Source organism: Varanus komodoensis, unplaced genomic scaffold (genome assembly GCF_004798865.1).
Source record: "Varanus komodoensis strain SLA01 unplaced genomic scaffold, ASM479886v1 scaffold13_3, whole genome shotgun sequence".
Lineage (NCBI taxonomy): Eukaryota > Metazoa > Chordata > Lepidosauria > Squamata > Varanidae > Varanus > Varanus komodoensis.
In genome coordinates this window covers 6,914,119-7,058,297 of record NW_025335409.1, presented here as the reverse complement: position 1 = coordinate 7,058,297, position 144,179 = coordinate 6,914,119, and the positions used below count along the sequence as shown (strand labels likewise).

At 41.2% G+C, this 144,179-nt stretch overlaps 1 protein-coding gene across 3 annotated transcripts; it reads left to right on the top strand.

Moving 5' to 3' along the window:
• Positions 1–33,718: 33,718 nt before the first annotated feature.
• Positions 33,719–109,404, top strand: CPNE8 (copine 8). Of its 3 annotated transcripts, XM_044423521.1 has the most exons (21): positions 33,719–33,977; positions 53,219–53,259; positions 54,998–55,044; positions 58,206–58,309; positions 65,846–65,885; positions 66,072–66,148; positions 67,740–67,811; positions 70,617–70,680; positions 72,096–72,199; positions 73,968–74,072; positions 77,049–77,090; positions 79,441–79,516; positions 81,774–81,827; positions 83,785–83,846; positions 87,372–87,418; positions 92,782–92,963; positions 93,401–93,528; positions 97,641–97,743; positions 98,781–98,838; positions 104,874–104,947; positions 107,673–109,404. In XM_044423521.1, the coding sequence occupies exons 1-21, from the start codon at positions 33,844–33,846 to the stop codon at positions 107,859–107,861; spliced, it is 1,803 nt and encodes a 600-aa protein (XP_044279456.1). In that variant the 5' UTR covers positions 33,719–33,843; the 3' UTR covers positions 107,862–109,404. The 3 variants fall into 3 exon arrangements, with proteins under 3 accessions (XP_044279456.1, XP_044279457.1, XP_044279458.1); XM_044423522.1 differs by lacking the exon at positions 67,740–67,811 and having other exon boundaries at positions 33,723–33,977; XM_044423523.1 differs by lacking the exons at positions 33,719–33,977; positions 53,219–53,259; positions 54,998–55,044; ... (2 more) ...; positions 66,072–66,148; positions 67,740–67,811 and adding an exon at positions 67,840–69,052.
• Positions 109,405–144,179: the final 34,775 nt, after the last annotated feature.

Genomic DNA, 144,179 nt, shown 5'->3' with positions numbered 1-144,179 from the left:
GCTGATCTTTTGCCTCACATGTAGCCACTAATTATGGGATGTAGGACTATTGACTGTAGTAGCACTGATTAGAGGAAAGGGGTTTTGTTTCCTACCTAGAAATGATTGTGGCTTGCTTGGCGCAACCAGGGTTTAGCTGCCTCTACTGTGTACATTCTGGCTGGAAGGATGTAGAACCAGAGCTGGCCCTGCAAGTTCTTGCTGGACTCCAACTCCCATCAGCCCTTGCCAGTTTGGCCAATGTTGGGAGCTGTCCCAGCAACATTCTGAAGGACACCAGTTGCCCAGGCCTGATATAAAGTCATGGCAAAAAATACTGTGAGCATGTGAGAGTGCCTTTTTCCAAGCATGAAATGACTACCTATATCCCTCTCATGCCTGGTATTTCCAATTACAGTTCCCAATCAGGCTTGATCGCAGGGTCTTTCCTTTGAGAAAGTCAAGTTAGGACATGGAGAAAGATGGGATTTCTGCAATGGAGACTATCCCAAATCCTGCCATTGTCCTGCTCGCCCATGACCTTTAAAGCAAGTTAGAAGTAGGCGTCAGAATCTCACCCAATCCACCACCCCTTTTCATCAGAGATACATCTCAGTGATACAACCAGTAAATAATCCAAAATAAGAAGCTCCATTCTATCAGAACAAACTGGGCAAGCAAAGCAAATGAAAGAGAAAGAGATGCTGCTTGGAAGAAAAGAAAAAGGAATCCCGTTTTAACATGTCAGGTTTTATCATCATCAGTTGTTGAATCACTGAGGTGCCACCATCCGAGTTCTGCAGGCGTGCGTGTATGTGAATGTGTGTACTGATACTTTGGGAAGTGACTACACCTTCTGCTGGCATACAGCCCCAAACATGCTTGCTGAAAGCCAATTTAGCCTTCAGGATGAAATAGCTTCCTCACCCTTGGTGTGAAGAATTCCCCCTTCCCCACCATGCACCAAGATACTTGAATATTTAATAGAAGAAGGAAAAATGCATATACAACAATCCATACAAAACCCAATTACATTTGATGTGACAAACTCTTTGTGAATAATGCTACAAATGTTATTAGTCCACAAATTTTACTAGCCTGTCAAGTTGGTAGTAGCTTGTGTTTCCATGCTGGCTACAGTGAAGGAGAAACTCCTCACCCAGCACAGAGTTCCTGGTATTTCATCTCTTGGCAGACTAGTAAATGGGCTGGCAAAAGAGGAATGAACATGTCTGTCTCTCTGCCACCAGGTCACTTGCTCACCTGCTTGGAATCCCTGCACAGCCATGGCTAGACAAGTATTCAAGAAATAACAGGTAGCAGATATTGCAGGGGAATGTCCATCTGGGACTCTAGAGAACCACTAGTCTGGATGGACAAATAGTCTTACCTGGTATATGACATCTTTTAATTCTCCTAAAATATAACATTATTCTGATACATTAAGGGTGCAGTCCTATGGCCTCTCTACATTGTCTGTAAGGACAAAGGCTGGGTGAGAGTACCAGCTCTGATTGCAGACTGTATTTCCAAAGGCGGAGCTGGGAGTCTGTCATCTGAGACCCATCCCTCTGCTTTCCCAGCTGCAGCAGCTCTTTCTGTGCTGGCAGGGCTCCAATGGCAGACGATCTCTTTGGACCTGATGCAGTGGGGCATTCTGGGGGTCAAGGAGAGGAGGAGCAGGGCACTGTCAAGATGTGGGAAAACATTTAGAGGGCCAAAATTGGCACTCTAAATATTTTGGAAGGTGAGGGGAGCATGGAAGCAAACCTAACCTTTGTGCTTCCTCTGCCTTCCGTTGGTAGGAACCTACCGACTCAGTAATCTTCTGAGTTGGTATGTTACAGGCAGCCGCATTCGATGGTATCCTCCATTAAATATATAGCCTGTATCAAATTACAGGAAGCCCCCTACGTACAAACAAGTTACATTCTAAAAGCAAGTTTGCAAGTCCACTTTGTTCATAAGTCCAACAAAGTTAGCCGACTTTGTTAGTGTATAGTAGGTACCCAGCTATACAATTGGCTATATATTACTGTACTGTAATAGTTTATAACAACACTGGATGACTTCTGTTGACATCACTGAAGGACTTACATCACTGAAGTTATGCTTCCAGGCAGATGGCAGAGCAGAAGTGCACCTGTGTTGTTCATCTGATAGGTTTTTCCTCAAGTGGCATTACGGTTACGTTGGTGCAACCTGTGCTATGCTTTGCTGGGCTCTCCTCTCTCAATTACTACAGCAAAGTACACAAGGGCACGCTTGCATCTTTGAAAGTGCACAACTTGAAGGTTCATATGTAAGGAACTTCCTGTATTTATGTTAGTCAGTTGGAAATTAAAACAACTATTTCCCTCCTATTTCCATGACCTCTTAGTCACAACAATATACAAAAATATAAATATCAAGGAATTCATAGTCCTCCAGTGTGAATACTAATTTTAAAGAATTGTTTGCATTGAAAAATATATAAAAGCTGTGTCCAGAAATCATTACATTAGTTTTAAATTATTTTAATGATTACTACTGCAAAACTGGTCCCATTAGCAACTTCAAAGCCTCAAAACTTAAATATGTATAGAAATCCAGCAGAAGCCTTATTTTCTTACTCTTAACATTATCAAGGTTATGAAAAATTGTATCTTGTTCCTAATATTAAAGTACAGTGTTTTGATATTAGAAAGAAACATGCTAAAACTTTGGGAAACAGTATCTGGAGCAAGATGGTATTCATCAGAAGAGAATAAACCCAGTTAATATGTATTTTGGGGAAGATTTTGATTTAGAATGTTTGCAACATGAGCTATTCTATCATATTAAGATTTCACATTTTCATAGTAAAAACCATTCTAAGGGCTTGTATTCACCCCTTGTTTAATTTACTGTTCTTACTAGGATGGGTTTATGCTGTTCACAAAACACATCTTTGCAAACATCACAATGCAACTATTTAGAAACTGAGATGAGTTCCAATTAAATTGGATCACAACATGAAGGCTATTACATTTTCATGGAGAATTAACACAGCATTTCAGTTATTAACCTGAAAATGCTGAAGAATTCCCAGGCCTGCCCTGAAATTTTCTGCATAAAATAAGGGTGTTGTTCAAGTTGTTAGCTTTACATTGACTGGGTTTGCACAATTTGACAATCCACCACTGTATCATACAAACCTGGACCAATTCCCATAGGGTGGCTTGTTTATGGGAAACAGGCTAATCTGATAATCCATTGGGTTGTAGTAGGGCTTGTTTCATCCATGGGTTATTTTTGTTTTTGCTTTGGGGTCATCTGAATCTAGGCAGCCATTCTCATAATGGGTGAAGGGCCTGGGTGAACACACCCCTTGCCAAGGGTGGTAAAAACTTGCCTTGTCCACTTTCCACGCCAGCTGCCTTAGAAGGGCCCAAGTGCCACTTGGGGCAACTTACATTGGCTCAGTGTCTCCTGCTGTGATCATGGGCTGATTCTGGCTGACAATGTGGTCTTTTCCCACCTCACCCCTTTGATTCTGGAAATCACAAATTCCAGCTTGGCTGACACTGACAACCCCTTCAAAGCACCCAAGTGCCCCCCTGCTGGGGCTGTCAGTATTCTGAAGACATTTTATTTTAAATATTTTGTAATCAACAAGACAAAAATTTCTTTTAAAAATATCTGTATTTGCACAAAGATGCAGTTTTGCAACTGCAGAAACCAGGAGCCCCTGTTGGACAATGTCAGGGCAATTGTTCCTGGACATTCTTGATCTCTGTTAGTCATGTGAATGGGATTTTTTAAAAAAGTGAATATAACATTAATTACTTTTCTTTCTCTTTCTCTCAAACTCACTATGCACATTGTTGTATCTCTTGGTGGGGAGTTTGACATCATACTTCATTGAAAGGTTTAAGAAATCAAACAATTTTCTTATATGATCAAGCCAGCTATTTACATGTCCTAGTGTACTGAGTTGAATTAAAATACCAGTCTCTTGCATATCTTTGTGGGTGTTTGCCATTCCAGAGAATTACATGGTAGGTTATATTGAAAGGGACAAATCAACATGCCATTTTAATGTGAGTATATGTCTGTATTCAAAGAAAGCTAAAAGCAAACAGCCATTTAACAATGCCACATCTGTGCTATTTAGTTGTGAGCCTCTTAGGAGCCCATTGTGATGCTAATTTCATGGAGCATCTTAGCCTAGTTTTCTTTAAGTCAGGTTGATTGACAAAAAGATTATTTACCAGGCAAGTTTAGACTTCTCATAGCTCATTCATACCTGCAGCTCATATTTTGATGTTGTGATTGTCCAGTACTGAACATCCATCTATGAATCAGACTTAAGTATTCAAGTAATCTGAAATTATAGAAGAGGAGAAATATTGTTGCACAGATACAGTAAAAGTGAGTTTAAAAGCTACTTCTGCAATGCCTAGTGGAAGAAATACATTCAACATAACACAAATGTAAGTGCAATATATTTTAAATGTTTAATTTATGGTGCTACCTAAATTATTTACTTAGGCCCCTGAACAGCTGATATGCTTTAATGCACTCATTCCATTTCTGTGCCAATCCCTAACTTCATAATGCTTCATGCTTTCTGCTAAAAGCACCCAAATAAAACCTTAGAGGTAACTGACTATGGGGGAAAGAATGGGCCAAATTATGTTCACATGATGCATCTGAGTATGCTTACTGATGCTCTTTTGGGACAATCCTTATGATGCTGTTTGGATACAGGTACACAAACACACACACATAAAATACATGTCCTGTACCGCAGCTGTTAATAGCCTACATGCATTCAAATCATAGCTTTTCTTGGAATTGTTCATAGTCCACAGTTATGAAAGGTAAGTGTCCTCTTAGTGTATATTTGGTCAAGAAAAATGACAGTCTACCTACACTTGGGATATTCATAATTGATAAGAAATGTGTGTCATTGTCCTTAAGATGGCTATTCTTGAACAAAGGAACTTCAGTGCAAAACAGCTGAGCTGCAATTCATCAAGAGGTTCAGCTCTATCTCTTGTGACTTGAACAGGGACAAAGGTTTTGTTTGTTTTTTACATCAAGCTGCTTCTGTTAATCAGTTAACCGAGGAAGGATGATTGTACTGTCATCTAACTGTTTTGTGGATTGCAACTGAGAATAAGGTCATTATCACTATCTCTTCTTCCTGTTTTCAGTTCCCTCTGACTTTGGCATTTACAATCCCATCCCCAGCCATATACACTTTGAACTCTGGATGTTGCATTATGCATCATTATAAAAAGGACTGTCATTCACACAAGCTTATATGCCACAATGAATTTGTTAGTCTTTAATGGGCCACAACTCATTGACCTGGTTCTCATGTAACAACAGGCTCTGGGTTAAACAGCCCAGGAATTAGTGTGGCTCTATAGGACTGAGTGAGCTTGATGCCTCTTGTCAGTTTTTTGTTGTTGTTGTTAGCCGCGAAGTCATGTCTGACCCATCGCGACCCCATGGACAACATTCCTCCAGGCCTTCCTGTCCTCCACTATCCCCCGGAGTCCACTTAAGCTCACACCAACTGCTTCAGTGGCTCCATCTAGCCACCTCATCCTCTGCCGTTCCCTTCTTCTTTTGCCATCTATTGTTCCCAGCATTAGGCTCTTCTCCAGGGAGTCCTTCCTTCTCATTAGGTGGCCAAAGTATTTGAGTTTCATCTTCAGTATCTGGCCTTCTAAAGAGCAGTCAGGGTTGATCTCCTCTAGGACTGACCAGTTTGATCGCCCTGCGGTCCAAGGGACTCGCAGGAGTCTCTTCCAGCACCACAATTCAAAGGCCTCAATCCTTTGGCACTCAGCCTTCCTTATGGTCCAGCTTTCACAGCCATACATTGCAACTTGTCAGCTTACTTTCTCCAGTTTCCATCAGCATTTGGAAGAGCTCCATAAACAAACCATGGCATGTTTAACAACCCAAAGTGGCAGGTTCCCACATCATCACAACAATCCAGGAATGGGGCATTCCTGGGTCATATCTGAGATCTGAGAATGGAATTGGTAAACGGGTGTAGGAGGCAGTATGTTTCCTTAGTGACACACATTCACAAACAACCCATGCTTTGTTTATCATAGGTTGTTTATTTGATTGTTTGAAATGGACCATTGTTGGCATTGCTGCAACAGCCTAACAAGACTATCCATCTGGAAGTTGTGTATTTTGGATTCAGAAGCATTGTGTCAGTCCTATGCAAACAAGCAAAAAGCAACAAAAGATCTGTCCATTCTGCAGACTGTTCCTCCCATAAAGAGACTAGCAAATAAGACATTGGGTGGGTTTTCACTTGAATAACCTGAGCTCCTTATAGGCAAAACATGTCAAATGTTATCTCTGGTCTTCTTAAGTATATTGCATACTTGGGATAGAATTTGGCAGCCTTTGCATAGCTTTGGAAGTACTTCCAGAGAGCTTAAAAAGACATGCAGAATTATAGCGATCCTACATGTCTACTCCACAGTATGTCCCATTAAGGTCAATAAGATCTATTCTCAGGCAAGTGGCTACAAGATTACGGTTTAGGGACACACTTGGCCCTTCCTTTCACTGCATTGTCTCTGTCAATGGAATGGGGAAAAGGAATGAGACATCTTCTCATCTGCATCTTCCAGAAAAACTGTTTCAGGGGACTGAGCCACTTCCAGAGAAATTCTGGAGCCTAGAGGAATACAGGGAGGAAGAAAGGTGGCAAAACTCCTCTATTGCAAGTGGAAGTCTGGCGGATCGGTGCTGGAATCAATGAAACCACTATCTTAGATACATCTATTTAGAAGTAAATCTCATTCAAATTAATGAGGATTATGTCTGAGAAGGCATGCATTTGATTGTGCATAGGATTATTATTATAAGAAAAATAAGTTGATTATTATTAGCTACAAGGAAAGCAAAGCCATAATTTAGCATCGCCATCACAAAAAGCTGGAGTATACTAGGCTATATGATTCATGCTTTTTCAAAAATGCAGGCTTGTGTCCTAAAAACATAACGGATAATTAAAGATTTTGCAATGAATGGGGCCGCATAAAATAAAGCTTTAAAGTGAACTGGCAAATTTATAGAATGTTTGCAGCCAGTTTGGTTCATCACAATAAAAAGAAAATCAAAACATCTAAATGCTGCCATTGTTGTGTGCTTTTGAGCAGGAAAATGATAAGGGGAAAAAGATTAAATGTTTGCCACAATGCATCACTTGCTCTGAAGCATTTAGCAGCTTCCCTAGTCTCCCTATCAGTGGGGACAGTCAATCAATTATAGTTCTCCTGGTATAATATGTAAGTTTAAAGCTGTGATCTAGAATAGTTGGGACAGATTGAGATCTCCTGATAGATTGTTGAATATTAAAAGTAGATTGGCAAGGGATTCTGCCTCTGCTTTTAGAAAACAAGAGCAACCACAAAAAAGTTCTCACCTATCCTTACTCCTAGAAATAACACAGTTTGAATCCCTGACAGTAAGTCATTTGCAGATTTGTATTCATTATACATCCTTGTGTATGTAGCTCATGGAGCACAGTAGTTCATTCACCCATCACCAAATCCCTGACTGGCACCTGGCTCTACCCAGATATCTGCTATTTTATACCACGTTTACCTCAATTATCTAATAAAAAACAGATAATGCAAGCCTGACACTGGGCCAAACCTGACCTAGAATGAGAGAGATTTCTAACTGCTTGCTTGTAGGATGGCCACTTAAATGACCTAAAAAGGGGACAAAAGGAGGTACAGATTTGCATTAAAATTGTATATGGTAATTTATACATATCTGCAAATTTCAAAAAGAATTGCCATAATTTAAAACAAAATATGAGAAATTTCAGCATAGTGGAGAAGCTTGTGGCCAGTTGGCTGTCCAAAAACTATTCATGGCCAACCTCAAGTGTCTGGTCTTTTTCCAGGCAGTTCTTTACCTTTAAATCAGAATTTGAATGGCTGGCCCTTGAAACAGGCTTCCTTAATGGTAGGGTATTCTATTCAATAGGATGCATGGCCACCCTACTTGCTTAGCAGAATAGCATGAACCAGAAAATACGAATTGTCCATTAGTCCTGCAAGAATAAAGTGAATATTGGACAGCTCACAGGACAATAGATTGCAAACAACCACAATACAGCACTTTCTCTCTCACAATACAGCACAATACACCAACAACTCAGAATATGTGCTTTTTAACACTATTCAAAAAACAGGAGAACATACTTCCAGCAGTTACATTGAATTAAATAGCCAGAATTCGAATGGCCTAGCAGCCAAATAAAAAAGGCCTTCCTGCATTAACTTTATTCACAATATGTTTAAAATGTTTGAGACAAAAAGGCTTCACTGTGAAAAATGTTTAATTGAGCCTCTGCTTTGCTTCAGTCAAGAGATGCTTTGGATTCCATTTCAATATTCGTGGCTTAAGAAGAAAAATCACAGAATCACACTTTTTTCCATATCATTTTCAGAGATGTACCAAATGATAGCAACATCAGCTGTATTTACTTCTCTCCTTGAAAACTCTGGCACACAGATAACCCCATACCCTAGATACACTCACACTTTTAAAAAACCACATGCTTATAAAAGAATACTATTGTGCAGTTCATACTTCTCATAATTCCTAAGTAGAATTCCTACACTTATAATTAAGGAAAATGATGGTTTTGTTTCTTTTCTATCAAGAAAGCATGAAGAAATGCGGTGCCGCTGCCTGTTGATGACAAGGATCAGAAGCAGGATGGGGACTGCTGCCTCCATTAGGCTGGGTCAGTCCATTTGCTTTTGATTGAGCTTCATAGTCACTGGCATGGATAGCATTAAGTGCTGCTCTCTCTAGACTCAGTTCTCTTGTTGCATTAGCTGTCTCTCTAGAGTTCTTCCTTTGGCAATGAATGATACAACCAATATCTGGTGCAGAAAGACCCTGAAATCATGTTTTTACATTGTCTGGAGGGCAGATGTGTTCATCATTTCCAGCAAAAACAGCAGAGAGTTTTGTGGTACCTTATAACAAATGTATTATGGTACAATCTTTCATGGACTATAACTCACGGCTTCTGATTAAGTGGGGTATATTGTGAACTAAAGCTTGCGCAAGAATGTATTCATTACTCTTTGAGGTACCATGAGATTCTGCTGCTTTACAATGGAATGTTTCAGAGTCGCTAATTTTCCCTTCATTAAAATAACTTTTGGTGGCTCTACAGAGCACATCACCTCCCTTAAGAAAACCACAGATATTATCCCTGACCGTGCTAACTTCTGGAAATCATGTCAATTCTGCTTTAGAGGGAAATAAGCCTCTAAATAAGCTGTTGTGATAGTCACAGCTGTGTTTTTATTGTGAATTCCAAAGTACTTACATGAGGCTGCAGTGAAAAGGGCAAATTTCACATTGGTATCACCAGGAAAGGAAACAGAAATAAAGCTTTCAGTATTGTCACGCATTTCTCCAATGGATGGTGCAACCACACTTAGGATATTGTTTACAGCTGTGGTCACTGCATCGCACCAAGGGATAGCTAATTGCTGGAAAAGGTGCAGAGAAGGTGCAAACAAAACGATCAAAAGGAAATATTACAACACTGGCAGATTTTAGCTTCAAAATGGCTAAAGGCAGGGCAGACACAATGGAGTTGCATAAAATTATGCAGAGGAGGACTTTCGCCCTCTATTATAACATTAAAATTCAGGGTCATCCAGCAAAGTTGCATGGTGGAAGCTTCAGGAAGATAAAAAGAAAGTATGTCACACAGTGCATAATTAAACTATGGCAATTGGTACAAGATATAGTGACAGCCACCAACTTGGGCAGCTTTAAAATGTGATTGAACACACAAATGTGAGGGGAAGGGCTACTAGTCATGCTGGCAACACCTTACCTCCATTTTTGAGGCCTCGTGGAGAATGGGTGAAGTTCCAGAGGACTGGAGGGTGGCATCGGTGGTCCCAATTTTCAAAAAGGGTAGTAGAAGGGACATGGGAAATTATATACCTGTTAGCCTTATGTCCATTGTAGGAAAAACAATGGAAAGGCTCATAATAGAGAGATATCTAGTGATGCTAGATAGGGAAGGGAGGCTGACAGCCACACAACACGGCTTCCACAAAAACAGGTCCTGCCAGACAAACCTTGTGGAATTCTATGACAAGGTTTCGAGATGGCTAGATGGAGGGGATGCAGTGGATGTGGTATATCTGGATTTCAGCAAGGCCTTTGACAAAGTGCCCCATGATATCCTGGTGGAGAAACTGAGGAGTTTTGGGATACACCAAAGCACTGTCCGGTGGATTAGGGCATGGTTGACTGACTGAAAGCAGAGGGTAACCATTAGTGGGGAATCATCGGGATGGCGGCCAGTGACAAGCGGGGTCCCCCAGGGCTCTGTCCAGGGGCCGATCCTGTTTAATCTTTTCATTAATGGCATGGAAGAAGGGGTGAACAGTCTGCTGATAAAATTCACAGATGACACTAAAACTGGAGCAGTGGCCACAACTGAGGAGCAGGTACTCCAGATCCAAAAGAATCTGGACAGACTATGGAAGTGGGCAGGAGACAACAGGATGGCGTTCAATGTGGATGCAAGGTCTTGCACTTGGGGCATAGGAATAGGTGTCATAAGTACAGGTTAGGGGACAAGTGGCTGGAGAGCAGCACTTGTGAAAGGGACCTCGGGGTACTGGCTGACTGCAGGCTAAACATGAGTCAGCCGTGTGATGCGGTGGTCAAGAGGGCAAATGTCACCCTTGGTTGCATAGCCAGAAGTGTGGCTTCTAGATAAAGAGAGGTATTACTATCACTCTATATGACTCTGGTGCGCCTGCAACTGGAGTACTGTGTTCAGTTTTGGGCCCCTCATTACAGAAAGGATATAGCCAGGTTAGAGTCAGTGCAGCGTAGGGCCACAAGGTTGGTGACCAGTTTGCAGGGGATGGGGTATGAGGCGAGACTGAGGGAACTGGGTCTCTTCAGCCTGGAGAAGACTGAGAGGGGATCTGTTGGCGACATACAGGTATGTGAGGGTGTCACATGGAGATGGGTAGACACCTGTTCTCCCCTGCAGAGGAAAGCAGGACGTGCTCCAACGGAGCAAAGCTCAGGGAGCCAAGGTTCCATTTGGATGCCAGGAAGCACTTCCTGACAGTTAGGACACTGAGGGTATGGAATGGGCTTCCACGAGAGATCGTTGAGGCCCCACCGGTGCGGGTGTTCAAGGATAGGCTGGACGTGCACATGGTGGGCATGTTGTGAGCAGAGCTGGCTGGTGCTGGGGGTCAGACTAGATGGCCCGGGAGACCCCTTCTGACTCCTGTTTCTATGTTAGTTATGTATAAAGTAACTTAAATTTGTCCATTGTGGGAATACTCTATGAGATAGGCTTCTAGTCTGCATAATTCTTATGTTATGATTTTTCTTTATTTATAATGTGAATAAAATTTCCTAGGCATTGAGCAAAGTGTTTTTTTAAAAGAGGGAGGGAGGGAGGGACAGGCACTGTGGCCTTGGGTTTCCATTCTAAAAGTAAAAAAAAGTACAGGGACAGAAGAGAAAAATCAACCAAATAGAAGTGTCAGAATGTTTAGCTACACGATGACCAGACAGCGTAATCACTGGGTAGACAGTTCCAGGAAAAGAGCAGCCAATGGCAGCCAGTGAGTATGGTGAGATCTGGCACTGTGGGATTCAGCATATGGTACCAAAGCAGCTAAAGAATTCCCAGTTCTTCTTTGGTTTGTGGTATAAACAGTTCTTCCTTAAAAAGACAAAGCATAACTGATTTGACCACTGGAGAGAGAGGCAAATGTCTCATATTGCAGATTTACAAGGTAAGCAAGAGTAGCAAACGGTCAGTTATTTGATTTATAGTTAGATTTTTACTGTGGGGGCTTTGAAGCCCTGTGCAAGGCAGCTGCTGCCCCCCTTCCCACTGCAAAGTTACCAATTCTACTGGTAAAGTTCTCACTAGTCTGTCCATGCCACCCACATATGGGACACTGGTAGGCAAACCTGGCTCATGAGTGGAAGCTCAGTTGAGAGGGGGACAACTCTACTGTCAGTACCCCACATGTGAGCTGTACTGACAGGCAGAATCATGCCCTTCCCATCAGCAGGAGCTTCACCAATCAGGATGGGGAAGGCAGGTGAGAAGGACCGTCTTGGCTGCTTCCTCTCAAGGCTCTTTCCCTGCTCTGCTTGAGGCCCAAGCTGGGCTGGAGGCAGCGGCACAGGGTTTCCAGAGTTTCATCAGAGCAACAATCCTTCTTTGACATTCTTACCAAGGGACCATATCTTAGTGTGTCACTTGGTTGCCACAGAGGGTTTCCTAAATCCTACAGCATGCCATGACTACCTGTGTGTGTGTGTGTGTGTGTGTGTGTGGAAGGGGGGTGGTTTTCACACAACAACTGAAGCTACTTCTTTGGTGTCTCTTTAAGAAGGGTTGGTTTAGTCAGCTAATTGCTTGAGCAGTAAAACTGCTAATGCTTCTTATAAGGACAAAGTTTTGCAATGCCTAAGAGTTGCTTCACTGGGGAAAGAGGTTACTAAATGGCTAAACTTCATATTGGAACACTCTGTAATATTTACTTATGTATATATTCTCTTAGATTATTTACTTCCGTCCTGTTGGTTAACACTTGGTCAGTAAAAATGGTTTCCCTGCAGCAAAAGGGCTGATATTACAACATTGGAAGGATAAACAGTTATTTCTTATCATGCAATGGATTGAGGACCTAATGAAGCTTTCAGCATTTGAGTGGATGGTATAAAGATGCCATTTGCAAATGAATATGGATAAATATGTAGCTATATTCCCCTGCATATTATTTTGTTTTGTTGGCATTCTACAATAAAAATTATTTTAAACCTATGGGTTCTCTTCTCAGGTTTCTTGAGGTTAACATCCATCATTAAACCAGGTTTGTACATCATAACTGCCATTGACTTAATGATAATCCATGCTCAAACCACAGACTGAGTTGTTGTTACATGTGAATCGGGTCTATAATCCTTGACCACACAGGAGGATCTCTGAATATATTTTTCTAAAAGTGTAAACTTCTTCAAGCTGCAAATATGTTTTGGAAAGATTGGAGTAGGTACTTTTCAATCAACATGGAAACTGACCTAAGCCACTCTATGATATGCTTACATTTTCCTCAAATTAACATAGATAATATATTCAGCAGGGTTGTTCTGGTCTAACTGAATGCAGAATTTGCTCTTTCATGTTTATTGCCTTAGCCAGCAACCACTCTGGCTGTAATGAGCAGAATTGTTGGTAGAGGGAAGAGGCTAAAGAGGCCTAAATTAGATGGATGACACTATTGAAATAGCTACAGACACTGTTATCAAGGGCAGTGGGCATAATCAGGGATAAAGTTAACTATGTTTATAGCTCATTTATTTCCATGGCAGGTGTTGATTCAGGCTCTGATGGCATTAAAAAAATCACAAAGAAAAAAAATCAAGCCCAGTTCTAGCTTCACATGAGAGTAAACTGGCCATCACCATTAAAATATCCAGAACTTATGTAAGACACCAGTCACGGCAAAGGAGAAATAAGTCATGAAGTGCTTCAAGTTCATTCCTAATATTCCTGAGAAAAAGACATTAGTTGCATTTCTTTGCTGTATTTAAGCAGCTGCCCTTTCACAGAGGTGCATTGGGAAGCTCATAAAACAAAGATGATTGTCGCAACCTCACTCGGCCAGGGCATGAGAAGCAGGGCCCTCAGCTGAACCGGGGCTGCCCTGCCATATGCAGAATGAAGCCGTTGCCTCAGGCGACAGATGCAAGGAAGTAGAAGCAAGGAGTTGGAAGAGAGCGCAGGCTACCCCGTGTCCTAAATCTTCTGTTTTCAGGTACAGTGGAAGATCCTGTCCCATCATCAGTGCCACTGGGACATTCATCAGCAAGTCCAAAGAGCGTTTTGTAGATTGAACAGTAGGGGACACTGTCTTGTTCTTTGCCTTGGGTGGCAAAAATGTCTTGAGATGGCCCTGGGTGGAAAGGTAGTGGAAACCATGAAAGAAAACATACCTGGCTGTATAGAGGGACTTGCAGAATCTTATCTATAAGTGGGGCAGCAATGAAATGAATTACTATGATTGCTATTCAACAGACCTTATGCATGAGGCCTCTGAAATAAACAGTGTTTTTTTCCTGTGTTGAAGGGAGAAATAATATCCTTCTTTCCCCTGAAGACATCTTTGTGTCATTCCAACCTCTGGCAATATTTTTGCTTGGCTGATTGTTGCTCTGAGTAAGATGTACAGTCAGACACGAGACTGGATCCAGAACTTCATGTTCAGCTGAGAACCTGTCTCACCCTGGCAAGTTTCATAGCTGATTAGTCCTCTCACAAGCCATTCAACTCCCTTCAGAAGTGTTCCCTGTACAGCCTTGCTGCATGCACAACATCGTCTGCTTTTTCTCTCTCCATGAGACAATGACAAAGAAGAGCATTATTTATATATTTATGTCTGGATTGATTTATTTCAAGGATTTTTACCCTGCTTTTCACCTGGGAAAATTTCCCAGCTTACAAAGATCAGTTGTAAAATAGCTGTAGGAGAGTCCCTGGTGCTAGCATTACAATTTAAAAGACTTTCCATTGGGAAGGAGGAGGTGGGGAGGAAAGGAAATTTGGACACAAGTTCTGCACTATAAACTTCTTGTACTGACCAGCTGGAAGCAGAAATAGTTCAAGCAGGAGCCAAAAAGTCCTGGTCTCTTAGCAGAGCCCCTCAATTGTCCAGGCTCCCCTCCTCTCCCTCTGCTGCAGGCTGATAGAATATTGCTGCCAGGTGACAACTTGGAGAGTACTGCACTGGCCTTACATAGCATGTAGGTCAAACACTTCATTGCTGAACTGAAATCAGAGTTAGTTATTACTGAAGTACAAATACACTGTCCCCTTTGCTAGGCTCTCATACTTTCTTATTGGAACTGTGTGATTGGTAAGAATTTAAACTCTGTATAATCAGTGCACTATCATCACAGTTTAAGGGGGGGGGGTGATAAATAAATTTATTTTAAATCTTCCAAACTGTATTTAACTTCTGTAGTGTAGACAGATCATAGGCATTTCAGGCACTGTTGTGCTCCGTCCAGAGAGCTTCAGCTGTTGAGCAGCATCAAAATCAATCCAAGAACAAACCTCCCCTTCTCAGGTGCTCTTGGAACTCACCACACTGTGTCAAAGTCTTGCTTCTTCCAAGTCCAGCATCCCTCTCTGCCTGTTTGTAATCTCATCTGCTTGACAGCCTGTTTCTGTCTGATAATAAATTGAGGAATAGATTTTGTGCCACCACCTAAAATGAGCTCTCCCTTGAAACTCCACCCAACAGCCCTGGCCTGCTCTATCTTGCTTGACAGCCGCAGAGTAGAGGCGTTAGCATGCAGATTGCTCTAGTTTCCTGAAATTACTGCTTGCCTTGGCATCTGGCCACATCCAGCTTTGAGCATGTTGTTTTTAAAGCAAAATGTGTTACCAAGCATATTCTCTGCCTGAAATGCACTGAGGGAGAACTGTGCAAAGTTTCAGGCCACCTTTCCCAATCTGGCATTCTCCAAATGAGGTGCACTGCAACTCCTTCATAACCAACCATCATGCCCAAGGGGAAGATGGCAACTGTGGTCTAAGCACATCTGGAAGGACCAGATTTGGAAAAGCATGTTTGGAGCACCATCAAGGGCAAACTTCTTGTATGAAAACTGCACTGAATGGGAGCAATTGCAGAGGGAATTTGGACAGTCCCCCTTCATTCCAGCAGGAATTATATGGAGAACATTGAAGACTTTTGTAGGAATATTCTTTTTACTATAATCTCCATAGCAATTGCTCAAATGTATTGCATGCTTTATTTAGATACATTGTATCTGGGCTAGATTGTTTTCATTCTTGAGTGATCTCTTCTCCTGTTCTTTCACATTGGTGCCTGAACATTCTCACTTTCCTTTTGCCTCCCCATTCCTTTTCCTTTTGTGCTGTGCCTTTCTATATTGTAAACCTGAGGGCAGGGGCTGTTTTGTGTTTATTAATCTGCAATAAGTTCCCCTGGGAGCCTTTCTGACTAAAAACATGGGTTTACACATTTAAAGTGCATGGTCAGGTTCTTGTTACAGTTAAGGCACACGGAAGCTGGGCTAAGAGCTCCTGAAGCTGTAGTCTTGCTTAAGAACACAAGAAACACTTTGATGAATCAGATCACGCTTCAACTCATCTAGCATTCTTTGCAAAATTCCTAAGAACCAGCACCTGCACCATGAGCCACCCAAAATTGGAGAATAGTCTTAAAAGTATGCCTTCTGCCCATCCTTGTTTTATATTAATATATTGGCAAGAAAGCTTAAAGTACTTCGAGACAGCTTTTTATCTGTCATTCTACACTTCTGATTCCATCCACTAGTTAAAGTGTGAGGAACAATATTTTTCTTCCTGTAAACATGCAAAGATTTTCTATCTTAAGTATGTTTTATGACAGTAGTCTTACCTCCTCTCTTACTGGCAGGTTTATAATTCTTGATTTTTTTGGGGGGAAGGAAATTGCTCCAGCTTTGGAAAGGTATGAAATGCAAGTTGGACCAGTTACAAAACAGCTCTGCTCCATCCCCCTGCCATTTCTATCCCCCACACAAAATTCAGTCAGAATTTTGTGCCAACTAAGCCATGCTTTGTCTTTATTGAACAGCTGTGGGGGTAGGGGAGGTCCCCACCCAAGGCTTTTTGTGCTTTTCCCTTGCTTATCTGTTGTACTTCTGCAAACCTTGGGGTTCCTCTAAGCCTATCCTTATCTCCCTCTTGTTCATCAGTGGTGATGGAAAGCAGGGCTGGCCCTGTTGCTGGACTGGTGCCCACCTCAGGTAACAGATGCTATGGGTCAAGAAACATGTGCCACATGCCCTACCTTGTACCCCCTAAGATAGCATATTGCCTTCAGGTGCCTTGTACAATACTGTGCCATTCCCAGTGTTGAAGATTCATGTACCACTGCATTTGGCTTTGGGTATGAACTGAACCAGGTGCCATCTTGGCTTTCCCTTCTGGCAGCAGAAGAGCTTGGGTTGGTCCATATCAAAGCCAACTGAATGGTGGTGAAAATCCATGAAATCTACAAATTTGGCAGGGGAGAAGGTATAATATCTAGAAATACACTTTCATTTCAGCTGCAAACTCCCATTTGTAAAGTTTCATGAAAGTCCCTTGCAAAGGATTTCATTGTACTGAAATGTAATATTTCAGGGTTCATTTCTTTTTGATAGATTTGTTGGAGACTGTGCTGTCCTAAGAAAGACTGTGACCTACTTTAAAGATGGGGAAATTCTCACTCTGATTGTCCAAACAAATACAAAGTTTTCAAAACTTCCCCAATTAGGCTCCTGAAGTTCTTCCAGGATAGTTAGGATTATCAGGTAAGATAAAATCAGTGGTGCTCCAGCCATCTGATGTGGAAGTCATTAGGGCTGAGGGTCACTTCATCAAGAGCCATTGCAGCTTACCGAGCCACTGGAACAGCTCAACAAGGAAAGACAGTGTGGAGGGCCACCACTGCCCTGCAATTTCAGCCATTTAGGAGCCACCTCTACTCAAGAGAGCAAACGGAACATTTCCTCAATTGGAGAAACAGTTATGTTGTGCCTGGGAATCAATGTAAGCAGAGTGTTTTTTTCCAAGATGGCTATGTGCTACGGTGGTCGAAGAAAAAGAATCCTTTTTTCTTTCTTAAGATGTATTTATTTATACATCTTTTATTTTGTTAGTACATTTATATCCTACCTCTCTTCCATCATGGGGTGCAAGGAAGCATACATGCATAGGGTATCTGGACAGTTGTGTCCAGGTATCAAGCAGCCCCGAGTCTGTTTCGCAGCTTAGGGACCATGCTGGAGTCTTACAAGTCCCAGCATTCCCCCAGCCAGTTGCTGGCTGGGGGAATGCTGGGAATTGTAGGACCTTTTTTCTATTTGAACATGCACGTGTTTATGCTCTTGAAGGGACTTTAAAGACTAGATGTAGTCTACATTTTCCAAGCGACTCTATTCTTGCTTTATGGGCAATCTTATCCCAGTATAAGCTCCTTCCCCAGTTTCTAAACCTCATTTAGTACTATCCAAATGACCCCTTTCTTGCCTGGTATTCACAATGTTTGCTAATTTGAGTACTATTACTTTAAATCACTGGGATCTGGTGGCACAGTGGGTTAAACTGCTGAACTGCTGGGTTGGTTGATCGAAAGGTTGACAGTTTGAAACCACACACGGGGTGAGCTCCTGTGCTTCATCCCAGCTCCTGTTTGAAAGCATGCAAATGCAAGTAGATAAAAAGGTACCACTTTGGTGGGCAGCTAACAGCATTCCCTGCACAGCGGTGTTTAGTCATGATGGCCACATGACCACTGAGACTGTCTGCCGACAAATGTTGGCTCCCTCAGCTAGGAAAAGGAGCTGCGCATCACCCCCAAGAGTCAGAAATGACTGGACTTTAATGTCATGGGGAAACCTTTACCGTTACCTTACTTTAAATCATTACAATACTGGTTTCTTTTCTGCTAACTCTGTCCACAAATTACTGCACATATAGTAATGCTAAGTTTTACACTGAAGTTTGTAGCAGTCCACCACCTCCTACTGTAGACAACAAGGGAAAGGCTGAAGTGTTAGACAGCTTCAATATGTCATTACAGAACATGGAATAGCATCACTATGAATGCAGCCCCAGAAATAATTTTAGGCACTGATTTAGGTACTGGAAGATGTTGTTTAAAAGATCCAACTTAGTTCACCCTTAAACTTGTTTACTAGTTTTACAAAAAGGGATATCCAAGAATATCTGGGGGCTCAAAAACCCAGTGTTTGCCTTCTTGCACAAAGAATGGCATTTTAAAGGAATGTGACAGATTTCTCATCTAAGGGAGGCCAGGAACTGGGCTAGAAAAGTTTGCAATTATTGAGCTCATTCCAAATTAAGTTGAGGGATGCTCATCCAGCACAAGCGAATGCAGAGTAAGGTTCCCCCATGACAATTTGTGTTGTGATATGTGTTTTGAGTTGGCTATATGTTGGCTGCTGGGTTAGACAAGAGGATCCCAGCAGGGGATTCTGGGGAAAATGGGAGGCAATAACCTGGATTGCCATCAGCTCCAGCCATGAGTGTTTTTAATTGTCCCAGTTCTTTCACAGGCATAACATTCTACTGGTGCAGGGAAGCCCAAATAAGGCACCACCAAATGATTACCCCATGGAAGACTTCCACTAGGGGTCATCACTGTTAGTGCAATGACAGCAACATGCCCACTGACACATGTATCTATCTTTAAGGGCCCTTATTATTGAGGATGAAGGAGAATGGTATCTGGAACTGCATTGCTCTCCTTGCATTGAACCCACAAGAGGCCCTTCCCAACTCCACTGACATTTCCCACATTTGCTAGAGGATGCAGTATGCTCTGGGCTGAGAATGTCAAATGATGATGGGTCTTACACATGACATTCGCAAGGCAGCAGGAAAAGGTGAAGCCCCTGTGAGATCAGGGTGGGGGGGGGAGTGGCCTCAAATGCCAAGAAATTGCCCACTCCTGTTCCATCACACACATTTAATGAATTATTCAAAACCTTTATAAAATTCAAAGAGCAGCTTCTCCACAGCTCAATGGCCCCATCTTTGATTCCCCGCCCTCTTTGGAAATTGTAAGAGATACAGAGCATTACTTCTACTTCCCTGGAGGGTGCTCTCGCTCTCTCTCTCTCTCTCTCTCTCTGTGTGTGTGTGTGTGTGTGTGTGCGTTACATTTAGCAAGCACACCAAGTCAGTAAAGAAATTAAGCAATCAGGAGACAATTAAAGCCAATTAGAACAATTTCACAGCTGTGAAAAGAGACCTTTTTGTTGCAGGGATTTTGTCCTTATGGCATACATAATGAGAACCTTGTGACTAAGAAAAGAATTAAGTAAAACAAATAAATAAATAATGGTGAAGTGCTAAAAATAGGGTATGTTTTCCAATTTTTAGTTTGTGACATAGACTAGATGTTTAAAATGGTGTATATGCATTTTAATTTTCCTCCTTTCACTTCATCACCCAAATGTCATACAAGATTCTGCTCACATGAAGCCAAAGCATCTAAATGAGCCTGAATGCATCTTTGTAAGCCAAATTCCAGTAGAACATATTAGCCTCCACTCAAAAGAGAGTGAGCAATGCCGAAACGCAATGAAATCAATAGGCTTATGTGCATCTGGGGGGGGACGCCAGCCATGCTATTGTGTACATGGAAATCCAAGCACTCACCTGAGCATTTAAACATCCTGAGCCAAGTGTATGATTTGCAGTGGTTACATTTAAATAAAAGATCTACTTAGTGAAGTAGGATAATATTTCTATAAAAACATTTACTTAGTTAATGACTTACTTTCATGTGGAACTGGATTTACAGACCTCTTTGTGCTTTCATTTCATTCACATCTATTTCATTTCAGCTGTGATTATCGCATACAAATCTCAATTGTAAAACTCAGTGCTGACAACTGGAGCTTAACAGCTCAGTCTTCCCAATGTCCTGTGAGCACAGACTGCATTCCCTTTCAATGGCCATCTGTCATGACAATCAGTACATATTATCACCTCTAATGCTGACACTGGGCAGTCCCATGTTTAAAAGGGAAAGGAGGCAAGTCCAAAATAAGACCATGCTTTCTGCATATTTAAGGGATTCTGTGAGTGTGTAGAAGGAGATTGGTTTTTTAAACCCCAAACTCCTAAGAAAACCTTTAAACAAGAGAGAAAGGGCTCAAGGACACAGTTCAGGATCTTACCTTGTCTGTGTATCTAAGTTTCAGGAGAAAAGAAAGGGAAAAGGCAGGTTTTGAACATGACATATGGTGGCAAGAATCATACACTGTGAAGTCAGAAGGTCATGAAATGCAGAAAGTACTGACAGTGACAATCAACCTGTTATAAATAGTGATAAAAACAACTGCTGAATTAAAACTGAACCAATTGATGAATTCTATCCCTGTGAACTTGAACTGGAATATGTATCACATTGTTCATTTTAATTGGCATACCTAGAACAAAATGTTTGTGTTACAAGTAGCAACTATTTTGGGAATAGCCACTGTTAGTAATTTGATTATCACTATATGTACTTTCAGCGTTTAATGTCCTTCTGACCTCACTGTTTAGATTCCTCACTGTTTAGATTCCTCAAAAAATAAAAATAAAAAATCAAGTTGAATATTTGTTTGTTGCCCTACCCAGGATTTCTTTGGCAGATGATTGAACACACCATGGTTTGTTTTCTCAATTCATGGATAGTTTTTTCCTCTCCTTTTTTTGTTTGTTCCTTCTCAGAATTCTAAATGCCTTCATGGCACTGTAGTTCTAGTATGTACACCAACTATTTTTCTTCTTCTTTTTTAACCACTCCTGTCTTCTGGGTCTGCAGCCTGGCAAAACAACTCATGGTCAAGTCACAGTACAGGGTTCACATGTAATGACAATCCATGATTTAAACTGTTAGAAACATTAAATAAACCGAGTCAGAAGGGGGCTCTTGGACCACCTAGTCTGATCCCCAGCTGGCTCCACTCATGTGGTTGTCCAATCTTTCCCTGAACACCCTAACCATCGGGAAGGACTTCCTGAAAACCAACTTGAACCCTGGTTCCTTGAGCTTTGTCCCACTGGAACATATCCTGCCCTCCACTGCAGGGAAGAACAGCTCATGGCCCTCCTCCGTGTGACATCCCCTCACATTCCTATAAGTCGCTAAAAGGCCCCCTTGGAGACTCCTATTTTCCAGGCTGAAAAATTCCCTCAATTTTTCCTCATATGTCATCCCTCTCAACACAGTACTATTCTTTTGACCCTGCAATGAACCAATTCTAACCTAGCTATGTCTCTCCTATAATGTGGAGCCCAGAACTGAACATAGTACTCCAGTTGTGAGCACACCAGAGTTGCACAGAGTGGTATCAAAATCTCCCTGGATCTGGCTATATATCCAAGGGTGGCATTTGCCTTCTTAACCACCACATCACACTGCTGGGTCATGTTCAGCCTGCTGTCAACTAGTACCTCAAGATCTCTTTCACAAGTGCTGCTTTCCAGCCACATGTCCCATATCCTTTACTTGTGACACCTATTCCTGTGTCCCAAGTGCAAGACCTTGCACTTACCCACACTGAATGTCATTCTGTTGGCACCAGTATTGGATCCTTCTGGATCTGGATCACCTGCTCCTCAGTTCACAAACAACAACAAATCATTAGTTCTCTTTCTGCATTGTCCATGAGATAACATGATTTGTTAGTACAGCTGGGTTCATACATCATGTGAATCCATAATTCAACAGCCCATGGGTTAAACAGACCATGGATTAGCATTATGTGCCAATCGCATGAGTGGATGTGATTTATTTGTTCATTTTGAGCTTCATTATTTCTGTTCGACTATTTCAACCATCCATTGATCCCAAAGTGGTTTACACACAAAATGATGATGATGATGATGATGCAAAAAATTTAGAGCACAATTCTTTACTGGCTAAAAAGAAATAAGATTAGGTGGAGACCATGCCATGCAAGTGGAATTACCACTATGAAAAACACAATGACAGAACATCCCAGATATGTTGATAAGACACTCCAACAGCAGAGCTGGTCAGTTAGTGAAGATAAGCCAGCAGAGTAGCTGAAATGGAGTTGTGATAGATGTGAGTGGCACTGGGAGAAAAACATTTACACCATATCCTGTACTCATCCTTAGCTGTGTCACAGTTGACGTGATGCAAAGAATTTTCCTTCCATTGATTTCAACAGGAGGAAACTCATTTTAAAAGAGCAGTTCCTTCACTGCATACTGTCCTGATGGTATTGCCATGACTGAGCATGGATGCTCAGCTCCTAACTGCTGCACTTCACTACCAGTACATATGAGAGACTATAGCTTAGATGACTGAATAGCTTGCGATTACCACACAAATTACAGTTATGTGCCCAACAGTATATTCTTTAATTGATTTAATTCTGGAATAGATACAAACATACTATACCATGGAATTTATTTTCCAATGCCTTTTCTTGTACTGCAGCAGCTTAAAGTCCTACTACTTTATAAACCTGTTTAAGTTTAATACTGTTTTATCAATAATGGCATCTCACAAATAATTTCTGGAGATGTAATTTGATGTGGAGCTGAGAATTTTCTGTTGGAGATCCCTAGCCTGCCCTTTTCAACAAACCCAGCATTCTTTTAGTCTCCACCCACTTCCTTCTCCAATGTGGGAATAATCATAGTTCTTCTATAGGACAATTGTGACCATTGTATATGGAAGGTCTCTGAACCCTGGAAAGTGTTGCATGAATTATATTGGTAGTAGTAACATTATTAATTGCCCTTCATTTGCAATGCTAGTCATTACAAGGATCCTACATAGATAGAAAGCACTGATATATAAGATTATCTTTGGTGAAAAAATTACTGACAAAATTTAACCACTCTCTTGGAACAACTTCTTTTCTTTTTAAATCAAGAATAAAATTGACCTAGCAATTTTTTTTTCTAACCACTTCCATTCCCTTAATTGAATTTTCCTCACTCTTTTATTGCCATGTCAACACACTTCGAAAGGTGCTATATTAATAAAACATTGCATACATTTCTTGTGGAAGAAACACAAAAGAATCGGGGGCAGGGGAGCCCAACACAGGTACCACCAGATCATATGCTTTTTATCATTCACTGAGAGAATTCTGCAATAAGGCAGATGATTAAAGGACACACAACTCAATGTGTCAAAAGAATTGCTGTTCTCAATGGAATTAAAATATAGATGGATTTAATCTAGACTACTTTCAGTCTTGTACAGTATTGGTTTAAGTAGGGCTCTGGCAGACAATAATACCAATACGTAATTGCAGCAGTACCCATTATGTGTGGTATTAAAGCCCAGAATAAATGGAACCAATGAATACCAGAAAGATAACCCTACGCAATACATGAACATTATCTCAACCCTTTAATTTGCTTCTGGCAGTTGGCAAGGGTCAGTCATTTTAAGTTATCCAGCTTCCTTGTCCTAAGTTATGCCACGATCCTTAGTTCATAGAAAACAAACTATTTACCTGATGCCTTCCAGGAGGGTTTGACTACAGCTCCTATCAACCCCACCTTACACAATGGGAGCTGTAGTCCAATCCATATAAAAGGCATCAGGTTATGGGAGACTGCACTAGAGTACTACAACTACTGGGGGTGAGGAAAGACAATGGATGCCAAGGGAAAGGCAAGGCAACATGTGGTGGTTAAGAGTGTTGGACTGGGGATGTGGGAGACCTGGGTTCTAGTCCTCCTCTTGGCCATGAAGCTCACTGGGTGAGCCAGTCACTCTCAGCCCAACCTACCTCACAGGGTTGTTATTGTTAGGGCAATATGGTACAATGAAAGCCCCCTTGGGTTCCTCCCAAGAGGAAAAAAAAGGTGGGACAGAAATGCAGTGATATAAACATTATAATCTGGAAGTGCATAGCTGGACTGGGAAGGAGGTCCTAGGCGGCAGCTCTTTTAGTGGGCTCCCTTAACATACCACAGGCGGGACATGCAAAGTGAGATGAGATCATTGAGTCAGAACTGACTGAGAATGCTGGGATTATTGGGATGCAGAGACCTACCTGACTTGCCTTCATGAGCCCACCCTGCTCTTGTACTTTAATCTCAACACTAAGGGCAGAACTCTGGGGCAGGGCTTGATGTGGCAGAATGAGCAGGGTGGTCCCCAAGTGCAGCGGGAATTTGCACATCCCAAAATAAGTGAATTGTAATAGCATCATCCCCTCCAGAGGCCACCTGGAAGGCCATCTTATGTAAGTGAAATAATACACAATGTTATCTAAAAGGAGGGGGCTAAGTCCAGACTAACTGAACCCCGACCTCAACAGCTCATGAAATGCACAAAACAGTTTCCACTGTCCTTAAAACTGAGTTGAGATCCTAGTTCCTTGCCATGTAATGATTTGCTGAATACCTGGGGGTCTCCAGTGGGATGCCCAGCTTCCTCTCCCTTCCCCACTTGGTTTTCATTTTATTTAAGTTCATTTTAATTATTTTCCCTGGGTGCACTACAAAGTGAAGGACTTTCCTCCAGCGCTATATTCATTTGAGTTGAGGACAGTGGCTTTGCATTTTATTTCTCAGACCCACCTCAGCCTTGTCCTTACCTCCTTGGAAAGTTACTTTTCTTTTAGTTTGTTTCTGGGAAATGAGTGTACTGTGATTCCCCTGTGGTAGCCTTTTTATGACAGTGTTCATGACACGCAAAATTCTAATTGTTCCCCCAATCCAAAAAGAGTTGCCAAGCCGTATTCGAAAATTATTACACAGATGTACAGTAGGAAACTTAAAAGTGCCGAATACAAGAACAGATGTTGCTAAATGCCAGCTATAATGGAAGAAAAACCCAGTAGTATAATATGGGGAGGGGGAATTCTTCCATAAATAGTATTATTATTCTATTTGCAATTCCATCTTTCTTTTCAGTAAGCAACAGTGTCATTCTGTTTAAGAGTGCAAAGACTGAGTCATGAAAGTTGACTTTTTCTTGAAATGTTATAATTAATGACCTATCAGGAAGAAAGGAAAGGAGGAGGGGGCAGGGGAGCGATCGATATTTGCATCCTGTAGCAGTCAACTTCAATTATACCCTGAAATTTGGAAGGAGCAATGTTAGAAAGTAATTTATTCAGTGCTATACCTTTCATTTATTCTAGATTGGATAGAGTGCTTGTAAGTCATATTTCCCTTTCCACCAACAGCTGGTTGCTTTTCTTAAAGTGAGCAATACAAGCACTAGATAATTAGTAATAACAGTTAAAAACATTTCCCTGCATGACAGCAAAGGTTTGCCTGTGTTTTCTGTCACCTGGCCAGAGCCTCTTTCACGTGCTATGTTCAGAGCTGTGAACGGTGGCAGAGAGTCTCCTTCCAGAGCTGCCAGGACTACCTGCAAAGTCCAGGATGCAGTGGGAGGAACCCATGCACACTTTGCCCACATACTCAGGGTTAGGGTTAGGATAGGGTTTGTACATTGCTCCAGCAGAATGGGGAAAAGCCACTTTTCAGGAGCTCCCACACCAACAGTGTAACAACAGAAGAGTGTATCATCTTGCACATGTTCAGAACAGTAGTAGAGGCTGGACCAGTGGCAGAGCACCTGCTTGGCATGTTTAAGGTCCAAGTTCCATCTCAAGCTTCTCCAGGTAGGGCTAGGAAAGAGTTCTGTCTGAAAACCTGGAGGGCTGCTGCCACCAGTTGGTATTCACAGTGCAGGGTTCAATATAAAGAAAAAAATTCTGCCATGGCATATGGAGGAGTACATTCCATGAGTGCAATTTTTCTGCAAGTGATGATGATGATTACATTACATTTATACCTCACCCTTTTCTCTTGCAAGGAATGCAAGGAGGCTTACAAGGTTCTTCTCTTCTTCATTTTATTCTCACAAGAACCCTGTGAGACAGGTTAGGCTGAGAGTCTGTGACTGGCTGAGTGGGGACTACAACTTGGCTCTCTGAAGACCCAGTCCAGTACTCGAACCACCACACCAGACTGGCTCTGGTGGAGCTATAAGGTGGGAGGCAGAAAAGGTAAGATGGATATATAAAAGGACTATTGTCAAAAAATAGAGAAGGTTATTAGAAAAACTAGTGGTGGCACAAGTATGACCTTCTGGTTACATTCAGTGGGTACAATCTAAGCCAATTTACCATTTTTAAAGTAAGTAAATCTAAAATGCTTTTGGATTTTTCACCTAAGGAAGCAGGACAAGTTGCCTTACATTCAGATGCATATGCCCAGAGACACTAAATGAATGAGCTGTTTTCAGCCTTGGAGTAAATGTACGGACTTTAGTTTATATGAGCCTTTATCTATTGGTTTAATTTAAATTTCAAATATATCTGTCTCACAGATTGGATAATTTTTTTTTATGCCTTGAATCATGCAGTTTTATGGACAAAGCATAATTGAAGATACTAACAGACTCTTAAGTACTATGCCAAATGAGATGTGGCTTGGAAGCTTTTCTTTCTGTTGTTTTGCTTTATGCATATGTTCGTGAAAGTATTTTGACCAGCTTGGTTTTTTCTACTATGCTTAAAGAAACATCATTAAATAGATGCCATGTATTAACAAATGTTCAATAGCCAGAACAAAGTACCTAATGAACCAAACCCATTGCTTTCGATTTCTCTTTGGATAATTTATCAGAAGACAGGCAAATCCGAACTGATAAAAATTTCTTGTTTTTCTTATTCATTTCTGAATATTTTTTCATATCTGCAACATGGGTTGATGAAAAACATATCTCAGGGCAACAGCAGTTTGGAATCTTTGGATACAGTACAGCTGGAGCTAAAGAGGCTTTTGATTTCGGCATCTGTTATTAACAAAACAGTTGGTGTCACACAGTACATCTTATTCCTGATTTCAGCATTTTTAAAACTAGTCTTTTGCAGGCAAATGCCCATCATTAATAATCGTGGAGGACTACTTTCTCTGGAGCACTACTTTGCAAGCTGAAACTCATCAATTCACAGGAGCAATTTTAAACCTGCTTTGGCTTGCCAAGTAAATAGGAATAAACAAACTCATTGTTTGCGACTTATAGGTGAAAGCTTTGGGGCAGGAATAGGGAAATGTGTGGCCACACCAAGTATTGTTGACTGTAACTCTCATCAGCTCCAGCTGGTATAGCAAATGCTGAAAGATGATAGAAGCTGCAATCCAAAATACTCTGGAGGGCCACATGTTTGCCATCTTGGTTGAGGGAAAAACTTGTAGTTTTGAAAAGACTCTTGGGCAGCAACGTCTTGCTTAGTGGCATTATGATGGGGGCTGCAGGGGCAGGCTTTAGATGCCCATGTTGTGAAGCACACAACTTAATATCTCTTCACCCAAATTATTATTCTGTGCTTTACTACTGCTTCTACATTCCTGCCACAGTAAACCTGTGCAGTTTTCCATTTCATACTCACTGAAATCATAGCATCATTGTGCTTTCAGAGATAAAATGGAGCTTTTGTTTTTGCTGCCTTCAGGACCTGTCATTCTGGGTGGTCATGGTGGTAGGCTGAACCTTGGGGCCTTCTACTTCGGCTGTACCATTGCACATGTAGGATATGAATTGTTGTCTGCACAGGGCCATTTAGGGCACAGTCCCATGCCTTGTGCCCTTGGTGCATGTAGGAGGCTTGTATGCATCCAATACTTGGAATATTGTGCAGTAGCAACAATCCCTGCCATGCCTTGTGCCTGTTTTCAGCCCTCTAGATAAAGCCTCAGGGAGGGGGAGAGAAAGAGTCTGGGATGCCAATAGCAATCAGTGTAAGTCCATGGCTCCAGTCTCGCCACTCCTGTTCCCTGACATGCCCATTTCCCTCCTCCAAAAACAGTTATGGCATTAAGAAGGCAGCTAGCACCGTTCTTTTCATGCCAGCTGTGTGTGTAGGGGCGTGGGTGACCTTCAGAATCTTGGAACTGGGACTCCAAATAATCCAATGGTTTCCCAGACAAGGTCAGGAGGCCGCAAGATTGCACCCTCAGTTGTTTATTCTAGAGCTGATCATACATCTGTCTGAAAACAATGAATAGGCACTGAAGGGAGAAAGAGTAAGACAATGTCTGGAAGAGCATGCTGTTACTGAGCCTGCATTCTGCCTGTTGTTCTGTCAGCAGTCACAGCTCCTAATGAGGGTTTCAGATGAGTCAAGGCCCCTCAGTTTAGCACCACAGAGTTCAACTGAGGTCATTACAGTGCCAAGCATGCCACTGTTTGTTTATTCCAGGGTGCTGACCAAGGAGGGGTCTCAACTCCTCTTGTAAACTGTTCTACATCCTAGGAGGTCCAGCTGTCAAACAATGACATTGTCAGAAAAAATTACTGTGCTTAAAAGCTTCAGAAGAGAATTACGTTTAGTCTGGAATGCAAAACTGACGAACATTTAAAGCAGCTTCGAAAACAGAAAGGAACCATTAATATCGCATGGTGCTCCTGGCAATGATTGGATAAGCAGGCATGGTAGTTTCTGAGTGCTCAGCTGCTAAAAGAACTAAGCTGTCTGTAGTGTGCTTTTATGAGGGAAGGAAAGGCAGTCAGTTTGGTTGGGCTTGAAGTCTCATCTGAGAAGGTTGAACACTGACAGTCCCAGCACTTAGGACAAGGATGGAAAACATGTAGATCTCCAACTGTTGTTAAATAGCAGATCTCATCACCCCTCATTACTGGCTGTGGTGCCTGGGTTGTCCACTCCTGACTTAGAAAAACTAAGCAATAAGAAAGTTGAAGCTAAGTAGGCAGTAAATATAGGAATTCTAGACTCTAGAGGAAAGGTAGGTGAAAATAAGGTTTGTAGGAAAGGCAGAGGAGCCTAAATTGGTTGATGCAGTGTGGGGAGAAGAATGCTATGAAAACTAATCAAGTAACATGGCCGTTAGAAGTGGTACCAACTGGGTAGTGATCTGACTAAATTGGAACTTAAAGATAATGATGGTTGAGGAAGGAAAATGAAGAAAGGTGGGTAACTGGAAAGCAGGACTGGGGCTATGTACTATGGGAAGGAAATACATGAATGGATGAGAGATCTGAGGTTTAATATTGCTAGATATAGAGCAGGGGTAAGTGCCCTTATCCCATTATCACCAGCACCACCACCACAGGCTGACTAGGGCTAGTGGAAATTGCGATCCAAAACTTCTGGAGGATTGCCCATCCCTAGCCTATACTGATGCTGGAATTCTGTCAGTTGAGGCTTCTCCTTTGGCAAACCTCAGGGGGAAATCATAATCCTGAATCCATGTGTGGTGGTACAGAAACTGTATTTCATATATTGATTTGAACAGAAAAACCAAAAACTTGATTACAGATTTTGAGTATCAAATCTAATATATCTGTAAGTATATAGTATTGTATCTTCATATGTGAAAACAAGGAAGGGCAGTTATGGTCTCTATGGGGTGGAATATAAAGGGTTCTTCTTTCTAGATGTTATCACCTAGTCACCAAGATAAAGGAAACTGTGCTACGAGACCTCCTTTTTGCTGACAACTGTGCTCTGAATGCTGGATCAGAGCAGGAAATACAAGCCAGCATAGACAAATTCGCAGCAGCATGCGACAACTTCCGCCTCCTCATCAACACAAAGAAAACGAAAGTGATGCATCAGCCAGCTCCGAAAGCCCAACACCAAGAGCCCACCATCACAGTGAAGGGACAAAAGCTGCAAGCAGTGGACCAATACCTTGGCAGCACCCTTTCCTGTGCAGTGTCAATTGACTTCGAGGTCAACTGAAGAATTGCCAAGGCAAGCTCTGCATTTGGCAGACTGCTGACCAAAGTGCGGGACTGCCATGGAATAAGCCTTGCTACAAAGCTTAAAGTCTACCGAGCAGTAGTGCTAACTACCCTTATGTATGCCAGTGAGATTTGGATTGTATACAGGAGGCACACTAGGCAACTGAACCACTTCCACATGACTTGCCTCCGTACTTTTGAGGATCTGGTGGCAGGACAAGGTGCCAGACACAGAAGTCCTCGCCAGAGCAGGCCTGCCGACAGTTCACACCCTGCTGATGAAAGCTCAGACATGCTGGGCAGGCCATGTTGCAAGGATGCCAGACCACCACATCCCCAAACAGCTCTTCTATGGTGAGCTGTCTCAAGGAAAGCAATCGCACGGGGGACAAAAGAAGTGATACAAAGACATGCTGAAAGCCTCTCTCAAGTCCCTGGTTATTGATACCACCTCCTGGGAGACCCTGGCACAAGACTCATCGCCATGGCACACGCTGATCCACCAAGGCTACCAAACATCTGAAGCCAGGACAACCATAGCACAAGAGAAGTGAGCACTCCGTAAAGCCAGAGTTGCAAATGTTGCAACAGTGGTGCCCACATGTCTGCCCGACATGTGGCAGAACACTCCGTGCCCGTATTGGCCTCATCAGCCACCTGCAGACACACTGTGGACAGCTCACAACCCATTAGATGTCAAGGTCCTCATCGAAAACGATGGACAAACATCATCTGAAGGTACACTGGTGCATGAATTCCTGAGAAGTACTGAAAGCAACCGGATCATGGGACTTTTGAAAGCTATTGTGACCAACAAAAAACGTTGTAGCATGGAGTGTTCCTATTAATTGTTTAGCTAACTTATGACTTCATCATATTTCATTCTGTTCCACTGGAAGAGAGCTAGCATTGTTCCTTTGAGCACATTTACCAGTTAGTGTGGGTTTGTTAGAGGGAGGGAATTCACCCCAAAGCATTTCTCCTTTAGGGATTGAACTTTCACAAACACTGGAATTCCTCAAGCCTGCTGATACCTCCTTCTTGTAGATGGTGCTGTTTTAATGAAACAGAAAGATGATGTACATCCAACTGCTGAGGCAGCAATGCTATGCACATCTGCTGTCAAGTAAACTGCACTGAACTCATGGGGAATCAATGCCTATGTACAGAATTGATTTCTTAAGTGAGATTCATGCTGTACAGTTACTGCTTCCCAAACCTTTCCGATTAAAGCAAGCTGTAACTTCAATGTCAGATCAACGATCACCATGATTTAAGTGATTTGCAGCTGATTTGCTTGACAAAATAAATCAAGTTCAGTAGGCTTTGAGCTTGGCTGCTATTGCATTTGAGAAAGGGAGTGCATTTTTGGTGGGGGATGAAGAAACCCCACCATTGACACTGAAAGAACCTGAGCAATTGCATGGAGCTTCTTGTTTTCTAAGCACTGTAGGCCTATCTCCAGAATGAGCCCTACATGTGGGGGCCTTATCTAATGCTTCCAGGAAATTACACTGCACTTTCTGTCTTAGGCAAGAAATTGAGGGATTCCAGCTGCTTCCACCCTCTTTGCCTCCATTTCCACGTTGGCCTCGGTGCTCTGAAGTTCCTGCAGTGGCCTGCTTCAGATGTGCATGACTTCCCACTCTTTCCTTGTCTCTCTGGTAAGGGTGCTGCTCCCTTAAATCCTGGGTTGAAAACCAGTCTTTCTGAACTTCTTGCATGCACGCAATGGCAGTGCTGAACCAAATCACGCCTGTTCGATTAAAAAGAATAGCCCTGAACCCCCTGGAAATAGCGGATATATGTTTATTCGTAACAACATGCAATGTGCTATTTATAGACTTTAGATTCGTATATGAGATGACTCATACACTTGCCCAGGGGGCGAGGATCTTTTTTTTTTTCAGACTCGTCCGTGTGTGGAGGTTTCGAATACCCATTTCCCCTTCCGTGAAGAGGGAGGAGGACCCATGCGGAGCTTTCCCTGTAATCCACTTGACACGTTCCCAGAACTCTTTTCACATCGCGTTCTCTTTTGTGGGGGGCGATATGCGTCTTCAGAGGGGGGCATTCCCCATTTGACACCAATCCAGAAATAGCAGCTTCTAGCGCGCTCCTACTCAGAAACTAGCTTCAGTGGGGCTTAGTCCCTGGTAAGCCAGCACAGGATGGCGCACAGCCTGACTTCTATGGGCAGCGCTGCCCTGCAAGTGATAACTACTCCGGGGAGCTGTAACGTAGCTGGGCGCCGTCTTCCCGCAGCTAAATGCAGTCAGCGTGTGGGTTCACCCGCCCCTCCCCCGTCGCGTGGACCTGGAGGGCGACCTGAGCTGCCGGGGCGGGCGCGCTGAAATTTCCCCCTCATGCACGTTCGCAGAGGGAAACACGGGAGTTACCCGCGAAGAGGGCGGCGTCGCCGTGGCGCTGGTGAGGAACGGCCGCATCCAGCGCGACACGCCCTCCGTGGAAGGCGCGCGCGCCCCTCGCCCGCTCAGCCCGAGGCGCGGCAAGCCGCCGTCCTCGCCGCGAGCCCCCACCCCAACTCACGCTCCCTTCAGCTCCGAGTCCTCCTCCTCCTCCTCCTCCTCCCGCTTCTTTCCCGACATTCCCAAGGCAGCACTTCCCCTCACCCGCCAATGGCAGGCCACGCCGTTCGTTCCCGACTTGCTAACCCGAGATAAAAGAGCTCCTTGCTCCGCTTCCCGCCTCGGAGTGGAATGTTCGCTCCGCCCTCAAAGCATTCCTCCTAAAACCGAAGCGGGAAGAGGAGTGTGTGGCGAAGCTAAGGGACGAGACTCCCCCCGCCCCCCCACACGTTCCGAATAACGGGAGCTTAAAGTGTTTCCACAGTCCCATTCCTATGCGGGTCTACCCGGGAATAAGCCCCATTCAGTTCGATAGGGACTACTCCAGAGTAAATGGGTGTCCTACGACTACAAACAGCCTTCAAAGACTACGGAGCAGCCAGGCCGTCTGAAAGACTTTCTTGCGTAACCTGACGAAATAGTTAACTCGCCGCTTTGTTTTTCTTTTTTTAAATCTTCCCGTAAATGCGACGTCCACGCCGGCTCGCCCGTGCCAAGCGCTGGGAACACAATGAGAACTTTTCTCCCCTCGAACGTACACCTTCCCCCTCCCCGCGGCGGGAAGGAGCGCAAACAAGCCTCGTTGCACGCCGCAGAACCGTTACAAAGAAGCCTCTCCCCAACCGCGCGCCAGGCCAGTTCTACTGGTCACCCGAGAAAAGGGGGGGCACACGCGACTCCCGATGCCGGTGACGTCACGCACACATATACACAGACAAACTCCTCTCGTGGCCCCCTCCCCCTGCGGTCCCTTTCCGGCAGTCCGCTGCTGGCATTTCTCGCCCGCGAGCTTCCTCAGCACGGCGCTGTCATTTCGCTCGTGCTCGCCCTCCTCTCGCGCCGCCCGCCCCGCGCGCTGTCGGTGCCTGCCCGGGAAATTCCGTTAGCGCCTCCTCTCCCTCCCTCGCTGCCCCGCCTCTTGCCCCATGTTCGGTCCGGACAAACTGCTGGGGCAGCTGTCCAAGCTGGACAGATACGGGAACATGGCGTCCGTGGGGGATCTGAGCCCGGTCAGCTCCAACATCCCGGCTACTAGAGTGGAAATATCTGTGTCCTGCAGGTGAGGAAAGGGAGCAGGGCAGACGCGGGGCGGCGGCGGCGGCGGCGGCGGCTTTGGTTTGCCCCGCGCCTGATACGTGTCTTAGTGGACGGGAAAGTCGAAGCTGTGGGAGCGGGGCTGGTGTGTTGCGTGCCAGAGGAATGCCTGCATTTCCAGGTGTGGGCGAACGTGTGAACGGGAAAGTCTCGTGTCGTTGCGCCTTCGGGAGTGAGTGGGCTGCGGTGGGAGGCGAGGTCACTTCCCGCTGTGGTGCCCCCTGGATGTGGAGTTCCGCGACCGCGGAAGGTGCGGCGGGGAGGGGAGAGCCGTCCGTAGCGTGCGACTCGCCGAGGTTCCTGCTGCGGGCGGGTTTCGCTCCCTCAGGAAGTTCGTGCACTGTGAAATCCCTCCTTTGTGCAACATGGGGAAAGAGGGTGACTGCGTGTGACGCACGCACTCGGGGCGGCTGGCAGCGATAACTCGCGTCTTGCCTTGCACGGGTCGCCTCTCCGCGCCGTCAGGGACTGCGGTGAAGAGGGTGATAGACCGCCTCAGAGGAACCTTGGGAGAGAGACGGGCGCGGAAGACGCGAGTCCGCTGTGGAAATGAGAAAGCAACGCCTCATAGCAAGAGAAATTAAAAGCCACACGAAATAGCCCTCTTACTCCCCCTCCTTCCGTTTTCGGGGTGGAACACACCCTGACATCTGGTTTTACTTTTGCTAGATGGTTTTCTCTCAGCCATGCTGAAAAGTTATGAAATGCTTTTCTTCTGTTATGTTCTGAGATTGAATAGGATCATTCCTCCTCCTAGCCTGTTCCCTTTTGCTGGGTGTAGTAAGTTGTAACTTCTTGTTGTGCATGTGGTGGCACTTGCATCGTGTAATATATGCCCTTTCATGCTTCTGTCAGTATTAGACTTGTCCCGAGTATAAAAGTCCTCTTGTCTCAAATATGCTGTGTATACATTAGACAGTTTTTTCTCCTGCTCTTGCTTTCTGTGTGAAATCTGGTCTGAAAACTATTCTGCTTTATACCCTGTGATTTCTTTTGCCAGTATTGCTTCTTGTGAATAAAAGAAGAGCAGAGGCCATGCCTCTACACACCAGTTTTCCCTTGAATGAAAAATAGAATGTAGCCTTCTGGGTTTGGATGGGATGGAGTGAGGTGAATAGGATTAGTAAGGTCTGAAATATATCTCCTGAATCTGGTGTCCTATCCCCTTCAAAATGTGTAACGCACCCAAGGATAGGGTCAAAATAATAATCTCTTTGCTGCCAGGTTCTGAATGAAATGACAAGAGTGGGTACTGTTTCCTTGTGTTGAAGTAAAGTATGGAAGGTTATAGGATTCCAGAAACTGGGTGTTGCTTCCCCCCCCCCAATACATTGGGTACAAGGAAGTACCAATTTATTTGTAGTTGCTTTCCTTGATTTCTGAGCTTGCTAAAGATATCTCTTTTTTTTAAATAATGAGTCAGCCAAGAATTTGTAAATTTGGATAAAAAGGGCTGAACATTCCCATTTCCTTGTTCCTTGTTACAGGGAGAAGGAAATGGCAGGGAAATGGTGACTGCCTGACCTCAGTGTAAACATAGGAAGAATAGTGTGTGTTCCTGTAGCTTTCCTATGGAGACAAAGATTTCTTATATCAGATTTATCTTGAATAAATTGTATCAACATTTCTTTGTTAGGGAACAGGTCATTCAGTCAGATTTCTCCATTTCTACCCATACCCTTTCTCTTAAACTCTAAAATTGGCCCCTTCAAGGAGACATTCTTTTGTAGTAGTGGCATAAGGTAGGGGGGAAATTGAAATTAAAATTAGTAATGCCTGTTGTGACATAGTCAGCATCCATTTCCTGGTCCCTGCTTATTTTAATAAGAGGTTTTATAGAATCTCAGATCTTGGAGCCCAAGCAAAGAATTGTGGCTTATTACTAATATAACTCTTGCAGTTAGTGATTTAAAAAAATGAATATGCATAGTCATGTTCAGAAACTTGCAGAAGGGGGAAAGATGCTTCCAAATTATTATTGTTTCTAGACTTTGAGTATAGCTGTTTTCTTGAATGGTTGTGGCTGGAGAACAATTAATTTACATCTGTACATATTCCGATACCTTTGATCAGCAAGACAAGCAGAAGAAAATAGAATATATCTCTATTATTCCAAAGTGTTTTCTAAACTTCAGAGTTTTTTTCCTTGATCTATTTAAAATAGACATTTAAAATAGCAAATCTGTACTTGTTTGCAGCATCACTGGTTACATATCTGGTTACAGTGTAGGTCTGATGCTTGGAAATGTAGGACCAGTGTCATATGTTGACAAAATATGGTATAATCCAGTTTTGCTACATCCATGTAGGCAGACTTTGCTTGTCATGGGAGGAAAACTCCTTGGTGACACCATATTTCTTGTATTATGGTAGTACCTTTTAAAGCTGTTTACTCAACACCAGATGTATATTTTCTTTCTAATGGAAATATCCCCCCCCCCCCTTTTTAAAGATTACTACAAGGGGTGAGGGAAATATTCGACAGAGCACACTGATGCTAAAACAGGGCTGGGAGTATTTAACCCTAACCCTAGTGCCTGGTTTTACAGGCACTTAGAAATTGGACGTGGTGTTCTGGAAAGTTGCAGCATTTATTATACACATTTGATGCAATTTTCTAACAAACAACTGAACAAAAACTGGTGCAGAAAAGAAATTAATATTCTAGCCCTACTGACTTTACTGTAAGAAATGCTGTTCTTGTTATTAAAAATTATGACTGGACATACCAGTGATTAAGGCATCGACATAGTTTGCACATGGTGGTGGCAAACTGTGAGTTAATCAGCCCAATTGGAAAATGTTTCCTAGCATGCAAACCATAACATTATGACCCTGTTTTTGATATAATGGCCATGCCTAATGCATATTGTGTAACTTAACCTACAAATTGTAGAAATGCGTGCTGCTTCCTGTTTCTATTAATAACCCTTGAATGACACAATAGAGGGTTGTTCCTCTTATGTTTGAACAGGGACACTAAAGGTTGCTTGTAGGTTAAACAACCTAAGAACAAGCCACTGGTTGAAGTGGGGTTATTTAATGCATGCCCGTGGCTCAGGTTATTTAACACACATGCATACATTAAGTAACCCCACTGAACCACATGCATACTTCTTCCTATTTCCATTAACAACCTTTTCTTACCGCATGTCTCCACAATTTGTGAATTAATTAGCTCACATTTTGCTGCTGGAGGCCGCTGCTATCTCCAAGCAGGGCCTATAGGTTACTTGTCTGGTAAGCAGACCACAGTTAACCTGCAGTTTGTTTTAGCTTATTAACCCGTAAATAACTGATAGAGTCCAGTTTTACACATCATTAAACAACCTCTGATTGGGTAGAGTGGAAGCTGATTTTGTCCAATGGCAGTGACATACACCAAGCATGTGACCCAACAAAACATGGGTTAATTAACTATTTGCTGCTGTTATGTGTGAACTGCCGTGGTAGAGAATGTTGCAAACAGAAATGTTGATGTAACAAACCAGCATAGATCTGATGGTACCAGAACATGTCTTGGATGGATCCAACTTGTTTTCACTAATTGTTTCTCTGATTATTTTCATGGTGGAGTTTTCTGCTGTTTTTAAAACAATAATATTTTAATTATTAGTATAAATATGTATAAAATATAAATATATTGATGATGATGATGATGATGATTTTGAATGTACTGTTTGCATGTTTAATCTGGGTTAAATGTACCACACTTAATCTTTCTCCAAGAAGCATCTGTGTTATATGTCATAGTGTAGTTTCTCTTATTTTCTGCTTGTTGTGCATTGACTCCTTTGCAGACATACTGAGGATGCCTGATGCTGTCTGTGAACAGGAGATGATATCATGGAGATACATTTCTTAATATTGATTAGTTACATATTAACGCTAAAATAACTTGTATCCTATGAAATCTCTCTACCAGTGCAAGAGCATCCCTCAGCAGAATAGATTCCTCCTTCCTCCGCTGCACCCCCATCTAATCTGGATGTTGAGAGATCCACTGGAGTAGACTTTGAGGAAACTGCAGATGGGAGCCAGGGAAGGACAGTGTTGGTTGTAACCCCTGTTAGGTGTAAGCAGAGTGGATAGAAGCAAAAATATTCTGTTTTGAACTGTAAAATTCATGGTGATAGCTGAAAACAGACACTAATGTGAATTAGTGATTGCTAGTGTGATACAGGAGGAGGTAGTTAATTGTGTGTACGGTACAGAAATATTTTAATTCTCTTAAAAGAGTCTAAAAATGAATGAATTGTATCTGTATAAACAGGATTTCTTTTCCTAAGTAGCTAGATCATTATGGGTATGAAGATTAAGCATTATTTGAAAGTATGTTGCCATTTGTAAGCCTTTGGTTCTGCATTTGGTTAAGCTTTTGAGGGGGTGACCAAACCAAGGCTTGGGAGCCACATGGGGCTCTTTGAATTTATGTTATGGCTCTCAAACATCTGACATTTACCATATGTAGCTCTTCTATTGAGCAAGTCTGGCCACCCCTGAACTATTATTTCATTAGTAACTAACTCAGTTTCTCAGAGATAGCAGCTCTTGTTAGAGTATCCAACAAGCACAGCAGTCATGAGATGAGCTTATTTATCATCATATTAAAATGGTATTCATACATCATGCTTATACCATGGTTTGAACTAATATGGCTTCAGTTTGCAAACATATAGGCCTACTTTGCTTGTACTTACTATGTGTTAAAGGAACCCATAGTTAGCTGGAGCTTAAGGATGCTTATTTTATTTCCTTTTTTATTTGCTTTGTACTCCAGTCCCTTTATGCAGTAATCTCTGAAGACAAAATAGTGGCCCTGCAGTATACTAATTAATGCATCATGCCAAATCATAGTTAATGCAGACCTACTTCAAACTATGGTTTTGATTTGTGACCATTTGCAAACATTGGTTTGCAGTTCAGATATTGAACAAAACCCAAATTGGTCTTCCTACACTAAGATTTGAGAGAATATTTGATTCCAGACAGCTATAGAAAGGTTGCTGTCATGTGTTTGAAATTATTGTTGCAAGTATGAACACTAGAAATGTATATATTATTGCAAATTATATGGAGATCCATGTTTTGAACCTTTGCATCTGGAAGCTTAAATAAATGCAGTTATGTCACATTGTGAAATGTATTTTTTAGGTTTAGGTCAAAAGTAATATAATTGTATGATAGTTGAGGTTTTTAGAAACATACGTTGAGATCTATAATTGCATCAGGCTGACTGATATGATAAAAGTAGGTTCACAGACCATTTTCATATTATATCTGTGTAAGGTGATTTTTATTAGGTGTTAGGTGATCAAAGCAAACAATGTTAGTTTATGCAAAAGAATAACTTTTTCGGTGGATTGTTTTTGTATTTGTTAAAAATACAAAATAAGTGTGACACCTTAAATACTAGCCATGCTGGGGCCAATGTAAGGAAAGGGAAGATATAAATACATAAAATGCATAGTTTTTTGTATGCCTGGTGCATGACAATTGTGCCATCATAAGTATATAACACATATAGTTGATATTTTATTTGATTATATTTGATTTTGATTCTATGTTTAAATTCCATCTTTCCATCTAGTAACTCAAGATAACATTCACAGGATTCTTTATTTGCCCATTTTTATCATAGCAGTTCTATCAGGTGGGTTGAACAAAGTGACTGGCCAGGGCCATTCCATGACATTAATGGCTGACTTTGAAGTCAACTCAAATATAATACACATTTCATCTCAGAGCAAAAAGTACATTGGAATCTATTGGTAAAACTCCAGGTGATTTGCAGTATATCAACAAGGGTTTATTGACTCATAGGGTGCAATAGGCAATAGACTGTGAGCCACAGGTTTGTTTCTTGGTCGGCACTTGGCTCTGGCTGGTAGAATTCAGTGTCCAAATAAAACAGGAATTTGATACTATAAGCATGATGTCTGCCCACTCTGTTATAGACAGTTTTAGAACATTTGTAATCACTCTAAGGCAGGGGTATGCAGACTTCAGGCTTAAGTGTTTTTTCTAGAATTCTGAAATCCATCAGTTGGAACCAGCTGTCTGCATAGTGTCTCAGTAGGACAAAATTAAAGAAGGCTAAAGGTAACTCTGAGCACATACTCATTCCAGGATTTATTTTTTTCCATTACCAGAAGCCCTTAACCTTTTCATATAAACAACTGCTCCTGGTTTCCTCTCAACCTTTATTTGTTTCAGGATAATGAGAGTCTTTTCACTGATGATATCATGAAACAGTTGGAACACAGAACTACTTTCTGATGTACCTCTTATCCTTCTTTCCTTTAGAGGTGTATTCTGAGTCTGACTTGATCTTGTCTTGTGATGGTAAAGCTTCAAAACAAATGACAACCCCTGTTAGATGCCACTGAAAGTCCATAAATCATATGAATCTTATTTTGTACTATCGTATTATTGATTCAAATAATATGATGTTGTCATCTTTGTGGTTTCTGTGCATCACACATACGGACTCTGTGATTGTGTGTAACCTCTTGTTGAGAGGTTATACAGCTGAAAGAGTTTAGGTGGGAACCCCTCCCCCATGCTGATATTGGTATTAGGAAAGGTTTCTGCCCATTCCCTCAGTTCTTTGACTACCATTGTGGTGCTTCCAGAAGTTCTTTCCTTTGCCTCTGGTTATACCTAGCATTTTCTCAATTTCTCCTCATACCTGCTATGGATCCTACAGCTCAATTCCTCTTGTTGCTTCTTCAAATTCCCTTTTATTTCTATATTGCTGAACTGTTTATACTTTCTCTCATTAAAAAACTCCTTCCTCTTCCCTTGGACTGTCTCTGTCCTTGTTATTTCCTTTCTTACTTATTTAACCAAACTTTCTGATGGCACTCCAGGTGCCTTTTCTATGAGTACAGGTGATGTGGGAGCAAACTGTCTCTGACTGATGGATAGTCCCTCTTCTGCCTAGGTGAGGGACTCATTGTCAGCTCCTGCCTTCATTTCCAGGCTTTCATGAAGTAGGCCCAAAGGAACAGGGCATAGTGCCTAAGGGTGGAGGTGTGGAGCAGGTGGTGGACTTCTTCAGACAGGGAGCACCCATCCACCTCTGAGGCTCCTACCTCACCTCAGTCTATGCTTGCTACATAAGCAACCTGCCTATCTGACTAGCAGTATATTTCTAGGAATTCAGACAGGGATGTTTTCTGACCTACCCATGATCCTCTTTAGGTGCAGTTCAGGGAACTGCACATGACATGTCCTTTATGACTAAATTATGGATCAGCTCTGTAGTTCAGCATTGTGTGTCCAACAGTGACTAGCCAGAAGTTAATTGGAAGCCCTCAAGCAGAAGATGAAGGCAGCAAACTGCTGTCATTCATTGTTGCCCACCAACTGTTAATCAGAAACACTTTGCTCTTCAATCTAGTTCCTTTTAGCCGTTATGGCTTAAAAGCTGTTGCCATGCAATTGCATACTGGATAGACCTCTCCCCCTCTGAAAACCATCTAAAGGAGTGGCTGTCCGAGGACACATCTTAACAGCAAATTTTGTACTTTAATTATATGTGTTACTATTTTGTACTACTAATTCTAGGCATGTGTACAAACTTGTGTGTATTCTGTCAAATAACTTTTCTACATTGGTCATAGAGCACCTTTGGTTAAGAGGACAATCCCACCCAACCGCCATGAGAGTTCAGGAAAAAGCCATGTGGCATATTTACAGATTACAAGCTTATAATTAAAATGTGAAATTTAATTTTGGAAGGATTAACTTGGTAAAACAGATGTAATATGAATACATTCATAAGTATAATAATAGCAATGAACTTTCTAACCCTTAAAGAGAACAGTACTGCAGTTTAGAAATTAGCTTTGTTTTTTGGGGGATGCTGGTTTGACTGCCCACAGTGAGACTGTGGACATGTGTGAATTATCTTTTTGTAAGGAAAGATTATGTTGGTATAAGAGAACAAGCAAAGGATCAAGTAACAAGGGATCCCTAATGCTCATGAGGGCAGGGAAACAAAGCAATAGAGGGTGGAGTCAAACGCAAGTTAAATGCCTTGTATGCTTGTCACTTGGGCATTGTTAGGAAGGTACAATAAGGCACACCTGAATATTTTGAGTTGACCTGATACCTTCATCTACCTAAATAAAAGCTCCCCTCTTCCCTCAGAGTGCAGTATCCTTTCAGTTTCTGGGGAAACACAACACTCACTGGTGGGTTTGCACAACACACCAGGCGGTGGCAGCTTTTTACCATTGTCCATCTTTCAGGTGCTCCAAGACCTGTTGTGGTATTTCAGTGTGGTACTTTTGTCTTTAGGAATCATGAAACCACAATGAGCTGTTCTATGGATTCTCTGTACCAGGATGGCATGTTGTGTTGTCCATATCTGGAAAACATACCTTATTGTGATATCAAGGCCAGAACCAGAGAGCTGCTTGGCAAGAATGGTCTATTGCCAATTTTTCCAAGCAGCTAGATAGCAATAGTGACAGCTGCTGTTTTGTGCAGCTGTAAAAGGCATTGCTGTTCTGCCCAGATCCTGCTGTAACAATCCTCTTTCTTGCAGGAATATGCTATCACTCAGTTGATTCCCCCACCACCTCCCCACACACAGTTGAGGGAGATCTCATGCACAAGGAGAAGGAGTGACAATCAGTTGGGTGGCAGTATACAGTTAGGAGTTGCTCTGCTCTGCTGATTTCCCTACTACCCCCATAATCTCAGTTCCACTGACCAGCGAAGCATACCCAATCTGGTGCTGCCTTCCCCTCAGCAGTGTCCCTTGCAAGCAAAAGTGCTTGGGTGCAGGCAGGGTTGAGGATGCCTCTCTCACAAGAAAGGGGAATGAGTGAGGGAATCAGCTGAGCAGTACTACCTGCAACTGGACACTGCCACCCAACTGATTCTCCCTCCTCCTGTGGAAGGGGAAGCAGGGGAATCAGCTGGGTGGTGTTGCCTTTTTCCACAGTGCTGCCCAGCTGATTTTTCTCTTTTTTGCCTGAGAGTGGATCTGGCACCTTCCTGCTCCAGCAGTCGCCTCTGGATCAGAAGACAAAGGTACCTGATCATCTCCCTCATCCTCTCTGCTGTGCTTCAAGGCAAGCCCTGTTTGCCCAATAGAGATTGCTTGATAGCCGCAGCGAGTTCTACTCAGCTCATACTTGTGGCTGTCAAAGAGAGGAGCCTCATTCCTCCCATGGTGTGTCCTGGGATATCATCTGGAAGAGGGAGAGGGAAGATGGTTGGAGGGAGGCTAATTGTCTGTGGTAACCATGCATAGTTACTTCTCATGATGTGTGAACCCAGCCACTCCCTTGCCCAACCAACACAGAGTGTAGCATTTCACCTTTCTGTCCTTACCTGCCCACTGCTGAAAGCCCATTTGTAATGGAAATCTTACGAGTTAGGGGAAGAGCTCACTTTTGAAATAGTGGCATTTCATACGGCATGTGAATTTACTGCTGCAAACTGGAGTCTTTGGCTTTTGCAGAAGCTCACTAACTTCACAGCAAAAGATCTAATTAGCCTCCTCAGACTTGTTCTATATAGTTGCAGGTACCAGATTATACTAAAAAGAAGGTTAGGTCTGTGTATGTTTTGTTGCTGGAAGCGTGAAGGATGCTGTATGCTGTATTCGGTGTGGCTTGCAACACAGGGCTTTTAAATAAGTTTTATTGTTGTAATAAAGCAAGAATAAGCCCGTGCATCTCACACCTCATAAAGTTAACGCGTACAACTTTTCCACATCCTGCAACTCCCCCCCCCCATTCCTCTGAAATTAGTAACCCCTCTCGAAGAAGCCACTGGGCTTAAGGGTATTCCTTCTCTTTTTCCTCCATTTCCAATCACCATTCTTTTTTACTGTTTTTCCCTCTCCTATCCTGGTCTTTCTTTGTCTTCTTTGTTTTATCTATATCAAGTCTTGGGGAATTCTAAAAAGGGGATGCTAGTGGATAAAAGAAGTTCTGGACTATATTTGTCTTTGTACAACCAGACAAGAAAAAAATGTTTCTAGCCTCTATCCAAGTCATGCATATCAGTTGCAAGTTTCTTTCGCTGTTATCTCCTTTCACTGATCTTGCTGATATCTTTAAACTCCACAGATCTGTGATAAGGGGATATTTAAGGGCAATGGACCTTGAATTGTGCAAAGAATTGAGTTGTTGCAATGGTCTTGAGTTGTGCAATTTGCAGGCAAAAGAACTGATTACTTGTGAGTAGACATGCAGAGACTTGCAATTTGGGATGAAGTTTGAAAATGCTGTTAATGCAAACCTGTTTAATGAGTAGGCGTGAAGAGGCATTGTCATGTTTGCTTCTGACTAGGTTTTAATAATCATCATACTGGTCCCTCCTCCAGATCTTTTCCATTTGCAACCAAACCCTTGGATTTCCCACATCTGCTTTGAGAAAAGTTGGTTCATATGGTTGCAGAGGTCTTAAGAAATCTGGGACTATTTTGTTCGTCAGTTACCATTATCTAGCAATGGAATAACAAGATTTAATAAAAACAGTTGGATAGTGGGGTGGGAGGGAGGAGGTTTTAAATACTGTTCCCTTATAAAATCCTATGTATGTCTACTCAGAATTAAGCCTTATTGTGTACAATATGACTTATTCCAAGAAACACGCAGATGTGATTTGCAGCCTAATTTCCGGCTTGTTTACTCATAAATAAGTCCTAAGGTGTGAGAAGGGTACTGTAGGTTTGACAAACACCTCATCTCACCGCATTCCATTCCACTCCACTGATTTGGCTTCTCTCTCTCTCTCTCTCTCTCTCTCTCTCTCTCTCTCTCTCTCTCTGTGTGTGTGTGTGTGTGTGTGTGTGTGTGTGTGTGTGTTTTCTATTTATGATTTTCATTTTAAGTAGATTCTAGTTTCAGTGCTGAGGGAAAGGCACTTGATTAATTTTTAGAGCTACTTTCTCCATATTTCAACCCTAGTATTGAAAACAGACTACATCATTGTATCTTGGTGAAGTCTTGGAGCAAATTAAATTATGGGGAGGTGACAAGAAAAGCTTACACATAACAAGAGGGGAGGAGCAAAAAACAAAAAGCAGAAAAAGGAGGGAGTGTTATATGGAGGGGAACAATAAATGTGATCTGATTGTAGTAAAAATATAATTGCTAAGACTTTAATTTATGAGTGATATATTCACTCAGAGTTAAGTGTGTTTGGTGGAGGTGGTTGTAACTGCTTAGTGGTGAGATAAATGGTTACTTTTGCAGATACTCTAACAATCCCTGCTAAAAGCATTTATTCAGTCAGTTTTTGAGTCATCTTAATAACTGAAGCTCTCAGGATAACATTCATAAAAAAGCAAAAACAATAATAAATTACATTAAAAAGTATTCTTTCAAGAGGATTTTGGCATTCGAAAGAGATAAATAACAAAAACATACACTAAAAATAAAGTAAGTTAAAAATACTTTTTAAAGGCTTGGGTGAATAAAATATATTTGCCTGACTCAGCAAGTAGAACTTTCTAGGATAGGTATTCCACAGTTTGTGGGTCACCACAGAAAATGCCCACTTATGAATAGTCAGCTAGTGAATCTCAGCATGTGGAGCTATTCAGAACAGGGCCTTTAGTTGCTGTGGCCTTAAGCAATTGGACTGTGAAATGAACTAGGATTCTGTGGAGATCATACAAAACTGGTATAACATGGTCATAACACCCAGTTCCTGTCAGTACCATAGGTTGTATATTTTATATGAGCAGAATTTTCTGGACAATCCTCAAGGGAAATCTAACATACTGCACATTGTAATAATTCTACTATCTAATCATAGATGGTGTACCAATCAAAATTGGTCAAAGATGTTCTGGGACTCTCTAGTGACAGAATTGGCTTTTCAGTCTTCACAAGCTATGGAATTTTTCCAGGTTTTATTTTTAACAAAACAAAACGAAATGCAACAGCAACAAAACATAGCCACACAGTAATGATGAGTTATGCACTGAACTGGTCTTGAAAGTCTTACTAATAATAGTTATGTTTATATGTTCACACACACACAGACACACACAAATATTCAAGCTATGAATTTCTTGCTTACCATACAAGTTGAACATCACTCAACTGAACAATGCAACCTCCTATCAGTACTTCAACTTGATTTAACATAAGTGTAAAACTATACTTTTTATACCATTTAAATTAAAGCTTGACATCACAATATGACTCAATATATTAAAACATTTGCAGAACTGGTATTTGGAAGTGGTGTTGGAAGTGGTGGTATCCTAAAACAAAAAAAACTACATAGGCTTTCCTACCAATGCACTTATATAACAAAAGGGAGTACTTTGTGAAAATGGCTTATTCAGAGATGTATGTTGATGAAGCCTTATCATGACTTTCATAGTATATTGCTTATCATAAACCATATTCTGGAGAGAAATCACTCAGCATGAATACCTTGTTCAATTTTACCTTCTCACCTGCCTTTGAGATGTATGCATATTTACAGTTTTAAATAGAATCTGATTCTGTTCATCTAACCTTGCACATGTGACAAATCTCTTTTGCCATAATATAATTTGACATAGTTTCAGCTGTTTCACTGAAGTCCAGTCCAAAACCCCTATCACATAAAAAACTTAATACTGAACATGCAATTTCTGATCATGTCTTTCACAACCATTCAAACTTGGCCTTTATGGACATAACACTATCAAATTGTACCACTGCACCTGGGGTCTTCAGCAAAGTTCCTGTAGGTATCATTTGTGTCCAAGGGCACTTTTCTTGGCAACTGCCTAGTTTCCTTCCAATCTTGTTTATTTTTTCATAAGTTTTTAAAAATAAAATTATCTTTAAACGAGAAGGCAGTGCTGCCCTCCAGTGCCACTTTAATTTGGGTTTAGAATAGCAGTTCTTCATGGTCTCTATGATTCACATATATGGTTTATGCATCTCTTCAGAACAATCAATCAGAACATTCTAAAGCTAAATAGAGCTTTAGGCAGGGCCTATCAACCTTGCCTTTGCACACTCGAGGTATGGTTCCTGCTGGCCTCTCAGGTCATAGAATCATAGAAGAGTTGGAAGGGGCCATGAAGGCCATCAGGTTCAACCCCTGCTGTTGCAGGACACTAATTTACACCATCCCATTCAGATGGCTGTCCGGTTACGTTTTGTGTGCTGCAGTAATTTGCAGCATTTAGAATGTTCTCCACATAATGGGAAAAAAAGAGAAAAAGAAAGATTGGTATAAAAATCTTTGCATTCCCTGCAGGGATGCTGATATGACCTTCCTTCCTTTATTATTTTCTCTGTCTTTTCTTTAACCATTCTTTTGTCCCTCGGGGGTCACTACCCCCACAACGTCTTCTTCAACAAGGGTAACAATTGTGGTAGGAAAATGCCATTGACCAATGACAACTCCAACTGTGTTCAATTGTACTGAAGAATTACACAGAGTTATACCTGTACCCACTGTCAGGCTTTCATAATTCAGGTTAGGAGAAACATAAAGGTATGCCTCTTTACTGCAAGAGCAAACCTTTAAGGCAGCAGACACAGCTGCACTGAAATAACATCCACACATCGCTTCAGCTGCTACTTGTAAGAAAACTCTTCTGGCTTTTTGAAGCTCCTTCCATCTTGCAGTGTTATGAAGAGCACTCTAGGACAGCAGTTACAGATACTGAGAACACCAGCCCTTATAATGCTGATTTCCTCTTGCACAAACAGTTCAAGGCCTGCCCTTCCTTGCTGACAGTTGATGCCAAACAAATCAAACAAACCAAGTGCCTGAACAAACATTTGACAAACTCCCAAGCTCTGGGACTGAAAAAAAGATTGTAGAATGGAGTCCAATAGTAAACCTGAAGCTACTTTGACCCCAGTCCAGCCACCTGTGCTGCAGATTCTTCTTCAAACTCTAATGCATTTGCTGACACTGAGCTTGGAGATGCTGCAGTGCCCCTCAGGACCATAACTGCCTAGATGATATCTGGAACATGGTTTCATTATAAATGAGCTCAGTTTTGTCACCATTCACCAAAATGCTGCTATCACTTCCTAAGAAACTGTAGATCTTCTCAGTAGTAACAGACATCTCTGGCTTCCTCTGCTTCAGGAGGCTTTCTTAGCCATCAGCACAAGGTTCTCCGGGGCAGACATAGACACCCTCACTACAGTAAGTCTCTTCCTTTTATGAGGATCATTCCCAGTGCCAATATTTTTGTTCTCATGATCTGGAATAGCGTAAAGTGACTTCTAACCACATAACATCCTCCCACACAGCATTGAAACCACATGAAGTTAAGTTACTAGAAGCTAGTATAGTACCTGACTTAACAAATTCACCACTTGCTCTTCACCTTCACATCATAATCCCAAAAAAAATTCTCAGAACCATCAGCTGTTTCCACCAATTATACAACTTACTCAGCCATCCTTGGCCCCTAATACAGAAACATGGACCGATAAATTATTTTCAGCACAGGAGTGTTGCCCAAACCTATCTAACACCCCTTCTTTCCAGGCTTCACTCTCTTCACTAGAGGCTGCTGAAGGCTACCAGATGTTGAATATGTCTTCGTATCAGATGTTGCTACATATTGTCAAGTTGTCTCTAATTTACAGTGATCCTATGAATGAATGCCCTCTGAAGTGTCCTGTGCTTGACAGCTCTGCTCAGTGCTTGTAAACTCAAAGCTGTGGTGTTTTGTTTTTTTTTAATGGTATTGATCTATCCTATATTTGATCCCTCTCTTCTTCTGTCTTCATCTTTCTCCAGGGTTATTGTCTTCTCTGGTGAGTCTTTTCTTCTCATGTTGTGCCCAAAGTACAACAACTTTAGTTTGACCATTTTTGCTTCTAGGGCAAGTTCTGGCTTAATTTGATTTAGTGCCCACTTGTTCATCTTTCTCTTGGTCCAAGGTATTGGCAAAGCTCTCCTCCAGCACCATGTTTCAAATGGATCAATTTTCTTCCTGTCAACTTTTTTCACTGTCCAACTAGAACACCTATACATAATGATCCAGAATGCTCCAGTGTAGATGAACTTGACCTTGGTCTTCAGTGACCCTTTCCTAATTAGTGTTTTTTTTTAACACTTCCATTCAAGAATGCAAAAAGGACAAAACAAGCTTCAAGGAAGAATTTGGAGAACCTCCAAATAGGTTAGTGGTGAGAGCCAGTGTGTTGTACTTAAGAGCATGGGTCCAGGACTCAGACAATCTGGGTTCTAGTCCCTGTCCAGCCATGGAACCAACAGGGTGACTTTGGGCCAGTTACAGACTCTCAGCCCAACCTACTTCACAGGGTTGTTGTTGTGGGGATAAGATTGCTGGCAGGAGAATGTAAGCCACCTTGAATTCTTTCTTTTCTTTTTAAAGTAGGTAGGCTATAAATCAAATAAACCTCATTGAGTTTGAAGCTTACATAGTCAACCATTTCCATATTTTACATTTAAAAAATTATATTTTGTAGAAATCATTTTATGAGCGTAAGGACAAGGTAGTAACATGCATTAAAAATTTGACATATTCTAAAATAAAATATGTCAAAATCCAAAATTATTCCCTCTTTTTCTGGGTATTTGTACACAATTATATATTTTTTTTCTTTTCAGTGTAAATTTAAGAAAGTTATTTTATTGCTATCATTAAACAATTATGAGTTTATAAATCCTTGTTGATCTATTGCAGATCTCCAAGAGATCTACCAGTAGATCCCGATCTGCATTCCACCCACTGACTAGTTCAAATTGCAGGAATACTGTTGCATGATTGCCTGTTTAAAAGCTTTCCCTTGCAGGATGTTAACTGTTCAGATAGCGTGTATCTGAAGGATAATACCATCTTATTTTTCCCTGTATATTTGGATTTTTTCCATGTGACTTGAAAAAAAATGCACTACCACTGTTGGAAATTCCAGTGTGAATGTTTATAGAAGAGATGCATTTGCACTTTTTCACAATAGAAATTATATTCAATCATTCATGTGGTAGCAGTCTCTTTCCTTGTCACTCAATAAAAGTGGGTTTTTTATTTCTTTTCTTTTGTGATATTAGTGAGTGTTATATTGTATAGAAACTACTTTTCTTTAAATATTTTATATCTATAAAATCTATATATATTTTTTGAAAACATACCCAAACACCAGTAGATGGACGGTCTATAAAAGCCATAACTAACTAACTTAAAGCACCAAGTACTGATTAGCTGTTCATGTATATTTTACAGGTGACACATGCTGTAGTATCTTAGCTGATGATCCATTAACAGAGTTAAATATTTTTCTAAGGCTGTTAAACATTTCAGATATTTCCTCTGCATATCTTTGTTGTTTTGGTTCAGGCTGGCTGTTATGGGAGTTTCTGATAAATTGTGATTAAATTGGTTTTCCCTTTCAGACTTCTAGGCTCAGCGCTATTACATATAACTTTCCCATGACCACAAAGGAAAAGCTGGTGTAGGAACCTGAAGTCTTAAGGGGAGTATCAACTTGACGGGCAGGGGGACATCAATGCTGCTTGGTTCTTTCCCATTGGGCCATTTTCTCCTTGTAGTGTTCATTTCTGTATATGTGACCAATGGTGTGTGATGCTGGCAATTCTGTGGCATTTCCATTCTGGTAAGCAGCAATGGAGTATAGTTGATTTTTTCCCCCTCTCTGGAAAAATTGTGTACATACTTTTTCAGTTTTTGTCATTTGCAAGATTGTTACTTATACAAATTACAATTTGTGGGGACGTCTTGAAATGTTCACAAATGGTGTTTTAATTTTTACATGTTTTTTAGCTGAAGATCTTGCATAAGTGTGCATGATCAGAAGTCTGACTACTATATAGCCCTGCAGAAGCATATCCCCCTCTTGTTGGTTAATATCCTTGTTAGTTCCTTGTTAATATCCTTGGTAATGGATATTAATATTCCTTGTTAATGTTGTTATCCTTCTTAGTTTCATTCTTGCTACACTGCTTCATATAGACCACCAGAGCCATATTCTGTCATTGTCAGAGAGCTTGTCAATTTCATCCTCTACTTCAGCTTCCCCAGAGAGGTGTAGTGGGTGGGATTGACAAATTCTTTTTAAAAGGTTTGGAACAAGGCTCTGCTGAATTTATGAACAGGATGAAACTGACAAGAATATTTAGAGGAAAAATGCTTCTGTAAGAATAGGTGACAAACAGACTTATGAAAGTGAACACTTACTCAAGATGGCCTTTAAAAATAAGACTTCTTTTGTGCAGAGTTCAAGATCTGCACCCAAGTGAGCAAATTGTCTTCATTTAAAAGTTCTTTTGGGGGAAACATATAGGTTTCCCCATTTTTCTTAGTGCGGTGAAAATATTCTGAGATACATTTCTGAACAACAAAAAAAGAGGGGAGGGATCTGAGACTGAGCAGGTTTTTTTTTCTTCTGCCATGTTTCCCCAACAAAGAGAATTTTCATATATAGGGATGCCTGTAGGGTTCCCCAACAGTGCCAATGTACTTCTCTACTCCATTCAAAATTGTTTTTATTAACAACTTGAACATACTAGGGTGCCAAGTTCTCCATTTCTTCAACCTGTCGCTGATCAGCTAGCTGTTAATATAGACCTTTTGAGCTTCCTTCTTTGTCTTTTCCTTTCCAGTCTTTAGCACTGTAATTTCTGTTTGCCCAGTGCTGTTTTTCTTTGCTCTTTGCCCACAGCCACCTTCTTGCTCACACTTCCTAGTGAGCTTGGCTGTTTTTTTTCTACTCATCCCCCTACCCTGCTGTTTCCTAAAACCTTTTAGCATAACCATGATAGGGGAGGTGCCAGCCTAGTCTCTCTACAAAGGGTATTCCAGAGCCTTGGGGCAACAACCAAGAAGGCCCTCTCCCATGTTCCCACCAAGCATGCTTGTGAAAGTGGTGCGACAAAGACAAAGACCTCGCCAGAAGATCTGAAAGCCTAGGCAGGTTCATATGGGAGAATATGGTCATTCAGATTGCCTGGACTCAAGCTGTATAGGGTTTTTACCAGCACTTTGAATTGTGCTGGAAAACATACTGGGAGCCCATGAAGTTGTTTCACCAGAAGAGTTCTGTGCTCCCTGTAACCAGCCACTGTCAACAGTCTGGCTAAAGGTCTCTGAAACCAGAGAGGATGGCTGTGAATCAACTCCAGGCAGTCTTGGATGAGACTGATTATTTGGGTCTGTTTCAGACAGGGTTCAGGCCTGATTTTGGCATGGAAACAGCCTTGGTCACCCTATATGATAACCTCTGTTGGGAGCGTGACCCTGTTGATAATCCTGGACCTCTCAGCAGCTTTCTGTACCAGCAACCATGATATACTTCTGAGGCAAATGTCTGACTTGGGAGTCGGGGGCACTGCATTGCAGTGGTTCTGCTTGTACTTGAATGGCTGTCTCCAGAAAGTGGTGTTTGGGAAATACTGTCAGCCCCATGGATTCTTCAGCATGGAGTTGCTCAGGGGTCTGTTCTGTCTCCCATGACAGAACAGACCTTCCTTTTTAACATGTGTAAGGAAAACATGCAACATTTATTTATGGCTGCTGAATAAGGAAACATAAGACCTCTCCCTTCAGAATGTGTTTAGGCAACAGCTGTACACACAGTAAAACCTTGGATTGTGAACATAATTCATTTCGGAAAAATGCTTGTAATCCAAAGCACTTGTATATCAAAGCAAATTTCCCCATAAGGTTCAGTGTAAATAAGGTTAATTCATTCTGTAACTTTTTTTTTTAATCACAAAAATTTCAAGCGGGCATGCTGGGGGGGGAGATGGGTGCGATCACGGGCGCACTCAGGGGGAGAAGGGCGCGATTGTGGGCGCGCTGGGGGGAGGTGGGCACGATTGTGGGCGTGCTGCGGGGGGGGGGGGAGACGATGCTGTTGTACTCACACCCGCAGCAAGAGAGAGGTGAACTGACACTCAGTTGTGGCGTGACGCTCAGCAGGCAAAGCGCACATAAAACTCATACTCCAAAACATTGCTCATTTAGCAAGTTAAAATTTAGAAAAACTTTTTGCTCATCTTGCAAAACACTTGCAGACCAAATTACTTGCAATCCAGGGTTTTACTGTATTTGCCTATTTCTTGCCTACGTCTTTCATTTTCATCTTACCCATACCTTGCCTTGGTCTTTTTCCTTGTGAAATAATTCCTGAAGAAAACATTGATTGTTCAAGTCTTTCAAAGGTTTTTTTAAAGTAATTTTTAAACAAAAACTTAATTTTTTCTCATTAACAGGAATCTTTTGGACAGAGACACATTTTCAAAATCTGATCCAAGTAAGTATTCTTTTGATACATCTCTATCAGAACGATGCAGTGCTGAAATAAAGCTATCAACTTCTTGTCTCTTCTGTTCTCACCACATAGCTAAATGTTTTGCTTTGGTCTGAATTCAACAAGGAATTGGTAAAAGGCTAAGAAACCATTCTCATGTACACTGTATTACTCAGATATGACAACAGATAATGACATAGTATTAGTTCTTATAACTAAACTTGTGTCCTAGTATTGTAAAGCAGTTTTTTATAAGCCTCCAAATGTTACCTAGTATCAGACAGTGTTACTTGCCTATTTTTTACTTATAAATGGGACTGGAGGATGATGGGCAAAATACTTTGTTCCTCCTTTTGGCAGCCCCTCTTATGAGTAAAGAACCAGGTAACTACTTTTTTCCAGGTTAAAAGTGTAGCAGACTGGCAGAAGAGGCATGAAATGCTGTCTCCCTCATTTATAAATCTGCTGTGTTTTCATGCTGACTGCACAGAAGGAAATGATAAAAAAATGAAGAGTAGGAAGAAGAGGCAGCAAAGCCACCCATCCAGGCAACAGAAGAATTAGAGAAGTAGACAGCAAAGACCACCTGTGTGGCACCAGATGTGCTGAAGGAAATGGCAGCAAATCTGCCCACTTGATTGGTGTGAGCTCCATGACCCTTATTTTAGGGCAAAGAGCTTTCACCAGAATGAAAAGGCTGATTTTCCCAGTAAGAGCTGGTGACTGTCATTGTAGTCTCCACAATACCCATCGGTGTTGTCTCTGATGTAAGGTTATTCAGATAACACTCCATCAGCATTAGTATGGGATTATTAAAATGGCTGGTAGTATTTTAACCTGCTGGTTGTTAAATTAGCAACAAATCCTGGGTCAACTACTGGGTTGTTTAGCCCCTAAACAATCCAGCAGTTCAGGTTTGCAGAACCTAAAACAGAGCTGGAGTGTGCAGTAAAGATGAAGAGACAGTGTATTTGTGCATGATTACTCATTGGTTTTTAAATTGAAGGGTGGTTGTTATGTGAAAAGCAGGTCAATGAATGAAATACATTTTATTGGTGTGGTTCTTTTTAAGCTGCCCCAGACAACTGACTGATGTCTACAAAATATTGTTACCATTACCGTATTTTTCCAACTATAAGATGCCCCCATGTTTAGGACACCCCCTCCTTTCTTACCAATCTCCAAGTGAGCAGTCTGCTGCTGCTGTGCATGCCTGCCACCTCCCTGCATGCACACACCAGTTCCCCCCCCCAGCGCACCCACACCCGCCTCCCCTGAGCACGCCTGCCTCCCCCAAGCACGCCCACCTCCCCCCAAGTGCAGTCTCCCCCCCCAGTACGCCCTTGGTTCTCCTCTCGGCCCCCCGTGTATAAGACGCCCCTCCATTTTTAGGTAAATATTTTCAAGAAAAAAGTATCATACACGGAAAAATACGGTAATTTCAAGTGATACTTTAAAAACAGCACTCAAATCATGCTTTAAGCTAACTGCAATTGCCAGAATTATGGTAGAATCCATAATAGGTGTACTCAGAAGTTAGTTCCCCAGTTTAGTGTTTTTAAGATCACAGACCTTAATTTTGTAAGTATGGCAAGTAAATTGCCATATATCTGTATTACTATAGATTGTCCTAGTAAATTGTCCTAGTACTATAGTTTTAAGTTTGTAATGGAAATGGTAACATACAGGTTTTTTTTAATCGATTGCTTATTCCATTTGTCTTCCTTTTTTCTTCTCACAGTCTGTGTTTTGTATACACAAGCTATGGGCAATAAAGAATGGAGAGAGGTAAATGTTTTTATTACATATGCATAGCAGATGTTTATTTGTAATTGATGAGGAAAAACTTATGGATTGATTTCAATTAAAATAAAAGCTGCAGCACTTTGGATGGAGAGAAGAGTAGGCTGGAGTGCTGTCAGGGTATGTTATATCCTGATGACCCAGTTGCCTTTTTTTCCCCATCAGCTGAAATACACTCTTTATTCCTTTTCCAAGGTTGGTTTTAGCATGGATTTTTTTTGTAAGATGCCCATGGTGAGCAAGTCACAGTTCTGAATCTGCATGGAACAATCCACAGTTCAACAGATCATATTTACTTATACTATAGTCTGTCGTTCTATGTAAGCCAGATCCCAATGACCATGTCTAAATGTAGTGAGAGCCTATGGGTTAAACAAGGTGGGGAGCAGTAGGTGGTTGCTTGAATAGTGTCTAGTAGAGAGAATGAGGAAGATGTATATAGCCCTTCATGTATCCTGCAAGCATTCCATCCCCAGCAGTTTTACACTTTTTCCCCTGCTGGAGGATTCTGAATCTGGGAAAAAGCCCAGCTAGGTAGATGAGAGCATGTGTGTGTCCATGTGTGTGAGTAAGACAGAGGTAAAGTGAAATACACATTTTACCCCTCTCATATATTTCTTTTTTACTATTGTAGAGTTAGGACTGGATTTATTAAAGTATATTTTGGTTTGTAAATGCTTGAAGAAGCATATTCTGTAAGATTATATGTTGAAATAATTGCTATTCAAATTGGGTTATCTGACTTTGGGAGAAAAGGATTTGATTAGGATGTGACACACGAGGTGCTTATTGCTTATATTCCAGTTTTAATTGTAAAAGCAATGCATTGTAAGAGTATCTATTGTAATTACACCTTTACAGGCATTTCTTTCTGAGGAATAATTACAAATAAGCTGCCCCAACCCGTACCACACTTTTTAATGTTTACCTTTAGTTGAATGGTCAACGGCATCATTCCCATATGGCTGCCTATAACCTTCTGGATGTAGGTTTATGGGCATTGAGTAGAAGGCACTTCCTTTGTTCTCTAAATATAGAAACAGAGTGAGTCAGGGGGGCCTTCCGGGCCATCTATTCTGACCCCTGGCTCAACTCACAACATGCCCACCGCATGTCTGGCCTATCCTTGAACACCCTCACCGATGGGGCCTCAACTACCTCCTGTGCAAGCCCATTCCATACTCTCGGGGTCCTAACTGTCAGGAAGTACTTCCTGGCATCCAAATTGAACCTTGGTTCCCTGAGCTTTGTTCCGTTGGAACGTTTCCTGCCCTCCTCTGCAGGGGAGAACAGGTCTCTACCCACCTCCGTGTGACACCCTCATATACCTGTATGTTGCCCTCTGAGTCTCCTCTTCTCCAGGCTGAAGAGACTCAGTTCTCTCAGTCTTGCCTCATACGGCATCCCCTGCAAACCGACCACCAACCTTGTGGCCCTATGCTGCACTGACTCTAACCTAGCTATATCCTTTCTGTAATGAGGGGCCCAAAACTGAACACAATACTCCCCTGCAGTGTGCTTACTGTTGGCATAGTTTGGTATCTCTTAAAGATTAAAAGCTTTCTCTGTCTCACTCTGAGTTCTTTTATTTGTGGCTACCAACTATTATACAGTAATTTATAAATAAAGAATCCTAAAAATACCATGTTTCCCAAAAATAAGACACTGTCTTATATTTTTTTGCTCAAAAAAATATTAGGTCTTATTTTTGGGTAGGTCTTATTTTTTTAATGTACAAAATGTACATTTAATGTGCACCCTTCTGATTGCACTTTTTTGCTGTGCACCTTTCTGCTCTGCACTTTTCTGCTGTGCACCCTTCTGCTCTACACGTTTCTGCTGTGTACGCTTCTGCTCTACACTTTTCTGCTGTGCACTTTTCTGCTATGTACGCTTCTGCTCTGCACACCTCTGCTCTGCACTCCAATTGCTGCCAAAAGCAGTATACACTGATCCTCTCCAGCGCCTGCTACCGGTACTGTCACAGACAGTGGAGGAAGCAGAGCTGCATGAGCCGATGCTTCCTCTATAGTGCCGGCTCCTATGACAGGCGGGGTGCGTTTGATCTCACTCCGCCCTTCACAGGAGCCAGGACTATAGAGGAAGTATCGGTTTAAGCCGCTCTGCATCCTCCCACTGCGCCCTCTGCACCCCGCTGCGCCCTCTGCACCCCGCTGGCACTCTGCAAGTAAGCAAAAAAAGTAAGACCTATTACCAATAATTTTTGTTAATAGGTCTTACTTTCAGGGTAGGGCTTATATTATAGGACCTACCCCAAAATAAGACTAGGTCTTATTTTTGGGGTAGGTCCTGTTTTCGGGGAAACACGGTATTACTTTCAAATAAAAACTGGCATAGCACAGCCAGAGTATGCACTTGCTGAAGTGAGAATATTTAGAACATTGGGTCTTGCTATTAAAACACCATTAATAAATACTGATAACATCATACTACAATTTAACCTGGCCTACCATTTTCTATTTAGTTACTGAAGGCACAAATAAGAGCTGCTACAGGCTTAGCTTTTAAGCCTGGTCTAAACCAGAAAGAATTATCAATGAAAGTAATTCCAGGATGGAAAAGCAAACTGCTGCAATCTGGCATACCTGGATGTCCAATGGGCCATCCACAAAAGGGCTAGAGGATTCTTCACATGCAGCCAGGCTTCAGACTAACTTCAGTTTTGAATTTGATTTGGCAGGTAGACATTTTTAGCTGTCTAAATGTTTTGCCCTTCTCATGAGACAGACAGCCTAAAGCCAGGATTCTTTGGATGTGGGCGTGCCTCACTTTTCCCCTTCCTGCCCCAGACCCACTCCACACCCCACAAACACACGCATACATACACACTAGTTCTAAAGAGTATCTTCAGTCTCTGAAGCTCAGCTGGTGCCAAAAGAACTGCTCTGGCTACAAAAGTGGAGGGAGTGCTCTGTGTTCTAGGATCAGTACTAAGATTCCAACTATCTTATGGCCCCCCAGATGATGTCGGGAGGCAGTGGGATGGTGCTATTTAATATTTTTGTTAATATTAAATTAATATTTAATATCCATTTCCCCAATTGAAAGCTTATGTATGTCAATATACATCTATGCAATACGTAACTTTTACTGATGTTCTTTCTGTAAAATAATTTCTTTTATAGTTTGGGAGAACAGAAGTAATCGACAATACTTTGAACCCAGATTTTGTAAGAAAATTTATAATGGATTACTTTTTTGAAGAGAGACAGAACTTGAGATTTGACTTGTAAGTTTATATATTTTGCATGTTGATAGTATTATGATAGTGCATTGATCAAACAGAGCACAAATAGTTCATGAAATAGGATTTTAAACCTTTTCAATATTGTAATGCTCATACCTTAATATAGCATGAAAGTGTGTATCTAACCAGTTCTCAAGATTGTACTGAGAAAAGAATTACAAATTCAGTTCATGGCTCCACAATTTTCATTACTAAAGATGACATATTGTAGTATGTGTCTAATGCATGCTTGCCTACTCAGAATTATATCTTGCTGAGTTCATGAGACTTAGTCCCAGATAATAATGTTTAGGATTGTACTCTGTGCCATAATTAGAGTTCACAATTGAAATTAGTTTTTTTAAATAAAGCTTGGGTACTGAATATGTCTCATATGTTTTATATTTTAACTGATGTTTTGTAAGCCGCCCCGAGGCTTCGGTGAATGGGGCGGCATAGAAATTTTTAAATAAATAAATGAATAAATATGGAAATCATGCTCCAAAACTGCAGCTGTGTATTTTCTCTGGCAAATATAAATGCAAATTTAATGCATTTGCCAGAGGCATGGCAATATTCACAAATTCACCAGAACATGACATTAAACAAAAAAATTATGGGCCACAACAAAAAGTATAACACACCAAGTACTGGATCATATACAAATATAGCTGATAGATCACCCAGAGAATCACCACGTCACCTGGTCCACATTTATATCAGCCATGGTTTAATTGTTGTTTTCATTACATTCAGACACAGAACTATGAGTTTAATTTGGATTTTTAAACAGAAACAACCCTCAAAGACAAGCCATGGCTTGCTGTTGGATTAGGAATGATAGGCTGTTTAAAACGTGTGTTGTTGTTATATGTGAACCCAAAATTGTAGGTTGTTCATTAAAGGTTTTGCAAGGCTAAACCAGCAGCAGGCCCAAAAAGCTGGTTTTACATAGCAGTACTGTGAGTGTTGTGTGCTTATGAAACCCTCCAAAATGCCCTATCCATGATTGCTCTGTTCAGCTCTTCCAAACTGAGCCTGTGGCTTCGTTATGGTTTCAGTGCGTCTCACATTTGATCTTCCCTTTCATCTTCTGCCTTAAATTACCATACCATGATTGTCTTCTCCATTGAGGCTTCCCTTCTCATGCTGTGTCTGAATGATATCAGTCAGTTTGTCATTTTTGCTTCTAGGGAAAGCTCTGGCTTGATTTAATCTAGGACTCACTTGCTTGTCAATCCAAGGTACTTGAAAAGATCTTCTCCAGCACCATGTTTCGAATGTATCAATTTTCCTTTTGTTATCTTTCTTCACTGTCAGCTTTCATATCCATGCATTGGGAATACAATAGTTTGGGTGATCTTGACCTTGGTCTCCAGTAAAATGTTCTTACACTTTTCTAGTTCCTTTCTTCCCCCTTTCAAATCTCAGCTTTTTTCTTTCTTTTTGTTTGGTTGCAGTCTCCCTTTGAATGGATGACTGAGCCAGGGTATATGAAACCTTTTATGATTTCTTCATTATTATCAACAAAGTTCTGTAATTCTTCTGTGGACATGATTGAATCCCCATGGGTTGAAGCCCCATCAGTAAGGGTGTTTAAGGATAGGCTGGACATGCACATGGTAGGCATGGCATGAGCAGAGCCAGCTGGAGCCGGGGGTCATACTAGATGGCCCAGGAGGTCCCTTCTGACTCGCTCTGTTGGTATGTTTCTATGATTTTTATTTTCTTATTTTTCAGCTGCCACCCTGCTTTTATGCTGTCTTCTTTTATCAGGAATTGTTTCAAGTCACTGCTGCTTTCTGCCAGAAATATGCTATCATCTGCATATCTTAAATTAGTGGTGTTTCTTCTGCCAATTTCACTTCTTCCTAAGATTCTAATCCAGGTTCCATATGATATGTTTTGCATACAGATTGAATAGATAGGGAGTTAAAATACATCTTTGTCTGACACCTTTGCCTATGAGAAACCATTCTGTTTCTCAGTATTCTGTCCAAACTGTAGCATCTTGTGGGATACAGGTTACACATCAGGACACTCAGGGGCTCAGGCGCACCCATTTCTTTAAGGACCATCCAGAAGATCTCATGATGTACACAGCTAAACGCTTTGTTGTAGTCATAAAGCATAGACCGAACTTTTTCTGAAACTGTTTGGTTCATTCTAGTAGACAGTGTGTATTTGCAATATGATCAAGTGCTTTTTTGGAAGTTTGGACATCTGGCATTTCTCACTCCATATAGGGTAGTGTTCTTTGTTTCAACACTTTGAGCATGGGAGATAAATGCAATGGACCTATGGTTGCTGCCCTCCTTTGCCTCTCCTTTCTTGGGGATTGGAATATACAGTATATCCCAGTGAAGTCGCAGTTCAGCGTTTGTGGCTTCAGTCTTTTGTGGGATTTTTCTCTGAGCAAGTCCAAGCTGGCACCTTGCCGTGTTGCAGCTTACTTGCAAGGAGATCATTTTCTCCAAGTTTAGACTTGCTCAGAGAAAACTGTCTCTGTGCGTGCACGCCCCTGCCTTGCCACACGTGTGCACCCACCCCCGGCCTGGCCCGCACCTCCCACCCACACCGACTTGGCAGCTGGCGCTCATTGCTGGTACCAAATTCATGGTTTTTCACAATTTGCAAGTTATTTAGGAATGTAACCCCTGAGAATTTTGGGTGACTACTGTATGTTGATTGTTTCGAGTCTGTGGACCATTGTTTTGTTTTCCATATTTGTTGACATGATTTGTTTTAGGATTTGGACCAATTCATTTTCTGCAGCTTGGAATAGTTCTGCTGGCATCCTGTCTACTGCAGGTGCTTTATTCTTTGAAAGTGCTTTCAGAGCAGCTTTTACTTCACCTTCTAATATTGCAGACTCTTCTTCATTTGATTCTGCTTTTGTCTATCATTATTTCTTCTTCATGGTCTCTGTGCATCACACATATGGGTGCTGCTCCTGCACTGTACTTATGTTCAGGAAGATTCTTCTAGCTAAGCCTAGAAATTTTGGCAGGAGCCCCACCCCTCCCCCTTAAGATAAATAGGCAGGCTCCTGCCATTTTCTCAGTTTACTTTTGACTGCCCTTTCCAGTGCCTCAGGATATCTAGTGCCTTTATTCTTGTTTTATCTCAGACTTCTCTCTTTCTACAGTATATCACAGAAGTGAGTACACTGCTTACATTTTGTAAATATTTTATTATATCTTTTCATGTGACAACCCTGAAGAAATGACACTTAGCTACAATGTAAAGTAGTGAGTATACAGCTTGTATAACAGTGTAAACTTGCTGCCCCTCAAAATAACTCAACACACAGCCATGAATGTCTAAACCGCTGGCAACAAAAGTGAGTACACCCCTAAGTGAAACTGTCCAAATTGGGCCCAGAGTGTCAATATTTTTTGTGGCCACCATTATTTTCCAGCACTGCCTTAACCCTCTTGGGCATGGAGTTCACCAGAGCTTCACAGGTTGCCACTGGAGTCCTCCTCCACTCCTCCATGATGACATCACGGAGCTGGTGGATGTTAGAGACCTTGCGGTCCTCCACCTTCCATTTCAGGATGCCCCACAGATGCTCGATAGGGTTTAGGTCTGGAGACATGCTTGGCCAGTCCATCACCTTTACCCTCAGCTTCTTTAGCAAGGCAGTGTTCGTCTAGGAGGTGTGTTTGGGTTCGTTATCATGTTGGAATACTGCCCTGCAGCCCAGTCTCCGAAGGGAGGGGATCATGCTCTGCTTCAGTATGTCACAGTACATGTTGGCATTCATGGTTCCCTCAATGAACTGTAGCTCCCCAGTGCCGGCAGCACTCATGCAGCCCCAGATCATGACACTCCCACTACCATGCTTGACTGTAGGCAAGACACATTGTCTTTGTACTCCTCACCTGGTTGTTGCCCCACACGCTTGACACCATCTGAACCAAGTAAGTTTATCTTGGTCTCATCGGACCACAGGACATGGTTCCACTAATCCATGTCCTTAGTCTGCTTGTCTTCAGCAAACTGTTTGCGGGCTTTCTTGTGCATCATCTTTAGAAGAGGCTTCCTTCTGGGATGACAGCCCTGCAGACCAATTTGATGCAGTGTGCGGCGTATGGTCTGAGCACTGGCAGGCTGACCCACCACCCTAACCTCTGCAGCAATGCTGGGAGCACTCATACGTCTGTTTCCCAAAGCCAACCTCTAGATATGACGCTGAGCATGTGCACTCAACTTCTTTGGTCGACCATGGCGAGACCTGTTCTGAGTGGAACCTGTCCTGTTAAACCGCTGTATGGTCTTGGCCACTGTGCTGCAGCTCAGTTTCAGGGTCTTGGCAATTTTCTTATAGCCTAGGCCATCTTTATGTACAGCAACAATTCTTTTTTTCAGATCCTCAGAGAGTCCTTTGCCATGAGGTGCCATGTTGAACTTCCAGTGACCAGTATGAGAGAGTGGGAGCGGTAACACCAAATTTAACACACCTGCTTCCCATTCACACCTGAGACCTTGTAACACTAACGAGTCACATGACACCGGGGAGGGAAAATGGCCAATAATGCCCAATTAGACAGTTTCACTTAGGTGTGTGCTCACTTTTGTTGCCAGTGGTTTAGACATTAATGGCTGTGTGTTGAGTTATTTTGAGGGGACAGCAAGTTTACACTGTTATACAAGCTGTATACTCACTACTTTACATTGTAGCAAAGTGCCATTTCTTCAGGGTTGTCACATGAAAAGATACAACAAAATATTAACAAAATGTGAGGGGTGTACTCACTTCTGTGATAGACTGTATATCCCATCTTGCAAAAAGTTTTCAACGTCCTTCCCTCCCTTGTTCACTACCTCCTTAAAAAAAAAAAAAAAAAGCCTTCCATTGTCTGTCTTCTCATACCTCTTCTCATACCTCTCTGTCACTCATTCTTATACTTTCGATGGCTCCCAAACCAGTGTCCTGAAAGTGCGCAGAATGCAGAGTAAAAATGCCATCTACCAACAAACACTCCTTGTGCCTCTTCTGTTTGAGCGAAGAGCACCATGTGGAAAAATGTTCACACTGTCAGGCATTCAGCAGACAAGCTTATAAAAATAGAGCTGCTCACCTGAAAATGGAAATGTGGTAAAGGGCTCTTGTCACTAACCACTCTTCCACTTCCAAAGAAACTGTTCAAAAGCAGTCATTCACTGAAACACTAGGCATGCTGAAACTGACTTTCTTGGCTTTGAAACAATCAGTTGCTACCAATGTGCCTAAGAAGCACAAGGAGAAACGGAAGCGCTGAAGATGGAGGAGCCAAAACAGGCAAAAAAGTTGGGCAAACCCAACCCTGCAGAAAGACCTAGGCACCACTCTCCATTCCATACCAAGCATCGCTTTTTGCCTGCTTTGCCAGCAGCCCCAGCCACCTCGTCCATGTAGGTCCTGCAAACAACTCGAGCTTCTCCAACTGGTCACTTCTCGACTAGCTCGATCGGAACACAGGACCAACTAACCCAAGACAAAAGAACCAACATCCTTCTCAGAAGGGGAAATACGCGACTCACTGAGTCACTGACCAGCAGTTCCAACCACTGCAGCCTGATGAGTACACACACCATACCTCGAGACAGACATGGGCCCCATACCTCCAATACCCCATCCATACGGTCCTCCCTCTTTGAATCTTGGTCAGATAGTTGGCCTTTTAGCATTTCTCCTTTGTTGGCCTTTTAGCATTTCTAATCTTGCTTTGAATTTCCCTTTGATTTTTTTGTTCTTCTGGAAGAGGTGTCTTGTTTTTTCTCCTTTGTTGCTTTCTTCTACTTCTTTGCATTGATCATTGTAATAGTTCTTTTTGTTTCTGTGTGATAGTTACTGAAAAGTTGCATTCAGGATTCTGACCCTATTTCTTTCACCTTTTACTTCTGTTTCTTGCCTGTCCTTTGCAACTTCAAGCATCTTTTCTGTCATCCGTATAGGTTTTTTCTTTCTTGTTGCTATTGGAATTGAGCTTTGGCATTCTTCCCTAATAATGTCATGGCTTTCAGTCTACAATTCCTCTGACTTGGTCAGTTAAGTTGAGGAATTTAAATGTGTTCTTTATGTGGACTTTAAATTGTTCAGAGATGTTACTTAAGTTATATTTTGGAACTATGTTTTTGTTTGTGATCTTTTTTATAATGTCTTTGATTTTTGAAATTAGGAACTGATAGTCATTACTACAGTTTGCTCCTGGTCTTGTTTTGGCAGCATGAACACAGCTTTTGCACCTTCTGCTTTCAATTACATAATCTATTTGATTTCTTCACTGGCCATCTGGTGAAGTCCATGTATATAATCGTCTGAGAGGTTGCTTAAAGTATGCATTTTGTTGGTTTCACAGAATTCGATGAGTTGTTCTTCCACTTCGTTTCTTACTCTTAGGCAAAATTTTCCTACAACATTTGTTTCTAATCAGCTTTGTTTTCTGCTTTTGCATTCCAGTCACTCAGGATTAGGATCATGTTTCATTTTTATTATCAATTTCCTCTTGAACATCTGCATAAAAGTTTTCAATTTCTTCTGCAGCATCTGTTGTTGGAGTCATCATGGTTATGTTGATAGGGTTTCCATAAATTCTGATTGAACCTTTCTGGTTGGATTTTGCATTATAGCCTCTTACTGCCAGTGTAATGGCTTGCTTCAGTATTAGAGCCATCCTATTTCTTCTGTGTTTGTCATTTCCAGTGTAAAACACTTTGTGTTTGTCTGATTGGAAATTTCCCATTCCAATGCATTTTAGTTAGCTCACGCCAAGTACAGCAACGTTCATTTTCTTCCATTAATGCTTTGCAATTTCAAGTTTACCTTGATTCATACTTACCACATTGCATGTGCCATTTGTGTTTTGCAGCCCAAAATAGTATAATAAATACTATTTATTTAGTATAATAGAATAGTATAATAGATATATTGTATTCTAAAATAGTATAATAGAATATTGCTTTCACATTTTGCCTTGTATCTCTGGTTATATACTTGCTAGAGACTTGACTTTCTTGAAAGGAAAGCAAGGAATCCAGGATATCTAATAGGCTAAGGAAGCCCCAGGTAGAAAGCCTGCATTCCATGCTCACCCCCATCAACTGGGAAATACGGTATTCCTTGTCACGTGTAGAAGATTATGTCCCTTCAATCTCACTGCTGGACAGAATATGTCTTGTCAACTCTGCTGGAATCCTGGTTACAGGTTGCTTGGATTACTTCTATTTCTAGACTCAGGAATTTGGCATGTTATGTTTGCTTTACTTTTGGACTTGTTAGTGCTTATTTAGGTATATAATCATCAGCTTCCTTTGCTACCCACGTACCTGTTTTTTCCAGTAGGAATTGTGGGAAAGTGTAGCTGAGTTGCTTTTCGACTCCAGGGCTGAGCTGACTTATAAATGCATGTCTTTGACATGTAAGCCTGTCCTGTTCTCTGTTTCTTTATAACAGTTATTTAAACTGAATATTTTTACAACAAAATGCTCTTGGTTTTGCCTTGATGGCTGTGCATGTAAATAAATTTCAGTATTTGTTTCTTTTCATTTTAGGTATGATGTTGATTCAAAGAGTCCAAACCTATCGAAGCATGTAAGTGCTGCTTGATTTTAAACTAAGATTTATTGAACAGGATTTATTTATGGCATTTATTTGTGGAATTGTAAATACTGTATTTCCTATGCCTATATGATTAATAATAGGAAATGGTGAATGGGTGGAAGAACTAAATTATATCCCTGAAAAAAATACTGCTTTATATGTTACATAATTTTTCAGGATTTCTTGGGACAAGTATTCTGTACACTTGGGGAGATTGTTGGTTCACAAGGAAGCAAATTAGAAAAGCCTATTACGTAAGTATAATTTTTAAAACAGTGCCTAAAATTTTGTAAGTTCTGTGTAAATAATAAAATTCAACACAGTCCCTGCCAGCATAACCGAATATATGTGATATAAAGAAAATGAAATGGGGAGGCAAGAAGGCAGCAAGCATTGTCAGAGCTGCAATTGATGCCAAACATTCTGTTTTGTCTATGTCTTTGGGTATATATCCTATTTGGGTTAGGCAAAACCTTGAATTTTGTGGTGTTAGACAAATGAGAATTCTAAATGGATAATACTAATAGGAGTTTTAATTTTACCCACTGATGCCTGTTTTGAATGTGAGTGGTGGTGCTTTAAAATAATTGTGAAACTGTCTATAATTAAGGCAAGTAAACTTTTCAGCATTCCCTTGTTAGAAAACATGAAAATGCTAATTGTAAAAAATTAAGGCATTTGTTCTTGAATTACAAGTAAAATGCACTCAATGAAATACAAAATTTGGTACTTGAATAACAGGAAAATGAAGGAAGTTTGCTTTGTCAGTAGAAAATCTACTCTTTGGGAGTATAACCTGATCAAATTTCAGAAACATCTGGTGAAGAATAGTTGAATTACAGAAGTTGAGAACATTTTCTCTGCAGTACAGCCTTCTCATTGGCTCCATTCAAATGCAACAATAAACTGTGGTTTAGTGTTAGAATGAGCTTCAGTGAGCATTAGACTCTCATATACCCTGTTGCTCTGGGTATGAATGTTAGGAGATTGGAAGGTTTCACTTTCACCTTGGATTAATTGAAGCAAGTTGCGATGCTGAACTCAGAAAGACTGGTTAATCCTAGCTTTAAAAAAAAATCAACCTATAAACAAGTTGCCTTGTTTCACCAAACAATTTGTCTGAGTTTGGACATTACAATATATTGCAGGTAATCTAAGATGGAAGTGAATGTTGCCATAGTTTCCCCTATGACAGCAACCAGAGAAGGTGGAAAGAGTGTGTGAGCCCCAGGCTTACTGTAGCTCATTCTCATGATGCTTAGCCATGGTTTAGCATTGCATCTAAAGGAGGCCACTGCCATTTTCTTGGCTACCCAAAGAAAGAACGCTGTTTCATGTTTTGAGCCAGGGTCATAGATTTCTGTCCCCTGGGAAGTTTGTGCCTACATTGTCTATCACGTTAAGACCCTTGTATTTTCTCTGTCATTTTAAATGAAATTATTTTTTTAAAAATTGATGGGAAAGGAAGTTTATATTTTAAACACCAAATAATCCATAGGGCAATCTGACATGGTTTAGAAGTGATGGTAAATTTGAAATGCACTTTTATTTTAATCATTTGGTAGTTAAGTATGCAATCATGCAATCATATTTTATTGTAATTTCTTATTTTGAATTGCATCTTCATTTGTATGAAGGGTGGTGTACAAACACCTTAAATAAAACAAAATGCATTCTTTTGTGTCACTTGGCTTACTTTATGTCAAAAATTCAAGAGTATTGCAAGGTTATGCCTTTAGCTTGGTGAAAATCTTTGTATTTCTAGTGTTGCGAAGTTTTGAAATTCCCATTTTAAATCAGTCATTGAGCTACAGACAACTACTATACTTCATGTCTGTTTGGCAGATTGAAGCTTCCCTGGTGGAATGTGGTAGCCAAAGCAAAACTGTCCATTGCTGGTCCGAGCAGGCTGCAGAAGTGTGTATTAGCTGATGGGCTGTATTTGTTGAAAAGAGGAGCTGCTGCATATGTTTGGCATGTAGTGGTATACTGCTTGCATGCATGTTCATACAGAAAGGTGCCTTGAATTCCTGCAGGTGTTTGTGTGATATCTTGATGCATGTTGTGTGATCCTTATGTCTCTGCTCTTTGCATGTAGTGAGCGACTTCTATCTTATTTACATTTGGTGCATTCTTGTATGTTGCTGCATTTTCTATTCTCTGTTTACATATGGTGTACTGTTGCTTGTTATGTATTTCTGCAAATGGGCTGTTCCTGCATGTCTTTATATGGACTGTGTTGCCGTGCTTTTCATATGTGGTATGCTACTTCATGTTGACATGTGTATTTGCATGTAGAATGCAGCTCCCATGTAATGGCAGATATGTATGTGTTCCTTCTTTGTATGCGACATTCTGCTGCATGTTACGTTAGTGCACTTGCTAGGGATGTATTCCTGAAGATTGCATGGGATGTGTTTTGCTGTACATGCTTAAGTGGAGCTTGCTCCTATGCATGCTTGCTTCTGATATGCTCCTGAATTTATGATGTGCTGTTGCATGTGACACATCTATTCTCCTATGAACGTGTGTTTGAGAGAATGAAAGTGAGAGAAGGTAGAATAGCCCTGTGTTCACAAGATTTGCAGTCTCTGGCATGACTCATATATTCTAATTTTTTGCTGTGCATCTTCTTTAGTATCTTGGCTATATTCACTTGAGCTGCAGCAGTCTGCAATAACTGTGGATTACGTAGCAGATTATTGAAAGTCACTGTCTCAGCATTAGCTCCTGTATCTCACTGGAGCTGAACAATGGCCTACACTGCATGCTTTGCACACTTTTTGAATGTGTTTAGCAAACTGTGTAAACAATTAAACAGGAATGTTATGTGGGTAATTGTGAAATGGTCTTATATGATACATATAAGGATCACAAAGATATTTCTGGGTACTTGTTATGAAAGAGGGGGATTTGTGGGGGCTTTTGCAGGGATAGTGGGCAGAGGGCAGGCACAGGCAGCTTAGCCACTACAAGAGAAGAGGATGGCCATATATTTTTCTTCCTGTCCTTCTAGTTTACCTGTCAGTGAATGCCCTGGATGCTATGGTGGCAACAACCTTGCCATGAAAATTGTGCTGTGGAATGCCAAATTAGTGAAAAAAATAGCTAACCAGGACTTGATCCTACCTGAATGAGGGATGTGTTATGGAGACCTGGTAAGATGAGTGGGATAGTATGAGCCTACTGGGGTTCTCCATATCATAGCAGCCAACATTGGGGGTTTAGGGAGATGGTCTATCAGAATTCCATCCATCTGACTAGGTAATTCACCAGTATCCCAGTTTGAAGTGGTTATTTTTGAGAATGCTCTCTCTATAGATATTTATTTATTTTATTTATTTAAAACTGTTGTATGCCGTCACCATATGCCTCGGCATATCTAACTATCTAGGTTCACCTTGGAACATGGTGGATTTAAATGGTTTCCTGACCGTTCTGGTAGAGCTTATTGCCACTTAATGTTCTCTGGCATAAAGAATGATCAGAGAGGTTGGCACAATACTTTATTAGATGTTTCCCCCCACTGATGGAACGGTTTTTCAGAAAAGATTGGACAATGAAGTGGCAAGCACAATGACCAGAGAATGGAAGAAAACCTAAAATGAATCTTATCAAACCATAGAGACTATATTAAGATCTATTCTGTTGAAAGGCAGAAGCTACAAATCTTCTGCCACCACTGCATGCAAATAGTCAGCTGGTGTAGTTGTTCCAAGTAATATCTAGGGCCTACTAAATTTGGAAGGGAAAAACTTAGTGGTCCACTATACACAATTGGAAGATACTTTGCTAATAAAGCTGTGTGTGTATACTCCAACTTAGATGCCATGACAACAGCAAATTTTTGTAATTGCCTTTTGTATCACAAATAGTTTACTTATGCAGCCTGAGGATATGAACAAGATTAATTGAAATAGAAGGTCAGCTTGAATTTCTGACTCTTGCCTTCACTTGGCTGGTTAAAACTTTCTGTTTGGCAAGCTTTTTTTTGTCAGGCAGGTAATTTTTATAATACAGATCATTATTTCAGAATATTTTTAATCTGCTGGGTCTCTTTCCATTTATGTTATTTCTCTTGAATGGTACAGCCTTGTTTTGTATTCAGTTTTTACAGTGCCTTGAGTAATGCAAATACTTTGAAATAATTGATATGTGTGAAGGTCTTCTGGTACCATATGTCTCATATAATTGATGTGTAATCAAACAAACACTGAAGTTCAACACAGTTCTCCTAGCAGAGAGGGCAGGTGTAATTCAGAGACTACTTTTTCAAAACATTTGAGATTTATAACCTTGATTTTAAAAGATAAGGCACTTACAAACTCATTCATGCACGCAGAGCATGAAAATTGTAAGGTAAGGTGCCTGCCTTAATTTTTCTCCTATGTAAGCAATGGACACATTCTGTAGGCTCATGTATTATGCATGCTTACAAGCTCTGTTGATCCACAATTCCCTTGATTATTCAATCCCAGTTATCATCTTCTGTAGTTAGAGGACTATGAACAATCAAGACAGTGTAGAGCAGTGGCACACTGACTTTCTGTTTCCCCTGGATGCTTTCATTTTACTAGTGATGAGCTATATATAACAAGGTTGATGAATGGAGAGTGCAGAGAGGGAATACTAAGGAGGGATGCATTTTCTATTGGTTAAGAAATTATTTTATTTATATTTGAATAAATGGTGTTATTCCTTCTCAATGCTATTTTGTTACAGAGGAATTCCTGGGAAGAAATGTGGCACAATAATATTGACAGCAGAGGAATTGAACTGTTGCCGGGTAACTTAAAATTTTGGTTTCTATCAGTTGCCATAAAGATTGTATGTAACTCTTGCACATTAAAAATTGAAGATGAGATAGAATAGTCTTCCCAGTTGGGTTCCTTCTGGATGCTTTAAACTGCATTTCCCCTAAGTAAACTTTGTCAGGAATGGTCAGGGATCATGAGATTTGTAGTCTGAAACTTCTGGAGAGTACCAAATTTGGGAAAGCTAAAGTATAGAGCATACTAAACTAACATTGTTTGAAGAGTGGATGCCAGAATACCTGCTGTGGAAACAGAAATGATTTGCATTTCTTCTTATGCTACTTTAAAGAATTCATTCTGTGTTTTTCCATCCAACACCGAATCCTCTTTTACCAGCAGTAAATGTATTGGGAAGCTGTTCCTCTGCCCATGCTGCATGATGTAGTTCACTCAGCTCTGGTCCCTTCTGGATCTATTGAGCAGCTACAGAATGCGTAACTTCGGGTTTTTAATTTGTATAATCTGTATTTTTGTACTATGTACTATGTTTGTTTATTTACGTAAGCTGTCCTGAGGTGTTAAGTGATGGGACGGCATACAAAAACTCTAGATAGATAGATAGATAGATGGATGGATGGATGGATGGATGGATGGATGGATAGATAGATAGTTTAAGGATCCTTTACTAGTTAACTGGAGTCAGAAAAAGCACTTCTCCGTATGATGTCAGTTAACCAGCACAAAAAATGCACTTTAAATTGAACAGATAGAGTCATTCTATCTTAAAACTCCCCCCCTCATATTTTAAAATAAATGCCAACTCAAACTCAGTTTTGTGGTATATGATTAGTTTAGCTTCTGCATGTAGAGGTCCACCTGCCTTTACTGGTGCAGCTAAATGCCTTTACCAGCTGGAAACTGCTGTACCACTATAGCCTTTATTGGACAGAGATCTGGCTTCAGTTATCCATATTTTGGTAGTATTCTGTGAATATTATCTCAGTGCAGTGTACATAACTGGTGTTCAAAAACTACAATTATTACAAAATAGAAGTACTGCAGTGAAGCTTCTAAATTAGACTGGGTGCTGGGAAAACATCAGTCTCAAAACAGCTGTAGTTATTCCTGCTTTGTTTCCAGGGTCACACCAAAATGCTGGTGTAATCCTTTAAAGCCCTTATATGACTCAGGACCAGTATATTAAACTAGGTGGGCACAGACTTTAGGCTTATTAGATATATCTTGATTTGTACTCACTCAAGATCAACCAGAACTAGGTACTGGAACTTGTGTTCCAGTTTACTAGGAAAAGAAAAGGAAAGCCCTTTTCTTCTGAAGTCAGTAAAATAAAAGCAATGAAAAGCAATTATACAGTTAATTATTCTTTATTTAAATAAAATGCTGTCAATGTTTATGCATTAATCTGTGGATTGAATATGTTTGTTAGGATGCTGTACTGATGCAGTTTTGTGCAAACAAATTAGACAAGAAAGACTTCTTTGGAAAATCAGATCCTTTCCTGGTATTTTATCGCAGCAACGAAGATGGCAGGTAGATAAATATTTTCTACTAAACATTGAAGCAAATGTTTTAAGTTCATGGCAAAGTATTTTCTTTCTAGCTAACATTGTTGTACATAACTCAGTATAGGTTACCATTCATTTGTATGGGTAATAGGAGAACGTGTATTTCCTCTATAGAAACAGATTCAAATATGTTGTATACATGCAACTGTAAAGCAGAGCTTGCTCAAAGAAACCTATAAAAACCTTTTAAATAAAATTCAGCAAGTTAATATCTCAGTATAATGTATAATAAAGTAAAAGAGATTTTGCTTCACCGGAAATTGCAACACGTATCCTATGAGCTCCCTGACTGGGAATCAGTCCTTGCGTGTACCACTCCTGCTTGCCTCACCTGCTTTTCATCCATTGGCCCACACACTTCCCGGGGCACGTTCTCAGCCAGCCACTGCTTTTTTTCCCCTGCTGCTTTAGAGAGTCACCATAGAGTAGGACAGTTGCTCTGTAGGAGCAACAGAGCAGCACCCCCCACTGTTGCCACACTCCATGCTCATATGTAAACAACCCCACCGACCCATAACTCTCTGCCTTCCTTTACTGCACATGTGCCCAACACTCCCCACTCCACATGCAAGAGTTGCACATTCTTCTGGGGCTATTTCCTCAGCTACCAGCCTGGTGCGTGTAGGGCAGCAGCACAAGCATCTGTGCCAAGGATAGAGGGAGTGTGCCCTGCCAGCCAGACCTCCATGATAGTGGCCCATCTGGGCATCTGCTTGGGAAACTCTACCAGCAGACTGTCAGGCAGTGGGGGCAGGGCTTGTGGGGAGTCCCCTGGTTTTTTGAAGACAGGATGGAAGTGGGGTAGAGGGTGAGAGGCAAAGCAGGAGACACAGCCTCCTTGGAATGCTTACCCTAGTTGCAAAGCCCTGCATACTGCCCTCCACAGGAAGGGCAGCTTCCTTAGTACACTGGGGCTTCCCTTTGTAGTGCAAGGGCAGTGCATTTACCAAGTGCCACTACAGCGAAGTCAGTGACCAGGCAGGAGTGTCACTCACAGCTAGCACCCATGGTTGCTGCAGCTAGAAGCACTCCCTTTCTTCCTTGCCTGCCTGCACACTCTGATGCTCAGCCACCATGATGCCTACCTTTCCTCACCACCTCACCAGGATGCCTACCTCGCCTCTTGAGGGGCCTCTTGCCTCACAAAATGGGGCACTGGGACAAGGTGACAAACATTCCACTCTTGGTATCTGTTAGCATCACAGCCATGGATTGGGGGCAGAAGCTGAACATATCTTGATATATCTTGTACATCTTCTGTTCCTCTTAATCTGTCTTTCATATACATATATGTGTTTGTGTGTGTCTCTTGGTTGTCTGTGTGTGCATGTCTGTAGCTGTTATTCATGTGATAAGGTGGAGCTGACTGCAAATGAATCCATAGAAGTTAAATGGACTTGATGGTGTCTATATTCTCCCTATATAGACACCATTATGAATTGCATGGACATTATGAATCTGCTTTGGGTGAATAGAACGGTTTCTTTTCATCCCTGAGAATTTAGTATTAAAATTCATTTTGTGTGAAGTCATCATATGTTTGGATCTGAGATACAGTGAAAAGGAAATCCCAGTATTTAATAAAATGCAAATGAGTTCTTTTAGTTACAAATTTGACTAAAAACAAAATGCATTTTTATTTCACTTTAATTGCAACAATTTGTTTTCAGTCTGGCAAACAGACTATAGATAAGAGTTACATAGATTGAATTTAAATCCATTTTGTGTTTCAGTTTTACAGTCTGCCACAAAACAGAAGTTATAAAGAATACGTTAAATCCAGTGTGGCAGGCATTCAAGATATCTGTGAGAGCACTTTGTAATGGAGATCATGATAGGTAAGGAAAACTAAGCTTTTTGGTTTAAGCATAACTTCCTATAACATACAAATTCATAGAAGTAAAACTTTTACAAGATTTAAGGTTCTTCAGTGTAGTTTTTCATCCTTTTAGAAGGCGTGATGCCAGTTCAAAACTTTTAGTAATTGTTAGCATTATTCTGTGCATACTGAATAGAACAATTCTATGCATGTTTAGGAAAAATGTGTAACTTCTTTATCTGTATGGCAGTCCTGAACCTTAAAAAGCCAGGCCTTGGTTTCCAGCTCTTAAAATGCTTGCTTCACTTGGCACAAAATCTAGTTGCTTACAATAGTACAATGGAGCTTTTGTCAGAATTCCCTTACCCTGACAGTCTGCTTTCATAGAAGTTGTCCTTTATCTTATTAATATTCCACAAGAAACACTCTGCACACCTGCAGTCTTGAACATTCCTTATCAGCCATTGTTTCTGTAGGCAAAAGGCAATCATGAGCCTATGCTTTGATGTTCAGACAGACATGGAACCTTGTCTAACCAGACAGGAATATTCCTTTACTAGTACTTTATAGTCATTATTTTGTAGCACCTGTGTAAACAATACTGCTCTTGTAACCATTATCTTTTAATTGTATAGAATGCTGTACATGTACCAAATACCATACATTTGTAATATATGAAAACTGGTTACTTTCTTCGTGCTCTGGTTCAAACTGTTTTTGAGGGGGATTCTGTTGACTATCTGAATCCATCTGATTGGAATCCTACCTTGCAGAGGTCGCCTCTGTGTGGTGCAAGAGGCTTGCTGCTGAATGTAATGGAAGGCTAGCTAGTATTTAGACATTGCTGCAATAATAAATAATCTCTGTAGTAGTAAACGTATTGGAATTGGTGTATCACTCTCTGGGAATCCCAGAACACCTGCCCATGGCTGGGGCAGCACAATCTGCCCTCTTCATATTTGTTTCAAAACTTTTTCAAATTGATGCGCTTCTTCAGTCCTCAATGTCAAGATCTCTTTTCGCAGATACCAGAGTGTAGGATGTGGAACAATCAATTCAAGCTGCAACAACCTATATTCAGGCTAAATATCAGGAAAAACTTCCTCACTGTCAGAGCAATACGATAGTGGGACCAGTGGGACCAGCTGTCTAGAGAGGTGGCGGGCTCTCTCCCCTACTAGAGACATTCACAAAGAAACTAGACAGCCATTTGAGTGGGATGGTGTGAATTGGTGTCCTGCAACAGCAGGGGGTTGGACCCGATGGCCTTCATGACTCCTTCCAATTCTACTATTCTGTGATGCTAGACATTAACTCTCAGCAAGCTGATGTTTTTAAATTATTATTCAAAAATCTCAGCTTTCTTAAATGACAGAATTGGGCATTAGTTAGGAGTATGAGACATTTCTTGAACTAATGCATACCTTTGAGAACATCAACATAAAACACACTGTCTCAATATTGCAGAAACCTTAGTATTCTTTCTGTATTTCTTAATACATTATGATGAAATGAACAGTACAAATATTTGACCTCAAAAGCAGTTTGTTCAGTGATAAAATCAATGACAGAACAGTGTCACAAAATATCCTAATTGATAGATTTTATCTTGGCAAATATTTCGTCTTAACTGAAACCAAAGAATTGACACCTACAGGTGGTTTCTACCTGGACATTGATCATCGAATGTATTGGTATTTTATCTGCAGTTTAAAAGATTTAACATTTTATACCTGCAGTCTTTCATTTCTTCTCTAAGTTCTTTCTGCTTAAATATAATTAACTTCCATAAACTACATCTAACAATAATTTGTACATGAACAATTAGGCTGATTCATAGTTTCTGTCTGAGCTGCCTTACTCAGTAACTTACATCCAACAACTCCAAATTGTCTTTTTGAACAGGTTGATACCATAATCTAACTTGGAACTAGGCAATGGCCAAATCTGTGTCTAAAGTATTAATGTGCTGGTTGATGTCCACCACCTGACTAGTATGGGCTGCAGCCTCAGCTGATTTGTCCTATAGTGCTATTACTGACATCGATATATTGTAGATTTATCTATGTAAAGTTAGCATTACAAGAGGGATATAATTTTTAAAATGATTAATTTTTCATCATTAGGAAATACGCAAGCATGATTTGTATTTCCTACTGTTTATTTGGCTTACAGCTATATAATATGACAAAGAATTTGCTCCTACCTATAGAAGTAAATATTTCTTTGAGGGCAGGTTCAGCACGCCGAGTTTCCGGTTAAATCTTTCTGTTAGTATGTATTTAAAAATGTTGTTCTCTTAGTTATTATGTGCACTATCAACAGTACCTGTGTCTAATTGCTAACTCTGTCTGCCAGTCAGCTATGGAGCAAGAAGTTGTTGTTAGTTGCATATCTGGAATCTGCCCTCACGGTATGGGGGGAAATCTAAATATTTTTCACTTACTAAGATTTTTTATTATTTTTATTTTAAGTTTTTCTATACTGTCATTCACTACTAATATGCTCTAGAACACAGCTTCCTTAGATATATGCTGCCATTTTCATACAGTTGGAAAAGTCTCATTTTGATTACCCTGCTCTGTGTTCTTATGTAAACTATGGAAGAGAATGACCAGCTCCATTCTGGCATTTGTATTTTGGAACTTCCTCTTCTGAGAAATGAGATAGGTTCAGTCCAATAATTTCCACCATCAGGTGAATTCTGTTTGTTGTTCATTGAGTGAGTGTACTGGTTTGTTTTTAAATAGGTTTTATTATGATGGATTTTTAGATCTAATTGTGCCTTGCCTTATCTGTTGGAAAGGCAGCTGAATTTTTAGAAATATTCTCCTATATTTAAAAAGACCAAAAATAATTGACACTTTACTATTTGTTAGATGTGTAAATGCACAATTCAAATAATAAAGCACGTTACTTATGTGTATATTTATGTTGACAAGCTTTTTGTGTATAGCTTTTTATGTTTTTGGTTTTTTTTCTTTTCTTTTTACAGAACAATTAAGATAGAGGTATATGACTGGGATAGAGATGGAAGGTAATTATTTTACTGCACACCACTAATTAACAATGAAAAAAGAATTGGCAGTTGCATTCTTATTTACAACCACAGTTTGTACAGCTTTGGGGAGTTGCCATGTTATGGAAGTATTCCTAGCATGAATTCTGTTTTTGAAAATCTTAATTAAAAAGAAAAAAAGCCACATCTGGATACAGAGGACTTACTGACCTATAGCCAGTATTCACTTCCTGGACAAGGTGCTCGAGTGGGCTGTGGCCAGGCAACTCCAAGCACTCTTGGAGGAAATGGAATATCTAGATCCATTTCAATCAGGCTTTAGGCCTGGGCTCAGAATGGAAACTGAGGGATGACCTATGCTGGGAGAGAGACAGGGGGAGCACAGCTCTGTTGAGTCTCCTGGATCTCTCAGCCCCTTTCAGTACCATTGACCATGGTATCCTTCTGGAGAGGAGAGGCTGGTTGGATTGGGAGTTGGGGGCACTGCTTTGCGGTGGTTCCACTCCTACCTGGCTGACCGTGTCCAGTTGGTGGAGCTGGGGAACTGTCACTTTGTGCCATGGCATTTGCGCCATGGAGTTCCACAAGGCTCCATTCTGTCTTCCATGCTCTTTAACATCTACATGAAACTGCTGGGTGGGAGCATCCAGAGGTATGGGCCGAAGTGTCAGTATGCTGATGACAATCAGCTATACCTCTTGTTTTCATGTAACCCAGGTGAGTCAGTGACTGTCCTGAACCATTGCCTTGGCTTGGTAATGGTCTGGATGAGGGCCAATAAACTGAAGCTCAATCCAGACAAGATGGAGGTCTTGTTGGTTGGCAGTCCATTTGTTCAACTGGGAAATTCTCAACCGATCCTGGACAGGGTTGCATTCCCTCTATAGGATAAGGTTCATAGCTTGTGGGTGCTCCTGGACCCTGAGCTCTTGCTTGTTTCTCAGGTGGCCTCATTGGCCAGGAGCACCTTCTATCAGCTTAGGCTGATTTTCCAGCTGCATTCCTACTTGGACAGGTGGAGCCTTGCCACAGTTATCCATGTGCTGGTAACCTCTTTACCTGGATTACTGTGATGCGCTCTACAGGGGATGCCTTTGAAGATGGTCCAGGCATTTCAATTAATACAAAACAGAGCAGCACAGTTACTAACTAGGCCCAGTCCTAGAGAACATATCACACTGGTTCTCCAGCAATTGTATTGGCTGCCTGTCATTGCCTGGGCCCAATTCAAATTGGTCACATTAACATATAAAGCCTTAAACTCTAAAGGAAGGCCTGTTTCCATATATCCCTACCAGACCACACAGGTCATCAATGGAAGCACTCCATTGTGGCCACCCCCCACCCCCATGAGGTGAGTGGGGAATTGGCAAAGAAAAGGGCCTTCTCTGTCATCACACCTCACCTTTGGAATTCCCTTCCAAGGGAGGTGTGACTGGCACACACTTTACCTTGCTTTTGGCACCAAATTAAGACTTGTTTATTTAGTATCTGTTTTTAGATTATGACTATTGGTCTCGCTGCTGGTTTATTGTTTTATTGGTTTTTTGTTTTACTGTTTATATTGTGTTTATGCTCCTGCTGTATTTATATTGTATTTTTATTCTATTATGTTTTAAGGTTTTTGTTATTATTGTTATTTATTTATTTATTTGGGATTTTTGTATGCCATCCCATTCGCCTAAGCCTCGGGACGGCTTCCAACTTCCTAAATAAATACAAATATAAATACATACATATAAAATCTGGATACATTCTGGCTCAATATTAAAACCAATAAATAAAATCAACAATTATTAAAATATCGTTTAAATAAAAAGGTCTTGGCCTGGCGCCAAAAAACAAATAACGACGGCGCCAGGCGGACCTCTCTGGGGAGCGCATAAGTGGGGCGCTACCACAGAGAAAGCCCTCCTCCAGGTACTCACCCTCCTAATATCTTTCACGGAGGGTTCCTGGAGAGGGGCCTCTGCCGCAGATCTCAAGGGGCGGGACGGCAAATTTTATCTGTATTTTCTACTTTTATTCTGTTTATGGTTGAGCTGTGAGCTGCTTTTGAAAGCCTTCTGGCTATGGGGTGGCATACAAATGCAATCAGTCGATCAATCAGTAGAGTGAAAACAGTGTGCAGGCATGCAAATGAACTAGATAAGAAATGTTCGTTAACTTTTAGCTTTGTTTAGCAATGTTAGTTTCTTAAGGAGTTTCATGAAGTAATGCATGTTTCAAAGGACCAGGCATAGGATAATGGGAACTCCCTAGATACATATCTATTATTCCTTTATATTAAGTATTTGGGAATGCTTTATGCTTTAGCTATAATACATACCATATAACCACTAACATACATTTTTATTTTTGTTTCTAGTCATGATTTTATTGGAGAATTCACAACAAGTTATAGGGAATTGTCCAGAGGACAGTCACAATTTAATGTGTATGAGGTAAAGAGGGGTGGGGGGGTTGTTTGTTTTGCTTTTTGTTTTGCTGCTATGTGTCAGTTTGGACTGTTTGTATCTCCATTGTAACATCTAATTCCTACAATTTTTATACTTACCATTTTAGTGACCAGAAAATCTGAAATGAATGTGTAGGTACACACATTTCTGTGCCTCTAGTCAGTATATTTGTGAATTCCTTTAAGAAGCTAAACACCATTTTACTGAATAGTTCTAATATTTTGGTACCAGTTTCTATATTATATGTATTTAACTATAGTGTTACTGAATTGTATTCTTCTGTGTGTACACCAATCAATCTAGGGGTTCCAAAACTGTCACATACTAAACCAGTCTTAAGTCAAACAAGTCAGCTAAGTTACCCCAAAATTAAAGTTTACCTGGGTTCTATGTGCATTGTGCTGACAAGAAGAGATAAAGTTGATTGGTGGATTATTACTTTGCCTCCTAATTTTGTCAAATATTAAAATGCATCAGGGAACATAGTAAGCCTCCATAGTAGTTATCAGTTGATATAGACACTCAAATTAGCTCATGTTAGGTACTGCTCTTTAGAATATAAGTTTAAAAGATTTTGATCATTTCTTGCTTCCAACTAATAACTAGAAATCTGTTAAAGTTGCTTCATTTCTAGCCTGACTTCATAGTTACATCCCAGGCTGATAATTTCTTTTAAGTGACATTGTTTTTACCTGTTCATATAATTGCTTTCACTCTGGTGTTTAAGAAGTGAACTGGAGATGCATGTTGAATTCATATAATTTTAACACTGGCTCTGTAAGAATGGACAGAAGTTATTTGGCTTCTGTGGTTATTTAAGTTAATTACCTTTACCTGACCAGGTACAGTAAATTATGTGGATTCATTATATAGTCACAAGCTTCAGTTAGATTCATATTTAGTTATTGTTTATTGTAGTATTTTCTCCAGTTTGAATAAGCCCATCAATACCATTTGTTATGTTTATTAGATTGCTGTGGGTTTGTATTGTACATGACTTTAGGTATATGGCCAATAATTATGATGCACTTCTAAACTGGAATAGGAAAGTTATCATATTCAAGAACATACCTGAAGCACAAAACATGGCTGACTGGGGCACACTGTGAGTTGTAGACCTAAGTATTCATAAGATTCTGCCATTAGAAATTTAAGGTGGTACCTTTCTATTCTGAAGTATCATCCTGAAGAGTTGATAAAATTGCTATGTTCTTTGCAATTGTTCCCATTCTTTGGCACTCCTCGAATGTGCTTTAGTTAACTGAAGTCCTTGTCATAGAATCATAGGATAGTAGAATTGGAAGTAGCTAATAAAACCATCAGGTCCAACCCCCTGCTCAGTACATACTTTTATTTCTGTTAAGAGTATTTAGCATCCTCATTGTTTAAGAATTGGAATGCTAGGATTATTGGATGCAGATATGTTTGTTTATATTGGGAGTGTTGAATCTTTTTTAGCCCCAGGTAGAATGAGAAACTCAAGAGGACAGTATTCCAGTGGTAGAAGGGCAAAGACAGGACCAGTGGTGACAGAAACTGCATGCTTTAGCTTAAGGCTCTTACTACCAGTATATATGCTTTAGGACGGTCACTTCAACCATTTGTGGAGGGGGGATGCACACACACACAAAAAAAACAAAAACAAAAAACAGCAGCAGCAGCAGCAAAATACCAAATGATCAAAGTAAAAGGAAGAACCATCTGGGCAATTCCGGAAGGCTGAATTTGGCCCCAGGAAGCCTACATGGATTTGACTCATGGCGGATAAGTTTTGGCCCACAAATTCAAAGTTCAACATCCCCTGATTTATATGATGTTTGAGAAACTCCATGTAGCTCTTAACATTAAACAGTTGCTTGATCTTACAAATCAAGGGTAGCTCATTGCATTGTATAATCATGACAGTACTATTTTGAATGAAAAGTGTTTTGTCTTGAAATACTTAAAATTGTTTTCAGATAAACAACTGTACATTTATTTTGAGGCACAAATTTTATTTTATAGATTATGCATGCAGTCATTTTCATATCAGTCACTGACTTGTGAATGGGCTTGATGAATGTCAGTAGTGTAATTTAAGCATAGACCTGGTTTGCATGTAATATTTTGTCGAGATATTTGAAGTGTGTGTATGGAAAGTTGTAAGACTAAGTTCAAAACCATAAGAAGTGCAGAAGAAAATAACTAGCACTTTCTTTATGTGCAGAAGAGTTAATACACTTGTGTTTAACCACATTTCTAGGTAATAAATCCAAAGAAGAAGGCAAAAAAGAAAAAATATGTTAATTCAGGAACAGTTAAGTACAGTTTTCTCTTCAGCTATATTGCTTATATCTTTTGTCATACATTCTGAAATAAATAAGATTTTAATGTATTCAACTGAAACACTCTTAGTTACTCTGTATGATGTCCTATCTTGGGAGAGAGATGGGATGTGTTTCCAGATTCTCCTTGATCTCTTTGTGGCTTTCAGTACCATCAATCATAATATCTTTCTGGGGTGACTTTCTGAGTTAGGAGTAGTGGGTGGTACACACCATTGGTTTTACTCCTACTTGGATGGCCAACTCCAGAAGGTGTACTTGGAGGATATTGCTCAATTTTATTAAGTCTTCAGGGAACATAAGGTTCTGCAGGGTTCAGTTTTGTCCTCCATGCTATGTAACATTTACCGGAAACTGTTGGGTGGAATTATCTGGAGAACTGGAGTGCATTGCCTGTCTGCTGATGACACGCTGCTCTATATCTCCCTTTCATCTTTATCAGGTAAGGCTGTGATTTCACTAGATTGATGCCTGATTATGACAATGAACTGGGTGAAGATTACTAAACTGAAATATAGTCCAGACAAGACTGAGATGCTGTTAGTAGGTGATTCTTCTGACTGGATGGAAGGTGTTCAGCTTGTTCTCAGTGGGGTTGCACTTCCCAGGAAGGAACAGGTTCATAGCTTGGAGGTCCTCTGGAGTCATCACTGTGAGTTTTCAGGTGGCTTCAGTGGCTCAGCATGCCATCCAGCAGATGTCCCAGCTTCATCTTTATTTGAATATGGGAAACAACACACACAAAAGGAGGACAGAAGAAAGGGGTGACAGGGACAGGATTTTCCCCAGATGGCTTGATATTGTGAATGTTGGAAAGGGGGATACAAACAGGCACTAAATACATTCTGGTTTGCATGAAATGCTTATCTTTACTCTTACATACTGAAGAAAATTTAAATCAGAGTGGGTAAAAATGAAATAATAATAATAATATATTTTATATTCAATTTGAATTTTAAAAAATCAGTTCTTAGACTATAAATAAAATAATACATTTCTTCCTCACTTAAACATATCATAGTCATATTTAAAACTCATGATAAATATGTGACTCTTAAAATGACAGTCTCATTAAACTGAAGTTATCTACACACTTCAGTAGGTAACAGACATTAATTTCAAATTCCATTTTCTTTCACAAAATTAATATGAGCAAATAGAACTAATTATAACTATAATTAATGAATTATAAACAGATAATACATTTTGGTTTTGTTTGCTAGTTTGTTTTTTGTGAGACCATGAGTGGGCCAAGGTGCCTTGAAGCAGTAAGGAGCAACATGGGAGAGTAGAGGGGGAGAACCCAAATTCACTGTTCATTTTTCTCTAGTCCCACACAAAGGTTGCAGTCCTGTACCCACTTACTAGGGAGTTAGCTCTTTGCACTCAGTGCAACTTAATTCTTAGGAGACATGTATCAGTTTGTGCTGTCAGCTCAACATGGCCGCTATTCCTAAAAAACCCCTACATGACAATGTTTTAAAGGTATTCCCTGTATATGTAAAAAAAAAAAAGGCAAGGATGAAAGCATGCAAAATATATACAGTTATGCTAAGAGATGCAAAGGCTGTTTGTAAAAATAGCAAAATACAAATAGTACTTCTTGTTATATGTAAACCATTCTGAGAGCTTTGTTAGCTGTGAACAGTATACATAAGCAATAAATAAATAAATACACTATTTAGTTGTAAAATAGGATAAATTAGTTGTTGATTTTGCACCATTGATCCAGAAATATAGGAAAAAGTTAATTTAAATGTATGTTTTTCTTGAGGATTTTAGACAATAATTTAAATCACTGTAATTTAAATCATTCCATCCTGTTTTAAGTAATTCCCTAGGATTCTAAAATACTGTACATAATCATTTATATTTGTGCCTATGTTGCAAAGTAATGTTCATTACTTGTTCTGTGTCACTTGCTCTCAGGTAACATTACTTTCCTTCCTAGTGGAAACAGAAGTTTCATTTCTTGACTATATTAAAGGCGGGTAAGTGATCCCTTGTTACAGAAATCTGTTGAATGCTGACTTGTAATAAGAACAGTAATAGCAATATTAAGTTTTGATATTGAAAAATAAATATGTCTGTGTAAAGATAGCCAATGAAGTATAGTGGTTAAGAATGCTAGACTGGGATTCTGAAGATTTGATTTCCAGTCCCCCACTCATCCATGAATTCACTGCCGGCCTGGGCACTGACTCAGCCTAATCTATTTCACAGGGTTGTTGTTATGAGGATAAATGGAGAGGAATGTCGTAATAATAAAGACATATCAATACCTACACTGTTGCTTGCAAATGTATCTATATACTATAGAAACAAATGCCAGATCCTAGAAAGACACACTCAATTTACTATAACCCTCTTACAACTACAACTAGAAAGTTATCTAATGGTGTCTTCTTAATTTAGTTGACTTATCACATCTTGGAATTTTATTGTTCATTGTTTTTAGCTGTTTCAAATAGCAGTTGGGAGGACTTAGTTTTCTTCAGGACCACCAGAGGGATGGGGGATGTAATTGGGGAGCCCAGACACATTAAATATTATAAGTCATTTAATTTTCAGTTGATTCTAAGAAAGGTATTCTCCTACCAAGGTTTTGGGATTTATTTATTTTTTTGCTGGACCTACTGGCATAAATTTAATAGAGGTAGTGTTTATATGTGAATCCATGTGAATTTTATGGCTATATTATATTTCAAATTAGCTTACTTTACTAACTTCTAGTTTGTATGAGTTAGGGAGCAATCTCTTGGCTGCAAAGCAGAATCCAGTTGACAGAATGAGTATGTGGAGTCAGAAACTTGCTCCAAGGTCAAAGCTGGGACTTTGACCTCAGATCTCTCCTCTCCATCCTTGTACCAACATGGAATAAACAGTGCCAGCTGCTGCTTCAAGGTCATACAGGCAATCTCAAAGATGGAGTTTTGTGAGCAGGGAGAGCTCAATTTTATTTATTTTATTTATTTAAAACTTTTCTATACTGTCCCATCACAGACATTTCAGGACAGTTTACAACAGATTAATACAATAAAATAAAAATACAAATAAGAGTAACTGTTGCACAACATCTGATGTTAAAATATAAAACCACTAAATAAAACAGGTTAACAATTAAAATACTGGGAGAATAAAGACGTTTTCACCTGATGCTGAAAGGAAAGAAGCATTGGCATCAGGCAAACTTCTCTAGGAAGCGTGTTCCACAATCGGGACACCACCGCAGAGAAGGCCCTCCTCTAGGTAGTCACCCTCTTGATCTCTTTCAAGGACGGCTCACGGAGAAGGCCATTGACTCAGATCTTAAGGAGCAGAAGGACACATAGGGGAAAAGGCGCCTTCAGGTATCCAGGACCCAAGCTGTAATATCCTGAAAGTGCTTCATCCTCTTCTCTTCATGCTGTGGGACAAAACACTTAGATGACCCAAATTGGTCATCTTAAGTGTTTTGCAGGATAGGAAAACTGTGGTGATAACCTTCAACTCTGTACCCTTTCCACCCTCAATAGGATACCCATAATCCTCCAATTTTTGGAGGGTTATTGCTAGCCTCCTTAGATTGCGTTGCTCATCTTTTTAAAAAACATTATGCTAGAGCTTCTTCATTCTGGTTTGCTGTTTAAATTTACATGTACAATTTAAATTGTGGAATGTTCAAGATATTTCTACATACTGCATTAGGGGAGTTACAGTATATCACAGAAGTGAGTGCACCCCTCACATTTCGTAAATACTATATCTTTTCATGTGACAAGCCTGAAGAAATGGCACTTTGCTACAATGTAAAGTAGTGAGTATACAGCTTGTATAACAGTGTAAACTTGCTGTCCCCTCAAAATAACTCAACACACAGCCATGAATGTCTAAACCGCTGGCAACAAAAGTGAGTACATCCCTAAGTGAAACTGTCCAAGTTGGGCCCAGAGTGTCAATATTTTCTGTGGCCACCATTATTTTCCCACACTGCCTTAACCCTCTTGGGCATGGAGTTCACCAGAGCTTCACAGGTTGCCACTGGAGTCCTCCTCCACTCCTCCATGATGACATCACGGAGCTGGTGGATGTTAGAGACCTTGCGGTCCTCCACCTTCCATTTCAGGATGCCCCACAGATGCTCGATAGGGTTTAGGTCTGGAGACATGCTTGGCCAGTCCATCACCTTTACCCTCAGCTTCTTTAGCAAGGCAGTGTTCGTCTAGGAGGTGTGTTTGGGTTCGTTATCATGTTGGAATACTGCCCTGCAGCCCAGTCTCCGAAGGGAGGGGATCATGCTCTGCTTCAGTATGTCACAGTACATGTTGGCATTCATGGTTCCCTCAATGAACTGTAGCTCCCCAGTGCCGGCAGCACTCATGCAGCCCCAGATCATGACACTCCCACTACCATGCTTGACTGTAGGCAAGACACATTGTCTTTGTACTCCTCACCTGGTTGTTGCCACACACGCTTGACACCATCTGAACCAAGTAAGTTTATCTTGGTCTCATCAGACCACAGGACATGGTTCCACTAATCCATGTCCTTAGTCTGCTTGTCTTCAGCGAACTGTTTGCGGGCTTTCTTGTGCATCATCTTTAGAAGAGGCTTCCTTCTGGGATGACAGCCTTGCAGACCAATTTGATGCAGTGTGCGGCGTATGGTCTGAGCACTGACAGGCTAACTCACCACCCCTTCAACCTCTGCAGCAATGCTGGCAGCACTCATACGTCTATTTCCCAAAGCCAACCTCTGGATATGACGCTGAGCACATGCACTCAACTTCTTTGGTCGACCATGGCGAGACCTGTTCTGAGTGGAACCTGTCCTGTTAAACCGCTGTATGGTCTTGGCCACTGTGCTGCAGCTCAGTTTCAGGGTCTTGGCAATTTTCTTATAGCCTAGGCCATCTTTATGTAGAGCAACAATTCTTTTTTTCAGATCCTCAGAGAGTCCTTTGCCATGAGGTGCCATGTTGAACTTCCAGTGACCAGTATGAGAGAGTGAGAGCGGTAACACCAAATTTAACACACCTGCTTCCCATTCACACCTGAGACCTTGTAACACTAACGAGTCACATGACACCGGGGAGGGAAAATGGCCAATAATGCCCAATTTGGACAGTTTCACTTAGGTGTGTACTCACTTTTGTTGCCAGTGGTTTAGACATTAATGGCTGTGTGTTGAGTTATTCTGAGGGGACAGCAAATTTACATTGTTATACAAGCTGTATACTCACTACTTTACATTGTCATTTCTTCAGGGTTGTCACATGAAAAGATATAACAAAATATTTACAAAATGTGAGGGGTGCACTCACTTCTGTGATATACTGTATGCTGTTTATATGGTTGCTTATACTGTTTAAAAGGCAACTTCCTGCCTGTAGTAATATGATATTCATTTTTGATGGATGCTATTTGTCAACTATATGTGACAATCATATTCATCTGCTATGTGTCATTTTATTGGTTTGTCTTGAATTTTTCCTCACATACCAACATTTAGTTATATTTATTTAATTTGTTTCATAGGACTCAAATCAATTTCACTGTGGCTATTGATTTCACAGCTTCAAATGGTAAGTGTGAAATTGTTTTCTGTTAAATGAAGCAACCACCATGTATTAGTTTTTTTATTATTTTGCTAGCTTTTTTGATGTTGCATCCTTCTGTTTTTGCTTGGCCTATTATGGGAAGCTAGTGAAAAAAATTGCAATGTCTTGAAACCCAAGACACTGGGAAAGGCACTTGTGCTAATGTGAGGTGGTAGAGGGCTGTTTTGCCAATTTTCACTTCATGATAGGGAAGCCCAAATACCACATCTCATATTATTCCAGATATGGAACCCCCCGCTCTTAGATGCATATTTGCAGGAGATACAGGAGACTAGAGCAGGAAGTGGGAGGCAGTTAAAACAGTACACAAAAACTTGGATGCAAGCTAGCAATATAACGTTTCAGGAAATTTTAAAGCCATTAAAAACTGGTGTTTTTTTCTTGGACTTTTATTGAAGGGGTGGGGTGAAAAGAAACCTTCAACACTTTGGGGAAAAAAGAAATCACTGCAGTACTTCTTTTCTAGCGCTTTTTAACAATCCGAAGTCACCTACTTTAGGACTGTAAAATGTATTATGTGTAACTTAATTTGTTGATGAACGTATTAAAATTAAAAAGTAAATTCAAGAAATATCTAATTATTGTCTGAATAAACCATAATTTTAAATTTAACATGCCAAACATGACATTATGAGCAAATGAAGTTATGCACAATGTATTTTAGATTCTGAATTTTATGTGACCAGAGAAAATTACAAATAGTCTCTGAAACAAGTGAATCATCCTAAAATCATCCAGAGGAACCAGGATGAACTGATGACAATTACTGGTACACAGCAACTGCTCTGTTTGTGAGGAATTTTAGGAATTAGTTTAGGAAAATCTCATTTAAAATAAATGCTATGTAGAGTTTCCATAGCTAGGGAAGACTCTCTCACCTTATTAGAAATGGTAACTAAGCATATTTGATTTAATTTAGGAACCTTTAGCAACTATTGCATTTCATTTCATGAATGCCCAATAGCCAGTCCAAATTCAATAAGATCTCATTAATTAACTCATTCCAATTTAATGTAAGCTTTTGAAATATATCTCTAGGAATGAGTATTCTCAAGTAATAAAGTTGTAAATTACCAGTTAGAATCACAGAATAGTAGAGTTAGAAGGGCCTATAAGGCTATTGAGTCCAACTCCCTGCATAATGCAGGACTTCAAGAGACTGTCCAACTGCTTCTTGAATGTCTCTAGTGTTGGGGATCCCACAACCTCCCTAGATAAGTGGTTCCATTGCCATACTGCTATAACACTCAGGAAATTTTCCCTGATGTCTAGCCAGAAATTGGCTTCCTGTAACTTAAGCCCATTATATCATGTTCTGAATTCTGGGTTAATTGAGAAAAGATTCTGGTCCTCATCAGTGTGGGCAGCCATTCAAGTACTTGAAAAATGCTATCATATCTTCCTTCAATCATCTCTTCTCAGGGCTAAACATGTCCAGCTTTTTCAATCTTTCCTCATAGGGTTTTGTTTCCAGTCCCCTGCTCATCTTTGTTACCCTCCTCTGAATTTTTTCCAGTTAAACAGTTAGTATGTTTTAGTTAATTAATTAGTTTCATCTCTGTACCAAGACCAAAGTTCTTTGTGCAATTTGAATCCATATGTGATATGGTGCTTCCAGTCAAGAATCAATTCAGAATTCGGTAGCCAGACAGTAAGGAAAGTATTGTTTGTTTATTTTTTTGTTTATTTATAACATTTCTATGCCGCACCCATCGCAGAAGCCTCGGGGCGGCTTATTAATCATCTTCATGAAAAGTTGAATCAAATAATTGGAATAAACAATAACATAACAGCACAGAGAACCAAGTTTAACTTCAGTCAGTGGGGAAGGTGGCCATCCCTGTCTGGAACCTCTGCCACTGAATAAAAAATGGATAAGTTGCCATCAGTCATAACTCTACTTACTTCTTGGGACTGAATATAGAATTCTGACCCAACTCTGTAGAATAACCAAGTTTTTTCAATGTATGAAAAATGAATTGCCAGTAATTTTTATTGAAGACCATCTCAGCGTCCAAAAAGGCAATAGCAGCTGTGCTTGGTCTACCCATGTTTAGTGAAATCAGATTAATAACCAATTTAAAAATATATGTTCATACTTATTTTTAATAAATAACTTAATAAATGAATAAATTCTATCTGGTGTAATTGGGCTATTGTTTTAATAACGTGTTGCAGACTATTGACCAAAATTACAGCTAATTATCAACATTAATTAACAAAATTAGTTGATAATTAGCACAGTAGATGTGATTGTTATTAGACTAGGAATCACATCATCATTGTACATTGACAAAAGAATGCCTTATTCAGAAATAAAATTAAAGGGATAATTAAGCTTTGGAATTAAAATCTTGAAAATGTTTTATAATATTTAGCTAGAAATCTGCCCCGCCCAGGTGATTGCCTAAAATTCACATTAGCTATTGTTTTGTAAAGGCACCAAAAGAAACAGTGTAGTCTAAAGTTGCTATGAAAATAATATCAATTTCCTACTATACAATTCTGTGTAGAATTTTAAAAATAGAGAATTTATGTCTTCAAATAAAGTATATATATTAAAATTCCCATTAATAGCCAAAATAGCATGTAAGAGATTTTGCTGTTTGAGCTAGTGAGCAAAAATTTTATTAGGGTGTTCATGATTTTTCCAATATTAAACAGGTTAAAACCTGTCTTAAACAGGTTAAAGCAAATTCAGCCTACTTATTAGAACATATTTAATGTACTGAATCTCCTAATAATGTTGTGTGCAGTTAGAGAAATGGCAGACTGAGTTATAAGAGTTTCAGCCTCTTGCTTAAATCTATTTGTTGCTTTAAAAAAAGTTTTCATGAGATGTATAGACTGTGATTTGACCCCATATAAAGAATTTGCTGGCCTCCCATTCAGTGGTACTCTCCATAATTTTGAAATACTCAAGTAGCTCAGTGAAAATCTAATTTTTTAAAAGTTAATCAATTTAAAGAGAAACCTTAAAACTTCAGATAGCAGGAGTCCTCAGCAAAGTTGAAAGCCTTGCTATATGAAAGTCATTGCCTTGAATTGGGCTCTGAAATATAGTCAGCCAGTATAAACAGGCAGAACTGGTGTTTCCTATTCACACCATCTGGTCTGTGCCATCAGTCTGGCTGTCATGTTTGTATAATCTGCAACTTGTGAGCAGTATTCAAGGGCAGTCTCATGCATCATGCTTTGTAGTTATTCAACTTGGAGGTTACTGGAGCATAGAATACTGAAACCAGGTTATCCCTATTCTGATACGCATAGCAGGGTCATCAGCTAGAGCTGGTAGAAATCAGATTCCCTGGCCTTGGCTTCCCAGACTCCAGTCCACTTTGTGGCAGCTCAGAGTCAGGACTGCTCAGCCATGAAGAGCTCACTAGGAAGGGAACTCCCCCACCAAACTGCTGCAGAAGTAGCATCCCTCTTCTATGCCAGTTTGGGCAGCTGCTGATGCTAAAGAAGGTTGCCAGTTGCGCAGCAAGGGCTCCACAAGCATTCTTGAACTTCCTTTCACTTGGCTCACTTTGCAAGAGCAGGCCAAGGAAGCTTGCGTATTCTTGGAGGGACAGATTCTGACACGGTTCATCCCAACCTTAGTAGAAGGCACCCAATGCCATTGAAGCCACCTAAGTCTCAGTTGGCAATGGTGGTTCCAAGAGGAACCCTAAATTACAATCCTGCTTCTTCAGGTGGAGTGCAACCATATCTAGAAAAATGGGCCTGATTTCTAGAAAAAAATCAAACTGTTAAAAATGTACACTTTCTTCACATAATATAGTGATTCTGCTTACATGTTGAGAAATTGATTATGACTTGAAAGCCCTTTAAATGTCTATCAGTAAAAGTTCCATTGGATCAATAATGTGTTAAAGGAATGGAAGAAATAACTGCTGAGGATCTTACAGAGTAAATTAAACATTTTCCCTCCCATGGCTTCAAAATTTCCAGAAATTTTGTATCTTTAATCTTTGCATAAAAGCTTTCCTTTTATGTAGTATTTAGAAATTATTTTGGGTATGTGTTGGGTGGGAGTAGAGGACAGATAGCAATATATGAACTCCTTATTTTATTTTATTCATGATTCTAAAAAAAAGGACCTTGGGGAAAAATATGTCTGCCATCCTCCTATCCCTGGATTTTTCTGGGTTTTCTTCACATTTCTTAATCAAGCCAGTAAATTCATGTCTGGAATTAATCCATTAAGCATTCTGAAAATGAACTTTCTTAAGCTCTTTTTGCAGTACTATTTAAGTACTCCCTAGTATCTCATAATGTGGAATTTATTGCCTGAATAGACCCTTCTTTGCCACTTTCTGTAGATTGCTGGAAAATGATAAAAATCTTATTTATTTACCCAGGTATTTAGCTAATTTTTTAAGACTGATGTTCTAAAACAACTGAGTTGCCTTTATAATATCAGGTTCATTGTTTCTAATTTAATCTTCATTTTTATTAATTTAATAAATGGATGACATTGGCAGCTGAACAGTAGAATTATGGAAAGAATTAAGCTTAAGCATCAGTTTACACAGATGTACAAACTACATTCCGTATAATGAGATAATTAACTAGCTATATTCAGCATTTCTATTAAACCACAGTTTCATGAGTCATGGACAAACCTAGCTTCCTCCTAAGACTTCCCCATTTCTTCTCCTGCTTGACAGGAATGAATAATTCAGAAGCGTCTGCCTTTGATTCAGTTTGCCATGTTGTAAGAACTTTGAACTGTGGTTGGTTTAAACTAGTCAGCTTTATAAATCACAATTTGAATTGTGCTCATTTGAGACTAACTATGGTCAAGGTAGAACGCAGTTTCCAAGTTTTTTTGTAATTAATCAAAAGAGAAAGCACTAATTCCCGAATGCTTCTTCTGGAAACATGGAAGAGTGGGAATGCGGGCATAGGAACCTGAGGGGAGGCTGGGCTTGTTCACATCTCATTAAGCCATAGTTTCTTGGAATGTTCAAATGGAGACTTGGTATTCTAAGCAGGATTTTTAGCTTTTTTAACAGTAGTTCATAATTCTGAATATAATGGTACTTTTGAAAAAGTAAAGCATATGATAATGCAGTTTTGAAGGGCTGCACTTCAAAGAAAGTCACACTAAGCATGTGCAAGTTCTCTGGAATTGCAGAAGAACTTTGGATTTTGACACCTTATGTACCTAAAGTAAATACTGTTTTTTTTTTAAAGCAAAATGTATAATTCCAAAGTTATCTTTACATACTATATTTCAAATTAATAGTTGAAAGAGTCTTTAGTGGCCCCTGAAATTGTGTTTTGTAAAGACCACTAAATAATGTGTTTTGTTTCCACAGGTAACCCTGCACATCCAACCTCACTCCATTATATGAACCCATACCAGCTGAATTCTTATGGCATGGCATTAAGAGCAGTAGGTGAAATCATTCAAGACTATGATAGTGACAAAATGTTTCCAGCTCTAGGTTTTGGTGCTAGACTGCCTCCAGATGGAAGAGTATCTCATGAATTTGCCTTGGTAAGAAATGGTTACATCATCCTCCCCTCCCCTCCCCTCAACACAATTTGCTTCTGTACCTCATTCATTGCTTCTTAGAACTAATGTAAGACGTTCTACCCTTGTTTTTTGCACTATATTTTACATTTTAATCGTGAAGCAAAATCATTCGAGCAAGCAAGAGTTCGAACTGAACTCTTGGAATCTATATTTCATTTTAACACTGACCCAATTTGAAGGCATTGCACCACAGCCATATGTCTGCTAGAGTAACTAGCTGGCCATAGGTTTTTTGACTCAGCTACAAGGACAGAATATTGCTCCAGCCTTGGGTCTCTGAGCACACTCCAACCTCCAAGACCATATAAACAATATGGGCCATATAAACTGGTATACACAGCAATCTATAGTATCCTCATTTTACATAATTGATACTTTGTTTCTATTTTTCTTTATAGAATGGAAACCCTCAAAATCCTTATTGCAGTGGCATAGATGGTGTAATGGAAGCATACTACTTGAGTCTAAAATCTGTACAGCTTTATGGACCAACAAATTTTGCTCCTGTTATTAATCATGTAGCAAGGTAATGATTATGATAGCTATTCTGGGAAAATTCAGTTCAGTAACCTTATAGTGCCAATATAATTATATTCAGGAAAAGATGAGAGAGGTACAATTACCTCTTTCTTTTGCAATTAGTGCTAACACTGTTCTGTTATGCAGTGTCTTCAGTCTTTGTTACTTTGGACATTTGCACAAGAGGATTAATTTGTTTTTGAGCTTCTTTGGCTATTCATGCAATTATTTAATTATTAATGAAGAATATAAATGGAAAAGAGATATTTGTAGTGCCTATGAACATTCTAAAAAGTGATAGTTCAATATTCACAATGCAACTGATTGAATCAAGAACCATCTGAAACTTCACATGTAGAAACATTCTACTTTTATCCTCAAAGCACTGTTAAGAGCGCCATGGAATTGGGTTAATTTTCATGACTGTGAAACGTTTTCTTGAATCTCAGATGCAAATTTTTTATATTTATTTAAGAAAGGTGGGGGATTTTGTATATTAACTAGAGCATTCTTTTTAGAAAATGAAATGTCTCAACTGGTTATCTTCTTAATCTCTTCAACAGTGGGATACTGCTTTGAAAAAGTTGTTGATTTCCTTGTGTTAAACCACTTGTGATTGTTTTCCTAACCATTAGAATTTTAAGAACTAAGATAAAATCTTGGTATAAGGCACGTAGAACAGACTTGGACAGACTTCAGATGTGGCTTTGGAAGGGGTTTTTTAAAAATGTTTTTTGTTAGATCCACCAGCTGGAGCCAAGTGTTTACATAATGGCTAAATGGGGCTGATGTACACTGTGAATTAAGGAATAATAAGATGTGTTGGAGATGTGCTCAGCCCAAGAATTTTGTTCAATGCCATAGCTAAACTCTCAGCCTTTTCTCCCAACCTCATTTTGCTTTCTTTCTGAAAAGATAATTTGTTAGTTGTTGTTCCTGTTAACATCTGGCTGTCAGAAGCCCATGCCAATCTACTACAAGTCATCCAGAGATCTAGACCCTAATCTACCATTTGCCCATGACTAATCTAGAGGAAACTCAACTTCTAGGATCTATATATTCTTTGCCCAAGACACAAATGTGTTTTTCTCTTTTAAAATTGAATTACATTTGCTTTGGAGATTTTCAAACAGCAGTTTCTCCTGAGGAAAAGCAAGTTGTCAGCTTCATATAGTCTCATCTGCTAAACATACAATACATAGAAATGTACCACAAGAGGAAACAGTGGTACATTAAGAGTGGTACATTAGGAGGCGAAACTGTGATGGGAGGGAAAAGAGCGTGCTCAATGCTTTTCATGCCTGTTTCTTACTCCAATCACATTTCACCACTACCAACATCCTAACCTTTGATCATTCATGATTCCATCATTTTCATTCAGCATGAAAAAACTGTACAGTGGTAGGGTATGCAATTTGGAGCAGCACAATATTGATGCAGAAAGAATACAGTGATCTTTCATGGTTCTACCATTTTTTCTCTAAATTTTGTCTCTCTGACCTGCTTTGCTGAAAACGTATAACTAAACACTGTTAATATATGGCTTGCTCGGATACAGTAAAAGTGACATTGTTTTCTCTCAGTGAAGTGGATATGGATGTCCTCAGACCTTCTAAGAATATCCTTCTAGGTCATTAGACTGCCATTATTAGTGGGCTGGTACCTGATGGGTAATCTTATGCATAACTATTTAGATATAAGTCCCATTGAATCCATTTCAGCCTTATTGCCAGATAAGTGGATATAGGGTTTCATTCTCAGAAAAGTATAATCATATATTCAACCCATTATTGCAGTATATATAGGTAAATCAAGATATGCTTATTTATAGAAAGTATTTTCTGAAGGAATGTTACTTAGCTTGGAACATTTATATATTGCCTGGCGCCCAAAAATCCTGCCTTATACTTACATGAATTCTGTAGCTTTACTTGTACTATGTTGGCCTAACAGAGTTTCCTAAACAAGAAAAAGAAATCTCCACTGGGGCAAGAGGACATATTTCAGTGAGGAGGGGGAGACACTGAACAAAAGTAGTTATTCATACTTAGGAACAAGGTTACAAGTGTTACCTCAGAGGGCTTTTGAGAAAAACGTTGGGATGTGAGGAAGAATTCAAAGTAATAGAGGAAGACTACATTCTATACTGACTGGGTTCACATGAAACAACAACCAGTGATTAAAAAATGCAGTTGCTTGTCATGTTTTCTGAACCCAGTTGTGGTGCTCAATCATAGTGACTTATTGTGGCAAGCCAACCCCTCCGTCCTCATTCCTGATTGGGTGAAAGGTGCTATGGTGTGCTCCAGACTCCCCAATGTCAACCAGAGCTGCTTCCAGCCAGAGCAAAGAATGGGGTAAACTTGCCCCCTCCCCAATTCTGCTTGTGAGAAAGCTGTTCTGGCAGTTACTGGGTTGGGGAGCCACAACCTACTGAACTCATGGCTTCCCATCCCAGCACTAACCAGTGCGACTTTCAAATAAGCACCAGCAAGGAAGGGGAGAGTTGTGTTCAGTGTAGATGCCCTAATCTCACCTAGTATCCTCACCTAGTCCATCTCCAATCCTCATCACTATGGTCTTGGAGTAAGGCACTCAGGAAACTGTGATGAGGGAAATAGTGCATTCTGGAGGGCTGCCCCAAGCATCCCTGCTCACCTGAGTGTCTTACTGTAAGACAGCCAGGATCATCTCCAAGCTAGCTCCTAACTCTAGCCTGGTGGCAGGAGCTGGGAACTGGAACTTGTTCTGCAGGCCTGCCTGGAGAAAGAAGCAACAGCACTGAGCAGATGAGGTACCCCACCTCCTGCTCCAGAGATCTCAGGAGGTGCCCAATTAACTTGCCCATCCTCCCTTTTGTGCTTCAGGGCAAGAGCCCTGTTTTCACTGCAGATACTCTTTTATAGCGGTGGCAAGTCAAATAAGCTTGCAATCACAGCTGTCAAAAAGAGGAGCTTCACCTCTTCCTGTGGTGTCCCCTGTGATACCACCTGGAGGAATGAGAGCAAAGTTGGAGCATTGTGATTGACAGTTGTGGGTTGTTGTGTGAACCAACCTATTGCGTGATTCAGGCTTTTAGATTAAGGCTGAGTTTGACATTTCTTAAATAAAGATTGCGTAACCTCCTTGTTACCATGCTGGAAAAGCATGACAAGTTCCTCAGTCTTTTAGATAATACTCAAAATTCTAGAAAGTTCTGAAAGATAAGAGCTACTTCCAAATTTTCTCCCAGGATTTTCACTGGAACATGCTCCTTTGATGAAAATAGTAACATTACATAGACTTGTTTTCTCATGAGCCAAATTCCCCCATCAAATTAGCATACAATATATAAAACAACTATAAATGGGGTTTCCAGTTTTGTTTTTGTTATCATAGGATTGATTTGTGGCTTATCCATGATTGTGTAGCATGTATAATCTTCAGCTGGCACACTTTCAATGAACAGGATTGACAAAAGATGATAATCAACAAGAATGAGTGAATATTTCAAATTATTTTAAGTGTCCCATAATACAATCAAACTTTCTAATATTCCACATATTTAATTTTCTCCCTTTAAACATATATTCCTAGATAACTTATCACATATTTTTCTGTGATATTACAAATTAGTTTGTCCTATCACAACTGCTTTATTGCATCATATGTCCTTAAGTATCTGTAGACTTGTCAGATCAAGATGAACGTGAGCAGTACAAACAAGAAGATACTATAATGCCATATATCATGAACACACAACAGTTACTCAACTGTTTAATGTTCAGCTTTTTAAATACTTTATCTTGGTATTTTCATCTGTTTCAATAGCACACAGACAATATCTAACACTACCCGTGTGCTAGCAGAAGGTACCATGAGTGTAACAAGTTCCTCCATCAACCATAAATGAACACAAACTTGTCAGTAGCACCATTTGGCCAATCCTGACCCAGAAATGAGTGTATCAGAAGTCCTAGGTCCTGTTGTGCAAGTAATGGGCTCTGCTAGCCTAACAGAAACAGGAATATAATGGCAGTATTGGCTACAGCCCCATAAATCTAGATTGAAATACATTCTGAAGGATTTAGTTTTCTATTATTCTACTTCTATGACAGTTTATTGTGCTTTGTGTTTCAGATATGCTGCCTCAGTTAAAGATGGCTCACAGTATTTTGTTCTTCTCATTATTACGGATGGGGTCATTTCTGACATGGCTCAAACAAAGGAGTCCATAGTGAATGTAAGTTACATTTAAGTGTGATAGTGGATTAAACAAAATGTAGTTTAAATATGCAAGTATTAAATGATGTAGGCTGACTCCACAATAATTCAGATACCAGACTTCAAAATTTAGAAAGCACTGCATTCTCAACTGGATCACGCACCCATTGTCATTGTCACATCTTCACACACATTTCCATACCCTGTATTCAAGTATGCTAGCCATTTCTCCTATTTTGACTGGTGTGCAGCTTTACCCCTCCCTCCCTTCCTCCCTCCATCTCACACTCTAAGAGAGGAGAGGGATGGACAAGAAGAAAGAGCAACCTCCATAAATTTAGTAGCAGCAACAAAATACAGAGAATCAGAAATCAAAAGCTACAGATACGTTTTACACCTTTTCCAAAAAAGGACTCCTGTGAACCTTTGTCATGGAGTTACTTCACAGCCTTTGGGCAGTTCCTTTAAAATGCCTGTAAATTGCTGTGGATTGTTTTTTACTTCAAGCATTGACAGCAACCCTAGTCTAAAGAACAGTGTTGTATGAGAGAAAAAGTCGTAACTTTCAAGTAATTTTAAGTGTGGCTACATGTGTTCTTTCTCCTTCAACCCTCCCCTCCCCAACACACAATTGTAGTTTAGGGTACAAAAGAGCAGAAGGAATACAAGCCAGAAGTTTGTTTTTCACTGCATTTGGATTGTAGCAGTAAATTACAAATAGAGAGGTTAGGTGTGTGACATTTAGCTGCAGAAATGTGGCATCTTTCAAATGTCTCCTGAGATGAGAATGCACTTGTTCTTTTATCTTGGCTTTTAATAAAATTCACATGCTACTCTATTGTATTTTTCTTGTACTGTTCTGCAACTGTAATGACAAATATTTTTTAAATTATATTTTACTGTAATTTTAATATTTTAACTATGATTTTAATACTTCTATGTAAACTGCTTAGGGATTTTTTAGAAACCCAGCAGTATAGAAATATTGCAAACAAGCAACAATAAACATTAGAAAAGTATGTGATACTGTTTACATGTGTATTTCTTTTTTTGAAGGCTGCAAAGCTTCCAATGTCAATAATAATAGTTGGAGTTGGTCCAGCAGAATTTGATGGTGAGTATCCCTGTATTAGAATGGTTTTTGGAAAGGTGTCAAGGGCATGCCCAAACAGCTTCTTTTGTCTAATGTTAGTATGGTGGCAAGATGTCTTCTTCATATGTACAAAGTAGAGAATGAAGTATAATTGTAAGTTAGGATAATGCTATCTGAATTTTCACTGCCATTTTTATTGCCATGCTTGTTAATTAACTTAAACCAGTGTTTCTGAAGCTCATGCATAGTATGGAACTGTGGTTTTCTAAAATGTTTTAATTCTCTTTCACACACACACACTTCCAATTGAGCCCCATTCATTTTGCCCTATGCTGCTGCTTTTTAAACTTTTCTTTCTTTTTTATGGAAGGAAATTGTAGCAACCACAGCAGTAAGGAGCCACAAAAAGAAAATTTTACAGCTCTCTTTCTGGGGTAACTGGAAAGTCAGCAAATGCTGAAAAGGCAGAGGACACTGATCAATGTTGACTGAACACTGAAACCTGAGGGGATCACATTGCTAAGTGGGGAATATTGTGTCCCCATTTCTGGGGTACTTACTCCCATTGTTTGGTTCCCTATTTTCTTGTTTGGCAGCTGAAACAGGCAAGGAAATTGACCAGGCAAGACTAAACATATTGGACAGGTGAAAGAGCACAGGTGCATTTTCAAAGGACTGCCAGCACTTTTTAAAAATGACCTCAGTTGAGCATTTCTGAAGCACTGGCAAAGGGGGAAATGAATAATGGTTCTTCCAAAGTACCATTTTGACATTGGTGGAAGGGCAGTCACTGGTGAGATCACAGAAAGGATTTTTATTTTGTCCATTCTTGCAAGTAGCTCTGTAACTCATCATCACAACTCATGACAAAATGGGTCTCCCAGGTTCAGCTGACACAACAACCCATCATGGGCAAGAACAAGAACAAAGTTTCCTTTAGAGGAATGGAACCCTTGGCTCCAACACAATATTAATAGTATTTTAAGCTCTCTGTTTAATGAGCCAATTTTGAAGTACAAATAATTACTCTACCCAAACCACCATTGGAGGGAAGATATAGGCATGTTTTGCTTGAAGGATAATCTTATAGCTGGTTAAAAGTTTGATATACCTTTTAGACAAAAAGTTAACAGAGTTAAATAGTTAATGTGACTCAATTATATTGTTGCTAAAATTAATCAGTGGTCTGGAATACTTGATCTCTCATGAGTTTGGTGAATTCCTGTTTGGGAATTTAAAATAACCTGTGTCTTCGGTTCTAGAAATTTATGCTGTATCATATTTAACTGAAAAAATGGAAATGTACTAATTATTGTCAGTATATGGTTACATTGCTAACTTACTGATTGTACTTTAAAATGAGTGATGATGTTTAGACTGATTTTGGAATTGGCAGTAAATACATAATACTATATAATGGCAACCCACTCCAGTATCTTTGCCATGAAAACCCCTGGACAGTACCAAAAGGCAAAAAGATAAGACGCCGGAAGATGAGCCCCTCAGGTCAGAAGGTGTCCAGTATGCTACTGGGGAAGAGCGGAGGGCTAGTACTAGTAGCACCAGAAAGAATGAAGTGACTGGGTCAAAGCCGAAAGGACACTCAGTTGCCGATGTATCTGGTGGTGAAAGGAGAGTCTGATGCTGCAAAGATCTATACTCCATAGGAACCTGGATTGTAAGATCCATGAATCAAGGCAAGCTGGATGTGGTCAAACAAGAGATGACAAGACTGAACATCGACATCTTAGGAATCAGTGAACTAAAATGGACAGGAATGGGTGAATTTAATTCAGATGACCATCAAGTATACTACTGCGGGCAAGAATCCCTCAGAAGAAATGGAGTAGCCTTCATAGTCAATAAAAGAGTAGGAAAAGCAGTACTGGGATACAATCTCCAAAATGACAGAATGATCTCAGTTCGAATCCAAGACAAACCATTCAACATCACAATAGGCCAAGTCTGTGTCCCAACCACTGGTGCTGAAGAGGCTGAAGTTGACCAGTTCTGTGAAGGCCTACAACACCTTCAAGAATTAACACCCCAAAATGATGTCCTTATCATCATGGGGGATTGGAATGCTAAAGTAGGAAGCCAAAAGATAACCGGAATAACAGGCAAGTTTGGCCTTGGAGTACAAAATGAAGCAGGGCACAGGCTGGTAGAATTTTGTCAAGAGAATACGATGGTCATAGCAAACACTCTTTTCCAACAACCCAGGAGACGACTCTACACATGGACATCACCAGATGGTCGACACAGAAATCAGATTGACTATGTGCTCCTCAGCCAAAGATGGAGAAGCTCTATACAGTCAGTAAAAACAAGACCAGGAACCGACTGTGGCTCAGATCATGAGCTTCTTGTTGCAAAATTCAGGCTTAAATTGAAGAAAGTAGGGAAAAGCACTAGGCCACTCAGGTATGACCTAAATCATATCCCTGATGAATATACAGTAGAGGTGACAAATAGATTTAAGGAACTAGATCTGATAGACAGAGTGCCTGAAGGACTATGGATGGAGGTTCGCAACATTGTACAAGAGGTAGCAACTAAAGCCATCCCAAACAAAAAGAAATGCAAGAAAGCAAAATGGCTGTCTGAGGAACCTTTACAAATAGCTGAGGAAAGAAGGGAAGTGAAAGGCAAAGGGAGAAAGAGAAAGATACAAACAATTGAATGTAGAATTCCAGATAATAGCTAGAAGAGATAAGAATGCCTTCTTAAATGAACAGTGCAAAGAAATAGAAGAAAACAATAGAATAGGGAGGACCAGAGATCTCTTCAAGGAAACTGGAGATATGAAGGGAACATTTCATGCAAAGATGGGCATGATAAAGGACCAAAATGGCAGGGACCTAACAGGCAGAAGAGATTAAGAAGAGGTGGCAAGATTACACAGAAGAACTATACAAGAAAGAGCTTAACGTCCCTGATAACCACGATGGGGTGATCACTGACCTCGAGCCAGACATCCTGGAATGTGAAGTCAAATGGGTCTTAGGAAGTCTGAGCAACAACAAAGCTAGTGGAGGTGACAGTATTCCAGCTGAGCTATTCAAAATCCTAAAAGACGATGCAGTAAAAGTGCTACACTCAATATGCCAGCAAATTTGGAAAACTCAACAGTGGCCACAGGATTGGAAAAGGTCAGTTTACATTCTGATCCCAAAGAAGGGCAATACCAAAGAATGTTCAAACTACCGCACCATTGCACTCATTTCACATGCTAGCAAAGTTATGCTCCAAATCCTACTAGCGAGGCTCCAGCAGTATGTGGACCGAGAACTACCAGAAGTACAGGCAGGATTTCGAAGAGGGAGAGGAACTAGAGATCGAATTGCCAACATACACTGGATCATGGAGAAAGCTAGGGAATTCCAGAAAAACATCTACTTCTGCTTCATTGACTATGCCAAAGCCTTTGATTGTGTAGATCACAACAAACTGTGGCAAGTTCTTAAAGTGATGGGAGTACCAGATCATCTTATTTGTCTCTTGAGAAACCTATATGCAGGTCAAGAAGCAACAGTGAGAACTGGACGCAGAACCACTGATTGGTTCAAAATTGAGAAAGGAGTTCGGCAAGGCTGTATACTGTTGCCCTGCCTATTTAACTTATATGCAGAGCACATCATGAGAAAGGCGGGGCTAGATGAATCACCAGTTGGGATTAAGATTGCCAGGAGAAATATCAACAACCTCAGATATGCAGATGATACCACTCTCATGGCAGAAAGTGAAGAGGAACTAAAGGCCCTCTTGTTGCGGGTGAAGGAGGACAGTGCAAAAGCTTGCTTATTTATTTATTTATTTATTTATTTATTTATTTATTTATTAAAACATTTTTATGCCGCCCCATTCGCCGAAGCCTCGAGGCGGCTTACAACAATAAATTAAAATAACATTTTAAAATATATACATTAAAATACAAATATATGATATAAAACATACAATATAAAACAAGCCGCCCTGGTCAGATAAAATTCAATAATATTAACTTTTAAAATACTGCTTAAATAAAAAGGTCTCCGCCTGGCGCCGAAAAACAAATAACGATGGTGCCAGGCGGACCTCTCTGGGGAGCGCATTCCATAACTTAGGCGCCACTGCTGAGAAAGCCCTCCTCCGAGTAACCACCCTCCTAACTTCTTCCACGGAGGGCTCCCGGAGAAGGGCCTCTCCTGCCGATCTCAGGGGGCGGCTGGGCATATATGAATGTAAGCGCTCCTTCAGGTAACGAGGACCCAAGCCGTTTAGGGCTTTATAGGTCATCACCAACACCTTGAATTGGGCCCGGACTTCAATGGGAAGCCAGTGAAGCTGACGGAGAACTGGAGTCATGTGAACATAACATCCAGTCCCCATCAGCAGCCTGGCAGCTCTGTTTTGAACCAATTGAAGTATCCGGACCGTCTTCAAGGGCAGCCCCACGTAGAGCGCATTACAGAAGTCAAGACGGGAAGTCACCAATGCATGTGTCACTGTCGCAAGGCAGTCGTTCTCCAGGTAGGGACGCAGCTGATGAATCAGCCGAAGCTGGAGGAAAGCGCTCCTTGCCACTGCTGTTACCTGAGCTTCCAGTGAAAGCTCCGGGTCGAGGAGCACTCCCAAGCTGCGGACCTTGTCCCTAAGAGGGAGTGCAACCCCGTTCAGGACAAGGTTCAGTTCACCCTCTCCGAAGCCCGATCCGCCAACCAACAGGACCTCCGTCTTGTCTGGATTGAGCTTCAGTTTATTGGCCCTCATCCAGCCCATTACCTCGGCCAGGCACCGGTTCAGCACAGCCACTGCCTCACCTGGATTGGTGGAAAATGAGAGGTAGAGCTGGGTATCATCAGCGTACTATTTCAAGTTGGCTTGAAACGCAACATTAGGAAAACTAAGATCATGGCATCCGGTCCTCTCATTTCCTGGCAAATAGATGGGGAAGAAATGGAGGTAGTGACAGATTTTATTTTCCTGGGCTCCAAGATCACCGCAGACCGGGACTTCAGCCAAGAAATTAAAAGACACTTGCTCCTGGGGAGGAAAGCTATGGCAAATCTAGACAGCATACTAAAAAGCAGAGACATCACCCTGCCAACAAAAGTGCGTATAGTCAAGGCTATGGTTTTCCAAGTTGCAGTGTATGGCTGTGAAAGTTGGACCATAAGGAAGGCTGAGCGCAAAAGGATTGAGGCCTTTGAATTGTGGTGCTGGAGGAGAGTCCTGCGAGTCCCTTGGACCGCAAGGCAATCAAACCGGTCAGTCCTAGAGGAGATCAACCCTGACTGCTCTTTAAAAGGCCAGATACTGAAGATGAAACTCGAATACTTTGGCCACCTAATGAGAAGGAAGGACTCCCTGGAGAAGAGTCTAATGCTGGGAACAATAGATGGCAAAAGAAGAAGGGGACAGCAGAGGATGAGGTGGCTAGATGGAGTCATTAAAGCAGTTGGTGTGAGCTTAAGTGTACTCCAGGAGATGGTGGAGGACAGGAAGGCCTGGAGGAATGTTGTCCATGGGGTCACGATGGGTCGGACACGACTTCGCAACTAACAACAACAACAATATAATACTAAACTTACATACATATTTTCAGAATGCCACACTCCTGTAGATGGCAGGTTTAAGTACTGCTGCACTTGCATAGATCTTATGGCTTGGTTTGCATGACAGATGAAGTCGCTGTGTGATCTCACTTTGCAAGGAACTGCTTAGTCCCGATCTGTAAAATTCTGGAGGTCCATGCAAAGTGGTGGAGAAAGGGGAAATATTCACCTGCAGCCTGTGCTAGACACTAGGGAATGTAGGGCTTCTTGTTTTGGTGAGCAACTACGAACTATGGCCAGAACCTATCCCAGCTTACCCCATTTTTTAACCCTATTCGTTCTGTTTGCAAGAACGGTTGAATTGCCTAAATAGTATTAGAATCCCTAACCCTGAGTACTTGTTGATAGTTCAACAAATACTATAATAAGCCCAATAAAATATTGTATAATTTAGTAATGGAACAAAAACAGTAGTTTTCATATGGATTTTCAAACTACAATGTATATTTGTTTTTTAAGCTATGGAAGAATTGGATGGTGATGAAGTAAGACTCTCCTCAAGAGGAGTATATGCTGAAAGGGATATTGTACAGGTAAGAAAAAATACTGCTGCCTAGCATATCTTTTCAGTGTTCAAATTTTGTTTGTGTGTGCGCATGTGTGTGTGTGTGTTTGAGAGTCACGACAGTGCAATTATAGTATTGGAATTTGTGTGCAAGAAAACACACTGAATACTTCTGGATTGCTTTGGATGAACAATTTGGGTTTGGTCAGTTTAAAATGTGCTTGGCATTAAAGGGGATTACTTTAGAGTGTGCTCTTGTTATATGCTGGAATTTTTAATAAGTTGTAACTGTTGCAAGAACTTTTAACTCATTTTTATAAGATAGTATTTTGTAAGAGAAGGTTTAGTTGGAATGTTTTTTTCTAGTGAGTATTTTATCAGTTTTCATTCAGTCTTCTGTGAAATGGCACAGAGCTACTACTGTAATGATTTTCATATGAAGAGAAGATCACGATTTGTACCTTAGTGCTTGATAGACATTGTATTGATGCTTAAACGAGGAAATCAGGAACATTATTAGACTAATGGAAAAATTGACAAAAAGACAGATTAAGGACATATCTGTAGAAAAGAAATTTGGTGGCTTTATTAATCCTGGGTGCCAAAAGAATAACAGGACTAAACCATCATCTACTTTCTGTACTCAAAACGAAGAACCAGAAAGAATGTATTCTGAGCTGGCTAGTGTTAAAGCTTTAGGACTCAAGTGATTAATGTATTAATTTCTAAGAATCCAGGAACAAGTCCATCTAACAGTCAAGTTCCTTCGAAATGTTCAGTGTAAAAGTGTAAGCAGAATAGTCTAAAGATGGTGCCTACAAAAACTAGTCTTGGTTTGTTCTGAATTCCCTCCCCCCCAAAAAAATGAGTGGGACCAAGAAAAATGTTCCAGTGTCAATCTGAGGCTCAAAAAAATGTCATGCATGTCATGTCATGACTAAGCATGTCAGTCTCAACCCTCCAAACACAATCACACTTTCCCTTCTTTTATCACTGTGATAACATGAGTGTTCCCAGGTGACAGTAGAAGATGTTTTCCCACAGTCTCTGTGTAAGAGAGTAACAGAGAATAGGGAGGGAGAAATATCCCTTGGTTATTTTTCCCACATGCTGTCAGTGACATTCCTGCTGCCCCCATAGGAAAGAAAGAAGGAAGAGTATTGTGGCCTGGCTCACTGACATGTTATTTAGTCTTTGAATAGGCTCAGAAAATATTTCTAGATTTACCCAACTTCTTTTTCCTTCAGTAAAATATGGAAAAATTCAGGGCCACACTGAGCAGGAATTTCTACAGGTCACACCACTTTAGACTATTTTTGCTTGTTTCTTTGTCATACTTAAATTGTTTGGTTATAATTAAAATATAACCTGAATCTAAAAGAGCCAAAAGGAATATTTAGTTAAAATGCCAATTTATTTTGTACAGTACAAAAATTAATTATATGGCATCACATACAATAAAGATACTTGAATAGTGTATCTATTTTGTTTGGCAAAAACCGACTTAGTATACAAAAACACATTTTGTATACACAGTTACTTACCTTAATTATTTACCTCACATTTATATCCCACATATTTTTCTCTTGTGAGGAACCCAAGGCATTCCTCTTTATCTTATCTTCACAATAAACCTGTGAGGTAAATGAGGAGTATAAGTAGGTTAACAGAATATAAAGTGCTTAATTGTAGCTTGACTGACACAATAATGCCTAAATTTCCATGCTTGTAAAAAGTGTCTTATTTATATGATGATGAGGCATTGTTCAGTAAAAAAGCTGCACTGGGACTAGATGAGCAACCTGTTTTGGATGGGGATGCAATTTTCCTGAAAGATCAGGATTGGAACTTGGGACTGCTTCTACGGTCAGGAGCACTTTTGTACAGTTTTGGCAGGCATGTCAATTGTGGCCTTTCCTGCAGAAGTAGAATCTAGTCACTGTCACGTGCCTTGTCATGTCTGACATGCATTAACTCTGAAAAGTGTTCTGAAACTATAACTGGTACAGAATACTGTGGCTAGAATGGTGTTGGATGCCAATAGCATGGATAATTTTGACCTCATATAATCTGCATTGACTCCCAGTTTACTTCCAAGCAGAATTCTTTGCTCTGTGCTTTACTTCTAAAGGCCTGTACTGTTATGGACAGGATTATTTAAAGGATCATCTTCTGTTCCTTAACTCTGCCAGCTTACTGGTGTAATCAGTGGAAGACTTGGTCTATGTCATTCCACCATCAGAGGCACAGTTGGTGGTGAAACAAACCAGAATCTTTTTAATAATAGCACCTCAGCTTCGAAACTCCTTCCCTGGAAGATTCTGTGCCCCCCCCACACACACATTATAAAAAAGCATATCTTTGCTAGCATGTTTCCTGGTTTGCAGTTTTTAATTTTGCTGCTCTGATATTTGATATTTCCTCCTTTGCATTTCCTTTTCATAATTATTACTAAGATGTTTATGTTTGTAGGTTTGAAGACCTCCATTAGAAAAGTGGTCTAAAAATACAGATAGGAAATATGAGTTATATCTAGTGTTAGCTCTACTTAGAACTGACCCATTGGAATGTAAACAACTTAAGTTAGACTAAAACTGGATACAACCCAGTATATCATTATTGAAGATACCTATAATGAACTTATCAACTTAACTTGTGAAATAAGTGATTTTTTTTAATGTCAAGGATTTAGTTTTCTTTTTATCTGATGCCACAGTAGCAATGCTGAACATTTTTCTTTCATTTTCTTCCAGTTTGTACCATTTCGGGATTACATTGACAGAAGTGGAAACCACATATTAAGTATGGCCAGACTTGCTAGAGATGTCTTAGCTGAGATCCCAGACCAGTTTCTCTCTTATATGAGGGTCAGAGGAATCAAGCCTTCTCCTGCACCACCTCCATACACGCCACCTATTCATGTAGTGCAGACTCAGATATGAGTGGTCCAAATACTGAATGCTCTTCACAAACTGTAGAGTGCTGCTAAGAAAATGCTCCAGTACAGTGGTGCACTTTAAAGAGCCAATAAGCTGAGGCCAAGGTTCTCTCTTTGTAAGCAGTGGAGCTTCTGGTGGGCTTTGGAGCAAAATAAATTATCTTCATATACCAAAATATCCAGTCTGGTTGCATGCGCAACGAGAAGCGAAATGGTAATGTTTGTTTTTAAGTTTTATTTTGTTTTTAACAGAAAAAAGCTACTGTTTCATGTGTTAGGAGAGAAAGCACAAGTCACGGGTTCTACTCAGAAGTCCTTTTTCTTTCCTGACTAACTTAATATGTACATATAATGTGAATGCAATTCTTCTGTATCAATGTTTACATGTTACTACTTTTCAAATGGAACTACTTTTTTTAATAATTATTCTTAATCTTAAGAATTTGGAATATTGAATTATCTATCTTGCAATAGTAAAATCCACAAGAGAAGCAATATCTCTTTGAATGATTGTCCAGACAAATGTGAATGCAAAAATAACAGTAGAAAGCAGGGGGACAAATACATTCATAGATCTTGATAATGGAAACACCTCACTCAAGTGCTCAGTATTCATCTGACATATTTGAGAATAAGCTTCCAAAATGTGAATACTGTAAGAATATGTATTTTTGCAAGATATTCCAGTTCCTGAAATAACTTGTGTTTACATTTTTTAAGACTGATTATGCTGGCATAATAAATTTGAACACCACCGACAACAGTGTAATTTTAGGAAATGGGTGCATCAGATAACTTTGGGTCCTATAGTTTAGCTCATGTAATTTGTGAAATCTGTAGAGTATCTTGCATAACAACTATAGAGCTTTGTCATCAAATTGCTTTCTGAAGGTGAATCTTTTGTGTGAGTGACTTAAAGCTCTTATGCAAGCTGCCAGTTGTTGTGAAGTTTGTCTAGATTGTCTATTCAAAGGGATGCTGGCTCATTTCGAACTGGCTGTTGAAATAGTCACACTGATGTACAGGGCACACAAGTGGTAATCTATTAATTAACTGGGTTAAAATTGCACAGCTATGTTGCTTTGTGCACAACTTTGTGTATAGAACTACTCAAGTATTTTATGATAATGCCTGTTCTTATCCTAATTATCAAATGTTTTTGCATGTACAGTTTTTACAAGAAATTCACATTTTTGTGAGCATTTGTGTCAAAACTTTTAATTAGAACAAAAGGCCTTAAATCTCACAAATACCTTGGAAATGATTGTGAATTGCCTTCAGATACTGGAAGACATGTTTTACTTTTGTGTCAAAAGTGTAATTGCCTTGTAATGTGTAGCTCTCTTTTTGGCACATAACCTGTTTACTACTTTGTTTATTACTATATATGTTATACTGAACAGTATTAAATTAAGGTGCATTTTTTTAAGCATGAAAGGCTTTTTTTCTGAAAAAAAAAATATATATAACATCAATGGCATTTAATCATATGTAATACTGAATCTTCCATTTTTAAATATATTAAAGGTCCTTAAAATATTCTCATATTGAAAATTGCTTCTCTGAATTTTATAAGAGGGAAGGCCCAATCAGTATATACAGAATAGCTAAGCACTCATCTAATTAGCAATTCTTATTGCAGCTACTGAATCAGCAAAAATAAGAGAGCTGTCACATTTATTTGAGTTGAGCTGGTAAATATTTTCAAAAACTTTGAGGGATTCAGGACTTTTTAGACTAAACAAGTTCATGGGAAAGACATTAGCCTGCTTCACACATAACACTAAGCTATGGTATATTTAAGCTTGATAGGCTTGTTGCCTATCAAAGTATATCTGATGTATGATCAAACAAGCCATGATTTTTTTCAGTCCTTGGGTAGTTTGCTTTCTTCCTCGCTCCGTTCTGTGTTTGTATTTCAACTGCCCTTGCTACTCTACAGTATTGGCATGTAAAGAGGCTGGGTATTTGACTTTTTGGCTTTGGCAAAGTAACCCATGAACCAATCTGCATTTGCACAAAACTACAAAGAACAGACAGTTCATAACTCAACAACAAACCATGAGTACTCTTTGTGAGTTTTTTGTTCTTAATGATCCATAACTAATGCATAGTTTCAGGTTCACTTAAGGACAACCCATGATTCAAAAATCCTTGATTAATTAAAACATGGTTTCTTATATGCAAATTAGGTCATTAACAGAAAATGGGACCATATATCACTGAAAAACAAAAGCTCAAGGAATAGAACAAAGCTAATATATATTTTCTCCCAATATGAAATACAGTGGTACCTCAGCTCACGAACACCTCATTTCATGACCAAATCAAATCGCAAACAGAAATTTCAGGAAAAAATTGTCTCAGGTCGCAAACTCTGCATTGGGTGACAATTACAATTGTGCCAGTCTTCCCTGCATGAACATGGCCACAATCACACTCAGGCGGAGGAGACGGCCGCGATCGTGCTCGGGCGGGGGGGGAATGGCTGTGACTGCAGTCACGCTCATGCAGGGAAGACGGTAGTGACTGCAGTCGCGCTGGGGGGTGGGGGAAGATGGCCGCAATCTTTGTTACTTTGTTGTTCTTTGTCAATTTTTTCAAATTTTTGTCATTAAAAAATGGTTACAGAATGGATTAACCTTATTTACATTGAATCTTATGGGGAAATTTGACTTGGCTCACAACCAATTTGGGTCGCGACCAGAGTTCTGAAACAGATTAAGTTCGTGAGCCAAGGTACCACTGTAATGTTGTGAAGAATTTTGTCTTTGTTGCTTCAGAAAGTTCTCAAAGGAGCTGCCTCATATTACATGCCATATAAATTTTAGTGATCCTTTTTCTCATTTGTGTCACCATCAAAATCAAAAAACAATTTTCTAATGTGTCAGTTGGATTCTTTTTTCTCATGGACTACATTTTGATACATGCTAGCAAGGTTATGCTCAGAATCCTACAAGCTAGGCTCCAGCAGTATGTGGACCAAGAACTACCAGAAGTACAGGCAGGATTTCGAAGGGGGAGAGGAATTAGAGATCAAATTGCCAACATACGCTGGATCATGGAGAAAGCTAGGGAGTTCCAGAAAAACATCTACTTCTGCTTCATTGACTATGCCAAAGCCTTTGATTGTGTGGATCACAACAAACTCTGGCAAGTTCTTAAAGAGATGGGAGTACCAGACCATCTTATTTGTCTCTTGAGAAACCTATATGCGGGTCAAGAAGCAACAGTGAGAACTGGACACAGAATTGAGAAAGGAGTTCAGCAAGGCTGTATACTGTCGCCCTGCCTATTTAACTTATACGCAGAGCACATCATGAGAAAGGCAGGGCTAGATGAATCACAAGTTGGAATTAAGATTGCCAGGAGAAATATCAATAACCTCAGATATGCGGATCGCAGAAAGTGAAGAGGAACTAAAGAGCCTCTTGTTGTGGGTGAAGGAGGAGAGCGCAAAAGTTGGTTTGAAACTCAACATTAAGAAAACTAAGATCATGGCATCCGGTCCTATCACTTCCTAGCAAATAGATGGGGAAAAAATGGAGGTAGTGACAGATTTTATTTTCTTGGGCTCCAAGATCACTGCACGCGGGGACTGCAGCCAAGAAATTAAAAAATGCTTGCTCCTTGGGAGGAAAGCTATGGCAAATCTAGCCAGCATACTAAAAAGCAGAGACATCACCCTGCCAAGAAAAGTGCGTATAGTCAAAGCTATGTTTTTCACAGTTGCAATGTATGGCTGTGAAAGCAGGACCATAAGGAAGGCTGAGCACCGAAGAACTGAGACCTTTGAATTGTGCTGGAGAAGACTCCTGCGAGTCCCTTGGACTGCAAGGCGATCAAAGTAGTCAGTCCTAGAGGAGATCAACCCTGACTGCTCTTTAGAAGGCCAGTTACTGAAGATGAAACTCAAATACTTTGGCCACCTAATGAGAAGGAAGGACTCACTGGAAAAGACCCAAATGCTGGAAATAATTGATGGCAAAAGAAGAAGGGGACGGCAGAGGATGTGGTGGCTAGATGGAATGACTGAAGCAGTCGATGTGAGCCTAAATGGACTCCGGGAGATGGTGGAGGACAGGAAGGCCTGGAGGAATGTTGTCCATGGGGTCGTGATGGGTCGGACAGGTCTTCGCGACTAACAAGAACAACAGAATAACCTGGAAAAAGTATGTCACAAACTTTTCTAACACAATTTAATAATAGGCAGATCCATGCCTTTCCCTGTTACTATCCTGTTCCCTTTCCTTTCCCAACAACTTTCCTCTGAGATTACAATAAGAATTAGATGTGTGTACTGTCCTGTGCTGCCTAGAATGCCCTCCTCAGGACCATAGATTATTTTGTATGTTAGTCTGATAAGTTACTATAAGCTCATGCAGTAAATTCCATGTCATGTAAGTTGTCTGCCTCAATAACATGTGAAGTTGCTCTTTTATCATTATTTTATTCCTAAACATAGGAATTGACCCTGATATCTGTAAATCAGTATGTCCTGGCATTATTAATGCTTCATTTAAATGAATAATAGTTGAATGTGCCTGATATGACATGGGAAGTATTGAATTCCACATTAGATTTCATTGTGATAGCTGATTTCAGCCTATTTCTAGTAAACATGTCATAGATTTTGAAATTAGAAGGGATACAATCCAAAGTATTGCACAGAGAAATGAACATTTTTCTATAGTTCACTGTCGAATTTGCATAAGTGTTTACACCATCAGTTAACAGCTGGCTTTGTTTTAAAAGACATGCACATAAGTAAAGAGATATCTCTTAATAGATTTTCTTGTATTTGTGGAAGAATGCTGTTTTCTGCAACTTTGCTCATGCAGTTGGCTTTAAAGAGAGAGAGAATGTGTCATACCCTGTGAGGCCAAGGTCTAAATCATGTTCAGTTTAAAGAGTTAAGGCACTTTGATGGCTCATGTTCAGGACTGCATGGTGTTTCTGTTGAACTGGCATCCATTAGAATCAAAAAGTGTGTGTGTTGGGAGCTGGTGGCAGAGAATGCATGTTAATGTATTCTCATTCTTTTATCAAATGGGTGAAAACATTCCATTCTGAGTAAACTGCAATTGAGGAGAAATAAGTGATGACCACTGAACACACCCTTGAGAAATGGGTGTGAACCTAGAGACTTGAACTCTTCCATTTTGCACATAGCAACTTGTGTAGGGAAAAGCAAGCATGCTGCATATAGCGCACACCCCTCTTCTGCTTTTACTTGGCAGCCCATGATTGATTCCTACTGAGCATGAGGTGCAATGCTAAACTGCTGACCTAAATGAAGGTTTTGTATTTTGTTACTAGATGAGAGCGTGTGCTTGAATGTGCATATTGCTGGCCATTCTCTTGTGCCTGTGGCACACTGCAGGACATTTTTAATGTACAAATTAGTGGGGAAATTCCCCCAGAGCCCTCATGAATTCTCTACTAGCAGTCTCAGACATTTTCACCAGTAAGATGCCTTTTCAATTCAGTCAGCTTCTTTCTTCACCCGGAGAATATCAGTTCCTTTATAACTCTGAACACCTCACCTATCTTGTGTTTGTTCTCAGTTAACATAAAGTGTTCTTTTCATGCTGCCCCCTCCAGGATTTATTGTTAAGCGCAACTGGGAGAGCTGTGATAACAGCTCACTCAAACATGACTGCTTTATTTTAGCACTACCTTTTCTTACCTGTTCCCTTGATCATACTTTGCTTATTGCTGTTCCCACTGCCTATCAACCTCTTTTCCCAATGCTATTCCATTTCCATGCATTTCAAAGAGGTGCAGAATTGTTGCATTCATTTGGAAAATGCACACAAAAATACAGGCCAATTTTCATGCAGAAATGAAAAAATACTTTCTCTTGGAGACAGACATGAGATGAAATTTGGCAAACCTTGGCAAACCTGAGACAAACCTACATCCATGCTCAGTACTGACAACAAGGATCTTGTTGGCATACCAAAAAAAGATAGACATGTACCAAAAATAATGTTGCCACCACTGCCGCTGTGTTCTCTAGGCCATTTCACAGATCATGTATGCAAATACCACCAATTGTTTTATTAATTTATCTATTTATTTATTGTATTTGCATGTTGCCCCATAGCCTGGAGTCTCTCTAGGCAGATCACAGGAAAACAGGAAAAACAACATGACATAGTTGCAATGAAATAACAACTATATCATCTAAACCCAGATAAATCCAATTAATGTACGAAACAGGGAGACAATATAACCAACAGTAAAACCTGCAGTGAAAATAGCATAGAAAAATCATAATTTGAAAAGCAAAAAAAAGTTATTACTTGCTGGCAAAAGCAAAATAATGAGGGTGTCAGTCACACCTCTTCAGGAAGAGAATTCCAGAGACAAGCTGTGATAATGAAGAAAGTCCTTTTTCTTGGTTCACATCACAGAATTTAGGATGCTGTTACTAAAGGTTGCTAGCGGATAGAGCAACGTCCAGCTGATGGGCAGCAAAGCAGAGCTAGGCAGCTTTGTTTTTAACTTGCCCACTGGGAACCAAATGCACATCTTTGCCTGCCCCATGTACTCTCCGTAAAGGCAGAAATCCTGCAACAAGCCAAGCCAAGCCAGTTCTTGGTAGGTTTCAGGAAGATACTTCCAGTGTGGCCACTGGGAGACAAATGACACTGGAGATGTAACCATGGCCTATTTGCTGCTGTTTGTCCACAGATAGCAGGGCAGGGGGCCATCCAGCCCCCCTCTCAGCTTTTGATACCTACCCCACTTTACAGTCTCAAATTAGCATTCCAGTAAAATCAGTCTAGAATATAAATATATAAAACCTGCCCTGGCTGCATTGCACATTCAAGTTCCTTTCCACCCTTTCAAATTCAGTTTCTTGGAATGTCTATTACATTCAGATATGCCACAAACAAGCTTCCCATGTCTTGAGCTGTTGACATGGAGCTGGATAGAGCTTAGTTAATTTCCTACCGTTCAAATAGCTCTCACAAAACTGGGCTTCTCCACCAAGCCTGTACATCAACTTTAGCTCTAGTGAGTTTAAACATTTTCTAGTTTCTGCCTTCTAGTCTCCACCACTGACCTTTATGGAATGCTTAAATGATGATTATAATGAAAATGAAACTAATGTAGGCACCAGGCATCTCATTATCTGCTTCTATCAATAAAGCAGCAGCGGGGGAAGGAAAACATCAGCAGCCTTGTTCACATTAATCCTACTCTAATAACAGGGCTGATTTCATTAGAAGCCTTAGTGGTTACTGAACAAAATCCTGATTCTTTCCATTTTCCTCCTCTGGCACATCTTGATGTCTCCTTCCAGACCAGCCACAATTGATGGGCATTGGAATGACTGACGGTGCCTCATCAGGAGGACTTCCTCTCTTTTGCTATGACTGCGCAGCTCTTAGCTAGTCCAGGTTTATGTTTTCAGGGCTGGTGGAAGCAGAGCTGTGGAAAGGAACCTTTCAAGGTTTTTCACCCCCACAAAGTTTGGAAATGGGACCTTCTCTGTATATTTCTTGGACCAAGTGGAGTATATGGTCTTATGTAACATAGGCAACAATCTGAAACTCCTTTCCTTTTTGACCTGGTAACACACTTGCAAATTGTTGTCAAAACTTCTGAACATATTCTCAAAAGTGACCTCCATAGAAATTCCAGGTTTCATCCACTGAGATCAAGAGAGATTTTAAATAATCCTCAACTACAACCCCGCCCCTCACAAAAAAGTAAAGATTACATCTGGTGGTGTTATGTTGATTTTCATTTTTTTGTCAAGTATCTCTTTAAATTGCTCCTCCACCAGCTCCCCAAACTGCTTTGTGAACTCAGTAGAGTTTAAAAGGAGGTTGCCATTTTTTCATCCCAGAGAAGGTGTGCATATCTTTGTGACCTTGGTTTCTCCAACTCTGCAAGCCCTGTCTTCTTCCCCACCAGACACTGTTGGACCATGGCAGCTTCTCCTTTCAGATGCTTCTTCCTCGCTTGGAGTTTCATTCAGTCTGCACCACCCCACACACTGTTCATGACAGAAAATTTCCATGAAACATTAAAACATGAATTGGGTCAGTGATATAAGGAATGCACCAAAATAATATCATGTGATCCAACCAAAATTAAGCATATTTAGGCCTAAAATTTAGGAGCATGTTTAACTGTCTTGGAGAAATAAGCAGTTCCAATGATTTCCATGTGATCGTTAAAACATGTCATGAATCTTAGATTTAAAAATATTTCAACTTTGCTTAGATTCTACCCTTCGTCAGAGATTTAAGAAGCCTACCATTTTTTAAGTCTGTGGAGAACATTCCATTTGTGTCCCCAAGTTTATCTTTGTTTGAAGAAAGAAGTATGGAACTCAGATAAGACAGCTGACTTTAAATCAAGTCCACCCTTGGGAAAGGATGTTCACTGCAGCCGTTATTGTGGCAATTTCCTGTGTTTAATCTCATGGCTGATAAACATGGCCCGACAGAGGAAAATCCCTAGCAAGATGCAATGCTGAGAAGTTCAGCATGTCAGTTCACTTCAATGGTTTCATACAATGTAATAAGATGACCTTCCTGTCTATGAAAGATTGAGGTAAAGGCTTTTTTTCTTAAAGTGATTACTTTCTAAGCAGACATTGTCACTTTTATTCAGGATCCTCACAAACTTCCTTCATGGAAAGGGCATGGTCCATGCTGGGTCCAGGTTTCTGAGGGCCCTTGGGCAAGATGATCTCAGGGGGCCTCTCCCTTGATGAGTCTTCCTTCCCACCACCATCATCACCAACAGTTTTGGTTCCTCATCCTCTTCCTCAGCATTACAGACAACATTCACTTGACGAGCAAGGAGCCAATGAGCAAGGAGTCAGTGGCATCTTCTGCTCTCCTTCTCAACACAACCATTGTCCAGGCCAAAGCAAAAGAGGGGCTGCAGTGGTGAGTAGGAACCGGAAGGCCAGGTGGGTCTTGCCAGTGAGCATGAGCCCAACCTTGATGCCAGCTCTGGTTGTAACCTATCAGTAATATCCATTTTCTGCTAATTAATTTATTGGATGGAATTGATTGATGGTCTTGCAAGATGTGGACAAGGATTCGTATCATTTTGGCACATTTGTTAAATACTAAACATAACAGAAATAGTTTGATGCGGATGAAAAGGTTCAGTAAACGAGATCCCCCCATTAATGGTAGAGCAAAATGGACTCCTATAGTAGTTCTGAGTGTTTTTCAGAGATAAAGCGTTTCAGTTATGTGACCATGCAGAAACTTGGCTCCATCATGAGTTCCACACACAACTCTGTACAGATGGCTAGGTTGCCTGTAACAACTAATGCCTTCGTAAAGGATAAATGTGCATTTATTTAAGCAGAAATAAGCATACCTCTTGCTGACATGTGTGGCATAGAGCCACAGTATCCATCAAGGATTGGCTTTCTGCCAAGACAAGCATATGATCAGTCAAGATGAACAATTTATACTTCTCAGGTCATCCTTGTGTGAAAATTGGCTCTCGATAGGCCTTATCGCCAATACAGTGGTACCTCGGCTCACGAATGCCTCAGTTCACGACCAACTCGGGTCATGAACAAAAATTTCATAAAAATTTTGTTTCGGGTTGTGAACTCCACATTGGGTGGCGACCGCATTCATGCAGGGAAGACAGGCGTAATCACGATTGTGCTGGAGTGGGAGATGGCTGAGATCACGCCTGTCTTTCCTGCACAAGCATTTCGGCCATCTTCGTCCCCCAGCACAATTGCGCCCGTCTCCCCTGCAGTGCGCCCACAATCACACCTGTCTCTCCCCCTCAGTGCTCCCACGATCACGCCCGTCTCCCCCCACGAGTGCTCCCATCTCCCCCCGAGCACACCTGTGCTCATGTTGCGGTGGGGGGGGGAGATGGCCATGCTCGTGCTCGGAGTGGGGTGGGGAGATGGCCGTGATCTTTGTTGTTGTCACTTTGCTTCAAATTTTTGTGATTAAAAAAAATAGTTACAGAACGGATTCACCTTATTTACATTGAACCTTATGGAGAAATTTGACTTGGCTCACAACCAATTTGGTTCACAGCCAGAGTCCTGGAACGGTTTAAGTTCATGAGCCAAGGTACCAATGTATATCTTCCTTACACAAAATTCATTTACACAGTTTGATAACACAAGATGTGATAACACCCAGTGGCTTCCATGACTTTACAAGGAGAGTCAGTAAGTCCATGAAAAATGACTCACTGGATGGCAACCAGTCCTGATAGCCATCTGCAAACTGTCCAGACACAGTTGCAGGTCACTCAAAACCAGTTGTTGGGGAGCAGCAACAGGAAGGTGTGTTGCCTTCATGCCAAGCTTGCAATTTTATTTATTTATTTATTAAACTTCTATGCTGCCCCATTCACCGAAGCCTCGGGGTGGCTTACAACAATAGATAAATACATATAATCATATAAAAACAATATAATTGGAAACGCCCTGGCCAAAGATATAAAATAAATAAGCTAACAATTAAAATGCCATTTAAATAAAAAGGTCTTGGCCTGGTGCCGAAAAACAAAGAGGCGGACCTCTCTGGGGAGTGCATTCCATGGATTGGGCGCCACCGCAGCGAAAGCCCTCCTCCGGGTGCTTACCCTCCTAATACCCTTCATGGAGGGTTCCCAGAGAAGGGCCTCTCCTGCTGATCTCAAGGATTTTGCACTAGGATGCTGCACCAGGTAAGCCTTTGGCCTGATCCATCACGGCATTCCTAATGTCCTTGTGTTCCTGCAGTCTCTCTGCTTGCCTGCGTTTTGGTATGACGGCTGAATCCTAGAGACTTCGTTTAGGACTCCAGGGATAGGCCGGTAAGTCCTGAAGGAAAGGAAAATCTCTTCTTTCCAATCAACTGATTAGCAGCAGAGCAAATGTAAGAGGTTTTCCTTGCCCTCTGTGCCCTCTTTTTTTCAGCCCTCTGTGCCACACTTAGGCTTTTAAAAAGCTGTGTAGCCTCTTAAAAAGCCTGACTGTGACAAGGAAAGCTGCTTGCCTGGAACGAATGCAGACCTTTTGCTGAGAGAGGTCCCCTACCCCTGCTTTTGCTGCTAGCTGTGAAGTCGTGTTCGACCCTTCATGACCCCATGGACAACACTCCTCCAGGCCTTCCTGTCCTCCACCGTCCCCCAGAATCCACTTAAGCTCACGCCAACTGCTTCAGTGGCTCCATCTATCCACATCAACCTCTACTGTCCCCTTCTTTACTAGCGCCCCTGCTTTACTAACACCATCAACAGGATTCTGACATTTTGGGAACTCTTGTGCTTCTCCTTGGACTCCAAAGACATCAGACAGTAAGTACATTTCTCAAGGAATGCAAATGTACATCTGGAAGGGAAAAAAGTTCAAAATGTTCCCTTATGACTTCCCATGCTGAAAAGGTACCTGCCATAACAGGAAAGTGTTCCTATGAATAGGCAGAATTCTGAATTGCCACATCATAAAGAATACAAACTATAAGCACAAAAGTAGGTTTCCTCTAGAGAGTGAATGGCAGGCTTTTGAAGCTTCTATTGTGAGCACTGACAGTGGTTCTGAAGGAAAGAAGGAAGATGCTGCAAACCTCTCCAAGGGGAGAGTGATGGCGCTGTGTCATTTCCATAATTCAGTGGTGGTACCATAATGGCAAGCCAGTCAGCCTGGCATGGAAGTACACAGGGCCTGTTAGCAGAAGATTTATCCAATGCCCTCTGGAAGATGGAGCATGTGTGTTGTGGAGAACATCTTATGCAACAGGGTAGGTTTTTCCCACAGAGAGCTGGCTCGACTTGGAATTAAGGAACGTCGTTCTTCAAAAGGATCTTCAAAGGCAGCCTTCCCAGTGTGATCCCTTCCCCAGTCTGGTTGGTTGACTGGCGGATGCTGAGATAGTCCAACATATCTGGTGGGCACCAGATTGGGGAAGGGTTTCTAAGGCTTCTCTAAGGATTAGGATGGAAGGAATAACAGGAGGGGCAGAGAGTGTCTTTGTTTTGGGGATGCTGAAACAGTGCCAGGCAAGATAGGCATTTTAGCAGAGGTAAAAGCGGAGAACTTGGACTGCACTTAATTATTATTATTATTATTATTATTATTATTATTATTATTATTATTATTATAGCATTTCTATGCCGCCCCTTGCCGAAACCTCGGGGCGGCTTACAACATGATAAAATACATTGAAATACAATAGTACATAATAAATTACCATTAAATATAAAAATACAAAGAATACATTGATTTACAAAAATAAAATTAAAATTATCAGTATAAAATAAAAATATAGGAGGAGAAAGAGAAGGAAGAAGAAGTTGCCCTGGCCAGATCATATGTTTTAACAATTGAAATTATGTTTAAATAAAAAGGTCTTTACCTGGCGCCGAAAAACCAGTAACGACACAGGTTTTCAGTAGAATCTGGTAGGAAATGGAGCCAACTAGAAGCATCTGTATGCAGGGACTTCTGCTTTTACCAAGAAAATTGATCAAGCAAATGAGAATTTGAGCAGACTCCAGTTTTTTTCCAGTTGTGGTACCCCACTCCAGTTGAGAAATCTCATCCATAAGGCAACCTGACCTATGGTCATTTTGATGCCAGGTGAAGACTACTTCATTTTACCAGGCATTTCAGGATCACTGCCCTTAGCAGTGGGCCTGTCCACAGGCTCCCGTCACTGAATTAGGTACCTTGCACGTAAATCAGGGGAAGGCACATTGTGGTCCATCAGAGCTTTTGGCCTACAACTTTTATCAGCCTTAGCATAAACAAAAGTGAGGGAGGGTGAGATTTGAAGACCCTAATGTCTGGCCCTCATTTGCTCAGCCATGATCCAAATGGGTAAGACTGTGAATTTGCACAGCACTGGTCCCTGTTTTGCGGACTCCAAATCCATCTCTTCTGGAGACGTGGCTGGGGTTTTTTTTTTAACTCAAAAGTGATGAGTTGTGGGTGATGGGAAGGGCTAGGGTTTGATGTTTTGATTGATTCATTTAATTCCCGTGCCATTTAATATCTGAAACTCTCAGGGAAGTGAACAATGGTAAATAGATACAATTAAATACAACATAGAATAAAACAATAATAAAAAATCAAACCGTTATTATTGGAAAGAGAAGAAAAGCCTGGCCTCTGGAGAGAAGACTGAATCTGCAAGATTCCAGGACACTTTGGGCTGCTGAGGTTCAAGACTGTCCCAGCATCACACCTTCGGACTTGCACAAGACGGGTGGACGTTGTTTATTGAGGGCAAATGCAGTCAGCACCAAGATACAATCACTCTCCTGTCTTGTTCCCACGTCACAAGTTCACATGAGGCCTGCCATGAAGCCGTCCCTCAGCTTAAGCCAGGAACTGGCTTTTGAACTGGAGCTGAGAAAGAAAAACATACGCACTGCAGCAAAGGGGGTTTTATGACAAGTAAACTGAAGCAGGACATTTCTGCTCCATTTGCTAAATACTGCTTTAAGCTGCCATAGCACAGACCATTATTTATGGCCTGATAGACCAAGCTAGTGTGTACAGCCAGGCTGCCCTGCCGTTGCTTCTCTGGCAATTGCTAAAGAAAATAAATCTCTTTGTAGAAGTCCACATTATGAGAGGAAACACAGTGCAAATGTCAGACATCTGCTCATGGAAATGCTGGGCATATACAGGTAATGATTTGGCATGCTATGGATCAAATTTGGGAGGGGAAAAGCTTGGCCAAGGTGTTTTTATTGGCTTCACCCTAGGTGGGTTCACCTCTTCCTTCCATCTGTCCTTCTATGAATTCAAGAAGCTTGTTCCATTCATGTGCATCATTAGCACTGCCTAGAAGGATGGCGCAAGGCAAGGGAAAGCGGCTACTCTGCCTCCTCAGTCTTGCCTCTGCCTGCTTGCTTGGGGAAATGGGGGGGGGGGGTGCAGGTGAGCAGGCAGTGGCAGCAACGGGAAGCAAGGGGCCCAGGGAGTATTGGCATCGGTGGTGGACCCCATGCATGGGTCTCAACAGGTCCCAGCAGTGCCTATCCAATGCCAACCCCAAATGCGTGCAAACATTCGGTAAGCTGTTCACCCATAACCAGCTTCCAAGTACTGAGAATCATTCCTTTTCCCCCACATTTCTGACCTGGTGCAGATACGGAGTAAATTCTCCTTTCCACTTGGTGGAGGTTTCCAGGCAATTTCTTTACCATGTGGTTACACGCACACAGCGCTAATTTTACAAACAGATATTTGAAGATGACTGAAGTGTCATTTGTATATTTCCCGCTTTCTTCCAGAGCAATGGTAAAGTGGGAAATTTGGAAGTTCTTGCACTCATCATGGCAATCTCCATGGCCATACCCCCAAGAAAAACCCCCAAAATGTAGGCCTTAGTGTTGGTACACATCAGCAAACCAGTGGTAGCAGTTTTCAACTCCACCAGGAGCAAGGATTTTCTAAAGTGAATGGGTCTGCATAGGCATGTCATGAGTGGAGCAGACTGGAGTTGGGGGTCGGACTAGATGGCCTAGGAGACCCCTTCTGACTCACTTTGTTTCTAAGTTTCTTCATTGTCCATTCAAGAATAAAACACCAATAATACTTTGCATTACAGCAAATAACCATATATTGTTGGAGGGGACATAATTTCCCCCTAATTAATGGGAGGACTACAGCTAAACTCAGAGGGAAAAGGAAGCCTGAAGGGGGCGACAAATGTTATCAGCATCCCTGAGAGCCCTGGCTCCACTATACCACTGCTCCAGAGCAACATGCATGTGAGTTCCAGTGAGATCCTGAGAAAAAGAAGACCAGACTCTACTTCAGAGAGCAACATCAACCAGCTGGCCATTGCCTGGTCTCTTATGCTCAAGGCCATTCTAGAAGAGCAGTCCGAAAGGAAGAACAAGAGGCAAGGTGAGTTTTACAGTGCGGGTAGATCCAGGGTTCAACTGCTGGCTAGAACAAAGCCATGCTTGGCCAGAGGGTTATGCGGCTGCACAGATACAAAAAGCACTGCAGCTATCTTCCATGGCAGGTGTCCTAATAGTTGTCAGATTCCAGTGAAAAAGAGGCCTGTTACCAAATAGCTGTAAAAGCAAAGCCAAACATGCAAGCAGATGCTACCTTATAGCAAGCAGAATAATCTTGCCGCTCTCACTTCCAGGAACTGCACAGCCCATCACTGTGCCTAGCCAATCTCGTTGCTCTTGGGTTCCTCCTCACAGCTGGTGGCTGGCGCTCCTGCTTTCTCCCTTCCACCCCTCCAGCCACCAAACAGCTGAAAGCAGCAGGTCATCTGACTCCCCAAGCCCAAAGCCTCCAGCAGTAGATTACCGCAAATGCCCACTACTAAAGCCAATGGCAAGTTGCCCTCGGGCTTTGCAGTGGAATTCTCTTTGCAAGGAATGTGCTGGACTGACACAGTTCTGGATCTGGGGATTGTGTGGCATCCAGAAGAAGGTTCTCCACGTCCTGTGAACATCTTTGGGCATCAACCCTACCCCTTTTCTGAGATATCACCTTGGTGTAAGTATCTTAAGAGCATAGTTTTGTCTAGACTAATATTAACATCAACTAGCAGTCAGTGAGTCCTACATCAAATCAAGCCAGAGTTTTCCTTAGAAGCAAAGAGGACAAAACTGAGGCTCTTTGTAGTTTGGCCACATCTTGAGAAGGCAAAACTCCCTGGAGAAGACAATCATGTTAGGGAAATTCAAAGGCAGAAGAAGAAAAGGAAGACCAATGAGAAATAGGTTCTTTCCTTTAGGGAAGCCACAGCTTTACATTTAGAACAGGTAAGCAGGGATAGGATATTCTGCTGGGCTTCCATTCCTAGGATCACCATAGGGATGATTTGATGGCACATCAACAGCAACATGTAATAAATACAATACTCTGATGGCCATTCAAAGCTAGGGTGGCTAGGCTTTGAGAGGACTATTTCTCCACAGGCACCCTGTGGAAAATCTACTTGAGGTGTGTGTCAGTGGTCTTTGTGTTGGGGAAAACAGCCCTGCAAGGGAGGAATCCAGCCACCTACCTTGAAGAGCCTTTGGCCTCCCTTGGTTTAGCAGGGAAAGTCAAGATCATCATTACCTGCCCAAGAAGACAGAGCTATTCCTTTGCACACATCCCTCTTCTCATGGCACTTGATTCAGGATCCCAGACACCCTGTTTGTTTCAGTGGGAAGCGGCACTTCCTCAGTGTGGAGGAAGAACACAATGTATACCAGCACCGACCAGGTGGATGGGTGCAAGCTTCGACAGCTGAGGCAGAAGAACAAAGAATTCCTTCTTTCTAGGGCTCATGGGATGTTACACTCTTATTACAGTGACATGTCTTCTATTTCCACCATTGTGATCAGAGCACCCCCTGCTGCTGTGGAGGCCGGTCAGCATCTGAGCCTTGACTCATTCCTCCAAAAGGGAGACTTGAATGGCTGCATGTCATGGACAGCATGCGTGGGCTGTGAATTCCAAACAATCGTGTTCCTATTTCAGGGTGTGCATTTCGTTCTTGCCATTCTGGCTTACATGCTAATTTTTTCCCCCACAGTGCTCGAATCATAATGTAAACAATCTATTCATTCAATGGACAATCTGTTCCAGGAAGCATTGGGAAGATAACCCCTCTCCCTTTTTTCCCTAGAGCAGTTGACTGTACTTAAAGTGAAGCCTCAGCAGGATAATGAGCAAAGCTGCTGTTGAAGCCCACAGTGGAAAGCACTATTTTTGGTGTTCCCTCCATTATTTCCATCTGGCGCAGAGGAGAGAGGCTGTGTGAGATGGAATCCTGCAGCTCAGTTCAGTGTGAGCAGTGCTGCTCTGCAGAACACGTTGTCAGCAAGTTGGGAAGAGAGTGCTTCTTGTGGGTTTGCTCAGAAATAAGTCCTCCTGACGTGTCTGTAACATATAATTGCATATCTACCAGGGAAGGTTCTGCGTTCTCTGTTCATAACCTTGTTGTAGGGTGGCAGTGGCAGCTGCTACTCAAACATTTCGCAGAATGCTTCATTGGCAAAAGTCATAGGCCACTGCCACATGGCCATCTAGTTCAGAACTCAGCAAGTGCCTCTGGGAGATCATGCATGGGGGTGAACAGCAGTGCTGGCCCTACCACTATGCAGAACAAGCTGATTACCTTGAGCAGAGGATCTTGGGTGCCATGGACCAGCAAAAATGGTTGGTTATTTACTTTGTGCATAGTGCAGTTTAATGCAATATGGCTTTGGTGCAATGTTTTACCTAGGGGGTAAAATAAATCAACTGGCCTTTGGCATTGTGCATCTTGAGTTGGGATGTGAAGGCACTCAAGCAGAACAGCATCTTAACCCAGCCTTACTCCAAGCATCTTCTCACATGGATGCTACCATGGAATTAAAGAAAAAGCCAAGTGAACAATGTTAGGCTCAACCTTCCTGGCACTAGGTTAGCATAACAGGATTAGCATAACAGGATTAGCATAACAGGATTAGCATAACAGGATGTTTATTAGCTTGTCAAACAGGGCATTCTCACAGAAAATGGGCAAAGCTTGTCAAAGTCGTAAAACTTAAAACTTAAAAAATAGACTAACCGCAAAACCGTTCTGCTTCTGTATCTCGCTTGCTCAACTTGATAGACCGCTGCCTATGTGACTTTGTAATTTTCTATCGTTCGCTCACTTGACTGTAAGTTGATTGTAAAGGTATAAAAACACCGTTGCTCTTCTGACAGGGCACCGCACTCTTACCAGAGTGTTGGTCCCTGCGCAGGTAATAAACTCCTCTTAAATAATACCAACTGGTCTCTGGTCTCATCTGTAAAACCGTGGGACACAACAAACAACATCATTTGAAAGGAACAGTCTGTGTGCTTGTGTGGTACACATGTATGGTACACCTTGTGGCTAAAGCAAACTGCTGGATCCATGCGTGCATGGATCTGCTCCTTTGATTCAAGATAACCAGGGTTTAACTCAGGACCTCTAGACTTTTTTGACCTATGGACACCTTGGGCCCAAGGGCAGCACCACAAATTGGCCAATGTTTGGACCTGAAGGGCCAGTCACAAAAATATTGGAAAAGCCTCGTTCTTATCTGTGTTTATGTCTGTGCTACCTCTTCGGGCTTCCCTCTCTCTCAGCTTGTCTTGTTCTTCTTCATTCCTTCCTTCCTTCCATTCCTATGCAAGTGAATGGAGCAATGTAGCCACTTATTTGCATGAGGTGAGAAAGAGTCCCCTGCCAAAAATTGCCTGGAGGGGTGGAGGCGAAGAGCTGCCCTCCAAGGACCCTGTTTCAGCAAAGCTCCTTGGTGGGAGGGGACTTTGCCTGCCTCCAGCTGAGTTCTGGCAGGGAGGGACTCTTTTTCCTCCCTATCGAAGTCAAGCGAGGGACTGTTGCATAAGGGGAACAGTCCTCCCTGCTTTAAAAAAAAATCATTCGGAGAGGTGTGAAATCCACCACCTCCAAGGATCTGCTGCACCAAAGGTCAAGTTTGCACAAGGAAAATATTTCCACTCCAAGAATGCACAATGGAATCTCTTCATTCATTGCAAGGGTGGGGAAATAGCTCAGCGCATACCGCAGCCTGGGAGCAACTTGCAAGAAGCTTTCTTGCCCTCATTCTAATGCCTTACCTGCTACCCTCCTCCTGCTACTTTGGCCAACACAGCCTGGATTTCTTCAGACTCCGAGATTCTTCCATCGCTTTCCCATCTCCTTTTCGCCTCCCATGGCTTCCCACTCTCTCTCTAATGTTCAAATGCCCCCCCCCCCGCCCGCCTTTCTTGGAAAAATAAAGTTTGCCGTGTCTTCACTCCTTTCCAACTGTCTCCCTTGTCCTCTTGTTCAAGAAGCAACCAGCCATAAGCCTTTCCATTCAGAAGTAAATCAGATTATCCCCAGTGGCCTTACAATTAAATCACATTGAATGCAGCGGAGCTAAATTATGCGGGAGCCCGCAGGGGAGGGGGCTGAACTTGCTTGCTTGGGGAGGAGGAAAAGGGGCTGTTGCTGGTCCCACTGGCTTCACCCTTGGGGGCTGGGAGGGGAGGAGCAAGCAGCGCCCCCCTTTCTCCTTCCCCATGATTTTTTGTGAGGGGACAGAAGGAGGTATCAGTTATTTTTTTCCCCTTTGCAAATATTTCTGCTCTTTCACTTCTTTGCATAGCTAATTGAGGTAAAAAACAAAGAGCCACAAAACAAAGGGCCATCTCCCTGCACACATTCCCGTTCTAGCTCCACCGACTTTTCTGGGAATCGGGAATCACATTTGTGTGTGACACGAGCTCACATTTTCAACTACGCCGTATTCATTAGCATGCTTGCCAACTGTGTTAAATGCATTTTGCATTAATACCATGACAGCGTTCCCTTGTAAACAGAAGGGCCTCTAGCGCCCATCTCAAAGCTTGCAGTCACAACAGACAAAGCTGGACCCCTTCGGCAAGGGTGTGAGTGCCACTTACATCTTCTTGCCAGCCTTCTCCACTGGCTGACTTTGGGGCTGGCAGGACTGAGGCTCTGCTGAGAGAGATTCCAGAGGCTCCCATCCTGAGAATAGAAAGGAGATTCCCCTGAGCTTCCCTGCCGATTGTGAACGTCCCGTCCTGGACTGGATGCAGGACTGTGGCCTGAAATGGGGCAGCAGCACAAAAGCAAAGCCATCCTCTTTACCTTTTTTGCCAGTCTCTGTGTCTTGCAGGGTGAGGGCTTCCTCCTCTTTAGGGGCCCTCTTTATGTGCCGTGGAAGGAGGGAAGGGGGCCAAGTGAGGCTGTCCTGATGGGGGGTTCAGTTTGTGTAGTTGTGGATAGAATGTATATGTTTTTAATGTTATAAGTTGCCTTGAGTCCCTGTATTGGGAATAGGCTTGTTATTGGAATCATAGAATAGCAGAGTTGGAAGGGGCCATTAAGGCCATTGGGTCCAACACCCTGCTGTTACAGGACACCAGGTTACACCATCCCACTCAGATGGCTGTCCAGTTTCTTTTTGAATGTCTTCAGTGTGGGAGAGCCCACCACCTCTCTAGGCAGCTGGTTCCACTGTTGTATTGCTCTGACAGTGAGGAAGCTTTTCCTGATGTCCAGCCTGAATCTGGGTTGTTGCAACTTGAATTGATTATTCCATGTCCTACACTCTGGTATCAGTAAGAAGAGATCTTGACCTTTATTTTTGTTGTTGTTGCTGCTGCTGCTGCTGCTGCTGTCCTTCTTGCTGTTGTTGCTGTTGCTTTTGTTGTTATATCCTGTGATGGCCCTGCCTCAAACACAGAATTTTGCAGAGGTCTCTGGATGCCATCACCTCCACTGGTAACCCTCCCATGTTTTCCCGTTGCATTGTCTGTGCTGCAGGCAGCAGTGTGAGAATCCATGCTTATACACAGCTTCTGACGTGGCAAGCATCCCTTGATCTGAGCTGCCCCTGCGTATGCTTGCATGGTATGGTCATCCCTGGAAAGGCCACACAGACATTCCCAGGACAATAAAGTTTGCAAAAATCGGCCACATAATTATGCATTTGCTGCCTTTGGACAGCGCCTCTGTTGCCTGAGGTCAGGTGTCTCCTCCCCTTACAGGAAGGCCACCACACAAGGCAAATACTTTAAAGGGAATATAGACACATAAGCAGTTGTCCTCTCAGTTGCTCCTGGCTGGACCCCAAAGAGTTCGTGCACATTCAAACAATGAACTTCTGTTCCAGGGGCAGAATTTCCTAGTTGGAATATACACACTGCTTTAATTCAGGTTAATAGAAGAGAGCAGTCAAGTCCATTAAACATGACCTCTCTTGTCTAAAAGTACTGGGTAAGCTTCAAAAGTCACAGTGGTGGAGAAATGAACAATTTATGAACTGCTAAAAACGCGCCTAGCACAATTATGCCTCCCTGCTTTCTAGTTGAGCCAGAGATAAAAATATATGACTAGCCAAATAGGTCATGGCCAGCCATGGAGTGTTTTCCTTAGCAACAATAACTCTCTATGAAGACGTTGTTAAAAGCTCCACATGTCCTCTTTGTTGAACTAGAAGAAATACAGGCATCCTTTGGGTCTTGGAAAAGGTCTGGTTTGTCTCTTTAATTCATAGAAGTCTCAGCAGCATATCTGAATAAGTCAAGTAAGTGCTACACCTGCTAGAAAGGTGCCACTTGGGTCTTACTAGGTGTTCTTGCTTTTATTTCTCTATCACCTGGTTTCCCATTGAAGAGGCCAAGCCGGATGTTGTCTCACTTCTTCTTCAGTTTCTTTTTTTGCACTGCTTCTGACTGCCTAGCTGTTCATCTGGAAAAACACATCAACTTTAGCAGGGATGAAGATGGGGGAATATCAATATACCTCCAATAGCCAAAGCTACCTGGGCACTTCACAACAGCAGATAAAATGGCATAAAAATACAATGCAGCATACCAAATAACAATAGAGTGAGAGAAAGAGAAAGATACACCCAACTGAATGCAGAATTCCAGATAATAGCTAGAAGAGATAAGAATGCCTTCTTAAATGAACAGTGCAAAGAAATAGAAGAAAACAATAGAATAGGAAGGACCAGAGATCTCTTCAAGAAAATTGGAGATATGAAGGGAACATTTCATGCAAAGATGGGCATGATAAAGGACCAAAATGGCACGGACCTAACAGAGGCAGAAGAGAATAAGAAGAGGTGACAAGATTACACAGAAGAACTATACAAGAAAGAGCTTAACATCCCTGATAACCACAATGGGGTGGTCACTGACCTCGAGCCAGACATCCTGGAATGTGAAGTCAAATGGGCCTTAGGAAGTCTGAGCAACAACAAAGCTAGTGGAGGTGACAGTATTCCAGCTGAGCTATTCAAAATCCTAAAAGACGATGCAGTAAAAGTGCTACACTCAATATGCCAGCAAATTTGGAAAACTCAACAGTGGCCACAGGACTGGAAAAGGTCAGTTTACATTCCAGTCCCAAAGAAGAGCAATGCCTAAGAATGTTCAAACTACCGCACCATTGCACTCATTTCACATGCTAGCAAAGTTATGCTCCAAATCCTACTAGCGAGGCTCCAGCTGTATGTGGACCAAGAACTACCAGAAGTACAGGCAGGATTTCGAAGAAGGAGAGGAACTAGAGATCAAATTGCCAACATACACTGGATCATGAAGAAAACTAGGGAGTTCCAGAAAAACGTCTACTTCTGCTTTATTGCCTATGTTAAAGCCTTTGATTGTGTGGATCTTAATCAAGTTCTTAAAGATTTGGGAGTACCAGACCATCCAGTTTGTCTCTTGAGAAACCTATATGCAGGTCAAGAAGTAACAGTGAGAAAATTGAGAAAGGAGTTCGGCAAGGCTGTATACTGTTGCCCTGCCTATTTAACTTATATGCAGAGCACATCATGAGAAAGACGGGGCTACATGAATCACCAGTTGGGATTAAGATTGCCAGGAGAAATATCAACAACCTCAGATATGCAGATGATACCACTCTAATGGCAGAAAGTGAAGAGGAACTAAAGAGCCTCTTGTTGCGGGTGAAGGAGGAGAGTGCAAAAGTTGGCTTGAAACGCAACATTAAGAAAACTAAGATCATGGCATCTGGTCCTATCACTTCTTGGCAAATAGATGGGGAAGAAATGGAGGTAGTGACAGATTTTATTTTCCTGGGCTGCAAGATCACCGCAGACGGGGACTTCAGCCAAGAAATTAAAAGACACTTGCTCCTGGGGAGGAAAGCTATGGCAAATCTAGGCAACATGCTAAAAAGCAGAGACATCACCCTGCCAACAAAAGTGTGCATAGTCAAAGCTATGGTTTTCCCAGTTGCAATGTATGGCTGTGAAAGTTGGACCATAAGGAAGGCTGAGCGCCAAAGAATTGAGGTCTTTGAATTGTGGTCCTGGAGGACCTCCTGCAAGTCCCTTGGATTTCAAGGTGATCAAACCAGTCAGTCCTAGAGGAGATCAACCCTGACTGCTCTTTAGAAGGCCAGATACTGAAGATGAAACTCAATACTTGGGCCACCTAATGAGAAGGAAGGACTCACTGGAGAAGACCCTAATGCTGGAAACAATTGAAGGTAAAGAAGGGCTGGCAGAGGATGAGGTGGCTAGATGGAGTCACAGAAGCAGTCGGTGTGAGCTTAAGTGGACTCCGGGGGATGATGGAGGACAGGAAGGCCTGGAGGAATGTTGTCCATGGGGTCACGATGGGTTGGACACGACTTTGCAACTAACAACAACAACAACAACAACTTCCTTCTTGGGAGAATTTCGTTCACCTAGTTAATTGTAACTTAGTATTATCTAAATACTGGGGCTATAAACCTCTCCTTCAAACCTCTCCTTTAAAGGTGAACAAGAGGGATCAACAGAAACTTGAAAGTGTTCCAAGTTTTCCCCTGGGTACCATCAGTTGCCATTTACAAGTGCAATTTTGAAATGTTGACTTAACAGATGAAAGGTTTTTTCTTGTGTGATATGAAGTAGTCCAGATTAAATGAATGCCAACGTTGCTGGTGAAGCACTTCAGTCCTTAAAAGCAACAGATTTGCTTCCTCTTGCAAGTAGCAGAATATTCTCTGAGCAGGTGGCATCTCTGTTTGCCAACTCAATGAAATGTTGGCAGTTAAGCATTGCTTTCACAGCAACATCAACATCAGTTCTAGAGGTGAGTCCTTTTGCATCCGTGCTTGTTGGTTTCCATGACTCCCAGAGAGCTATGACAACCAAAAAGACACAGCAGTGATTATCGTTATTTCCCTGCAACATTCTTGAAGCAGGCAAAAGTCAGTGGAAATGGAATTACTGGATGGTTTTTGGATTTAAGGTAAGGCCTATATTATTATAAAGATCTATACTGCAATGGATCAGAACTAGGGAACAATGTATAAACACGTGTTCCAAAATAAAGCATGGCTAACACACACACACACACACACACTTGGAATTGTTAATAACAAACAAAAAGAAACCTTATTTATAACTCGTGGCTTTACTCTTACCTGTGAAGGCAGTTGCTAATATTCTGTTATCATCTAGACCATCTAATTTTGGAGAGTCTGGGAGCCAATTTCTGGTCCTAGGGTGTGATTCCAGTGGATTTGTCAGTGATGCAGTGGTAAGAACAAAGATGCATCTTTGTTGGAAAATAACACTGTCTTGTCTTGTCTTAATGCAAAACCTCATTCCTGGGAGCCCTGGAGAGCAATATAGTGCATCAAGCATGGTGCATGCTTCCTGCACACTTAGCTTGAAAGGGAAGATGTGGCCTTGTCCTTGCAACCACTGCATGTGACCCCAATCTGGTGGCACCGCAGTGGTGCTTGGGGGACAGGGACTGTAGGAAAGGGAGGGATCCCTGTGGGCTCACAAGCTGCATGCAGCCCTCCCTTGGTCCAGAGCAAAGGTGGACAATCTTTCTCCTCTTGAAGACCACATTATCCCTTATGGATAATCTATTGGGAAGCACATGTGAGCAGTGGTTCAAGCAGAAGCCAATATGGGGCAGTTCCAAAAGTGAGAAGGTCAAGTGTTTTCCCTTTCTCTCAGCCCCTTCTCACTCTGCCTCTCTGCCTGCCTGCCTGCCATGGTCCCACTTCTCACACTTTAAGCTGCCAAGGCAGGGGCAAATTCTTCTTCCTGTCAAAGCTGACAGTGGGGTGCCTAAACTCCTCACTAGCCCCACCATTCAAAGCCAGAGTATACTAAGACAGCTGGACACAGAAGGCATTGTTGTTGCTTTTAAAGTCGTGTAGCACTTCTATTGCCAGGGGAGTGCTTTATGGAGCAGAAATAGAGCTCAGTGGGTGAACACAAGCTTTACATGCAAAAGGCTAGAGATTTGGTCCCCCGTACTGTAGTTCCAGTTAAAGGGGAGCAAGTGGTAGAAAAGGCCTCTGTCTGTTGGAGAACTGCTGCTAGAGATTGGGGAGAAATTTGTTGAGTTTGCATTTTGCTGTGGTGGTGGTAGTAGTGATGTCCCCTCCTGTTGCCTCCCACTAATGGTGACCTGATGGCTGAATGCCTTCCATAATGCCCTGTCCTGCCCAGCAATTTTAATCCAAGGCTGTCGCTTCCTTTACAGAATTGATGCCTCTCATATTTGGTCTTCCTTTTCTTCTGCCTTCAATGTTCCTGGAGGAGGACTCTTCTGCAGAGGAGAGGAGAGGAGTCTGTAGCTGTTTGAACTGAGACTGCAGGTCAGTTGCAGCAATAGCAAGCTGAGCTCCTGGGTCTCTGAGGACCTGGTTTTCCTCAAATACAGCCTCCGCTCTGCCTGTGAACAAGGGGTGGCCCAAGGAAAGGGGGTGGCAAGTAAACTGTCCTGCTCTGTGCCCACAAATGCCAAGTCCTTGTATTACTTCCAAAAAATTAGTCAACTAAGTCCGAAAGTCAAGGCCATATGGTTTGTGTGTCCAGAGTTTAAATCAGGCAGTGGTGTCCAGGAAGCAAGCCTAGGTACCCGATGAGTCTTCAATGAAGGCAAAATGCCAGTAACAATTCTTGTTGTTTCCCACAAAGAGCGGGCTCCGCTTGATCTAATTTCTAGCCAGCTGTAAACCAGTGCAGCTGGCTAATTAAGTCAGCATCTTGTTTTACAGGAGACTTCATGCTCAGCCCACTGCTTGAACTTCTGCTGGATCCGTGAACACCTCCTCCTTTCTATGGGGTAAATCCCTTCCAACTCCAGCTCCTTCCCTTGAAGAATTCCAGGGGCTGCCCGAGGGCCTCAGCTGCCCCTCTCGTGGGAGGCAGCCAGCTGTAGCCTCAGCCCCTGCATCGGGTGCGGGGGGGCGGGCTGCTGTTCATCTGAAAATCCTCCTCCAGGTAGGAGATGACACTCCCTAGCAGCACCGTCTTCGCTAGAGAGTCTGGCCTTCTCATGATATGCCTGAAGTACAACAGGCTCAGTTTCATCATTTTTGCTTCCAGGGCAAGTTCCAGCCGGCTTTGATCTAGGATGCACTTGTGCATCTTTCTATCCATCCAGTGTATTTGCAAAGCTCTCCTCCAGCACCATGCTTCTTATGCATCAGTTTTCTTCCTTTAAACTTCTGTCACTGTCCAGCTTTCACACTCTTGCATAGCAATCAGGAGTACAATAATGTGGATCATCTTGGCCTTGGTCGCAAGAGAAATGTCCTTACACTTGATACGCGTTGCTAGTTCCTTCTCTGCTGACCTTTCAAGTCTCAGCCATCTTCTGATTCCTTGGCTGCAGCCCCAGTTTGAACTTATGATTGCAAAACCTTTCACAGTTTCACTTTCTTTACTGTTGACATTACAACTGTGCAGTTCTTCACTACCCATGATTATTGTTGTTGTAATGTTCAGCTCTGGTCCTGCTTTTGCACTTTCTTCTTTCACTTGCATCAGGAGTTATTTCAATTAATTGCTTTCTACCAGTAATATTGTATCATCTGCATATCTTACATTATTGATGTATCTTTCATGAGTTTTCACGCCTCCTTGCTAACCCTAACCCAACTTTCCTTCTGATATGTGCTTTGTGTCTAGGCACCTTGTGCCTTGCATGTACTTTCAGCATCTTTCACTTCATTTTCTAATATTGTAGGCTCTTCCTCACAGGATTCTCCTCCTCTTTGGAGAAGCCCGTCATCTTTTCATCTCTTTTGTAAAGTCCTTCCCTATACTATAGTGGATAAGTGATCTGTTATTACTATCTATATCAGGTCTTTGCTTTGTTTTGTTTTATTTTCTATTTTGGTTCTTGTTTTTATTGGTTCTTATTGAGATTTTTTTATTTATGAATCTGTTTAATTATGTTGCAATTAGCTTTGCTAAGTTTTACTTATTTTTTATTTGAAAGTTGTATTGATTGTTATGAACAGTATCCTGAATGAACTATTTGTAACTTTTAAAGTAAAATAAATAAATGAAAATGAGAAACTGAAAGAAACTGAAATGGGTTTGGTTTCTTAGCTTCATCCACGCCCTCACTTCTGCCAGTCAGAGCAGACATGACTGGGCCGGATGCACAATGAGTCTGACCTAGTGTAAGGATGCTTCATAGATTGCCTTCCAAAAGTGAGGTTTGAGACAGGCTTAACTTTGCTGACCTATTGAGCCAGAGGGGTGCCAAACACACCCGAGCAGCAGGCAGGCTGAACAAGACACTGGAGCATATTGAAAGTGTCCACATCTTCCAACTAGGAAGGAAAAGAATCTAATGTACCTTTAGTTCCCAAGAGAAATGTAATTGCCAGTGAAAAACGTTTAAAGAATATTAAAGGCAGAGAGGATGACCCAGCTGCTCTAAGTGGGATGTCAGAGGAACAAGAAGAACAGCTGCTTGTCTGTGTTCTGTCTAAATTTTATGCCAGGGTGGGGGTGGTAATATCAGCTCTTTTAACAGGCCTAGCTATATTCACCTGTCTTAGATTTTCTGGGCACAGTCCTATTCTCTCCCAGTATCATCTGGGAGAGAATAGAATTTTCCTGTTATTTTTATTTTATATTATAGTTTATACTGTATTTATGAAATATAAATAACCATTATTTCTATAAAACATAACTAACAAAGAGCCAGTGGGATATGGTGGTTAGAGAACTTGATTAGGGACCTTAGAGATCTTGACCCCATTTGACCATGAACCTCAATGGGTGACTTTGGGCCAGTCACTTACTCGCAGTCTAACCTACCTCAAAGAGTTGTTGCAAGGATAAAATAATGTGGAAGACTATGTAAGCCACCTTGTGTTCCTTGAAGGAGGAAGAAAGGCGGCATACGAATGCAGTGTAAGAATAATAATAATAATAATATTTTATTGTATTTATATTGTCTTTTATTCTATGAATTCTCCACCATGAAGAGAGCTTTGACTATTGGGTAGCATAGATACAGAAATCATAAATAATGGTAAAAGGCCATTCACAATTAAAAACCCTTTGGTGCTCTAATGCCAGATAAGTCATCATCTGATTATTCCTTTGAACACCACCATGGATTTTGATCTGACCCCGTCAACAAGTTCTTTTATTTCCTCCAAGGTTGTTTCTAGGTAAAGCAGGACTGTTGTGTGCCTGGACACTGACTCTGCTCTTTAACTTTGGGCAGCTGTTCCCACCGTCCCCCAAACCTCATTTTCCACCCATGATTGCCTTTCAGTTTGCAGAGCAGAAGCAGCTTGCTGCTCTTTCAGTCACAGCCTTGGGGATGCCAAATATGCTGTTAAAATCACAATTGAAATTCTGTAAGCCAAAGCAAGCTCTCTGTGACTAAACTATCATCTCTGAACCCGGGCAAGCAAGTTTCAAGGAAAACAGAGTAGATTTCTCAACCCAGCACCCTCCAGGAGTGCTGGCTGGAAATTATGGGAATTGTCTTCACACACATCCGGAGGGCACTGGGTTGAGGAGGGCTGTTTTTGATAGACAAGGAGAGAGACTTAGACCTGGAGAGAGGCATCTAGTCCCACTCCTGTTGAGTGCAAAATACCAAAGGCTAAAGTATCCCTGACAAGATGGCTGCCCAGCTTCCACTGGAAAACACACAGTGAGGGAGAGTTCACTGCTACGGGTCATAGACTGGCTTTGTTGTCAAACTGCTCTTGGAATGTACCCGCCTGAACTGGCTCTCCATACAGAAATCCACTTCCTCCTCAGATCAGCCTCCACTGAACCTCAACATAGGGTTGCCGCCTTACATCCTGGACATCCCAAATGTATTCCCTACTGTAGCAAGAAAGAATGCAGGCATAGAATCAAAGAATCATAGATTAATAGAGTTGAAAGAGGCCAAGAAAAGCCATTGGGCCCAGCCTGCTGCTAGTGCAGATCTCTGAGTTAGCCCACCCCCTCAGATGACTGTCCAGTTGCATTGTGAATGCTTCTAGTGTGGGGGAGCCCACAACCTCCCTGGATAATTGGTTCCATTGTTGAACTGCTCCAACAGTCAGGAAATGTTTCCTGATGTTCAACTGGAACCCAGCTTCTGTAACTTGAGCCTGTTATTCTGTATCCTGTATTCTGGGATGATCAAGAAGTGATCCTGTCCTTCCTCTTTGTGACAGTCTTTCAAGTACTCATACAGCACTATCATATCTCTCTTGGGTCTTCTCTTCTGGAAGCTAAACATACCCTGTTCTTTCAACCTCTCCTCAGAAGACTTTGTTTCCAGTCCCTGGATCATCCCTGCTGCCCTCCCCTGAAGCCTTCCCAGCTTGTCTGCATCTTTCTTAAACTGCAGTGCCCAGAACTGGACACAGTATGCCAGATGAGGCCTAACCAGTGCTGAGTAAAGAGGAGCCAGTATTTCACGTGATTTTGCAGTCCCTCTTCATGCTCGCGCGCTCTCTCTCTCTCTCTCTCTCTCTCTCTCTCTCTCTCTCTCTCTCTCTCGTCCTAATGCCCATCAACCTTGCTCTTTTGTGTAACGCATGGCATGCCTGGAGTCCTGCTTGCCCCAACAGGAGATTGACGGTAGGACAACAGGACTGGAATCAGAATTGACTCTGATTCACAGCCTCTGTGGTCTGATATACCATTCCACTTTCTGCACAAAATATGCTTGGAGTGCTAGAGGCAGCTTTAGACAGTTTATGAGGAATATCTCAGAGTTCATTGTGTGTGGAGCTTTTGTGCACACAAAACCTGGACTGCAGTGAACTCAATATGCTTAACAGAACACCTAAGTAAGTTATTACAAAGGGATTCTGGCATGCCTTTTTGTGGGCTTTCTGTCTATATTGTCCATCTCATCAGAAAATCCTGTGTTGGCCTGAACATACAGGTTCCTTGAGCATCAGCAAACATTAATTTCCAGCTTTGTTAACATAAGGATGCTTTTATTGTTCCATATTTTTGTTCTCCACTGTAAAAGGGACCTGCACATTTTGCTTAAGACTGGAGACAAATGAGGAGAACTGGTCAGTTTCCTATTTCCAGAAATGGCCAATGCGGCAACCATTGCATGCTTGTCTCTCCCAGAATTCCAGATGGAAGAGAAATTTCCTTGGTTCTCCTTTTAATATGAACTTGCCTAATTTTACACTTTTCAATCAATATGCAAAGAGAACTCAGTTATTCTTAAAAGCTTGCGCTTCTCTGAATTTTGCAATTGAGTCTTCCAATCAAAATACTCATATAAATGTGTGTATATCAGGGGAATGAGTGAAACAGTGTGCATATGTTAGTATGCTGAGCCAAGTTGCATATAAAAACCCACGTATTCAGAGGAATGGACAGAAAAAAATTCACATGTATTTCATGCAAGTTTAAAAACAAAAAATCAAGATAAACAGAACTTAAGCCTGAAAGGATGGGAAACTAACGAAGTGGAATAGGCAGAGCATGGAGGTGAGCACTGGTTCTGTTCTTCTCCCATCCTCAGAAAGACTTAGCTGGCAGATTTCAGCTACCTAAGTGATTTGGCCTGGAGCGTGAGGAGAGGAGGCTGAGGTGCCACGAGGCTCTTTCATTCACTGACAGAGCCTGCCTCCTCCCCACACCCCACCCTGGAATGGCCCCAAACCCCATCCCTGAGGTTGCTTTTAGGACCTTGCTGCAGAAAGTTGCAGTTGTTTCTGCATTGGTAGCAGGGCAGTGGGAAGGGTGCCCCAAGTCCAGAGCCCCAGCTCTGACCTAGCACCCAATTTCCAAACTCCAAATTCTTCTATGGCCCTCTAGGCAGGCCATAGGTTTGCATTCCTTGAGGCTTCAACAGCTAGCTGGCCATTTTCTCCCTTTCCCCACTTCTGTTGAACATGTAGCCTTTTCTGGAGAACTCAAAAGCATGCTTGCTTCTCACATCTTAGATGCCCATAAGAAAGGCACTGATTGCCCTACTGTGGATCATGGAGTATTTCTTGTGTAGCACCATGGCTGCTTTTGCTTTTGGTTTGTAAATAGGTCTGGTTTGCTTCTCTTCCTTCTCACAGGGCCTACCAGAGCCCACACATGGACGGGGCCAGGACTGGATTGTAGAAATGCTGAGCAAAGGCTTGAAAGGAACAGACCTCAGTCCTTTCTCATTATCCTTACTGGATAGGCAGTGAGGATCAATGGGCTTTTGGACTAGTTTGGTCACAGAACCAGCAAGACTGAGCCTGTTCCAAATAAATGATCTCCCTCTAGTTTTGGCTATCCCCTGACAGTTTCTATGGTTTTCATTTTCCCTGATATGGGGCATATACTGACAAGGAAAGGAGGTGATCAGCGTCTGTTAGCCTTGTTGGCTCTGTGCTACCTCCTTTTCCAAAGACAATATATCTGCATGCACCATATATCTGCATGAGGAGCTTGGGCAAGTGGAGGTCTTGCACCCATCCTGCTTGAGGGATCCTGTGGGTAGCTGGTTTGCCATCATCTGGACAAAGTGCTGGACTGGATGGACCTTTGGTCTGATGCAGCACAGTTTTTCTTATGCTCTTAAGACATTTTGTAACATGGAAAATGTAGCGTCATCTCTTATCCTCTTTTTGCCAGGGTTGCTGATGACTGCAGGAATGAAAAGGGCTCGGGAATCCTTTCTTCCATGATCTTCTTTACTGCTGCAATCACTCACTTGGAAGTAAAGTCTACTGAACTAAACAGGACTAACTTCTGAGCAGACACGGATAGGATTGCCCTGAATCCTTAGGATCCAAGCCATTGTTGCTAAACTGACACTCATGTGTTTGTATAGGAATATTCACCTTTGGATAAAAGCAGTACTTTCACTTGAGTTCTTATCTAGTAGAAAACCAAAAGAAAAGCTAAAAAGAAGAGCATATAGCAGCACAGAAAACCTGGTCAAAGGCATCCCCTAATGCTCTTATTTTACCAACAAGGAACACTAAGGCTAAAACATGAGCAATTGACACAAGGCCAGACATGCAGGATGTTCCATTTTTATACCTTTGATCTCAGTAGCTATTGTTAAATAAATGGGAGTCAGAAACTTTCCTTGCAAATCACCCAGAGGTTCAATAGATCCTGATTTCCCTTCTGCCTCCCTCTGTCCCAGACTAATGAAGTGTCCTACTACACAAGTGTGGTCAAGGTAAATGAACCAGAACATTTCCGTATCTCGCCCTCTCCTGGCCTTTTGGTTCACTTTTCTTTATTAGACCTTTCCATGAGCGACAGGGATTCCTGCCCATTAGGGTAAGGGAAATGAATCATTGTGGAGGTTTCTTGTAATAGTCTTCCAGTCCAGTCCCTGCAGTTCCATATTTCCCCTTCCCTAGGTAGATAAAATATTACCTAAAGGGATACTTTGTGTTCAAACTAGCATGGAATTTGTAGGCAACTTTTGAAATGAAGATGGCCCCTTGTTTTGGAACCTCATAATTTCCAGTTGCTTCCCACCTAGGCACCTCACCTTTAATCATGAACTTTTCTATATTAGGGATTGGATCCAGACAGAAGGAACAATCCTTTGAATTCCAGATGTTGTCCATAGGATTTTTTGGATTTCCGGATCCGAGGTTGGTGATTACACTCTGACCTGGGACCTGACAACGCACTTTTTCACCAGAATGAAGCAGGACCAGCATGTGAGACTGTTTGTGGGACAACACATGGTGGAAAATAAGACTTACCTGAAAAGGTGTCAGCAAGCTCTGTGGGAGGGTGATGCTTGATAAGGTGACATGACCTACAAGTTCTGTCTTTCCACAGCAACCCTGATGGTCAAGTGCCAGCTTGATTTGCAATTCCCATTGGGGGGGGGGGTGTGAATCAACACAACTCAACTTGTAGGTTTGAGGTTGTTGAGGTTTGCTGAACTCTGCCTAACATGTGTCCATATCAAACTGTAAGTTGTATGCTTTTTTCTTGCAGCATGAAAAGTCACACATACTTTTGTGCTCGTTGCCCAAAGTGAATGCTTCAACAGTGCATGTTTTTTCAATAGACATATTTCCCTCACTTTATTTAGAGCAAGGTTTTGCACATTTTGAACATATGTATTAAATGATTTTCCCCCCAAATATATGCATCTTATTGTGTATTTCGGGGTGGTGTGAATTGCATCTTAAGCTCAGAAATGAAGATTACTTTCAGATCTGCATTCATTTCCAGAAGGTGCATATTGGGTAATTCTGGTCAAAACCAAACTGAAACAAAGTGTTTTATCAACTCCTAATTTCTATCTGTACATATTTTTTCCGAGCACACTTAAGAGGTAAGAGTGACAGCATACAAAACACATTAATGATACCATTCATTGGTACTCAGCCATCTCTAATATGCTACATGTTTATTGTGTTTATTTATAGTCAGCTTTAGCTCAGCAGTGCCCAGTTTATTTGATCCAGATGCTGAGATAGCAAGTGTCTGGTCTTCTTCCTAGTTTTCCCCAGGCCTGCAGTAGCCATTCTCTCACCATTTTATTTTTTCACTCTTAGTCTGCTTTACCCTCCCCTTCGATTTTCCACTCTATTACCTTTAACAGCTATCAAAGACAGAAAGAAACATTGCTTTTGTTCTGCAGACATTGGCCTTTCCTGACATCTTCTTCTAGTGAGACTGATAAAAGGAAGACAGTTCATCTTGGGCTTCCTGATATAACATAAACAGTAAGGGAACTACAAGGATTTCCCATCATTTTTCCTCTCTTCATGGCTTCAGCTTTTTTAAAAACAGTGCTAGAGTGGAAATAGGTTGAAAGAAACATGACATTGAAAATTATTTATCACACTGACAGGGTCAGTTTCAAGGGTAGGAATAGTAGGGCTCTTGCTGCCAGGGCTCCACCGACAAGATCCCCCTACAGCTGCTCTTCTTTCGCCAGTGCCGCCCACCTCTTCCTCTGGTCTGGGCAGCAGAGGCGCTGAGAGGGAGGAGCCAGCGGTGCCGCTAACGTCTTCCTCATTGGCTCCCTCCTGCCAACCAATGGTGAGAAAGAGGAGGAGGAGCCACAGCGGCTGCAACATTGGTGGGGAGGAAGCAGACTGGCTCAGGGAGGAGGTGCACAGCGGATGGCTTGCCCAGTGTTTCCACAACCTGGAGCCAGTGGGACAGAGTTCCTTCGAAAGCTTGTCACTAAGATGAAGCCAATATTTTGGGGTGGGGTTTGCTACAGCCAGAGCCCAAGAGTAGGGCCCGTCTTGATGGGCTGAGAAAGATGCATGCTCCTCTTCCAGAGGTCTTTGGTCACTTCTGTGAATCAGGACCTGAAAAATGTTTGACTATTTGATGGTTATCGCCTCCCCTCTTGCAAAATAAATAAATAAATAAATTGCTGAGTGTGACATATATAGTCTCTCAGTATGTTCTCACAATAAACTTGCAAGGTATACTGTTTGTTTCTTTGTGTGTGTGTCTGTGTGTGTGTGGGGGGGGGGGGGGAGAGAGAGAGAGAGAATGAGAGAATGATTGAGAGTTACCCAGGAAACTTTATGCCTGACTGGGGATTTGAACCTGGATCTGCCTAAATCAACAACTACTTCTCTTTGCAACTTACCTGATGAGTTTTTAAAATGTGTGAAACACAACAGAAGGTCTTTCTTTTGATCATAGAAATGTAGGGAGCATAGTTGCATCTGATTTCTTTTGACTGGAAATCTAACCTGAAAATCATGAAGGGAATGCAAATATGAAACATCAACACAAAACCTGAAAGTTCCTTTTTTAAATAACAGGACTTCAGTCAGGAGAAAGAAGGCATTTGCACACACCCCTAAGTGGCATCTTTTTACAATGCCCAAGCAGGGAACACTTTCCTCCCTGCACACACTGTGCTGTGCTGCCTTGGTTTCCCCCCCACCAGAGTTCAAGCACCAAATGTGTAGCCATTAGTCAGTCTCTCACCCCAGTAGAATCACTCAAGCTAATTGTATGCTGCTGTTCCAGATTTACATGCAAATACCACCCACAGGCAGCAATACAGCTAAAAGTCATTCATGTCGTTTGATTAAAATTAATCATCAAGAATGCTGTTTCTTTCAAAGAGTGCATTTCTGTCTTTTTGTACTGTTCTGAACCGTAGCGGTTGTCCACATGTAGTATAAATGTTTCCTGGGCCCCAAACTCTCATGTAGTAGAAAGCAGCCAGGTCAGGGAAAAGCTCTGAGATACTGGTTTCCCCTGACATGTTAGGCTGCAAATGCAGGGAGGTGGATTTTTTTTAAAAGTGTGAGAATTCAAATGCTTGATTTCCGTCATCTCTATTGGTACTAGTCCAACAGTTTGAAGATGTGGTTTTGCAGGGCAGGGAAGGTGTACAGAAAAGCCATTAAGCCTTCAAGCAGACTTCTCCAGCCTGGTACTTGAGGTTCCATTACTTGATGTACTGGTACTGGATGACAGTGCCCAGTATACTCAGCCCATCATCAAGAAATGATGGGAAAGGCTACCCTCAAGGCACAAATACAGATGTTAGCAGACTCTTGAGCACCGTGCCCTTTGGAGTTAACAGATCAATTGTTAGCTCTCAGAAAATAAGAGCTGATGTCTTCTTAGAGTTCAGCAGCTGTCAGTATTAGCTTGCTTCTGCTTCCACATGTCATCTCCCTGACACCCCTGATAACCTTGTCAGTGAATGTGCTGGGAAAAGAGTCAAATAAATGGCATACAATTCAGTAGAGCTATGCTAGGGATATGATAGTGTAAAATGAACCAGATTGCCTGCAAGTTCTTAACAACAGCAACAACAACCATAAGCTGCATTGTGTCCCTTACAATCGTCTTCTTCTGAGGAACTCAAGGCAACTTTCATACCTCCATTTTATCTTCAGAACAGCAGCCCTGTGAGGTAGGTTAGGCTGAGACTGAGAGACTGGCCATGAGCTTCATGGCCAAGTGGGGAACTAGATCGCCCAGGTCCCCAGTCCAACTCTCAATCCATCATGCTACAGTGGTTCTCCAATGCATGCTTACTGTTCTTTTAATACCTGAAAATTTCATAGCATATTGAAGATCTCAGGCTTAAAAAACAAGGCAATACAGTTCTTTTAAAAAACACACACAAACAAACAGAAAACAGTGAGAAAATTGGCCGGCACAGTGGAAGCCAATTCCAAGCTTGGGTTCCTGTTCTAAGTGGTGCTCCGAGAGTTGAAACATGGAGTCAAAGTCCAGCCTGATCCTTCTCTGTGCTTGGCCAAAAAGCAGCAGGTAAGGACCCAAGAAGGCAGCTTAGGATGGCGAGCTCTATTTTATTCCTGTAGATCTGGTGGCACTTGAATTTAAGTGAGCTTAAAATAGGAAACTGCACATACTCAGAGTTCTTCTTCTCCTTTTAATCAGGGTTGGCAAACAGTCTGTTGCTGCTGTTTTGCCCCAACATATCAGGGACGGAGAAGCAATGTGCTGCTCCCCACCTAAAAAAAACACATAGCTGTCTAAAGCCCCCCTCCCCATTATATCATGAAGCCCAGGGCCTAAAATCACCAAGTTGCATAGTCTAGTTAGCAAGCCTATCTTTTATCAACCATCTCTTGCCAGAGAAGGAATAAGGAGCATC

Bases quoted from the DNA above. Each gene is read 5' to 3' on its own strand.
- CPNE8 (XM_044423521.1), top strand. From the start codon at position 33,844: ATGTTCGGTCCGGACAAACTGCTGGGGCAGCTGTCCAAGCTGGACAGA. The intron at 55,045-58,205 runs GTAAATGTTTTT...TTTCTTTTATAG, and splicing joins GCAATAAAGAATGGAGAGAG to TTTGGGAGAACAGAAGTAAT. The intron at 81,828-83,784 runs GTTAAGTACAGT...ACTTGCTCTCAG, and splicing joins AATATGTTAATTCAGGAACA to GTAACATTACTTTCCTTCCT.